The sequence below is a fragment of the Lagopus leucura genome, unplaced genomic scaffold (genome assembly GCF_019238085.1).
Source record: "Lagopus leucura isolate 7727_CA_CO unplaced genomic scaffold, USGS_WTPT01 Super-Scaffold_100001, whole genome shotgun sequence".
NCBI classification, from domain to species: Eukaryota; Metazoa; Chordata; class Aves; order Galliformes; family Phasianidae; genus Lagopus; species Lagopus leucura.
Window position 1 is genome coordinate 1,643,399 of NW_024962262.1, and position 142,387 is coordinate 1,785,785.

Here is a 142,387-nt window from a genome sequence, read left to right on the forward strand (position 1 = left end):
TTATGTACTATGGGTGGGTTTGGTTTTGCAGTGATGTACCTTTATTTTTACATTGCAGTTTGCTAGCTACCTCTGTGTAGAAACATCTCACTGAAAAGATGGTAGCTCCAAATCAAGGTGGAAAGTTAAAAGTAGGCCACTTTCTGAGTCTAGATGTTGAAGATGCCATCTGTATGCTGACAGAAATGCAGAACTAAAAGACAGCGGCTTGTGAAATTGCTGGAGCTATCTGGAAAGGGAAGGTATTTGGGAATCTCTCTTCAAAATCGGAGTATAATCTGATGTTTTCATGGAAACACAGAATAGCCCAGGTTGAAAGGGACCTTTAGGATCATGAATCTCCAACCCCCCTGCCACAGGCAGGGCCACCAATCTCCCCATTTAATACTAGATCATTTAAATGCATGGACCAGTTTTTCTTGAGTTTAATCATGTCCTGGTTAACAAAGAGGGCTTCTTGCATAAATTGCTGAATCAGCTTAGGATAACTCCTAGAAATTTCCATTCTTCACAAACAAATCATGCTGGAAAGCACATTCAGGTGCAACTGTAACATTCATGCTCACCTGGTTTTATTTTACTAAAAGCAGGTGAGAATGTAGTACCATAGGATTGTTTGATGTGGAACTTTGCTGCTCTTTTTAAGTATTTTTTTTTCCATTGAAGTACTCAAGGAATGGAACAATCCTATGAGGACAGGCTGAAAGAGATGTGGCTGTTCAGCCCGCAGAAGAGAAGGCTCCAGAGAGACCTGAGAGCAACCTTTCAGTATCTAAAGGGGGGTATAAGAAGGGAGACATTCTTTAGCAAGGTCTGTTGCTATAAGACAAGGGGAAATGGTTTCCAACTAAAAGAGAGGAGATTTAGATTGGATTCGATTGGAAAAAGCTTTTCACAGTAAGGGTTGTGAGGCACTGGCATAGGTTGCCCAGAGAGGTGGTGGATGCCCCATCCCTGGAGACACTCAAAGTCAGGCTCGATGGGGCTCTGAGCACCTCATGGAATTGTAGGTGTCCCTGTTCGTGGCAGGGGAGTTGGACTAGGTGGCCTCTAAAGGTTTCTTCCAACTCAAATGATTCTGTAGTGAAAAAAGAAACCTAAGAAGACATCATGTGATGTTTTCAATTCTGCTTTATTTTCTTTGTCAAAGCTCCAGTCTAAGAAACATTTGGTATACTTAAGGGCTTCAGAAGAAAACTTTTACCATGTGAACAGTGGAAAGACACAGATAATCAAGGTCTTGTTAGGTAACCTGCCTCTTGGTTTAGAGGCTTGTGGTAGCAACGGAAATTGGAGGATGGCTAGACTAGATGATCTTGCAGGTCATTGCCAACCTTGTGAATGCTATGATTCTGTGATTCTCTTTGAAATCTGGCTTGGCTTATGATTTGGCAAGAAAAGCTTCTAAAACTGAAAGGCGATATAAGTGGTGTTAGCTGTGTTTTCGTATTTGTGAATTAAATAGAAATGTGGAAGCATGCTAATTTTATGATAGCTAAAACAGGAATGGTAAAACACTGGAAGTTGTGCCAGAGGAGGTTCAGGTTGGATATTTCTTCTCAGAAAGCATGGTGAGGCAGTGGCACAGGCTGCCCAGGGAGCTGGTGCAGTCACTGTCCCTGGAGGTGTTCAAAAACCATGGAGATGTGGCACTGAGGGCCATGGTTAGTGAGCACAGTGGGAATGGGCTGGTGGATGGACTAAGTGATCTCAGTGGTCTATCCTAACCCTAATGACTCTGTGAATCCTGTTCTGAAAGAAATGAGAACGTGTATGGAAAATAGTAACCCCAAAGTATGACTTGACGGCTCGTAGCCTTGGCAACGCCTCGTTTTCACCGAAGAGCCTCAGCCTTTGCAGCCGACCCGCGGTGGGGAAAGGGGGAAGGAGGAGGCGAGGCCGGGCAGCACCTCACAGCGCCGCGGCGCACTCTTCCCGCGCGGCCCACAGCAACCGCCTTCCCGCCTCGCTGGGATTGGCTGCGCCGCGAGCAAGGACGGACGAGGCGTTCGGTGATTGGTGGCGCCGTCAGTGCTTTGGTGCGAGACCGGCGGTGTGAGGCGTGTGGGTAGGCGTCGCCGTGATGAGTGCTGTGGAGGTGCGGGTGGGCGGTCGGCAGCCCTGCGGTAGCGGTGGGGTTCAGCGCGCCGGCTGAGAGGAGAGACCGCCTCTCCCCGCTCCTCTTACATTCAGAAGGCTTTATTTTCAAGGGTAAAACAGGTGTTTTCTAGAACTGCGTCTCTTCCCTTTAAGCCTTGCCACGGGATGTAGCCAGCAGTGTTGGATGAGAAGTGTGTGCGTTGTGTGCGTTTGCCATTTTTTTTCTTTTTTCCTGTTGAAAGTGTGACGACATGCTGCGAGGAAAGCAGGAGAGCCCTATGGATGGCGGTAATGTGGAGGAACAGAAGAGGAGAAAGCTGAGTGCTGTCAGGTGTGTGCCTTGGAGGCTGGTGAGGTCAGTGTGACAGAAGTTCTGACAGTGTAATTATTGGGAAACAGTACTGGGGGAACGTGGATAATAATGTCTGTGCTGGGCTGTGAGAGTACTTTCCTTTGTAACATTAGCAGTCAGATATACTTGAGCACTAAGCATTTAGGAGACTTGGGGGAAAATGTTGTGAATGTCTTGGGATATTTTCAAGTACTGAGGTATTGGGATATGAGTATTTTACATTGATCTGAATGTATCCTGCAAATAGATAGCTCTGTTGGTAGGTTCAGTATATCATTAGTTAAAATTAGTTAAATTAGTTATACAAGATAAATGTGATTCGTACTGTTACACAGTCAGTTTCCTAGTGGTGGTTGCAGTGATCTTGTTCCTTAAAACCTCCAGTGCTGCCTTTGTGGGTGACAAACTGTTAGTTTGTGGTTTGTGGCTCACGTACTGAACCTTCCTTCCTCCTGTGTAATGCCATTTGGTAAAACTGGGCAAGCTGTGTTCTAAGGGCTGGAAATCACCAGTATTTGTGTTATGTTGGTGTCCCTAATGGCTTTAAACCTGTATTTCTGAAGGCAATGCCTTAAGATTCTAGAAGAGGACTGCACAGGGCCAAGTTGCAGGAGTGACTTGAGTTGCATCTCAAAAGGTATGAATATGAAAGGTAAATTTTTGGCTCACTTATTTCCAGCAGTTTTGCATGGTGCAGTGTTTATTATTCATTCACCAGCCCTATGGTCTCCCAGTGACAGTAGGTAGTCTGCAAAATGTGATTAAACTTACTTTGATGCCTTCTCTTAAGAGTAGTAAATTCTGTTGAGTATGTGCATGTGTAGATACTTCATAAAACATGATATTTTCTTAATATAGCAGCATATTTTGAATGTGTGTTTTCTTTTGCCTTTTTTATTTCCACTTTCATATTTTTGTATTAGTAGCAGTAATATTATGCAGTTAATCATACAGATAATACCCTAGTCATTAAATACGAGTAAGTTTTCTGTAGTTTCCATGTAATTTTTGTGCGTATTTATGTGTGGATTTACAGAATGTATGTCCAACCTTCAGGCTTGGCTGGGCCACATTGGGTGAAGAGGAATGGGCTTGGGCTGGATAAACGTGCTCTGAAAGTAATGTTTCCTATTTATTTCTATGGAAATTAGAACAGCTACGAAGAGCACAGTAACAATGCTTGACAGAGCAAATTCTCAGCTGCAGAGCTCTGTCTTTCAGTGCAGTCATGACAATGAGCTAGGCATTTTCCCTAGCCACGAACAAGAGCCTGTGTGCTTTGCTTGTAACAGTCTGCACCAGTGGAGGTGACCCATTGTAACCACTGCTGAAATGTGTCACCCACTGCCTCACCATGCTCACATGCACTGTTTGGTCTCCATTCAGCAAGCATCAGTGAATGTCAGTGGGTGCCATTTTTTTAGCATGGAGGAATTCACTGATATATCCTTGCTTCATACACACTTCCGTGTCAGACGCCATTTTGTCAGACCACCTCTCTGCTGCCATCTGTCACATGGCCACAGATGTAACAGTATTGATGAGAAGGATCAGCCTCTACTGCCGTAGCACCACCATGTGCCTCTGATGTTGTGGGCCAACAACATAAAGTAGGAGACGTTAGTTTTGAAGCAGTCCTCACAAAATATAAAATGTAGCTAATGTATATGGGTAACAAAACATATTTTAATCTTCGCTTTTCTTATTTAATTTAAAAAAAAAAAAATCAAAAGTGTAAAATAAGTGGGATATTTGACCTTGTTTTTTGAAGTTGATGAGTTAGGCTGGTTCAATGGAAGTAGCTGCAATTCTAATTCATAAGCTGCTCATTGGAGATTTTTGACTTTTTACTCATCTGTGTATTATTTCATCCGTGAAAATTATTCTTCACGTATGTGTGTACTGCCAAAAAGCCATGGCATGAATAAGACATGGTGGTGAAGCAAAGGATGCTCTCTTCTGTTAAGAGATATCTGAAGTCTGATGAAGAGACATGATTGGATTACTGAGTAGAATGTCTAATTGCAGCTCTAAATGTTCCAGAGGAAAATGTGCAGGTATTCATATCAATTGGAAACAGTGTCAGAAACATAATTTTTTTTTTTTGTGATCTTCAAACCTTTTTTCATGTTCCTTCATTAAAACAGGAAGCACGGCTGTGTATTCTTCTCTGTTCAGAGTGCTGTGTTTAGCCAGTGTCTCAAAATGCAAACAACTATTTGCCATCTCTCAAGCCAGCACTGCCCTCCCTGTGCAGTGGTTTCAGTCGGCACAGTGTTAATAGCACACTGACTGTTTGGTTGTTGCTGAACGATGGGTGTTTGCCCAGTGCTGCTGCATGGTGTAGAACAGCTGCCACTTCACAGGGGTTTGGGTGGCATCTTGAGCCATGCCAGGCTGCGTGTCGGATGTGCCAGACTTAAGATTTTCATAATATGCCATCACAAATGTGAGTGTTCAAATTCCTGTTGACTTAACTAAGTTTATGTGCAAAACTGTTGTAGTGATTATGTATTCCTGATTGTCTGAGTAGTTAAGATGCCCTCCAGTTTAAATCCTCACAGTCAAGTGCTGTCTATGCTTGCTTTTGCAGAGTTGTGTGATGTTGTGAACAATGAAGAGACTGATTTCTGGGGTTCCTCTTCTACAAAAGTAGGTTGATCTAAAGCTTTCTGTTCAGAAGTCATTGTGATGCTCTGAATAGTGGTATTGCAAGATCTTCTAGGTTGTTGTGGAATGTGGTTAAAGTAAGTTCAGCTCCTGACAGAGATAAATGTGTGCTGTCTGTGGCCTCCAGCTCTCCAACCGAGTCTTTGCTAGCACATCTGTAAATGCAGCATAGGTATACAATTAGCACCTGGCAAGGTTCAAAGCCTGGTTTTAGGAAAACCTGCTCTTTACAGTTGTTGTCAGTGTTAATTGTTGCCAGCTCCATTCCACTTCTTCATTTTGCTCATAAGTGCAAGAAAGGAACTGATGTGTGTGTGTTTAAAATAGATAATAGTTCTCCCTTTTCTGTCAATTACAAATAAAATGAGCTGTTGGAGTGGGTCTAGCGGAGGGCTCAGGGATGATCAGAGGGCTGGAGCACCTCCCATATGAGAACAGACTGAGAGAGCTGGGGCTGTTCAGCCTGGAGAAGGCTCCAAGGGAACTTTGTTGTGGCTTTCCAGTACCTGAAGGGGGCCTACAGGAAAGCTGGGGAGGGATTCTTCGTAAAAGCAGGTAGCAACAGGATGAGGGGAAACGGCTTTTAACTGGAAGGGGGTAGATTTAGATAAAGCAACAATTAGAAATTCATTCTTTTGAGGGTGGTGAGACACTGGAACAGGTTGCCTGGTGAGGTTGTGGATGCCCCCTCCCTGGAGACATTCAGGACCAGGCTAGATGGGGCTGTGAGCAACCTGGTCTACAAAGAGGTGACCCTGCCTATAGCAGGGGGTTGGAGCTAGATGATCATAAAGGTCACTTCCAACCATTCTATGATTGTGTGGAAAAAAATTATTTAAAAAAAAAAAAAAAAAAAACACACTTAAAACAGTAGTGTGTGCCTTACAAATATCTCTCTTCTAGCTTTTTTAAGAAAATGCTGTACTCGTAATGCAGAAAGGATTCTCAACATTCTGATAGCATTTTGGAAGAAACCCATGTTTTGGACAAAAACTCAGAATATTTCTTAGGTGTTTTTAATGTATCTGAAAGATAGGATGTGGCCATTCTGGTATTTCCATTGTGAAACTCAGGTTTGGCCAAATTGCAAAACACAAATACATTAAGCCTTTTTTATTCAATTTTATTGAAGTTATTTTAGTGACGTTATTGAAAAACAAGTTTACTAATGCAGTTTGTCAGGAGCATTTATTAGTTTTGCGTAGTAAGGAAAAGTACTTAGTAAACAGGAAAGGAGCATTTGACTTGTACTAGGAATGTTACTTATCACAAGGAGAATGATGGCTACAGAACTTCAGCTTGAGATCTGTTTTCTTGCACCACTGGTTGCTCCTGTGAGCAGTGATTGCTGTGAATCTTGGTCTCATAGAAATATGTACAGGGGGTGATTTACTGAAGGTAGAAGCAGGCTTGTGGCGTGTTCTATGTTTGGGGTTTTTTACTGGGATTTATATCTGTATTTGAACTTGTTCTGCTTTTTCCTTCTGACTGTAGACCAAAGCAGATGTTAAACTTGGACTGTATGATGGCACCTCAGAAAGGGTAGCGAGGTAAACCTTTTTTTCATGTGGTTAGATGCCACAAGGAGTGGGAGGGGGTGGTTAGGAATGACTTGAGTGTTCTCAGCAGCTTTTTGTTGACTGACTTTTTGGATCTATGATTTTAATTAAAAATTTAAGCATGTTTGTACTAATGTGTTCCCAGTATGGCTCTTCAGTGCTGCTAAAAAACAACTGAGGGCATCAGACAAGCACTGAGGGCCTCCTGCATTTCTCACCTTCAAATGCAAGTCATATTTCATTGAAAGGCAAAAAGAATAAGTCTGGTTTGGCTCAAAAATACTTAAATATGAAGGTTTTGTACGCTATTAAGGGTAACTCCATGGTAAGGGCTCTGAGGGAGAGTGGAGAAGTGCTGAAATCCCACAAGCACTGCGTCACTGAGGTGTGTCCTCCAGCCCCTCCTGTGCCTCTGCACCTTCTGCTGGGGTGACCAGTTCCAGCTGTGAAGGTCAGATGGCAGCAAGGTTCTCTTAAGGTCACACTTAAATTACATTAATGTCCATAGCTTACCTATATGTGAACTTCAAGAGAGTATTAAAGAGACGGTGTGTTTCCCGTAGTGCCATTGCCATGGAGGTTCGTGTTGATAGAAATAAAAATAGCCAGAGATGATCCTTAAAGTCCCTTTAAAAGTATCTAAGATATAAGTGCATGTAAGATTTACTGAACTTCAGAGTAAGGTGCACTTACTCTGCACTTACTTATGGCTGCCTTGGCAGTAAGGTTCTTCAAGTTCTTTTGCAGACCATTAGAAACAAGCTGAGTGCAAGAACAACTGGTCCTTCCTCTGCAGTTTGGTTGGCTTTTGTAGGTTGCTTTTGTGAGAGTCTTGGAGGAGAGCTGGGATATGTCACTATGATATCACTGAAGAGCCTTTCTACAATGTCTATAGACTGTTTTGAGATAATCTGTCATCTATTAGATTTTTAACCCCTTCATCGATATTTGAATCGATATTTGATGGGATATCTAAAAGAAAATGTTAGATGAGTTAATTAGTTAAATGTTAGATGATTCATTAGACAAATGAAAAATAAATGCTGGAATTTTAGTAGCCATACATGTTACTTTCATCTAGAGTGAAGAATCATTACTACCTTGGAAGCTTTTATTTTGCCTTGCCAAAATTGTTCTATAAAATAGTAGATGCTACAGATGAATTTTAAGATGATACTGGTAGGAAGGGAACTTCAAAATGAAGTATGTCTGGTGTATCACCATGTAAATTCAACTCTGTGTACGTGTGCTTTATTAAATGTTTGGAAAGACCCAACTGAGCATTAAAATTTTGGGGGGAAGTTTGTTATTTTATTGAGAATATGTAGGTTTTTCCTTGAAGTCTTGTTTTGCAGGCCCTTCAGGTCTGTCACTGGAGAGAAAAATGTGCAGCGCTTGGTTTCCTCAAGCAATGGGCAGAAGTCTGAACTACTTCTCGTTCCACCAGGAGACACGGTGTGTTGATGTTCCATTTCCTTATATTTGCACTTAATGTTTTTGTGTGCATGGTTAATACTGCATTACTTAAAATACAAAAGTTTGCAACTTCAGTAGTTCTGACTCGATGTGTATTTCAAGTGCAACTGTTAGTTAATGAGGTAACAGTGAATTCTGCGTGCACCTGACAAGATCGTAGCTGAAGAGGGTTAATGTGTTCAGCTGGCTGTGCTGTTATGTATTTTGAATTTAATTCGGAGAAAAAATTAAAAACCTACACACTCTTGAGGCTTTATATTATTTGGTTGGGGTCTTTTTCTTTGTTTTCAAACTCAAGGCTGCTGCAGGGCATGTGCAGCACATTCTTAAAGGAATCTAGTAGTTTCTCGTGGCAAAAAGACAGGCAAAACAGTGTTTGAATAAAACAGTGTTTTAAGAGAGATCTGTAAGTTCTCTAAGCAGCTGAATGAAATTTGTAAAGTTTCAGGCAGGGTGAAAAAAATTTGTATGTATTTTAAATTGACAATTAAATAGGAATTTGTGTATAGCTTCTGCCAGTCCTATTTTTTGCATGGAAATCATCCTGTAAGGTTACTTTGAAAGCATGTTAAGTTGAAAGTGTCTGTTTTGGTTCCTTATGTAGTTTTTGTAGCAGTGCACAGTAAAGTTTGAATTTTTTTCTGAACATCTCTGGAATGCGTCTGTTCCAAGTAAACTTAAACTTTGATATGTTAATGTTGACAAAATACTAAAGCCTTAGGTCATCTTTGGAATACCTTCAGTCACAGATCTTAAGTAATTCCATTGTATTTCAATGTCTTCAAAAGAAGAGTGGCGTTGGTTGGTATAGGGAGGTGTGACTTGGAGGGTTTTCTGAATATGAGATACAGTTTAGTAGCTTAGTGAGTAGTAATGGTGACAGGAGGAGGGTTGGACTGGATGATCTTGTGGGTACTTTGCCACCTTGTGATTCTATGATTCTGCCAGTTCTCTGCTCTTAAAAAGGACACATAATTGATTCGAGCTGTTGGGATATAGGTAGTTAAAAATATCTTCCAGAAATGAAGGTATAAACAAACGTCCTCCGTTAACTACATGTCAGTGTGAATGTTTGTCTCTCCCTCATCATGCTGCAAAGGTGGTGCTTCCTTCCTCCTATCCTGGCGTTTGGTTAGAAGCAGAACTGTTCCAGGTTTTCAAACTCAAGTTTTAACCTCTGTCTAGTTCGTGTTTGTTCTCCTTAATTGGTAAGGATGAAATTCTTCAGAGATTGAAGATATTTGCATATTAAGTTGGATTTTGGCAGAATAAGTTTGTTTTCTAATAGTGTCAGACTTACTGGTGCTTAACTCTTTTGGGACATCCTAAGCAGATGTTTTGTTCTAAGCAAAGTGCCAGAGCTCTAACAGACCCCCCCTTAACACAAGCTTTAGTATTGCTCGTGGCAGAAGAATGCACTTTTGTATGTGTGTATTTGCTTCTATTTCAATCAATAATTCAAATAATTGTTTTTCTTGCATCAGCATCGTACTGGGAACTTGTTAATTTTTTTTGCTGTTGTTGTTCTTGGTTTTACCCCCGTTCCCCCCCCCAAAAAAATCCATAAATACTGCACTTTGACAGGACTGCTGTATTTTTTTCTTTCTTCACTTTGGCATACTTTCTTTGCTTTGTGTTAGTAATTTTGCTTTGGTTTTCCTTCATGCGCTGTATTTGCTTCTTTATTTTTCTGTGTGCATGCATGCAGATAAACTCTATGTATTCAGCAGAATGTGATGTAGATGCAGCTCCTTTGGAAGATCGGTGGCAGCCAACTCAAGTGCTTGTCTGTCAAAGCTGCAAATAGGCTTAGCCCATGTTATCTTCTAGTCACGTAAGCAATTCATTCATCAGCCAATCTTTCCCTAGGAAAATGAAACTATAGAAGATATTGATGAAGCTTTGTGGGCAGGTGTTTGTAATCTCAGCTGCTTACAAGATGCACATGAGGTGGGTGAAAACAAACATTTTGGGATTTGCTTAATATAATATTAGCCAAGGTAAAAGCTTTATGTTTTGAGTACTTGCACACAAACACATTGTTCAGATATGCTCTTAGTGGCTTTGTTTCAGCATCTCCTGTACTTAGGTGTTAACACTACTACTGTGGGTGTACTGCATTAAGCTTGAGGCTGAATGGAGCACTTGACCCTGTGCATAAGTTGAAGTTATTGGGTCAGTCTGTACATCAAACAGAGCTGTATATAAGCTAATCTTTGAGTGTTACGCATTCTTTTCCATGGAAAAGCTTGCATTTCTGTGTCTGCTTTTAACTTATATTTTACGTGTACTGTAAGATAGACAGGCATAGAAATGTTCAGTGATCCAAAAGCTTAAAGCCAGACTCATTCAAGTAATCATGGCATTGAAGTGTCCTTAGGACCTGCCCAGGGCCACGTCCAGGCAGCTATGGAAGACCTCTGAGGAGGAGAATGCACAGCCCCTGGGCAGCCTGCGCCTGTGTTCTGTCACCCACACAGCACAGAAAGGCTTCTTGTGTTCAGAAGAAACCTCCTGTGTGCCAGTTCCTGTTTTTGTTTGAAATCAGAAGTTAGAGAAAACAAAAAGGGTTACTAGGCTCCTAACTATTGTTGTATATTATTTATGTAATCATCTTCTGATTTCTTCTTTTATAGAAACTGCTGTACACTTCAGTTTAACTCTGCTGCTTATCACTGTCATTCTGTTAATTGATTCTGTTCTGTTTTGTTCTGAATTTAAAATTGGAAAAAAATAACGTGAATAATGAACAAATAAATACATGTTTATTCCATGCTGAATGAAATAGGTGCTGAAACGCTTGGAATTGGAGGTGAAGCAAGAAGGAGGCAAAGTTTCAGAAACTCTGGATAGAAAACTTGATGAACTTACTACTTGTATCTTGTCAAGGTAGTGTTCCTTCTGAATAGGATGTGCAAGTTGTTCCAAGAGCTTTTCAATGTTCTTTGAAACAATTTCATAAATCTCGGCTTTAGTTTTTCTGCAGTATTTTTACTTGTTCATAATTGTATCCTAGTTCCTGGAGCTGGTTTGCATAGTTGGAAAACACCAGCACATGCAGCCTCTGTTTTTCAGAAAAAGAAAAAAAAAAATAAAAAAATCTCTGGTATTAATGATCATTTTAACAGCAGGGAAAGCTTAAAAAAAAATAAAAGAAACTGCTTTCTACAAATGTTGACAAGGACAAACCCAAGGATTCTTATTCCCTCATCTTTAGGAATATTTGTATTTCAGATTTATATATAGATACTTAAAGTGCTGTGTGCCTTTGTACAAAAGCTTAGTAAAACATCTAAAAGGCAGATCTTAAAACTCTGAGTTGTAAAATCCAGCAGTTTAGTTATCTACTGGATGTTATGGAATATTCTGTAGGCTTGAGTGGCATTGTGATTTTAAATACAGAAAGAAAAAAATGATTTATCCAAAGGAAACAGCTTTTCTTTATAAATTCTCTTGAAGTTCTTTGCTTTCTATGACTTCTGTATTGGGTTTCTACGCTGTTGTGTGAAGAAAACAGTGTTTGTGAGTTGCATCCAGGTAGTATAACCAGTAATTGTATTTCATAGTCAAGAGTTTGAATCTGATGTGATAAGTGCTTAATAAATTTCTGGAAGTAATGTTTTTAATACAGGAAAAGGAAACTGCATGCAGAATTAGTGAAGAGCATGGACAACTACAGTGCTGGTATTGCAACGGCTAAGCGATACATAGAAGAGAAGAAAAAATGCTTGATTGGTGCCATTAGGATCGCAAAGGAACTAAAAATTACACCTTCTGTAAGAACATATTGTGACCTGTCTCAGGTAGGGAAAATGTGGTAACAATACAAATCTGAACGTGAAAGTTTTCATCATCTGTTTTTTGTTTTGTTAACTTAATGAGGTTTTTGCAGTAATGTGTTCTGTACATCTCTGCATGCACCCTGCCAGTTCAAGGTCGATCTTGGCCATGAATTTGAATCTTGCTATTGACATGAAACAAAAAAGATGATCTGTGCTTTACAGTGCTTCCTTTAATGGCTGCTGGAGGAGAATGAGAGGAAACTAAGAGCTTTTCAGTGAAAGGGCAGCGTTGTCATGACTTCACACTCATCTTAATCCTTGTCCTATCTGGAGATCTCCAGCCTCCTCACTGAAATATGCCAAAATTCAGTATGCTCTGCAGATCCTCCTGATGCTAGGCCTTCACTTCCACAATTCCTCTACATTAGAACTGTTAGTTACGGAAATGCATGGTACCTGCAGTACTGTATCAGACCAAAGCTCCATACAGTGAGGTCACCTCTCTTTGCCAACAGAGAGGGAAAGATGTGTGGAGGGATTATCTGTGAATTTGGGTGTTGAAAGGTTGATTTCTGTAGTGCATGGGCCTTCATGTGTATATTATGTGTATGTTTGCATATGTAGTGACACTTTGTTCCATGTTTTAATTCTTAAAATGGAATGGATATTGAAGAACTTCCTCTGTTATTCTAAATTGATCACCTTATTATTGCATTTGGAGCTTTTTAATCCTTGTGTTAAGCAAAATCGTGGAGTCGTTATTTGTTATTCATTAGATATTTTTCCATGCAGTTTGATTTTTAGACTGTCATATTTTTTGCATCCAATGCCACTTCCCATGCGCAGAAGCTTGGTGTCCCACATCTGACCCAAGAAGGAAATCTTATCCCTTGCACCTTTTTTTGGCATTTGTTCTTAACTTTGTTCAACCTAAACTATGGGACCTGGCACCCACAGTTCTCCTCCCGTAGGCCCACCTTTTTGTTTAGTATTGCCTTCCAAGTTGCTGTCAGTGCAAAAGAATAATCCAACTCTTGCTTCCAGTTACATGCTGTGATTACAAAATCCCCGACTGAGTGTTAGTAATCCAGGAAGACCTACCTAAGAGCTGGCTACTGCCTTCTAATGAGTATGTTTCTGGGTGTTTTTTTTTTTTTTTTGTAGAATTATAGAATCATAGAATCACTAAGGTTGGAAAAGACCTAAAAGATCACCCAGTCCAACCATTCACCTATTCCCAATAGCTCCTACTAAACCATGTCCCTCAACACAACATCCAGTCTTTCCTTGAACACCCCCAGGGTCGGTGATTCCACCACCTCCCTGGGCAGTCCATTCCAGTGCCTGACCACCCTTTCTGAAAAGTAATACTTCCTCATGTTCAGCCTGAATCTCCCCTGCCGTAGCTTGAAGCCATTCCCCCTGGTCCTATCACTAATGACACGAGAGAAGAGGCCGACCCCCAGCTCACTACAACCTCCCTTCAGGAAGTTATAGAGAGCAATAAGGTCTCCCCTGAGCCTCCTCTTCTCCAGGCTGAACATTCCCAGCTCCTTCAGCCTCTCCTCATATGGCCTGTGTTCCAGACCCCTCACCAGCTTTGTTGCCCTTCTTTGAACACGTTCCAGGGCCTCAATATCTTTCTTGCAGTGAGGGGCCCAAAACTGGACACAGTACTCGAGGTGCGGCCTCACCAGTGCTGAATACAGGGGAACAATCACCTCTCTGCTCCTGCTTGCAACACTGTTTCTGATGCAAGCCAGGATGCCATTGGCCTTCTTGGCCAGCTGGGCACACTGTCGGCTCATGTTCAGCTGAGCATCAATCAATACCCCCAGGTCCATTTCCTCTACGCAGTCCTCCAGCCACACCGCCCCAAGCCTGTAGCGTCGCCTGGGGTTGTTGTGGCCGAAGTGCAGGACCCGGCATTTGGCCTTGTTGAAACTCATCCCATTGGCTCCAGCCCAGCTCTCCAGCCTGTCCAGATCCCTCTGTAGGGCCTCGCTACCCCCAGGCAGATCCACACTTCCAGCCAATTTGGTGTCATCTGCGAATTTACTGAGGGTAATTAAAGGCATTTCATTCTGACTTTATCAAACTGTAAATACAGGTTCTTGCATGATTTGCTTTTTTGTATAATACCAACCAAAACTGCACTTGCTAATTTCAGGTTATTCGTGATTTGACGTTTCCAATTGATACTGAGCTCTCAAAAGTGAAGAGTTTGAAGGAAAAAACAGTTCCAAGGTAAAGGACTGAAGTGGGTGGTATATTGAGAGCAAAATGGACACACTGTTCTTTCAATTGTAAAAGCTTTTCTGTTAATAGTAAAGCAGCAGAAACCAAGCTGATTCATTTGCACGGTTCTAAGAAATACTAGTTCAGACATACACAAATGCTGGAAAGGCACAGTTGCCTTCATCTGAGGCATCAGGAGAAAGCACGTGAAATGTACTGATGTGTAGAGAAATACGTATGTATTGAAAATACCCTTAACAGAAATCTGCCGCTTCTAAACTTCGTCCCCTTCCCTTGCAACTAGAAGTGTGAGGGGCAAATGTTGAATTATTATACTTGATATCCATCCTAAACTGCTGCAAAGATGAGTGCTTCTTGGTGTCTGAGAAGAAATCCGTGGTGATGCATGAAGTAGATGCAAAAACTGAGCAAGGAAATTGGAGTGCCCTGTGCATGAGAAATAAAAAGCAAGGGAGGGCAGGAGAATTGCTGTTATGCGTGTGAAAACAAATGAGCTCAAAGTTCACAGGAGTGAAAGAATGACCCTGGGGTAAAGTCTCTCCTTTTGCCTGTCCATGACAATTTTGTGCCAAAACGCATCACGTGTATTAAACTGCTAGTGATTCAGACATTTGTGGTGATGGCTGGGATGGTTTTTCTCTCGAGGTTGTTCCTGAGCACGGATGAGATTATTTCGTTCTTAAAAAATATGGGGAAGATTGAATGGGAAACCTCAGTATAGTAAGTATTTCTTAATGAAGAGCAATAGGTATAATAATTTAATAAGTACAGTCATTTAATCTTTCTGTGGTTATAGAGAGAGTAAATGGAAAAAAGCTAATGCTTTGTAAATATATAATGAACCAAACTGAAATCTGAGTTATTTATGTTTTAGTCAACGCTTCATTAGTCCACTTAGCATCTCAGTTTCGATGCTTCTGTTGTGTGGAAAAAAAGAAGTACAGCTATTATCTCCCTAAAGCAATTAAGCTTTCAGTATTTTTTTTTATGCTGTGTGCTTTTCAGATGTGGTGTTTACTGATAACAATAGAAATGTTTATCATTTCAGCATATTGAAATTGGCTCACATTACTGTAAATACATCTCTCAAATCAGTGGCAAATACTAAAATTTGTAATGTTTTTGCTTTGTAATCTAAAATTTGGGTTGTCACAGACACAAATAAGTGACCTAAGATGAATAAGAAGAAAAATGCTTGCAAGATTACAATTCCTTTTATGTTATTTGTCTCTTGGATTTATTTTTTCCTGCAGCCTTAGACAAAAACTTGAGAAAATGAAATGGACTTGTTGTGAGGGCTCCTCCAGTTAGCTCTGGTTATATTAAAAAGTGTTACTACATGCTGTAACTGCCAGTAGTAGGACATCTGGCAGGGCTTTTGACTTGAACGTGAACTGTCTGTCGTGCTGCCAGTGTTTTCCAAATACTTCACGTTGTGTGTACTCAGCTGGGCCCAAGAATATGTACCTAATAGGTGCCAATCTTATTTAGGTTTCAGAAACTGTGTTGCTGTTCTGCTGTCTTGATATTCAAGCACTATATAATACAGTTTATTTCAGCCAGCATTTAAGTGCTTTTAGAGTAGAGTTTTTAGGGGATGTTGTCTTAATAAAACCTGCACTTTGACTCCTGTATTTCTCTGCAAACAGACTGGATTAATTTATCTCATTTTCCCAAATGCAGTGAAGGTAATGGACAGCGTGCTCTTGCCTTTGATGACAGAGAAAAAATGCCACGCTCAGATAACCGGTTACCTGTAGAAAATATGGTTCCAGTACATAAAAGAGAAAGTAAAGAAAAGGCTCTGGCTAATAAACTTGGTATTTGTGAAGGAGTGAAAAAGGTTAAGGAATCACTTCCTGTGGTACCTCATCAGAATATTCATGCTGTATCCAAGTCTCCATCCAGTCCTGACGTAATAATAGAAGAAATATATGAAGATAATCTAGAAAGTAAGCTTTTTAATACCTGATGCTTTTAGTTTTCAGATGTCAAGCGTTTTTATTAATTGTGCTTGTTGCTAGCTCAGAGCAAAGTCTTTATGATACTTGTATTTCATTGTCTTTGAAATACTCAGTACCTTTTTTTGGTGTCCTTCTTTAGCTTAGCTAAGCGAAAACTCCCAGTTCTCCTGAGCAGGAGTCACGATTGACCTCCCCCTGAATGGTTTCTTGCCTTCCTCAGTCATTTAGGCCCTCTCAGACTTTCTGTCGCTGGTTCTTGGAGGGTGCATTTGTGGCAGTTCTCTGGGCTTCTGAATCTAAGGCATTGTCATAACTGGCAAGTACAGTTAAGTTCTTCAGTTTGTAAGGTTTTTTCTGGACTCTGTTATTTACAAAATGCCTGGGAAGTGACCCTGCCTCCGATGCGCACTTTTGAGACTGAATATGGAGTGCAGCACACAGTTTTGGACCCTGCAAGTCTCTGGCATACTTGAGTGAGTCCAGCAGAGCCTACCAAGCTGGAGTCCTGGAGGTGCACAGTAGTAGAGCAGAAGGTACTAAAAACAACTCGGAACATGAAAAATTCCACTTAGATAACAGGAATAAAAATACTACAGGGGTGAGCAATAACTAGCACGGCTGACGATAATGAGAAGAGCAGTTCTCATTTGGATTTAAAAATATATATCAGAAGTCACAAGGAAGATGAATATTCTCAGGCAGTATAAGCCACTGATATTACTGAGGTGGGTGGAGCAGTTTGATAATCAGGAGTGACTGTCATTTGAGATTAATGGAGTGGCTACAGAATTTGTGGAATGCCCAGGGAGTATTTTTGAATAGTTTGATGTTGAAGTGGGAAGGGACTGAAATTCTGTGAACTTTGAATGATACTGATCTGTTGCCTTCAGTAACAGCCATGTTAGTACTGATTTAGTGACAAGAGGCTGTTAAGAAAAAGTTAGGATTAGGGTTACAAATGATCTCAGGGAATGCTTATGGAAAAATAGATTATCATTTGATACTATTGAATCCAGTGTGTTTCAGTCAGGCAGAAGATGTTACCTGTACTCAAATTGGAAAATGGTTATTGTGACATCAAATCTTCAGGAGATTTGATTAGTGTTTGTAATGAATCATAGCCTGTGGCTGCCAGAGGCCTTTTTATGAACAGGAAAAGAGCAATAATGGTAGATGAGATTGCTTGCCATCTTGTAATAAGGGTATTGCATGACTCACTGACTTAAAGGAAAATTCTTAGAGCAGGAGAGGATTTATTTCTAGAAGCCAATCAAGCTAAACAGGTAAGTTTATATTTGGGGTTGGGTCTCGTCCTTTCCAAAAGCTTTTCTTTCCTCAAGCTTTTCTGAACAGTACTGATTGATAGTAGTCTTTTTCATTGCCCTTTGGCACTCAGTTGTAAATTGAGGCATTTGTGCTTTACAGATGTTGATACCTGTCAAAGGTCTTGCATGTGTGCTCCATCAGTGAATAATTTAGCCTTTCTACAGGGCCTAAATGTGTGTATTCTTAATCTCTGTTCAGAGCTAAAAGAATGTGATAGAGAAGTCTGATGATGATGATACACCCTTAGGTTTCTGTTCAGAGATCTTGTTTCCCCCTAAGTTCATAAGGGAGTATTAGTTTCTTCAGCTTCCAGTATGTCTGTTTCCTGAGAGCAGAGGGATTACTGCCTATGTTGGCAGCTTCTGTGCTCTCTCTGAAACAGTAGAATTCAGAGAATACACTTTTTTCCATTCGCCTTGCATTGAACTACAGGTAAATGGAGGTTACCAGAAACTAGCTATTCCTGTCACTGAGCACTGAAGATTTTAGCTGCCTGTTGTCACTCACATGATATCCTTGCAAGGGTTCATGATGTGGTAGATGAAAACTTCTGCATCAGCCGCTGAGTGCTGTACTGCAGATAAATGCAGTCGTTCATGCTTCAGAGTGCCTTCCAAAAGTGTGCACTCCAGGGGCACTTCTTCTGTCACGTTGCCCACAGAAATGACAAGCTTCTCCCAGAGCTGAATCTTAAGGTCACTTCTGCAGGCAATTTAGGTATGACAGGAAATCCTTCTTGCAGCCTTCAAGGAAATCTCCAGTGATGTATGGAAGTCTGGAATACAGAGTGTATGTACTTAAAGGCAAAGTAAATAGCCAAAAGCTGTAAAACATTAAGAAACTGTTGAAAAGCCAACAGCAGAGACTGATGAGAGAACAGAAGATGTTAGGTGACATTCGTGGCCTTAACATCTGCTTGTAGTCATGGATACAAGTGTCCTTGGAGCTCCATGCACATCTGTACAAACACTGTATGCCTTTCTTGAAACTCAAAATGGACTAACTGTAGTTAGTTGAAAGAATGCCTGCTTTGGGATAGATCAATGAGGCTTTTTTTTTTTTTTTTTTGAGACTTTTGTAGAGTAAGTGTGTATCATTAGCATGCTGCAAAGGCAGAAAACGCAATTTCTGATGGAACAAGCAGATGCAGTGTAGTAGCATGGATACAACTGTTAGGAAATTTTGATGGTTTTGTAGCTTATTACTGTCATATACATCACTTCTCTTTATTTTGTTGGCTGATTTACTCTGTGTGTATAAAAACTAACATTAAACTTTTTTTTTCCTAAAACAATGAAACAGAATTTCCCACAGGAAATCATCATGACAAACAGAGGAAGAAACTTCTCAAGAAGCAAGCATACTCTGAGCACAGAGCTGGTCAGTTGGTTTTGTTTTGGCTTTTTTTCCTGTCAGGTGAACAGATAGATGCTTTTAAAAAAAAAAAAAAAAAGCACCCTCTAAGCAGCGAGGCAGAGCTGTGGAATTGCTTACAGAATTAGACATACACATCAGCATTCTAGTTGAGATCGGGAATGTACTAAGAAACAGATTCTGATTTTGGCCTGTTGACATGTATTTGCTCACATGTAAGATCAGTGGGTCACGTGAATTACTTCCAGTTAAACCAGTTTGGGCATTGCTTATCTTGCTGATGTCATTCTTTTACTCTGCAAAGGTGCTCTTTGATTGTCTCACTTCCAAACTATATTATCTTTCAAGATCATAGAATGGCCTGGATTGAGAAGGATCATAATAACCATCTAGTTTCAACCCCCTGCTATGTGCAGGGTCACCAACCACCACGCCAGGCTGCCCAGAGCCACATCCAGCCTGGCCTTGACTGGCTCCAGGGATGGGGCATCCACAACCTCCTTGGGCAACCTGTTCCAGTGTGACACCACCCTCTGAGTGGAAAAACTTCCTCCTAGTATCTGACCTAAACCTTGTACTTAATTGGAAGATGTAATACACCAGCTCCCAAGCAACTCTTGGAAGCTCAGCACTGGCAGTGTTCTCAGCGCATGGTAGACACTCAGTGTATCAGTGCATCTTGTGGGCAGTCAGTAATTTATTGAGTTCTGAACTGTTGCTTTTTTCCATGTATGTTTAGTATTCTGAATTACGAGTGAACGTGCACCAGACTGATTATTTGATTACTTGATTCACAAATTCTGTAGGCATCATTGAGTATAAGAAATAATGATAAAGGTTGAGTAGAGATCCCAGTGTTGAGGAAGAAGGAAACTGACACAAAAAGTTGATAGAGGAGGAAGCAGATCTTGGTCACAGTATTAGCAAAGAAGAGATACTAAGAAACTGCACCATTGTTTCTGCATTTTAACCTCACAATCATGTAAAAGCCCTCCTAACCTATCCATTTAATCTCAAGTAACTTGTAAATCCACTGACTGCTCTATAAGAAGACTGGACAGAATGGTTAGGAGATGGTGTCTTCCAGCATGGGTGATATGGAAGAGTTAGTGTACCTGTAGGTTAAATGTTCTGACTCATTTGGACTTCAACTTACATACTGTTCTTCACTATTGGAGATGTCCAAGAATAATCCTGGGTCTGTTCTGGATGCTGCATTTCCTAAGTTTCAAAAGTACAGTTCAGTGTACTTTCTCTGGTTTTGAATGTTGAATTCTTTATATCGCTTTTGGCTGTGGTTGGTCGTGGCTCACTGGGTTCTTCAGATTTGCCAGTTACCTGCACCCGAGCCAATTGCACAGGTGACACTGGATGCAGTAGAGATGGCAGCTGCTTGTAGTACTGACGCTCTCCAGTCTTTGCAAGTACTGTGTTGTAAAATACCCTTGCAGGAACTGAGATGCTGGGCTTCTAAACCAGTCATTCCTATCCACTCCCTTTGGTGCCTAGCTTTAAAAGGATAACTCAGTATTTTGGATCTCAAATCGAAAGGAGTTAACTGCAACACATAGGATCAGGATGCTGAGTCAGAAGTAGTGTTGTACAGAAGAGAATCTTTAAAATAGTTGTAGGACAACCATGACTGCCAGAGTTCAAGGAGCTTTTTGACAGTGCTTTCAGACACGCAGTTTCATCAATGCAAAGCCAGAAGTTTGACTCAATGATCCTTGTAGGTCATTTCCAACTCAGGATGTTCTTTGGGATATTCTTTGATCTTCATACAGTGGCACAACAGCTGTATGAAAGTCCTTACGATTCCTGCTCTTACAGATAGGTGTATTAGGCTCTCTAATCTACTTTCTAGAAGCCTCTTAGACTTCTGTTAAATAAAGGGGATAAAAGATCTGAATTACCTACTTAAGATCAAGAGGCCATTTTGTAAGAAGTGAGACAGCATTTAGCTTTGTGGAGTGGTTTAAGGGAGATAAATCTGAGTGATCAAAAGAGCAGATTTAGTCAGGCTGGAAGTACATAACTCATTTGAAACCAGTAGGAGCAAACTGTTTTGGGTTGAAAAGTGTGGTTATAAGATGTCATGATTGCAATGTAAGCCTAGTCACGTGTGTAGTAAATATCTATTAGAGCCACTTGAACGGTGTTTTATGGGCTCTTTGTCCTGCTCAGGTTCAACAGAACTGGTGTTTGTAAGTCACGTTGTAAATCCATGCCACTTCTATATTCAGCGATACTCACAGAGGAGAGAAGGTGCTTTTTTGGAGATGAAACTGAATAATTTCTGTTGTAATAAAAGTTCGTATTTCTTGGCTTCGGATGTTTTGGAACCAGGTAAATTAAATGTTTCAAACATTTTTGTAAAGCCTGAATTAGCTTAAAATACTACCTTGCATAATGTCATCTGTAGTGAAATATTTGTTCCTTATTTCTTCCTGTTTTTTATTAATTTGCCTAGGAAACCAGTGTAGGATGTTCAAAAATCTGCAATTAAGAGGGGAATGGAAGGCAGCGTTATTCTTTACTGTTCTGTAAGGTGGATTTAAATCATACAAAAGAAAATTATGGAACAAAAAAATGCATCTTCAGTTCTTCAATAATTTCAGTGCTTAAAGTAACTAAAATTGTGACAGACAGGTTTCCACTGCTGAAACTTTCCAGCGTTGGGTGATACTTTTTAACTATTAAGGTCTTTTTCAGTATGCAGATTTTAATGACTAGACCAGATTAGTTCTTTGAATACTTCAGTAAGTCTGCTTTGTCTTAATGCAAGCTGTTTTCCTTTCTGGGGGATAGATGGTTTTGTTTACAGTTCACTAACAGAAGAGAAACTATTGTGGAAGTAAAAATGAAGAACAGTAGAATAATACATTGCTAAATCATTACAGCTGTTCTCTGCCTCACATGTTGGTATTTCTAGAAGGTGTTCAGAGAAGTGACAAGTACGTTATAATCCTGAGTTGGGAGTTTCACTGAAAATTACCTTGGAAAGTATGAATAATTTTATTGGAGAGATTTTCTTCGTGAATTTTGGAGATAGCACACTCAAACTCTTGGTTTTATGCAGAAATAGGAACTTGTAGGAAGATGTAAATTTTGGAACCTTTTGATGTTATGAGGAAGTGGTTTGGACTTTCTTAAAACAGTTGGGTTTTACATAAGTTTTGACTGTATTATTTGCAAATGAACTAGACTTTAATTGGTTCTGGCATTTCGGTAGAAGATACGGAACGCTTGCCAGAAATGATTTCTGAATACAAGCCAGCCACCTGTAAGCTGTGCAGACACCATGTAAATGAGTGTGGGGAGAACTTCTGACAGATACCAAGGCAAGGTTATTAACATCTTTATGTCTTCATTTTAACAGCACCTCTTGTATTGAAGGTAGAAAGCAGTGGAACATTTTGAAGATGTGTAGTAATACTTAAAGAGCAATATAGCTGTAAATCCTTAATTTACATTTTTTATTATTTGTTTCCATAAAGGCGTCAGAGCTTTTATAAAGAGGAAGGAAACCGGAATGTGGTGCCGTGGAACTGTCACTAAACTAATTCCCATAAAAGCTAAAAACAAGCAGAAGACGGGTGGTCCAATGAGATGCAGAGTTTGTGATATCGCAGCGATTGAAATATTTCTGATCGATTTTGGGAGTTCTGAAGTATTTAATTTCTCAAGGTAAAGTGGGGGTTGTTCATCTGCAGTGAGTGTCCTTTGGCTGTTGGTACTCAAGAGGATCTCTGTGAAGAAACAGATCTTCAGCCAGCCAGTACTCTTGGCACAGGCTGCTGATGGGATACGCACGTGACACTGGTGTTCTGTACGTAGCTGTTGCCCACAGAAGAAAAATGGGAGGTTGTGTAAGTAGACAAGTGTACGAATGTTCATATATCAACATGTGTAACTTGGACATCTGTTGCGGGGATGGAAGTCCTTAATGCTTAAAAGTGGAGAAATGCATTTATTCAAGTGTTAGATGTTACAGAAGTCTCAGTATTATGGTGTTATGCCAATTACTACAATAATGACCTTTTTCTCAAGTTTATAATTTTGTTTGGGTTGTTTTTTTGAAGGGGGGGAGGTGTTTTTTGAGGGTTTTCTTGGCATTTCTTTCAAGTTGGAACTATTTTTATTTCTACTGGCTTTAGATATGCTCCTGCTGATCTCGCTGCTCTACAAACTATGCAAACAGATGACATTTGCTTGCTTATGAGGAAGCCTGATCAATGTATTGAGGCTGAACTTGCAGCCATTCCTCCCTTAGCAGTACTGTGTTCATTGAAAGATATTGTTCCTAAAAATGCAGTAAGTAAAAGCTGTTTCTACTACTGGATAATGATTTTTTTTTTTTTTTTTTTTTAAGATTCATATTAAAGAATTTCAGTGAAAGGTATATAATTATCTTATTCCAGTGTAAACTCCTAAGAAAGAAAACTCCTAACAGTGTGTGTGTTTTTATATGTATGCATTTATATGTATATATGTATTTGAAGATTGGTTACACTGGTTTATTTGGAAGCAAACATACAGCAGTCTGCCTTTGAAAGCCTCTGGATTTGTGGATATATGTCAGACTTCAGTCTCTTTTCTTTGGCTCTAGGCTTATCAAATTGAAAGACAAATTATAGAACTTATTTCATGGCTGGCTGACAGCTGTGTGAGTGATAACTTGGAAAAATCATCCAAACAGGGAGACGTGACTCAGGATTTTTAAGATAATTTGTTCAGAGGTTTTCCTTTTGTTACTTCGAATTTTGTGCCACAATTTACGTGTGATGCAGTTGTGCGTTTGTGACGGTATAACCCCAGGGTTGTTTATCATTTCTTCAAGGTTTTTTGCTTGGTTGTCTGTTTTTCTTTTTTAACCTCATATTTTCTGAAATGCTTTCAAGTAGGACAGATCAGGAACAGTTTTCACAGGTCTGGATAAGAGGTTGTGCATGTGCTTGGATCCTAAGATCCAAAAAAGAGAGATGTGAAGTGTCAAATGAGAAATGCTTTACTTTGATCCAAGGGAAGTAAACTTAGAGGGGCTGCTCCAAGGTAGATAAAATATCAAAAAGGGTGTTGTGGAGAGAAGGAATGTTCAGACTGACCAAATTGGGTTGTGCATTGGTATGAAGATAGAAAAAGAAAAGAACGAACTTTCAGACAAACCAGGAGACTAGGAATGCAAATCATGAGATGAAACAGCATACGACTGTTCAAGTTTATCTATCAAAAAAAATCAGGGGGAATGAAATCTTGAGGTTTGAATTTAAAAGAAGCATTGCAGAAATTGCATCCCCGAGATTTGACTCAGTTTTACAGTTAAAAATATTTTCGAAGTCCTCATAAAATACTGTCTTGTGCTATCAGATCAGTGCTTATATGAAATACTGAACACTCTTCTGTTCGTGTGCTTCTGTGCTTACTTCCTTGCTTATTTTTTTTATGCTTTGTTTGACAGTCTTAGACCTCTTCAGTAACTCTTTGTTCTTTTTAACATAGAGTGAAGGCTGGGGAGAAGAAGCAAAGAAAATATTTCTAGGAATGGTAAATAATAAAGCTGTTTTAATGACGGTATTTAGAGAAGAGGATGGCGTTCTCTTTGTGGACTTAAGAAAACCTCCATGTAATAAAATATGCAGTGACATGCCCACGTCTCTCAAGGATACGTTAGTTTTTTTAGATGTGGCAAGGTATGTGGTCTCTTTGGGTGTTTGCTCTTCTGTCATAGATGAAAATGGCATACTTGCAAAGTTTACAAAGAAAGTTGTTTTGGAGGGTTAAGAGAGCAGGAGTTGGTTTGGTGTTTGGGTACAGCAGTCTGCAAATCTTCAGGAAATTCCACTGCAGACAGAGAAGTGTGTATATTTGAATGTAACTAGCTGTGGTGATAGTAGCGGGAGATGATTTTTAGGGCTTCTGCACTAAGTGTGGGAAAGAAGATTTTTTTAAATGGTTTTGTCAGTGTGGAATTCAGTGGATGGTGGTGTTTTTTAGCACGGTTTAAATGTACAGTGCTGCTTCCCAAATAACAATATTCTTAGGAATCAGCTGCCATACATCATCATTGCTATGTTGCGTTTGTGGCAGGAAAAGCATTAGGCTTGGTAGCACAGACTGAAGAGAGTTCAAGCTATTCATGTGACTGTGGAACAAGGTTTTTTTTGAGATCATATTTGTTTCTTTGCAGTGAAATCAACACGAGTCTAAAAGTCTTCCTTCTCAGTTAGTTTTCGCATAACTTATTTAAAATCATCTTCTTCACCTTAGGTTTAAATCACATCTTCCCAACCACTTAGAGAATAATACGGTGTTGCAGTGTAGTGCACCTAAGATGCCACAAGAAAGAGAAGTGTTCTCTGTCACAGTTTGTCATATTAATAGTCCAAGTGATTTTTATCTGCAATTGGTAAGCTTAGAAATGAGGTCTGTACAGATATTTTTATATTGAGCTAATTATGAGCTTCAAATGAGATACGATATCTAGTTAATTTCTGTTATCAGTTTAGAATTCCTGGAATTAACAGATTAATTCCTAGAATCCTAGATTAGAACCAGCAATTTCTAGAATTCCACAAAGGTCGTCTTTTCTCTCTCTCTCTTCTCTTGTATTAATTTGTGTGTGGGTACGTAGTGTTTCTTTCCTTGGAGTGGTGGTTGAACAGGGCAGTAGTGAATAATTCTTAGGCTCTTTAGTTCATTTTTCACGTCCATAACTACCTTCCCAGATGATGTGACTGAGTGCATTACCAGAAAAAAAAGTATCCCTTAAAAGAGCAAAAATAGAATTATAAGAATCAAGAAATGTTTGACATATCACAGAATGTTTAATTGTTCTTATTTTAGGCAGGTAGTCAGGTGGATTTAGCATTTCCAGTGAAAACTGAAGAAATACAAGAACATTGGAATAGCAAAGACAAGACAATTTCTTGCCCAGTTGAAGGCCAAGCTTGCGTTGCAAGACACAAAAGTGGCAACTGGTGCAGAGCACAGATCATAGGTGAAGTATTGATTCTTTCCCTGTAATGCTGAGTTTCAGAATCAGATGTGATACTAGAGCAGAATTGCCCTCTAGATATGAGAAGGAACAGATACTGTTTTCCACTGGATAGTCTTGTGCTTGTAGCTGTGTCCGTCAATTCAGGAGCACTGATGTGTGTTTGTTTTTTTTTTCACTTAATGAAATGTTTTATATAGTCTAATTTAAATAAATAAAAGTACGTTTCATTGTTAGAATCTTGCTGAAATTGTGTCATATAATTAAACACTGTTTCACTGAGCATTACAGTTTCATCTTCAGGTTTGTCTGTTATATCCAATCTGGAATTGCAGTTGGTGTGGGTTGATAATTTCCCACAGTTAGTCTCCAAGACATGAGAGGCGAGAGGAGAATAGTGCATTTAGTTGTGGTGATCTCAAATTTAACTTGCCTGTATGCAAACTTGCATATGTATCTACTTGTAGTTAATGTGGCAGCATCTTTGGAAATGATGTGTTGGGTTCAGAATGCTAAATCTTATTGTTTCAGAAATTGGAAAGAGCTGGCTATTAAAAATAATACAGTTGTTACATTAGCTTTTGGAGTACTTGAAAATACTGTGTTTTCATTGGGGTGGAAATTACTTTAGGATTCTAATGCTTAAGCTAAGACTTCATAGTCCTTGGTGTTAATAATTTGATTTTGTCTGTGGTTTTTTTTTTTTTTTCTTGAAGGGTTGCCACATCCTGAAGCAGTTGTGGTAAAGTACATTGACTTTGGCAGCATTGCTAATGTACCTCTTAAAGACATACGTGACACAGCAGATGAGTTTCTGAGCTTTCCAGGAAAGGTAAGCTAGTGATTGCCCAAATTAAATACTGAAAATAAATAGAATCCCAAGGGATAGAAAGGGAATTACAGAACTGTTACAGTCGTGCAGTAAATAAAATGTGAAGCAAGTTCCTTGATGGATGGGTTTGTGATACAACATTTTAAATGTTTTTTGGGCATAGATTTATAACTTTTTATTTTGGTAATTAAAAAAAAAACAAGATGATTGGGGTTTCAACTAAAATGTAGTATTACCTTGAGGTAGATGGCGTTTGTATGTATTTATTCAAATAACTTTTCTTACACCATAAAAAGGATAACTTTTACATTCTCCCATCTCCAAATAGTAAGCTAATCTAATTGCATTTTTGTTTGCTTCAAGGCATTTGACTTCCTTCCTAACTTCTGCATCTTGCAGGAGTTTCTCCTTCTTTAACAAGAGAAAATCATAGTGGAAAAAGAAATGAGAAAGTGTTCATTAAAAAATGCACATAAGCAGAGAATAGTTATTTTTCTTCCACTGCTCTGGTTGCTCGTACGTCTGATGCTGAACTTTAAAACTTTGCATGTTGGTAGTCTTTCATTACCTGTCATAGGCAACAGAACTAGTGATTGCTGCTATGATGGTTAGCCAGCTTCTATTAGTGAAAATAGGTTTGGTTGTTCACATGTGGAACAGAATGTTTCTGGGAAAAGTTTCAGCAAAAATAATCCAGCTCTGAATCCTGCTCTTAGCAAGGAAAGGGAAACAGTGAAAACTGCCAAATGTTCTTTGTTGCAATGTCTTAATACTGCAGGTCTGAGTGATTAATGAATAAAGGTGCTGGGATTTTGATAGGCTTTATCTCATCATCCCAGTTAGTTTCTTATTTCTAAGGTTAATAATATCTGTAAGGTAAGAAATACAAATCTTTAGAAAAATCTGTGAGGTGTTTTTCAACTATTGAATACCTACTACTGGGTCATGTCACTTTGATCATGAGGGAGAGTGGGCCATGAAGATACTGATACAGAATGGAACATGAGCACTAAGGAAAGTAATTATTCTCAGCATTCTTCATACCGTCCATAGGTTACAGTCTGGCAAGATCCATAAGTCAGAAGTTTGCATAAGAAATAATAACTTGCTCCCACTATTACTTCCAGCACAGATAGTAAAAAGATCTGCAGGCCTGCTTATGTGTTGCTATGATTTCAAATCTTTCCAATTTAAAAGAAAGGATTTGAAATTCTTTGAACATGAATGAACACAACATCGCAAAATCAGACGTTCAGAAGGCAGGAGTGCCAGCAGCGAGGCCGCTTGTGCAGGTCTGGTGTTGGTTGTTACAGGAGAGATTTGAATTGTGCTGTTACAGGAAAAGTTGGACTTCTTTCAACCCATTAATACAGTTTGCAGGCATTTTAATGAACTTTTCTGCTGCAGAAATGTTGCTGACCCTGAACTGAGCAGTGCTTAATGTGGTGTTGAGTTTGGCATGCCCAGCCCTTTTCTTTTAATGTTATTTAAAATCTCCAGTTTTATTCCTGGCTGCCTGTATCCTAAGTATACCTTCACATGATATTCTTATTTCCATTACGTTTTTTTTTTTTTCCTTCTTTCCTCTGCCTGCATTACTGTTCTTTCTTTTAGTGTGATAAACAAGAAGGAAGGAACAATGCCATCCACAGTTAACTTGAAATTGAACCTTAGTGTGGCCACTGATGTTTGAAATAAGGATGCTAAGGAATAATTATTTTGATCCAAGTACTTCATCAGTTTCCCTGTTTGTGTGTCGTTTTGTTTGCTGGTTTGGTTTTGTATTTTGTTTTTGTCTTCCTAACAGCTTTCCAAAATCTGGCAGTTCTAACAGTTTCTGTGGTACTGTGATGTCTGTGTATGCAGTCCTTCAGACTTCCACAGCGGTACAGCCATTAAGCTTAAATGCATTAAGTGCGTGTCACTGCATTCGCTGTGTTAGTCTTTTTCGTTGTCTGCAGTCCATTTTAGGTCTGACTGTAAAGACCATAAATAGGGGGCAAGGAGGGTTAATCTCATTTCAAGCAAGATTCACATCCAGCTGTCGGGGTGTAGGATCACATGGGTCTTAGATACAAATAGTGTGGAGCCAGAAGCCTGGGTCGTGTTGTCTTTGCTGTCTTGGATGGCTGTGATTTTACTGCAATAGGATGAAATTGATTTATGTGCTAGCAGAGAATTAATGAAAGTTATTCTTCAGGTCAAGTGCAGGCTGGCTTACATTGAACCTTGTGAAGCAGCAGGTGAGTGGAGCAAAGCAACCACAGGAAGGTTCAAAGAAATGACTGAAGATAAATCTGTTTTGTGCTCAGTTGTTGGTAAGTTACCAAGAGTGTATCAATTTCTGCTCCAATATTGTTAAATTTTCTCACCTATAGAAATATGGTTTCATAGCTAAAAAACAGCATTTGTTTGAAATGCTTATACTCGGAAGTGGGACAGGTAGCAGAGTGTGAGAGATTTCAGGCAGGAACTAATTGAAGCAGAGCTAACAGACGTACCTGTTATGAAAGTTCTCTTTGCTTTTATTTAGGGCCACACCAGTATTAGGGGATTTCAGTAATCTGGTTTATTAAGATCAGCTTGTTTCCAAACCTCCTAGCTGTTCTTGGCAGTTTCTGACTTAATTGGCGGCTGTGGGTCTGATCACTGCTGCTCTAAAACATCCTCCCTGTATGCCTCAGGAATGGATTGCTGTGTGTGTGTGTGTGTGTGTATGTATATAGTGCTATATAATTTATGGATATGCCATAATATATTTTTTTCCTGTATGCCATTTATCGTTAATAGGTAATTATTTTTCAACATCCATACAAGGTGGTTTGGAGTCCATATAGTAAATGAAATTTACATGCAGCAGGTGGTTTCCAGTAATTATTGGTGTCTTTTCAAGTTGATCTTACAGTTATGTGCAGAGCTATGGCTCTTTATGTTGTTGATTTTCACAATCATCAGTCAGGTTAATTCCAGAAAATTACCTTTCTTCATATTATCTGGCATGTCTCTGAACCAATAGTCTTTAATGGATCTTTGGTGCTAATATTGTTATTTGTTAATTATGTTATTAATTCACAGAGATGTTAGATAATATTTTGTCTGTTGAACTTTTTGACTCCCGTGCTGCTTGTGGAAGAGGCTCAAGTATTAACTGCCAGCTAGTCAGAGAAGACCTTGCATCCTACATACCTGGGTAAATACACTGCATAGTTTAAAAGTTTTTGGAAATACTGGATTTCTATAATGTTTGGCTTCAGTGATTGGAATTTACCACATTTGTGAAACATTCGTCACAGTAATCAACTGAAATAAGTTGTGGTTCTGCTGCTGTATAACTGAATTCTCAAACCAAATCTGCTTAATAGATACTTTGCTAAAGTGTGATGGAATCAGAAGTAGCAGATAAAGTGTTTGCATTGTGCTTCTGATGTGCTTGTGATGTGCCAAATCTTTCCTGACTGGTTACTATGGTTCACTTTCCCTTACTGAGAAAAGAAATACCACCTTTGTTTGAGCTGCGCCTCAAGTACCTCATCTCTTTGGAATCTCTGTTATTAGACAAGAAACTCTCATATGCCAGCTATGGACAGAGAAGAATTGGGAAGTCTCGTGGGAGGGATGAGGCTGATAAAGAGATTCCACTGCCACATACAGTTTGTGTTTGGAAAAGACAATCCATGAGTTATAACTATGAAAATCAATTACTCTTCAGTTGATTTTTTTTTTTATTTTATTTTTTACTACTGACCTGATGAGAATAAAAAGATTCTTAAATGTGGAATTTAATTTCAAAAAAGAAAATTTGAGTTTTGTTGTTTTTGTTTTCTTTTTTTGTTTCAGGAAATGGCAAGTAAGTGGATTTTCACCTTAGTTCAGAAATAAATTAAATGCTGGGAATCCTTGTTTTGAGTTGGTGACAATTTTTAATAAGTCTTGGTCAAGTTAGGTGATTTTATTGGAACCTTAACAGCAGGATTATTGTCACCACTGTATTTTCTTGTATTGCTGTTCAGCTATAATTAAAAGCCTTACTAGCCTTAATTAAATACAGGTTTCTGTGTGACTTCACTAATTTTGTTTTTGTTTTCACTCTCTTCTCCATATTTGTACTGTGCGTAAAATAGAAGCAGGAATAAAGAGACCTCGTGGAGTCAGAATGAAAGACAGGAAAAGTGTTTGTATTTGTACTGTTGCTAGCAAACAGACTCAGCTTGGGGAATTTGACTTGATTTCTTGCTGATTAGAATAAATATCTTGTTACAGATTTAGGTGTTGGCAGATGTAATGCCTGTCCTCCCCTGTTCAGCCTCACTCCCAGTGTCACTTCATTTCAAACACCTGCCCCCAGTCTTTAAGTACTGGAACAGTAAGGAATGCTCTCTGCTAAAGCAGTTTGCTACCCAGGAAGGACAGGATAGGTGCTGGATCTCTGAAAAAGTTTCTTCTTGGAAGCCCAGAAGTGCAGTTGAAGCTTATACTTGCTCTTTCCTTGGGGCTTTGTTACTTAGAAGAAGACAGTTCTGCATTTAGAGATGATTTTCCAACTCTTTACTTGTCTTTCGTTGATGCTGTTCCAGTCATTTACTAGGCCAGGCTGTTGTTCACATAAATGGGCAAATACTGACCAACTTCTGATGGCTTTATTCTGTTCACACCATTACAACAAGTTTCTATCAAGGTATTCTTGATAGAATATAGAAAGATATCTGTGCTGTTGGCTGTTGAGCAATATTTGACTGAAAAATGTTTGATATGTGGATCCTGATTAATTTACACTCCATTTAGGTACATTAAAGGTACTCCTGCAAGTTCCAAGGAAACGTGGGACAGTTCTCTGGAAGAAATTCCTGAAAAACTGAGAGCTTTAAATCCCGTAAACATGAAAGCCCTGGAGAGTCAGGATTTCAGATCATATTCTGAGAAAGAGTTTCAGGTGATAATTAGTCACGTTGTGTCTCCTAGTAAAATTTTTATCCGGTGGCTGTCATCAGAAAGCAAACTGAAAAGGTACTAAAATTCAAATTTTCTAGAGTTAAAGCATTTGTGTTACTTATTTTTGAAGTGTAATTAGAGTAAACTCTGCCATTGAATTAGTCATGGCATTAAATGAATGCCACACCCTTTAATGTTGTCAAGAGAAAGGATTCTTTTTTTTCAAATAATGGGATAAGAATGTCCATGATCTCTCTGAATAGTTCAGCTGTTGAAGGGCTTTATTTGGACAGTGTCTGTTTCACAGCTTCATTTCATTTATTTCTAACGTGCCATAAAGAAAAGCTACAACCTTAGCTTCTGTTAAACAGCTAATAAAATTTTACAGTATGCTAGTTAACCAGTCATTGGCTGAATAACACCCATCGCTCGTTTGAGAAAATGCTAACACTAGAAAAATGTATTTTTGAATATTAGTTTACAGGAGAAGATGGATGCCTTCTACACAGAATCCCAGCCGCAGTCTGTGAAGTGGGAAAATAATATGCACTGTGCTGTTTATGTGCGTGATTTGAAACAGTGGTGTAGAGGACAGATAAGCAGAATTGTCTCTGAAACAACTGCTGAGGTAATCTCTCATTCTTACTTTCCTAAAATCTGTAAGCATTCATCGATTAAAGTCTGCATCCTCTGCATTAATACTTTGTCATGCAGCCTTCTGATTTTTGTCAAGCTGCAAATAAAATTACTGCTCCATCGGAGCTCAAATGCTCTTTGCAGGCAACGTGATAAATGAAACAGGTTGAGGTTGACTTTGTGTGTGTTTACACTTTGCTTTGCAACACGGCATAGATTCTCAAGCTATAGCCTAGCAGATTACCTTAGATTCCAATGGGAATGTGAACCTGGTCTTTGTAAGTCAAACCTAATGATCCTTGCTTAAAAAAATGGGGGCCAATTGAACTGAGTGCTGCAACATAGGAAGAAATGTAATCGTGTTCCTTGAACTCTTAAGCTGGTGGTGATGTCCTGTTCCATGCGAGTCTAACATCTGCCTTCTCACATAATTCTGTTTCAAACATGTTTGGTTGCATTTCTTTGTCAAGAACAAGGAGTGCTGGAGGAGGCTGGTCAGTAATAGGTAACAACTTGCATCAAAAGTAAGAGTAGTCTTACAGTCGTGCAGGGTATCCAGGTCTAGTTTACAGCTGGTTCTTTCAAGCTTCACCACGTTATGTACACGGGACTTGCTAGAAGGAACAAAAGCATGACTTCATCTGCTTGTTTTGCAGTAGATAATCTGCTTTCTGAGGCTAAGAACCCTCAAAAAACAATTTTAAAATACCAGTTGGAAATGCTGGAAATGCACTATTCTGTCACTTTTATAGCACAAATTCGGTGGCTAACAATTCTTGCTGTTACATGAAATGACAAAGGGGCAATCATCCTTTATGTGAGTTCACTGCTAGAGCATGCAGAGCTTTACCTAGGGATGAGGAATGACGTGGCTTAGAGTTTATAGCTTGAGATTAGTGGCAAACCAGTATGGACAATTTGGTGCTTGTCTGCTACAGATCAACTAGGAGGAAGCAGAAGAGACCAACGTGCAAGTGGGAAAAGCCACATGCTCTAAGGCTGTGATCCTTAGGGGCTTTTATATGTTAGAAGGGCAACACAGCAAAGTACAAGCAATCGAGGAATTTATTCTGCAGTGTGTTGTTAATTTTACGACATAGATGACTGATCAAGGAGCTGACATGGGAAGGTTCTTTTGAAATTGATGCTTTTGATGTGAGAGCTGGTCTGGGACATGCGGGTGGCAGGCAGCCTTGGCTGCAGCGATCAGAAGGCAATGGAATTTGGGATCCTGAGAGGAAGAATCAAGGCAAAGAGCAGAATCACAGCCTGGGACTTCAGGAGAGTCAACTTTGGATTCCTTTGGGAATCTACTTGAATGGTACCAGTAGGGAACAGCTGCAGTGAACGGGGGTTCAAGAGCTGTTTATTTTCAAAGATATCTCCAAGCTCAAGACAGGTTCATCAGCGTGACCTTACGGAAGAGAGGAGAGCAGGGAAGTTGTTTTGACTTTAGCAAGGTTATTTCAGCATTTCTGGATTTACACACTTAAATTTACCAGCATGACTGAGACAGCAGAAAAGAAATGAAGCAGGTGACAATCTTTGTGAAGTTGTTTAACCCTTTATGAGGACATCAGTGTGATTTGTCATCTCAGCACTGTGACAGACATCTGCACAAATGCCAGCACTGTTGTTCTTGTGTTGTCTGTTAGGAATCTTGGTAATATTCGTCTCAGTCTTGCTTACCTGTTCAGGAATGCTTTAGCTTACCAGGTGTTACAGGTAACACCAGGAGTGTGTGTGTGTGTGTGTGTGTTTGTTTGTTTGTTTCATTGTATTTCTTGTTGGTAACAGGTACTACTGTATGATTCTGGAGCAGAAAAAACAGTGGACATCAGTTGTCTGAGAGAACTTCAGGAAGACATGAAGAGAACTGAAACATTAGCAATAGAGTGTGCCTTAGCAGATATAAGGTAGCCTTCCTTACCTTTATGCTGAAGTAACAACATCAGAAACCTGATAATGATATAACTTAATTTTTTCCTGGATTAGTACTGATGATCTGTGATTTGAATATGATGGTTTTGGTTGGGGAGAGAGAGAAGAGAGGGATTGGATAAAGAAGAGACAAGATGGGAGCCTCCTGTCATTTTTTTTGTTGTAAAGGGTTTGTTGTTTTGTTGTTTTTTTTTTTTAAGGGTTATGGTAGATAACAGTGACACAAAATATGATACACAAAGAAAGAATGTTTTATAGGGTGAATTATAAAATGCTGGGGAGATGCTACAGGTTTCCTTCTTTCTCTGAAGACTTGTTTTTCTTGACATGGAATTTGAGATGAATTAGATCTCATTGAAAGTATATAGGAGGTCTTTCTTCTATAGACTACAGACAAGGAAGAGGACTGGGGTATATTCCCCCCTCCATTCTTTTTTTTTTTTTTTTTAATACACTGTAAAGAAGTATTTTTAATACTTATTCCATGAATGGATATAAAAGGCTATTTGCAGGTGAAGTATGCATTTTCCTTGATTGTTTAAGACAGGTGTCACACTTTCAGAGTGCATGGTTCTCAGTTTAACGTATGGGATGTCTAGATTTGAATCCTTTCTGTCTTATGGATTGAGAGGCAAAGTAACTTCTTTTTTTTTTTTTTTTTAAAGGTTGACTGTAATAGAGTTTGAGATTTGTTGGTTTGTTTTTCCCCTGGCAGTACAGGCAGTCTAAAAAGAACATCAAAATGCCAGCAGAGGGTGGATTTTGTGGATAAAGTTTGGGTGCGCTGCCTTCTCTTTCAGTAAAGGAGATTACTGTTTCCTTAGACCAACAGGTGGAAGCATGCAGTGGACAGCAACAGTGTGTGAATGTATCTCCTACTGCCTAACTGGGGCAGAAGCAAAAGTAGTGATACAGGTTTGTAATCCAGATCTGCACTGCAAGTAGTCATTTAGCTTCTCACTTCTTTTTTGAGTATTTTCACTCGTCTAGGAGTCGTGAGAGGAACATGCTTAGGTTGTTGCTTGCTCTAAGGCTTTTTATTGTCCGTTTGTTTTACTTTTGTTTTTCACTGGAGCATTCGTGTACCCAGAATAGAGGGGGAAAAAACATTTTAGGTGTACTTAGCTACTGAAGAATAGTATTTACATCTTCATGATCTCTGGGCTCCAGCAAATCCAGCAAACAGCTGAGCTTTAAAGCGCAGTTTTACTCTGTTACTTCTTTCAATGCCATGTTTGGAACAGTGTGTAAAATGATGAGGACAGTGATATGGGTTAAGTAAATTTTGCATGTTCTGACTGGCGCGCAGACGCTCAGTCTCATTGGCAGTCTGCCCTGATGAAGTGAAAGAAGTGCCAGAAGTTGAGCAGAAATGCACGTAATCATGTTTTACAGCTCTCATAACTTCTTGCAGGAAACCATTGAGGGGAGCACATTGCCTGTGAAAATCCTTTGGAAGGATGAGGCAGGACAACTGATTGATTTTTCAGAACACCTTATTGAAAAGGGTTTGGCTTTTAGAAACACAAGGTTTGGATACTTTCTTTTCTATATCCTTTCAGACTCGTAAATCTACGTTGCGGTGAAATAATTCAACTTTCTGTTTTACTTATTATCTTCTGCACTGTATGTAGCAACGAAACACCATCTTAAGTAACTTACATAACTTAAGAATTTTATGTTCCACGTTTCTGTTTAAGTTGGTAGATGTGAGATTTGGTGGTATGTGAACAAGGATTTGCTGACTTTGTGGGTGTGTTTTTCTTTTTTGCTTTCCATTGTTCATCAGTTAATATATTGATATGATTTGGTTGTGCTAGAACTGATAAAGCTGCTGTGGCTTATGCAGTCCCTGTGAAACATCCTAAAGTACATTTAGAGCAAGTGAACTCACAGCCGAGCACTTGTAACTCAGAACCTGCATGTACAAGAAGCAGCTCTGATGAACAGGAAGACAATAATGTTTCAAAGAACGAACAGAAGTCCAGACTGCCTTTGGAAATGAATAAAACATACAAACCCCCCATTATACCTGAAGAAAGAAACTTTCAGGCTGTAGTAAGTTGCGTTGGAAATGATGGAACTCTTTATATAATACCAAAATCATCTGGTAAGTTTACGTGGAAGGAAACCCATGTATGTCTATGAATCCGATCATGTTTGTGTATCAGAAAATGCCAGATGTGTTCTATTGTATGTGTTCTGTATGGAAACGTAGTTCAGAAAGTTTCCTCTTAGGGAATGCTGTGCTTTAGATACGGTAAGATTTTAGTCTTGAGAGTGAGGGCTGTGCCGACCATGGCAGCTTTGCTGCTTTCAGACTAAAAAGCCCAAATCCCCACCAGGTGGCGCGGCGCCCTTAAACAGACCCAGATCAGCTGTCCTGTCCTTCATCGCCCCGAAGGTCGGGAGCCCTACCATGGGAACAGGCAGGCTGCCTGTCTTCTCTATGCCGTGTTGGCTAAAGCAGCACGGGTTTTATTTTAATTTTTTTTTTAATGTGTGGTGCTCTTATATTGCTGGACTTCTTTTTCTTCAATTTGAGTCCAGTATACAGGGTTTTGGTTTTTTTAATAATTTTGGTATGTTAGATTCTGTATCTTATTTTCTGCTGGAACCCATTGAAAGGTGCAGTTTAATCTGGCAGGTGCAGCATTAGTCTTCAGTACCGTGATAATCTGCTGTGTTGAGGAAAAATAATTTTGCCAAGGGAAAATTCCTTTTGTCACTCTACAAATATATTTAACTGTATGAAAAGCAAATACAATAACCCTCCTGGTCCAGCACTGTGTTCTTAACAGTTGTTCCTGTAGAGCATGTCCAGTGCTGAACAAGATCTTTTGGGCGGCTGTTCTGTGGTGGCTTTTGTGTCTGAGAATCTGCTGGTGTTTTCATGCAGAGATTCTCATATTCCTCTTGTCAAGGTGTCAACTGCAAAGTTTATAGACCCATCTTTTCATAGAATCATAGAATCACCAAGGTTGGAAAAGACCTAAAAGGTCACCCAGTCCAACCGTTCACCTATTCCCAATAGCTCCTATTAAACCATGTCCCTCAACACAACATCCAGTCTTTCCTTGAACACCCCCAGGCTCGGTGACTCCACCACCTCCCTGGGCAGTCCATTCCAGTGCCTGACCACCCTTTCTGAAAAGTAATACTTCCTCATGTCCAGCCTGAATCTCCTCTGCCATAGCTTGAAACCATTCCCCCTGGTCCTATCACTAATGGCACGAGAGAAGAGGCCGACCCCCAGCTCACTACAACCTCCCTTCAGGAAGTTATAGAGAGCAATGAGGATTTTCAGGGATTAGAACCCTCAATTACTAATGGGCTTAATATGAGAACAGTGATTTCCTTCTTGTTGAAGTGGTAGCTGATTTGCTTATGATACAAATTGAACATACCTACTGTAACAGTCTTGGAAAACATCATTTTGGAATGGCAGGTGTACTTAATGCTTATACGTGTCTTTGAATGTGCTGTCTCTTTTAGGTCTGTCTTAGCGATCAGAATAATTTGTACAGACTTTGAATTTCATACTGTGCTGCTTTTTTCTTCTATTTTCCAGAAAGTGAACTAAAGAAATTGATGGTTGAAATACAAAGTAACTTTAAGTGCCTTGGTCTTTTGGACCCCTATTCTTGGAAAAAGGAAGAAGCTTGTGTTGTAAGAGGGTCAGATAGCCTTTGGTATCGAGGTAAAGTTGTAGAGCACGGTGGTGGTACTCTGCAGGTAAGTTTGTATGTCTCGTGTGTGTGTAAACACGTGTTTATTTTATGTGCTCTCAAGTAATGTATTTCAGTGCTTCAAATTTCTAACTCTTTCTGTTCAGCTGACTTCACTGTCCAGATGCTCATTCTCTTTAAAGCTGATCAGTGTTCTGATTTTGTTTTGATCTTGAAGATGAATTCTGTCTGCTTATTTCAGTTTTCAAGTTTTTCCCGTAGTTTTCCTATTAATGATAAATGCTCTTAAGTAAAAGCTGTCTTCAGTCCCTTGATTAGCTGCAAGTAATCTCATTTGATTTCCTGTGTTTGTGTTCTTAACATTTTTGTTATGAACATAAGCAGAATGCATTGAAAATGCTTCTTTAGTTTCCATCTGACCAGCCAGCAGTGGTTGTCTGTTTGAAATCTTTCTATTGCTGTGGTATAGAGCTCCTTTTTCTACTTAACTGCTACTATTAAGTAGTCTCTTCAGTCTGCATGTGCTTTTTTATTACAGCAAGTCGACACTTCCCTAGTTCATAATGTATTTTTAGTTAAACTGTTGCAGATTATCACACAAGAGGCAGATTTTGTGTAAGACTAGATTCTGATCTACCGTAGTGGTTCTTTAATCTTTTCCCTCCTTTCTACTTCATCACATTACACGCAAATCAGCAAATGGTTGTTTTTCTTCCAGAAGAGTGGATGCTGTAAATGAACTCATTCTTTTATTAAACTTGTCCTTAAAAACAGGAATGATTTTAGAAAAACTTTTTCATACAGGTACAGTATGTAGACAGTGGTTGCATAGAGAGGGTCCCTCAGTGCCACCTGCATCCAACTACATTGTATACCTCTATTCCTCCATTTTGCATACCATGTCAACTCTACAAGACAACCCCAGTGAGTAATGCTAAATTTTGAGGCTTCTTAGTAGGCAGTTATTCAAACTGATAGTACTGTTTTGTCATAGAAAGGTTGAGTAGTTTGCTTGTATTTTTGCTTGCCTCTGAGAATTCAAAGCAGCTGAAAAGATTATTTCATCGGGGCAGTTCTCAATCAGAATGTGCTCGATTGCTTTCAGAAGTGACCATGCTTCAAAAGCAGCCGTCATTGGAACAAAGTCATTGTGAGACTGCAGTGGCTGGTGGTTTGCTGCTCCAAAGTGGCAGTTTGTTCTACAGTAGCAGCAAGAAGAAGCAAGTCCTGGCTTTCATACTGCAGACCAGAAACTTGTAGATTTCCAGTTCTCGGGAAAGTGATTCTGTCGATTTGAGCATAGCTGCGTGGGAAACAATTTGTTTTGCTAAGCTAATAGAAATAGTTTTAAGGCTTTTTTGTTAGACTCAGGAAATAGTTCACATGATAAACATGTGAAGATGTTTGCATATATTACCCATTTTTTAAGAGGTGCATTTAAGTGTAGACTACTGAAATACGTAGCTGACTTCTGAGAAAACTTAAATTGCTACAAGACTTAAGCAGTTCAGTTGATAGATTAGTAAAGGTAAGCTTATAGGTGTGTGGATCAGGAAGCAAATAGATACTGCTTAATATTTGAAGTATTCTGTCTTCTGCTCTCTGCTATATTCAAGTGTACTCCTATGTCTTTGGATTATGTTTCACAGAACTTACACATGTACATGGTAACTCACATGGTACCATCTCTTTTTGAGCCACTTCAAGATTTGAAAATTGCTGCATCAGCACAGCATTGTCACCCTGTAAGCTTTAGTGCACCAAATAGCAGAAAATGTTACGTTGTTCTAGACAAACCAGGCTAACAGAGTGTGCTTTCAAAGAAGCTGCTCAATGATAGGCACGTCTTTTTGTGGTAGTATTTTAAGAATAATACAAGCATGCATGTTTGTCAGCACGTGAAAGTTCAAAAGTTTCTTCCCTCTTATCAAATAGATTGGAAGTTCTTGGCAGCAGGATGCAGTGGATCTCCTTCAAAAGCTACTTAGAAATGAGGAGGTTGAAATACGTGTTCAGGTAGCATAATTTCATCATTGTGTGGAACAAGGCTTATCTTTTTTGTTTGTACTTCTAAACCTGCATTATGAACACTAGCTGAAAGAAGGTAGCAAGAAGTGTGTTTCTTAAACATTTTTTTCATCCTCAGTCTTTCTTATGTGTGAGAAGGAAGGAGAATCCAAAACTAAAATTTGCTTTCTAATGGTTTTCAGGCCTTAAAATATATCCTTGTGATGTAAATGATTTTTTTGTTGATGTTTGTCTTCCATTGTCATTCTGATGTGGTAAATTCTTCTAAATACAGTGTTTCAGTGATGAAATTTCGACATAGCTAAGCATGGGCATGTCTACATTAGAGTATTAGCATTACAAATAAACAAATAGTTATTTTGTCCAAAAAACCTGAAATTTCACATAACTTCTAGTTGTGAAAGGTAGTTATTATTGAATGAGAAACATGAGATAATGTTTCAGTGTTACACTGAATAGTCACTGCTCCACTCCACAGGGAGACTGTCATGCTCCAGTTTGTTGTAGTTGCTCTTAACCATCCTCATTGTGTTTGTACCTTTGAATATATGTGCATGGTGTCGTTAGATTAGAATTTCCTAGCCACTGTTTCTAAAACCTGACTGCTGTTGTAATCTTACTCTGCCTCTTCTAATTAGAAGCTCCCTGATAGTCCCTGGGGAAAATTGTCCATCTGCATGTATTTCAGTGGAATGTCAGTTTCTTCCTTCATGGCAGACAAGAAGTACTGTGTTGTTGATGATTGTCAGGAAATAGCAAAGCAGGTGAGGTTTTTTGTCTCTTGCAGCTGTTGGAAGGAATTTCTGGTTACTTACTGTGAATGCTGATGTTTTATTTTCTTACACTTCCATATAGTTTTGCAGCAAGACCAACTATAGCAGCTCCTGAGCATAACAAATGTAGGTGTGATACACTGCTAAAATTGCATGGAACAGTGAGTGGCCAAAAGTTTGTTCTTGAACCTAGTGCTGAAAATGGATTTTTAGTCTGCATTTCATTTTCCTCTAAAACTTAATTTTAAAAGGATAGGAATAGTATGAAACTCCTGTCACTTTGAAGGGATTAGTTAATCCTAGAAAAGCATCTAAACACAAATTCATGGCAAGATTGTTCGTTGTCTCATGTAACATATTTGAATTGGCTGCTCCAGGTGAGATACATGTCGTAAAGTTCACCTGTATAACTGACTTCACCTAGACAGGGACTCTCTTCAGGTGGGAGGAGAGTGATGTGGAAAGCATTTTCTCTTCCCCCACTCCTAACTCCATATAATTCCTGCTATTCACTTCCTTCCATCTCACTGTGTCCCAAGACAATCATACTGGCTCTGGAGGAGGAAGGGAAAACTGATAGGAAATTGAATGCTCTCATTTCTTTCTGGGAGCAAAAGTTGGGTATGTCACCAGCAAGGTAAATCAAGTGACAAGTGAGGGCTCTCCACATAAACCTAACAATCTTTAGAATTAATTAGATTGTCCATTTCAAGTCTTCAAGGTCTTAATTCAAGTGATAACTACGTCCATGTATTTATTTTCCAAGAAGTTTATTAATATCTACAATGAATTTTATGAAGTGCTTGAGGAAGTAGAATGTAAAGAGTAGTTGAAGGATAACTATTTTTCTTTCCAAAGTGAGTCTCTACTTCAGAAAATAATTCTGCAATATAATGCATTAGCAGAGACTGACAGCACTATACAAGTCTTGGAATGTATGATGCAGTTCAGAGAATGTCTGCATGTATTAGGACTGAAAAACCACAGAAAACAGTGAAACGTAGTCTCAGTGTTTTCGTGATGTCAGCACATGACACACAGCTGTCATTGAGCTAAATAGGAATCTTGAAATTGTATCATGAAAATGAAATGTGCAAAACAAAATTTCAGAAGGAAGCTGTGAGCAAAGAGCAGAATTCAGAAAGCCTGGAGTACTTTCTTCAAGCAGATCCTTTTCCGGAATAAGTTGTTCTGAACAATTTATAGGAAAATGTACCATCTCCTGAGCAAGAGGAGCAAGGCATCTGCAGCTCAGGCTGCTTCCAGAAGCTGTTTGGAATAACAGGTAGATGAAACTTGCAGCTCTGGGTTTATCTGTAGAGACTGAACAGCCATCATCACAAGCCTGGTGATAGACTGACTAAAGGATATCATTAGTATATGAAGCATATCCATTATAGATTTTACTGTTCTATAGGGCTTTGTAATCTCATTTCATTGCTTCTAATCTGTAAGCATACTGACAGGCACTGTGCTGTATTTCTTTGTTCTAGTTCTGTTAGTAATGGTAATAAGCTGGTTAAGTAGAGTCCACTACACTCATGTCCTGGTACAGTGTGTTCTTGTCTTTAAGATAGTTTTCTCTAGAGCTGCAGAAGTTGATTTTAGGAGCTGCTAAGACTACAAACTTGTCCTTGCTTGTAAGGAGCAGGGAGTGCACCCCAAGTGTCCTGGGGAAGCTTAGAGCAGTGATTCTTACTGTAGGTCTTACGTACATAAGTGGTTCATGAGTGTATATGATTACATGCATGTGTGTGTAGTGTGTGTGTATATATATACACCTACATGTATATGTATGTATATCCTGTTGGGGGGCTGCAGGTTTTGTTTGGATGTCACTGTGGAGCCATGCTGCTAGGTGCTGCCTTGTGCTCATGTATTCAGACATGGGGAGTGGTGATCTTGCTTCATTCAACAGACAGGTTTTTAATGTGTTCTGAGCTCCGACCAGGCTTCTAGAAATGCTGTCTTTTTCCTTAATAGTATTTAACTATATATAAACTCTTTTGAAACAAAGTCAGCTCAAAATTCCTTAAACCGACCATTTCTGTATTTATTGATGTATTTCTTTTGTATTTGTATGTTCCAATACATATTAGAACCATAGAATCACAAGGTTGGAAAGGACCTGCAAGACCATCAAGTCCAACTGTCCTCCCGCTACCCCTGCTACCGCAAGCACTAAACCATATCTTGTAGCTCCTCATCCAGGCGCCTCTTGAACACTGCCAGGGACGGTGACTCCACCACCTCCCTGGGCAGCCATTCCAGTGCCTGACCACTCTCGGAGAGAAAAAGTTCTTATGTCTAACCTAAACCTCCTCTGGTACAACTTGTGGCCATTTCCTTGGGTCCTATTGCCCCTTTGCTGTGAGGCTCTTAAAATCTGCATATTTAAGCTCTTAATCTGAGCAAAGGTTTGCTCATTCTGTTCCATCTTAAGCTGCTCCTGGGATTGACAGGTTGTTTTTAGTTGTTGGTTTGGGGGTTGTTTTTTTGTTGTTGGTTTAGGAGGCAAAACTGGGGAAAGTCTGTCTGTTTTAGGTCAGGAGATGAGCTCCAAACTGCAGCTGATGTGGTAGTTAAATTCAGTCTACTGACAGTAGGAAAAGACCTTTAAAAACAAAAAAGTGAATCCAGGTCTTCAGACACCACAGAAGAGGTTGGCAGGGACCTCTGGGTCCCTCTGGCCAAACCTCTGCTCCAGCAGGGAACAGGCTGAAATGTAAGCTGAATCTTCAGAGCTAGGTGTAATCAGGTTGCCTGTCACAGTGTTCTTGATCTTTGTGTATGTTTATCAACAGCACTTGCATCAACAGCACACTGTTTACGTTGTTATAATGATGTTATTACAACAATATTTGAACGAGAAATCATACAGATGCCAGTTTGCATTTTTGTTACGAAATACAATGCTTGACTGAAGTTTGTCTTGGTGTAGGTGCTGGTTGAAGGACACACTCCTGTTTTGCCTTCATACAAGTTGCCGCCGCTACCTGTTCAAGGAGATATCTTTCCTGTCAGGGTAACCCATTTTGTGACCCCTAAGGAGGTACGATTTGTGAACATCTCACATGCATTGCACACAGGAAACACTGCTGTCTCATCTGCTGGTGAAGAAGATATCAAAAGCTTTGAATTTCAGAAAATACCAAAAGCAGTGTTGCAGAATGCCACTTATTTTACTGATTCAGGTGGTCAAGTAGTTCAGCTATCTGAATGATCGCTTACTAGGAATACTCTTAGGGGCTGGGGCTGACAGAGAAATAAATATTGCCCGTTGACCTGGGGGGGAGAAAAAAAAAATGGAATTTTAGGAAATAGAAGACTGTAGTGTGGTACGTATTAGCCCTGAGTAGTAAGAAACTAGGTCATTGGGTTTCAGTTTTACAGAACACGAAGGATTTTTGTCTTTATTCTCCAAAAATGAAATTGCTGGGATTTTGTACGCTGTGAGCCTTTTCTTTGTTTTATGATTGGTCATTGGTTTTCATGTGATCCATACATAGCTGCCCTCTCTAGTCTGCCAGGGCAAAAGGCTGAATATTGATTGATTAAATAAAAGATGCCTGTGTGGGCTTCAAATGTTGGATGAAATACAAAACTGGGAAGCAGTGAGAAGCTGATTGTTCTACAAAATCTAATGTTTTTTGAGCGTGTTGATCAGTGTACAAGCACTTGTATGCATCATTTTGGTAAACCAAAAGAACAAGTTTGGCATTCTTAAAGTGATTGTTTTAAATTCAGCATTATGTTTTGTTGTAAATTCACCACATCCAATTTACATAAACATAAAGCATCTTCACCAGAAATATGTATTCTACATAGTCCATTGTTAGGACTAAATGCAGGATGAAAGTATCTGGAAGTTTGGTTGTCTGGTCTGCTTCCTCTCTTATGGGAGCAACATTATAATGAGTTTTTTTTTGTTCATTTTGTGCACATTATTTGAACTCTTGCTTCTGATCACAGCATATAATCATAAACACTATGCTCTGCTCTGGACTCATTTATTTAAGCACCATTACAGGATGGGGTTGTGGTTTGACTGTATGTTTGGTACAAATTAGAAAATTGATTTTGTTCCTGGCTCAGAAATACTAGTAACTTATTAATTATTAGGACGATCTGTAGAATACGATGTTCAGAGATGGCTCAGGTGGATTTCTTCAGTTGTTTTTTCTTCTCTGGACCCACAGCATTATGCTGATGATAGCAAATATAACACTGTTTCAAAAGTTCTTCGTTCAGTAGTTTTAAAATCAATCTTTGGTTTGCCATTACGAAGTGAGATTGTTTATCAAGTAGCGGGAGGGAGGAATCCTAGTGAGGTACAGCTAGGAAAGCTTATATAGATATGCTTTCTAGTACATGTGTTCCTTTCACTCTCTTTCGTATTGAAATGTGGCTTTGATCAACGGTTACTTCTAATTTGGGGGGGAAAAATTACATGAATACAAAATTATTTGAAAGAAGAAAGAGAAGAGAGTTGTGTGCAGAAACCTTTCCAAGATGGGAATAAATACACTTCCAGTAATCCTCGATCACTGAAATTTGAAGGTTAAAAGAAGCCTGCAAAGTTCATAAGAAGGCCTCTTCTTGAATAGGTATATATCTGCCTTAATCCTTCTGAGAACCTTACCAAGCAGTCTGCCACAGAGGGAGATGTCAGCTGTTTCTCAGAGTTGAAGACCCTTGATGAAGCCCTGAAATGGTGCAATAAATACGTGGATACTCTTCCCCTTCTCACAGACTTCAGAACAGGTATGTCAGTGTGTTCATTTTTCCCTTCTTGTTCCATGTGGATGTTCAAAAACCTGAAATTATTTTTCAGTAATAGAAATAATTCTATTTCAGTGTAGCTTTAAATAAAAGTCTATCAGAGTGCATAATTGTATGATGATTATGTGATACACTAAATGGAGACTTCTTTGTCATATTTTTCCACTAGAAAATGATGGAAAGAACTCAAATTTCTGCTGAAGCTGATGAGAACGGAGTTTAGATTGCATGTGACAGTAATAAAGCTCTTCCCTGAAGCTGTAACCGTGGGAGTCTTTCTGTCAAATACTCGAAAGAAATAAGATACCTAAAGATTACATAGCCAAGAGTTGAAGTGATGTTGGCCATAGAGAGTGTCACTTCCCTTTATCTGAATTTCTCAGTTTAGGTAAAAAACAGACTTTGTGAAGAAACCAGTCAGTGCTGGCACTGGATTTCTCCAACTAGTAAAATTCTTCTTGGGCCTTGATGCAGTATCTGCCTTGTACATTTTAGACTCTGTCTTCTGTGTTAAAGAACATGAATTGAAGTTGTAAAGTTCCAGTGCTGAGCACTCTGAGTCTTTTTTCTGGTAAAGAAACCGGACTATAATTGCATACCAGTGATAGTGAATTCGAGTTCAGAGGGAGTTGGAAGACATGTAGAAAAATAGCGTGAGTTAGAAATGGAAGAAAACCTGAACTTTTTGTGTTGTTTTTACAGAAATGCCTTGCCTCGTAGAATATGAAGATAGTTTATGGTATAGAGCGAAGCTCCAGTCTGTTGAAGAAACTGACACCGTTAAGATCCTGGTTCAGTTTGTTGACTATGGCAATTTTTTAGTTGTCCCAACAAGCAAGTAAATATATAAGAAAAAACAAATGCATGTATAACATGGGTGTGCGTGTGTGTGTGTGTGTGTGTGTGTGTACATGTGTATGTACTTACTATAAGCATTTATTTATACCAGCACTCTTAACATACAGATACGTAAGTGATAGCTTATCACTAGATGCCTGTTCTGACTGGTGCTGAGCCAGTCCAGGAAGAGCCTTTCAAGCACCAGCCCATGCACTGGTGTCAGCTGGATATTGCAAACACTCAAGACTTTTAGGGTCGAATTTTCTCTCTTCAAGTATTTTCTCTTCGTATAAATACTGCTCAGTCATACTGACATGCTCTTGAGCTCATGCAGTAACTATAATTCCTTGCTTAAGGTAACACAAGAAAAATGGGGATTTGAACAGCTGCCCTGCTTCTCGAACTAGTTAAGATCTTGGGGAGAGACTTCTTGATCAGTTTCTACTCTTTCTGACATAAAAGGACTGTGATGAATGGAGAGATGATATTATAAATCTGAAGTGCTCTGTCAGGTATTCTGATTCGGGTACTTCAGAGTGAAGCATCACAGAAGTCCACATGCACCAGCTTTGGAGATCTGCATTAGGTGCCTCAGCCTCCCCTCAGGTGCAGTAATGAAACCAGTGTGCTCAGCAGGTTGAGGGCTCTGTGTGGAACTGGCCCTGCTTCTTGATTCAGCCATGCTGAAGTCCTTTGAGAGCCTAGCCCTCCAGATGGATGAGTTTGGTGTGACACCATCAGTTTATTGTAGAGCAGTGACCCTGATCCCAGCCTCCTCACCTTAAATCTTCTGCACTACTGAGCTGTCTTTCTGTCCTTAATAATGGTTTTGATTGACAGGTACATTATTGCAGGAAAACATTTTTCTTTCTTTGTTGCAGGTTGCGTCAGATACCTCTTCATTTGCTGAAGTATCCTGTTCAGGCAGTACACGCCATGTTGGCTGGCTTTAAGCCTTCATTATGTGATACAAGTGTAGAAAGAATTCCTTACTGCCCAGAATGGAGTGTGAAAGCATTGTGGACTATGATGGACTCTGCAGAAGGAAAACAGCTCTCTGCTTCCATTCTTGTGAGAAGCATTGTTATTTCTCTGCACACTCGTTCAGCCTGAAATTCTTTCTAGCAATCTCAGTATAATTTTGGTTCGTTCTGCTGCGGACCCTCATTGTTTAAAATTGTGAACCATTTACTATGAAGGAATTGCTGTTGAGGAGAGAAAATCATGTGGCTCTTTCCTTTTTCTTAGAATCAAGGTGCTTCTGAGCATCCCTTTTCTTTAAAAAGCAGTTTCCTTTCCTTAACAACAGAAATACTCCATGCATGCATGGAACTGCGAATAGAGCCAGTGAAGTCATTGTTAGTATTGATTAGCTTGGAGATGTGAAGGGCTTATTATCACAGTACTGAATAATGTCACCTTCTGATTTTCAGTCACTTTCACCAGAGATCACGATTTTCCTGTATGGCGAAGAACAAAAACTGGTTCATATGAAACTGATAGAAATGGGACTTGCAGATTTGGACGAATGAAATGTAAGTACAGTGAATAAGAACTACAGATTTGTACCATCATGAAGGGCATTATTTCAAAAACTTTAAGCCAAGATCTAAATTGCCATCTAATGTGAGTTGACCACAAGCAAATTACACGTATTTAAAAAAAAAAAAAAAAAAAACTAATCTGTCCCCACTTCTCTAATGAAAAGCTGTTTAAAAGTGGGAATTACTTAAATGTTATTGAAGCCCACATAATAGCTGTAAGAAACAACAGTTAGTTGAAGTGTTAATATAACAGGAAGAACTCCTCCTGCTACTCAATGAAGAAGGTAACTTGCAGGTGAGCAGCAGTATCCTCTTCCCAAGTAATTTTAATTATTCTTCATTTTCAGCATTTGCTCTCAATGTCTGTGCCAGTGGTTCAGACTGTGTTCTCATCTGTGATTGTTTATGAATGTCCATCCAGTCAAACATGAAGCACAGCAAAGAGAAGCTTTACAGTATGCGTTGCCTACAGAGATGCTGAAGGACTGCTTTGTTCTGTTTTTTGGAGGGGTGGTTGATTTTTATTTTTAACCAACTCAGTATTACTTTTCCCTCCCATTTATTGAGCACTCTTTTTATCTATGTTTGTTTTCTCTGGTTCTGAATCTTGAAATAAGTGAAATTATTCTAAACCACTTTTGACCTTAAAGCCTTTAGTATTGTTCTATCAACTGTTCTTGTGAGAGCAGATGGAATGAGTGTGGAGTAGTGAAGAAATAAATACAAAAGTAATGTTGGGCACCACTGTTCATTATAATAGGTGAAGGGATGATGATACTGTGGTATAACTAGTTTATATTTCAGGCATATTTGGTGACAGTGCTGCAGTACTGGAACTAGGAATGAACAGGTGGGAGAGGGCGATGTTACTGCTGTTGTTGTGAAACACGTTTGCATTGTTATGTTTTGGTTTCAGTACAAGATGGATGGGTTTTGTTTGTTGTTGCACTTCCTCCTCCCCTGTCTGCAGCATTCAGTTGAAAGTGTTAGAATAAAGAGGAGCTTGCTCAGCATAAATGATGGTTTCTTCTCTTTATATAAAAGCACTTAGGAGTGTATGCTATATTAGTAAGACCTAAATACCCTTAATGTTCAGGGCTCAGCTCATAGAGCAATTTGTTTAAATTACTAAGGAAAGACAAAAATCAGATCTTGAAATCTTAGACATGGAGAAGGTGAGAGCTGCCTTCTAACAAAACAAAGTTATTTTACTTTCTCAGAGATCTCTCTGAAATGCATTCCTTCACCAGTACCAAGTGTACAGATCCACATATCCACCTCCCTAGCTTCCATCTAACACAAGACAAGGCTTGAATCTCACTAAAATCAGCTGAGTCCTTTACATTTTCTAAAAATTGGTTTCAGTCCGAGTCTCTTGCTTCAGATTTGCTAATTTGATCCTCCTTCAGTTCTTGAGCAAGGTGGCTGTCTGCTGTTTGTTTTCTTACTGTAATCATAGTACTTAAAGATGCCCACTCTTCTTCACTGTAACTGTCACATAATCCTGCATTCAGTACAGGCTTCCTCAGTGCATGCACCACACTGTGCATTCATTGACTGCTGCTAATCCTGTCCTGTGGTGTTATTTTAACCTTTATCTGGAGTGTTTATGCAGATCATTCATACATCTAAGTAACGGTTAAGAAAACCTTGAAAGTACAGCCCCTGTTTGTGTGGTAGCAAAAATAACTGTTACTGCAACTGGAAGATCACTGGAAGATGCCCTCTGTAGAGGTGTTTGCTGTCACAGGGTGTCCTTAACTCCCCCTTTTTTTTGTTTCATGAGCAGGAACTCTGTATGCACAAGCTGCTTTTATTTCTTGGCTTTCTGCAAGTTTAACAAGATGAACCAAAATGGAGAAAGACAACATTGTCTGTTTTTAGGCTGTTGCTTTTGTCACTGATTCACATGTTGCCTTGCATGGCAAAACAGCTTTTCCAGATGTCCACATAGAACACACATGCACAAAACTTATCTGTAGAGCTCGAAGCCAGCACCTTGCTCACTGTTGCACAGTACATTTACATCATGTTTCTACTAGCAGGGGAAAGGTCATTTCATGGTCTTTGTCTGTATTCTGGTATTGAAGTGCCCTTTGTGCTTTTGAAAATACCATACAAAGCTGTTGTCACCTTCAGAATGTAATGTCCTTAGTTCAAGTCAGCCGTTTATAATTAAATGACATGGGAACATAAGAGTTCAGGAAGAACTGCCATCTGAGACTGCCAGAAAAGAGGTGTAGATGTGAGGCAGATGTGACCTGCCTGTGCAGGCAACCATGCAGCTCCTAGTTGAGTAAGCATAGGTCCTAGTCCAGTTTGACTTACCTCTTCAGTAAACCAGTGCACACACTGTAACTGGAGCTTGCTTTCCCTAAGGAAAAGGGGGAATGGGACAAACACAGTACAAGGGGAAGCAGGCATCTATCTTATGTTCTATTGTACAAAAGAAAGTGAGTTAAATGTCAGTATCTAGTGCAGTAGAGGATTGCAGCAGACACTACAGCAGTAGCAATATTTTGCTTAGAAGTACTGAGAAGGTTTTAAGTACAAGTCAGCTTACAAATGATTACGTATTTCCTTTGGTGATGCACTGAAAAGCAGTAGTGCCATTCACATAAAATCAAAGGATCTTGAGCTGGAAGAGGCTACAAGAGTCACTGAGTCCAACTCCTGATCCGCATGGGACCTTGCAAAACCAAGCCCTGTGATTGAAGTGTTGTCCAAACACTCCTTAAATGTGGGCAGCTTAAGGCTGTGAGTGCTGCTCTGGAAAACCTGTTTCAGCGGCTAACTGCCCTCTGGCGCAGCCCCTTTCCCTCACCCCCAGCTGCCCTCCCCTGACGCAGCTCCATGCCGTTCCCTGTCGCTGTCACACAGAGCAGAGCTCAGCGCTGCCCCTCTGTTCCCTGTGAGGAGCTGCAGCTGCCATCAGGCCTCCCCTCAGCCTGCTCTGCTCTGAGCATACAGGGGGCTTCAGCCCCTCTTCACACAGCTGGCCCTCCAGCCCTTCACCAAGCTTGTAGCCCTCTTTTGGATGCTAACAGCTTTACATCCTTATATTGTGGTATCCAAAAGGTGAAGCTGCATGGAGCAGAGTGGAACAACCTTCACCTGGATGAGGGTGCTGGGCCTGGTGCACCTCAGGACACAGATGGCCTTAAACTCTTGACAGTGAATAAAATCAGCATTCTGCTATATTAGGCCACACAGGGTTTCCACCAGCACAACCTTTTATCTTAAACTGAAAAATCTTCTCTTGTATCTTTAAAATAAGGTCTGCTGCAGCTGTTTGACACATTTTCACTGGTAGCCAAGGATCTGAACAATACTCATTAAACACAAGACAGTAGTGAATTGATAAAATCCTTCTGAAAAGTAGAAACAGGCAAAGAGAAAGCTGTTGTAGTAGCACCAATGAAAAATAAGTTTATTTCAAAGAAAACTATAAGTATATACACAGCATACAATTAAAGGCATTTGTCATCTTATTTACAAGAATGTACATTATTTCTGTTGCACTAACAGAGTCAGTGCTAATTACAACTTTGTGTCCATGAGAATATTACCATCCTTATCCTTTACTCTTATTCTCCCAGAGACATACTTTGTTTCCTGGTGTCCATTTGAGTACACAGTCTTAACAGTCCCATCTGGATACTCCCGTCTCTTAAACTGCGATGTGTGTAGTTCTCTCTGACCATTATTGAACTCTATAGTCTTGCTTCCATCTCTGCAGTAAAGACACATATGTAAGATGTATTTTGTAAAAACCATTATAAGGACTGTAAACAGGCTTAAGCTTATTCACAGAACAAACAGTACAGACATACGCCTAAAGGAACAAATGCAAAAAAAAAACCTAATATGTTTTGGTAAATACCGTGCCATTTTGTTGAGACTCAAAAGCACATTTCTGCAAAACTCACGCAACTTCTTCATTCTTGAAAGTCTCCACCACACATTCTCTGGTCTAATCCTATTGCTACAACAGTTCAGAAGCTTAATATTTTGAGTACCATCAGTTTGGATCTGAGCCCTGCATGAGGTAAAGCTGGGTACTCACATGTTCTCTAGTATTACATACAAGTCAGAAAAGTCATTTAGGCTAGTGTGTTAGGCTGCATTGTTGTTGTCTGCATTTTCTTTATCTCCTTCACACTACAGAAAATAAATGTCAAACAGCAAGCACATCTTCACAGTACAGTCTATTCAAATGTAAGTTTTAAAGAACGTATCTCTATATACTGCCTCTGTCAGTGAGCTCTTACCTACTGCATCCCCGTCAACAGGTACCTAAAAACACAAAGCTTACCGCTGAATGCGAACAATTGTGCCATCTGGAAAGATGCTTTCTTCTTGTCCATCCGTAAATAAACTTTTGATAGTTTGATCAGGGAACGTAATTTCTTTCTTGCCATCAGGATAATGTTTCTCTAGAATGTATTTTGTGACAAGTTACTATTATATAAACACAGATGCGTTTGTGTGCATCACACACACACACACACACACACACACACACACACCCCAGTAGTGTTGGGGGTTGGTTGGGCTGGATGATTTCTTTACCTATTTGTCCATTTGAAAATTGCAAAATCTCTAAGCCGTCAGGGTATGTAGTATGTGTAGTCTTCGCATCAGCATAATAGTAAATCTGAAGAAAACAGTTGAAATTAACTTATCTAGCCAGAAATTGTGTGTGTACACACATGTAAGTATTTATAGAGAAATGCAGAAGATGTAGGATACATACCACCGTTTGATCAGGCATAATCTGCTTTACATCTCCATTAAAGAAGGTTATTGTTACAGTTTTCCCATCAGAACCCACTTTTTTCCACGTCCCATTTGGAAGAAAGACGAGGTGACAGCCGTTTTTCAAAACCTTTTCGACCTAACGAATAGGTTACAGAGGTCAGTATTAAGACATCACATTCAAGTATCCATTGATCTTTCACTTCTCGTGGAATTTCAGATTCCACACTTTCAGTTTACCCTTCCGTCAGGATAAGCAATTTCTCTCTGTATCTCTTCACTGTCTGTATGCACAGGTCCAGATGGTACTGACAAGGACATGAGAGCTTCAGCAGGAGAAGTGTCCTGAAACGATAGCAATAATACAAGCTTAAAAATCAAGCTCTGTTTTCATACATCTTTCATTTCATAGGCTTTCAGGTATTTTAAGAAACGAGTATGACAGTAGGAAGACAAATATAGGAAGTCATAAAACCAGCGTGGGTTTTATGCAACTCCCAGTATAACTACAGTGATGCATTCAGGCCTGCAGTAATCAGAGTGTGATCAGCTTTTGTCCAGACTAAAATGAAATTCACTGCTATGGCTTGGTGCCAACTGGCTGAAGTTATCCATATCACAGTGTGAAACAACTGATAAAGTTTTAGAACACCAAATGCTACCTACAGTATTCCAGAATTAATTCAGCTACATGAAGGATTCTTGCATGGCATACAAATAGCCAGCCTCTTAAAATGGAAAACTTCACAAAATTTTAGAGGGTAAGAGATTATTATTTTATTTCCTTACCTCAGCTACAGCCACAGGTAGAGCGTTCTGCACTGACTATCACATAGCCATTTTCATGACGATAACAGCATTGCAATTCAAGAATATAAAAAGGTGGAGTCAACAGCTTTCCAAGCCACCTTCCAAATATTAAGTACTGAAAGCTACTCCCTTAAAAACCAAATGAGGATACAGGACTTACTACCATAGCAGTTTTAGAAGAATCTTCTAGTGCCGTCACTGTCTCTGACTTGCTGTTGTCCTTAGCAGGTGCTGATGCAGGTCCTCTAGAAAGCTTTCCTACTCAGATAAATGTAGTGAAGTTAATTTGGCCAGTAAAGTACAGATTAAATGTTAAAATCATATAATGAGGTCAATCTGTACAGGACACCCATATTTTTTAAGTGAAGCAGACACTGAAAATAGTATGTCTATGAAAAAAAAAAAAAAAAAATCAACATATGTCAGCTGTCTGAGGTAAGTCATCTGCCACCAACGCAACCAGAAGCACTTTCACTCTGAGAATGGGCTCCTAACAGCTTGCTCCAAAATCTTGCCCTGGGACATGTCTGTCTGCGCACTCAAGTTCATTACAGCTATTTCCTATTTTCAGATGGTCCTTTAAACACATGCAAAAAATCCATATTTATTTTCTCTGTTGAAGAATTAACCAACTAGACAAATGTGTACCTTTTGCCTCTGAATAACCTCTGCCATTTATCTTGCCACACTTCTGAGCTGGAGGAAGCAGAGATCCAGTTTCACTTTTCAGGCCTCTATTTTGCGGACACTGGAAGTAAGGAAGTTACACTTGTGGTTTATATGTGACATCTATTCCCAACTCCTCATGCAGTTGCAATAAAATTTGTACACCATTTGAGAAGAAATTCACTGCAAGCTTTCTTCACAAGCTGTACGTTTTTGAGATTTAGTCATCAGAAGAGCTTGTGTGATGCAGCCCAAAAGCTGTATTTTGGAATTGTCTGCTGCCTCATGACCAAAAACTATAGAATGTTTATTTAGTGCAAGCAATCCAAAATAAATTACATTTCAAGATTAAATGTAACTACTCGAAGCACTGGTGAACTGCCTGGTTTGCCTGGCTGATCCTTGAGGTGCAGAGGTTCTCAGATCTCGCCTATGTATTTTTTCTGCTTACAATTGCATTGTTTGAATTTCTAAGAAGTTGAATTCCTCAACAAAGGACACTGCCCACGGTGATGCAGCCTTGGAGATGTTCAGAAGCTGCTTGGACATGATCCTGGGCACCCTGCTCTGAGGGTCCCTACTTGAGCAGGGGCTGGGCTGCGTGCACCCGGAGAGCCCCTTTCACCTTAACCCATTCTGTGAACATTTGTATTTGGAGAGAAGGTGCCACTAAAAACAGTTCTGTCTGGCACCATCTGCAGAACCCCGAGATCAGTGAATTAAAAGTCTGGCTGTGCCTATTAGATTCTAATTTCGCGATCCAAAACACAATGGTCACACAGACCTAAACGCTGAGATGAATAACTTACTACAGATTCTGTTCTTTTTAAAGTCATCCCAGAATTTTCCACTTTCTTCTTGCTTCCAACAGCTTCTACTTTTTTCCAGGCTTCTAACCGAAACCTCTCCATAATTTTGACTTCTTCTTTCAGCTCCATGTTCTCATTTACTAAAGCATCTATTTGATCCTTCAAGCGTCGATGGGTGGTTGACCATTTTGCTTCTTTCCGTTTGAAATCTTCCTGTAACTCTGCAATCTGCTGTTTTAAAGCCTTAGAAGAATGTTTATAAAATGTTTCATTTTTTTTTAATATTAAAAGATTTCAAATTTTCTAGGAAAATAATATAAGAAAAGATTAAGAGAAGGGAGGTTTTCTTCTGTGAAAAGAGTAGCATTAACTTTGGACTACCAACTTGAATATCTCAACTTCAGTCACAGGAGCCCCTGTGATCATCACACTTTCAGCCTCCTTTACACTTCACAGTCAGGCCAACACAAACACACTTGAGGCAGAAATGCGCTATCTTTAAGGCCACCCTCAAAAGGACCCTTAACAAATCTTGGCACGAGAAAACAGCGAGAACAAAGTCACATAAAACACTCATGAATCCATGTAACTCATTTTTCAAACGTTATTTCAGTCTGTTGAGGTAGCATCAAGAAGTGATACCCGCAAGTGAAGCTTGATACAACTTGGCTGTGTACCTGATGAATCTTGACAGTGAAGGAACAAACACATCTTGTTTCTTTATCACTGGCATTTAAAGACTTATGAGTAAATAATCAGAAAACATGACTTTGAAAATTATAGATGATAACTATGTTTACTGTGGAACACTTACAAATAAAATTTAAGCACAGTTCTAGTTTGTATTTTCATTCACTACGCAAATCAAAACTTGCAATGTTATATGAGCTATAGTAATTTTATATCAAAGTTGAAGATCACTCTACCATAGTCTTATGCAGTTTTTATGCATGGAAATGTGACAAAAATATTTGTAAGGTTGGCTTTGTTGTTTTGTTTTTTTTTTCCTTGAAAGTACCAGATAATGTTGTGAAGACTGCAATTGTTTTCCCAATTAAGCCAATTGCAACCCTTCCCGTGATTGGCCTAAGTTATAATTAGTTTCAAGTTAGTTCTCAATTGCCTTTAAATGAATTTCAGTTTTCCTGTGTAAATAATAATAGTAACTGTTATTTTCATACCTGAATTTCATCACGTTCTTTTTTGTCTGGAATTGCTCTAGCTTCTATGGTATACTTTTCAAAAACTTTACGTTCCTTTTGCAGTTTTTTCATTTCTTTTTTTCTATATTCCTCTATTTCAGCAAGTTCTTGGGATTTCTGCTGTTGAAAGTCTGCAATTTCTTTCCTGCAGTTATAAAACAAAGCATTGTTTTAAAACTATAAAAACTATTTAAAACTATTGTTTTAAAGCTATAAAACTATACAAACCTGGAGTGAGAAAACAGACTCTAAATTCTGTAGTCAAACCCAGCATCTGTTACCCTTGGAAGACTGGCTTATAAGCAGTATTTCATAGAATCGTTTAGGCTGGGAGACCTCAAAGATCGAGTCCAACAATTGTCATACAGCTAGTGTTTGATGTCCAGCTATTTCTGGATCTGTATCTTTAATGACAAAAGTTATCCAGAACCTAGCAAAGCTTCCTGTGGAGGACTTGGGGGTCCTGGTGGACAAGGAGCTGGACATGAGCCAGCAGTGTGCGCTTGCAGCTCGGAAGGCCGACTGTGTTCTGGCTGCATTAAAAAAGGGGTGGCCAGCAGGAGAGGGAGGTGATTGTCCCCCTCTACTCAGCTTTGTGAGGCCCCATCTGCAGCACTGCGTCCAGGACTGGGGCCCTCAGTACAGGAAGGACGTGGAGCTCTTGGAGTGTGTCCAGAGGAGGGCACTGAGATGATCAGAGGGCTGGAGCACCTCTCCTGTGAGGAAAGGTTGAGGGAACTGGGCTTGTTTAGCTTGGAGAAGAGAAGGCTCTGAGGAGACCTCATTGTGGCCTTCCAGTACTTGAAGGGAGCTTATAAACAGGAGGGGGAACGGCTGTTTACGAGGGTGGACAGTGATAGGACAAGGGGGAATGGTCTTAAGCTGAGACGGGGAGGTTTAGGTTAGATATTAGGAGGAAGTTTTTCATACAGAGGGTGGTGACACACTGGAACAGGTTGTTCCAGAGAGGTTGTGGATGCCCCATCCCTGAAGGCATTCAAAGCAAGGCTGGATGTGGCTCTGGGCAGCTTGGTCTAGTAGCCCATGGCAGGAGGGTTGAAACTAAGTGATCTTTGAGGCCCTTTTCAATCCAGGCCATTTTATGATTCAGTAAAGCTTTGTGTGCAATTGCAGCCCAGAAGGCCAACAGTATCCTGGGCTTCATCAAAACAGAGTGGCAGCAGGGAGAGGGAAGGGATTGTCCCCCACTGCTCTGCCCTTGTGAGGCTCCATCTTGTTCATCCAGGCCTGGGGCCCCAGCACAAGAACGTTGTGGAGCTGTTGGAGCAGGTCCAGAGGAAGGCCACAAAGATGATGAGAGGGATGGAGCAATCTCCTGTGAAGAAATGTTGAGGGAGTTGGGCTTGTTGAGCTTGGAGAAGGCTTCAGGTAGGCCTCATTACAACCTTCCAGTACTTAAGGGGAGCCTATAAGCAGGAAGGAGACCAACTGTACACAGTCTACTAGTGACAGAACAAGGGTGAATGACTTTAAACTAAGAGGGGGGGAAATCTAGGCTAAGTGTTAGGAAGAAATTATTTTCTCAGAGGGTGGTGAGGACTGGCACAGCTGCCCAGAGAAGCTGTGGATGCCCTATCCCTGGTGGCATTCAAGGCCAGATTGGAACTGGATGATCTGTGAGGTCCCTTCAAACCTAAGCCATTCTATGGTTCTAGATTCTACGAAAGCTTGCCAATATTCCTTAGAGCAGTGGAACACCATTCCACCAAAAGCTGCTTGTAAAAGAACCGGTGACTAATAGCAGGTCACAAATCAAACATTAGCCAGCAACATGATGCTGTATACAAACAAAACAAAATTAACTTTGGCAGAAACAGGTATGCCACTTTCAAATCTCCGCAGAATTATTCTGCTGTATTTACTGCTTATAATTTCCCTAGCTGAAGTAAATACTAATGCTCCATTTGTACATCCAATCCAAATGGACAGCATCAATCACATTCAGGTGAAATCCGTTTTATGAGACCAGTTTAGGACTGTGTTATTGCTCAGAATAAAAGTATACACGAGAAAATTCTCACTGGCATAGCCTTTAAGGATATCATATTGAAGCAGCAGGAGTGCTCAACATTCTTCCTAGATTTGCAATCTGTTTTTACGACACCATTTCATACATACATACAGAAACAGCCAGTTTCTTGATCTATGTCTCCACTGTTACTAAAATACATCAATTACTTAACAGTACCTAAGTAAAACTGCACAATGTGATAGCCAGGAGCACACCATTTTAGTGAACGCACCAAACTGTGGGTTTTCAATTCAGGATTACCTGATGCTTGCCAAGGCATGCTCTCTTTCTTCACGAAGTTTAGTTAGAATTGTGTTTTCAGCTCTGAATCGCTCAATTTCCATTTCCAATTCAATGAGTTTCTCTCTCAGTGTCTGGGATGGAACAGTGGCTCCTGCCATACAACAACCAGATCCATTAGACTGAAAAATTACTAACACACTAATTTTAAAAAATATATATACTATTTTATAGATAGCAGTAGCATTGCAAGAAAAAACTCTAGTACTGAAGTGACATTTTGAAGTACCCTGCACTATATACTCAAGTTCCTCATCAAGTTCATCTATAATATTTGTAGAACTAAACATATAACAGAAATCAGAATGTGAAGGACCTGTAGAAAAATGAAGATATGATAAGAGCAAAGCATCAAAGAGGAAAGTTACAAATGTAAGTTTTTCCAGCTGTAAGTTTACTCACAGCACAGCCTGCTTGAAGTCATTACTGACCTGAAATGGATTGTAGAGGCCCAGAGTATTTGTGGGCCTCTCTGCCATTCCAGTTTCCTGTTCAGTCACTGCTTAACACTCCTAAGGCTTTCATAGTCTGCTTCTGAGCATGCAAAAAGAGCCTAAGTACTGATGCTGTAGTGTAGTTAGTTGCCTCCATCACTCGTAAATGCTGCTAGCCATTACTCCCAGCAAAAAGACCCAGCAGATTTCCTTCAAAAGCCAATAAAACAGTTCTCCATAAAACACTAAACCTACCACTTCTGCTTCATATGATCTTCAAAAAAAACCAGAAAAAATCCTAAACATTTATTGGTGCAGAGTTTGAAACTGACACCTCACTGTCTTACAGAGAAGACATGCAAGGCTGCACCATCATGTCTGTTCTAGCACAAACACAACAGCTTTTACAGGAGATTGTAGAGATTGTAAGCCTTCTGCATACCATAGCCGTATAGCTGAAATGGCTGAAATCAACTTGGGACGAGCAGAAAAATTAACTTGTTTTCTATATTCCAGGTGAATTCTCTACATACTGTACTGCAGAGAGAAAACAGACATTGCTGACGCATCCAGTTTTACTACAGGAACAATGTAACCTAGGAGTGCATGGCACTACCCAAATGCGGTGTAGATGCACTCACTGGAAAGGGAGGCACTGCTTCATTTTCAGCACGCTTTTGCCTCTTTGCTTGAGTTTGAAACAGTGGTCAAGCACCTTCGGATTAAGTTAGTTGGATGAGGCGATGAGACAAAAAACTAGCCTTCAGGGTGAAATAAATGAAGGGTTTCACTGAACTTATCATTCTGCAGGCTGTGCAATGACTGCATCTGGCACCAGACACAACCAGAAGAGATGAAGGGTGCCTACAGTAGAAGTCTGTACCTTTTGGTGTAGCGTCAAGTTGCAGCTTAAGCCTTAGAAGGAAAGACTTGTAAAACATGTATTCTTCAACATTTCCTACCAGTTGCTGTTCTCTCACCTCCTGACTCCTGTTCCACATTTGATTTGATTTCATGCTCTGGATGACAACCTGTCTTCTGTTTTGGTCTCAGTGAGGGAAACAGTTTCACCATCAGGTCTGATGGAGGTCCATTTGAATCGCTGTCCACTGCAGGCTGTTTAGACAGTTCTTCCCCCCTCTTTGAGGCAACTTTTCTCTTTAATGCTCTATCAGGGAAAGGTGTATCATTCTTACTGAAAAAGTCAGTCTGTGAGGGCGTTGTAGTGTATATTTCAGGTAAACCATCATGAACATAATTTTCATCAAGATCACTCCATGTTCTCTCATCATCAAACTCAAACTTATTCCTATTTACACAAGACATGCTTCTTTGGTGGTCTGAAGCTTTTCCAACCTTTTGGTTTGACTGTGCATCTTTGTCTGACAAGTCAAGGTTGGCACTTCCATTTTTGCTTTCTTTGCTGATATCTGTAGCAGAACTTCCATAATCTAACAATTCTGGATCACTTTCTCTATGGCTCATAAAGGATGTCTTAACATCTTCATTTTCATATTTTAAAGTGGTCTCAAATTCTTGCTCAGAATCTGTAGCACTATTACCGTTTTCTTCATCTTTGTCTTCATTCACAATCCACTGAGTACTTTTTAAAGCAGGAGCTGCTGTCATGAAAGAAGCTGAAAACGTTACGCTATCTGCTTTATTCAGTGGATCCTTTAGTCTAGAAGCTGTTTCTGAATTTGACATCGCACGATTAACTGCTTTATCATTTTTATTTCCCACAGCCACACATTCTGCCTTTTTCTTATTAATGAGTTTAACTGCAAATTCCTTTACTTGCTGCTGTTTTGCCTTGATAGGGGTAGAGGACATTCTGCGTCCTTGTGAAGTTTGCTGATCTCGATCTAAGATCCTTTGCACAAATGAAGAATTACTTGAGAAAGATATTTCATCTGCAGCCTGTTCTAGAAACAAAAATTCATCTAATTCCAGGTTTTCTTTTTCCTTTTCTTTTTCCCAGTTTTCCAACTTATTCTGAAATGAAACTTCAAAAGACAGTTCTGAATCCTTTACAGAGTCAGTCACAGAACAGTTAGAATTAGAAAAGGCATCAGCCATCTCACAAGATAATGGAGGCTTTTCTGTGTAAGGTAGTTTGTTTCTGATTTTGCTGCCAGTGCTAGACTTAGTAAATTCCACTACATTCTCTTTATTTTCTATTTTATTGTTGACTTCTGGCGAAAAAGAAACCTTAGTCTGTCCATTAAGATTTTTTCCTGGTTGCATTCTTGTTTCTAGTGGCAAGGAATTTTTTCCATTGTGATTTCTGAGTACCAGGGTCTTCTGAAGAGGACGTTTGGCTTTGTCAGGCTGGTTATTGTTTTTACATGGTGTAAGAGAGCTCTCAGAAACCAGTTCTTTGCCAGAAGGCAGACTTTTCTTTTGCATTTGTGATCTGTCCACTCTCACATTTCTGTCATCTGAAGCCCTCTGTGGAGGCTTCAGCATGTTTTCCTGAAACTTTGCTATCTTAGATCTGGCATTAATAAACCTTGTTAAGCCTTCTCCTCTTTTTAGGAAGGGTCGTTTGATCACAGGTTTTTGAATGGCTGATCCATATGTCTCCTGAAAGGGGATAAGGAAAATTAACACACACACACAACATTAAATCCCTCGTGCAGTTTTAAGTTGCTGGGTTTTTGAATTCGCTTGTGTTTTTTTGCTTGTTTTCCAAATAAACCCCACATATTAGTAGGAATTTATAAAGTGCATTTACTTCTACTGGATTTCTGAAAGCATCTTAAACAAAATAGTTAGGACTTATTGTTTTATTTCGAAGATGAATTATTAAGATGTGAATATTGCAGCGTTAGCTTTTGATGCCAGAACCTGCTGTCTAAGTTCTTAAAGCACCCATCACACCATGGTACGATATTTAAAAAACAAGTTAGAAAGAATAGAAAACCTGTAACTTCTGTTTTTGCTTCAGACGCTGCTCTTCTATCTGCATCTGTTCTTCCACAAATTCCTCAAAGGTCTGTTTCTTCTCCTGAATTGCTGCTTTAATAGGTCTGTAGTAATTAAAATATATAAATATAAATATATATATATATTTTTTTTATATATTTTTTTTATATTTATATATATATTTTAACATTTCCGTGTAATTTAATTGCATTTAACATCACTGCTAATCAAAGACCTGGGATACAATTACCTAAACGATGACAATTACAAAGAACTTCAGTCACTTAGTGGCAAAGCTAATCTGAAAAATGCATTGTAGTAATAGTTGATTATCTTTTGATAAAATTATTCATACACAGCTAAAAAAAACTGCCATTGTGACCAGCCATTCTTCTGCCCGAGCCATCAGTCTCACACTCAGATTGTAGTCATACTGATAATTTCTATAGTATGTCCTTCACATTGATTCATAGAAATCCTACAGAGATCAGCCTGCATTCTGGGTCTGGCTAGGATGGAGTAAACGTTCTTTACAGCAGTCCATATGGTGCTGCTTTGGATTTGTGACCAAAACAGTGATGGTAACATCCAACGTTTTTGCGCTGTTGTTGAACACTTCTTGCAGAGGATCCAAGTTTTCTCTGGTTTCTCATGCTGCTTAATCTGTTCACCCTATCAAATAGGCTGGGGATGGGCAAGAGAGAGAGGTCAGAGCCAGAAGAGTTGATCCAAAGTGACCAAGAGTTCCATGCCACACAACATCATGTTCAGCAATGAGAACTGCAGACTTGGTTTTCTAAAACTACACAGGACCAACTGTACATCAGTTTGCTGGTGGGAGATGGCCACCTTCTTAATGTTGGGGTCTCTTCCCCTCTTTTCTTCACTTGTTGTGAAGATAAAGTGTCTTTATCTCAACCCACAAATGTCATTTTACTTCTTCTAATTCACCTCCATTGAATTCTGAGGCAGGGTGACCAAGTGACTGCCCGGGGTCAACCCAGTACTGCCTGGAACAAGTATTTCATGTTATGACAGGCAAGGCAGAGCTCCAAAACAGTGCCAACCACTACTTTTATTCCATCAACAACAGCAACAACAAAAAGCTTCTAACATCCATGAGAAGGCTTCTCCCACAAGCACTGTTATTTCTTAGCCACACATAGACGCTTAAACAAACATAACTCCTGGTAACAAACTAAAAAGTTGTGGCCTTACACTCTTCCTCAACATCACTACTTTTGCTGTGTAACAGTGGAGAGGAGATTGTAATGAATCAGACTGAGTGCAGTAATTGTGACTGCTGATATACTAAGCCTAAACCAGAATGTGCTTCTACACTATCATCACCCCATGCTGCACACACCTCTTCAGCCAGCACAGCACATCTGTCACAATCTCAAGCCAGAGCCTCTCCTACTATTGCTCTCCATTGTACTAGTGAAACGTAATCCCTGCTTAAGAAAGCTATACAAACTGAGAATATCTGAATTGGGATTCAGAATTCATTCAAACTTGCAGTATAAATTACTTACACTTTTTACCAAATCACGTTCTGAATTACCTTTCCTCTGCATTAGTCACCCACAACTGTTTTCCTCTGTTCTCAGGGAGTTCCGCACTAAAAGGATCCACGGGTGGATCTTCAGTCTCCATCAATTTTTCCATCTTTTGTTCTGGACACCTCATGCTTTTTCCTATGAAATCAACAGAATACAAATTTGTTTTTTTTCCTCCCAAAAGCATGCAAACAAACAGTCAGCTCAGCTTACATTTAAGTGGCATTCAGACCAGATTAAAACAGCTTCATGGTCACATAGTCTGAATTCCCACACAAAAGAAGTCCTATGATTTTCCCAAATTAACTCTTCTTTGAATTTGAGCACTCCTTTGAAAGCAATATCCAACCACGTATAAGTTTTCTCCCCCAGACACACACCTTGGCACTCCATTCTGATTCATCATCTTTGCTAACTTATGGCTTAAAGGTAAAATAACAGAAGCTTGGATGTCTGCTATACTTAAAAATTAAGATCAATTCATCCTTTCACATCGCCTTAGACCAAGATTAAAAGCTTGTCATCATACTTCATGCTTGTAACTCACTCTCATTTCTTTTCTCTGAAACCTCTACAGATTTACAAACTCCTTATTAAATTTAAAACCAAAAATGCTATTCCAGTCATAACAGCATAAATGGTAATGTGGTGCCAGTGGTACAGCTAAGAAACAGGAAAAGGTGAAGAATTCTGGTGCGTTTCTTCTGGTGTATAAACAATTCTTCATCAGCCTTCCAACTCTAAGGACATTATGACTATGCCATAGCATCTCTTTGCCAATCCATCTTGATTCCTAATTCCAATTCAGTTATTTAGCCTCACAACACAGTTGGTCTGGAGACATTCTATATCCCCGTATGGACTATTTTCTAACTGCTACTTGAAAATACGGTTTCAGTGCATTCTAACTTACCAAATAATGCAGCCATCCAGGATCTGTCATTATTTTACCATTTTCCCAGTCTTTATCATACATAAGTTTTAGCAGTAGCCATTTTTTTCCCTACTAGAACAGACAAACATATCATGCTGATGGAAGAACTTGGTTTTTCCTCCTGCTGCTTTTAACAACACTCACAGGAACACTGAGGCTTCTGAGCTGACCATATTGAGCAAAGGAAACCAAAATTTGTATACAAGCATCACTACAAGCAGTGAGTTATGCTCAGTAACTGGGGGGGGGGGGGGGAGGAATGGGAAGGGAACACACACTCCCAATTATTTTTCTCCAAATGCCTAACCAATATAGTTGTCGTCTCCACTGCCTTTCAAGCAGTTCTGCATTTTCAGGGGCCTTGCTTTTTACAGGCAGACAGTACTGAACCACCGTTGTCCAAAGATGAGATGCATTCTGCATTGTTTAACTTTTGTTATAATTTCACTGTTCTGTGTATGTGGAGACCAATTACTCAGAGCATGAGCTTTGTTGTCCTTGTGATTCTGTTACTCAGATGACTGATTTGTAAAAAACAAACAAACAAACAAACAAAAAAACTTGTCAAGCCCAATGAATGCCCAGGTCTTAGCTTAGCTTTTTACTTTCAGCCATTAGAGTACAGCCTTCAAACAAACCAGTGTTTCACAGGAACAAAAATAAACATACACAGGAAGGCAAGAGCCAGCCTCCATCCTCATGTTCCCAACTCAGAAAAAATCATTAGGCAATTTAGTTTTTGTTCAAAGCCTAACTTCAGTTTCTCAGATAGGCTACGTAAAAGAAATATAATCATTTAAATCAGGTGGGTCTGATACTACCTGCAAGAGAAGATGCCCCTCTCTCAACTCTGGGGGCTTCTTCCAGTCCAGGACTGTCCTCTCCCTGTGCACAAGCTAAATTGGACTGGAACACTGATCCAGGTTACAGATGTTTGTTTCTCAGTACAGATGAGTTCCCCAGTCTCATTAAGTTCATCACATGGGAAAACATGTACTGTGAGCACAAACAAGGAGGCACCACCTCATTTGGATACAGTGATGGCTTAAAGCAATCAGAAGTATTGAAAGAAATGCAACTGCCTATTTTGTCTTTTATATTTACGATATTTTCTTCAAAACAAGGGCTCCCATCATTAATTACAATGAAAGTTGGCAAAAGGATAGCATTCCTTCAGCAGTACCACGCAGCAGTCATTAAAATGATGCATTTATCTTTGATTAATCAAGTAGTCTTAAGATGAACACTGAATATACTTTCTAACTTAAACAAGAACAATAGATCACATTCTTCAGTTTAATAAAGTACATATTTTTTCCACTCAGAGGGTGGTGATGCACTGGAACAGGTTGCCCAAGGAGGCTGTGGATGCTCCATCCCTGGAGGCATTCAAGGCCGGGCTGGATGTGGCTCTGGGCAGCCTGGTCTGATGGTTGGCAGCCCTGCACAGAGCAGGGGGTTGAAACCCGATGATCATTGTGATCCTTTTCAACCCAGGCCATTCTATGATTCTGTGATCCTATGCTTTATTTCTCAACTTACCAAGAACTGCTGTCTGACCAGATACCATGCTAAGTAACTTCTGCTGTTCTTCCATTAGCCTTTGAAGTTGCTCCATCTGTTGTTTCTTTAGCTGTTCCTGTTTCTGTTGTTGCAATTCCTTCAGCTTTTTAAGAAATTAAAAAAAAAAAAAAAAAAAAAAAAGTACTGTGGGGTAAGTATACTTAGAATGCACCAAAACATAAGCATCATCAAGACAACAAGTTTTAAAGACATCCCATTATCTAACTGTAACATGACACGTTGCATACAAAGTGCTTTGATGAATGAAATTCATGCTGTTTCTAGTGCACTCCAAGCCACTAGTTTTTAAACGACCAATCCACAAATAGTAGATAACAGAACTCTCATTTCTGCAATTTGGGAAATGTTCACCTTTTGAGGTAAGAAGATTCTAAGAGCAAATATGCTGGCGCTAAACATAATTTCATTTTGAACTGAAATCTGTGCCTATGAAAACCAACTAGGCTCTCAATAACAGCATGTTATGAGGAGGACACTAATCTTTACACAACTGACACGTAACTGACTCAGGGCTTGCTCTTTAAGCTTATGTTCTACAGATACTTTCAGGTATGAAAAATTATAGAATACTAGAATCTACTTAGAGTTGGAAAGGCCCTTTAAAGTTTCTTTTATCTGTCCAGCTCCCCTGCAACAAACAGAGACATGCACAGCTCAATCAGATTGCCCAGGGCCTGATCCAGCCTTACCCTGAAAGTCTCCAGGGATGGGGCATCAACAACATCTCTGGGCAACCTGTGCCAGTGCCTCACCACCCCCACTGTTAAAGCCTCTTTCCTTAAATCCAACCTAAATCTCCTCTCTTTAAGCTTGAAGCCATTTCTCCTTGTTCTAATTTCACATACCCCGCTAAAGAATCTGTCCCCTTCTTTCCTGTAGCTCGTCTTTAGATACTGAAAGGCTGCTCTCAGGTCACCTCACAGCCTTCTCTTCTCCAGGCTGAACAGCCCCAGCTCTCTCAGCCTGTTCTCATAGGAGAGGTGTTCCATTCCATGGATGCACAGGAACAAAATATACCTTAATTTATGAATATCAAGAAATTCTAGAATTTTTAAAATTTATTACCTGTTCAAGCTTTTGTAAGAGAGGATCATTGCAATCAGATTTATTCTGAGCATCCTTTTCACTGTGGCCGAAGTCTGCTTTAGAGCTTCCTACGTTATATGCTGTTGCTGGAAAAGACATTTCAGTGCTATTTTGCTGAAGTGCACAGGAGCTGCCAGACTCAAGCAATTGCTCTTCACTCAAGGAGTCCTCATTTACAGAACAGCTGTCTAAGAGATTCTGCACTTCACCGGGGAAAGCCGTGATGCTTTCAGGTCCAGGTAACAGACTTTCTGTGGTGATTTTTAATCCAGTAAAATGAGGATCTAATAAGACACCAGCACGGGAATTACTGGACATCCAGTGTGCAATGAAGTTTTGTTCACTACTCAGCTCTTCAACAGTTGGCATCCTGTAAATTACATTCCAACGCAATTGCTGATGCAGCATTAACATAACATAGTGTAGCGCCAGGGGAGTAAAAGGTGCAGTCACAAGTATCAGGCGTGGATGCTCACTCGTTTTTAGCTCCGAGAAATTAAGCAGATAAAAGAAAAAAATCTACAGGAAGAGACTCCCAGCATCGGGAAGTCACTCTTAAAACCAGCCGATCGTGTTTATAAGAAGCAGTCCAGCCACAAATCCTCGTACTAATGCAACGCCGCAGAGATGCCCACGTGAACACGATCGCTTTACTGTGCATATTTCAACTCGCACTTAACCTTCCCGCGGTAACTCCACGAACAGCTGCGCGTTCGCTTCTCACTCCTCTTCCCACCACCATCACCGCCCGGCGGCACTTCGGGATCCCCACAGGAACCCTTCCGGAACTCCTACAGAACTCCGTACGAGCAGATTTCGAAACGCTCAAAGCTTCCCCAGAGCGTAATATTCCAAATGGCTGAAGCCGAGGACCGCCGCCGTAGCAGCGCCACCACTCAGCCCGCGACCTCCCGCCGCTCGCAGTTACAAACGCGCCGCCATAGCACAGCCTCCCGCCGCCACAGGCTGGACGCCGCGCGGCGCGGGGCACGCCGGGATTTGTAGTCCCCAGCCGCCGCCCGCCTCCTGCAGCCCCGTAGCGATCTCTCTGCGCTCGACTACAGCTCCCAAAATGCTCAGCGGCGAGAATGCCGTTAATAGGTTGACACTGCAAACCCTCCAGCCCTGCCTAGGCTTCTGAGGGGCGGGGGCAGGCGCGCGAAGGCGGTGATGCCTGCCCCGCCCCGTTGCTGGGGGAGGGGCCGCTCCCCGCCTTCCCGCCCTGTGGGGGCGGCAGTGAGGAGGTGACCGCGGAACGAACCCTCAATCTCCGCTCGCCGTGCCTTTGCTGGGCGGGCGGGGCTGTGCGCTTTCAGCGTGCTTTGCTTGTAGCTGCCTCTGCCCTTTTAATCTTTAAATAGCTGCAGTAAGGGTGGAGTGGAAGGATAAGTGGCAGAAAGCCTACAGAGTCATTGAACCACCTGGGCTTCTTTCCATCCTTCCCAATGGAAAGGGGCCCATAAGGATCACTGAGTCCAACCCCTGGCTCCACAGAGGACCACCCAAAAGCCAGTCCCAATGTCTGGAAGCACTGTCCGAACGCTCCCTTGAGCTCTGGCAGCTCAGAGCTGTGTCCACTGGCCTGGGCAGGCTGTTCCTGTGCAGATCCAGGAGTTAGGCTCAGTGATCCTTACGGACCCCTCTCAATTCAGGATATTCCATTAATCTATGTTGAAAAACCTTTTCCAGACTCCCAACCTGACCCGCCCCTCACCCCACACAGCTCTGTGCCATTCCCTCACGTTCTGTCACCATCACCAGAGAGTTTTTGACGTTTTGCTCTTTAGGAATTCTCTTACTGAGCAAAACAGTTTCCTCAGAGCTCCAGCAAACAGTGGAGAATCTCACTCCAAAACCTGGTGACACATTGCCAGCTGGAGCCGGGTTTTGCTCCTCTTTGCACGTTGGTACAGGACCGAGCTCCCGGCTGCGTAAAACCAGGGCAGCTCTTTCAGCTGCCAACTGCTAAATCTCACATCAGCTGTGGCTCTTTCCAAACTTCCCATCACTTTTCCTGCACTTAAGCCAGTTATGAATATATCACCTGCACAGCTTTCGTGAAGCTGAGTTCTGCATTAAGAGTGGGAAGCTACAGTGCTGGAAATATATATTAAAAACAAAAACAAAAACAAAACAAACAAACAAACAAAAAAAACCCCAAAAAAACGCAAGGATTTCTACCCCTTCCTTTTCAAGCACAACGTCACCTTTAATGCATTAACATCCTCATGAAAATTCAGTATCCCTGCACACTGAAGGCCCACATTGAGTTCCAGGTTATTCTTCGTCTATTTTTGAATGAGGACAAAATTCTCTTTGGTGCTCTCCTCTGTCAAAAGCGTAATCTATCTCTAATGATGATCCCAAACTTGCAAACCAATCATAATTACAAGCTCATGTACCTGTGTGAAATTCTTATGAGGTCATTAGGGAATTGTGGATCTCCACTGAGATAAACTAAAACTGCAAGAATTAAACCAGTGACAGTTGTCAGCAGCTCTCCATTGCACAACTTCTTACTTAGTGCTGCATCAGTGCCTTATTCCAGTTATAAAACTGTTCACCATTCTTCACTCTCACATTAAATATTGTCGTTTTCTATTCTTATTTTGAATTCTGGAAACTCTGCAGTTCAAGAAGAGTAAAGACAAACACTGCTAAAGTTCCTTGATAAGTTTGATCCTCAGGGGAAATTGGCTAAAGAAGAGAGGCTAATATTGGGTGGCAGCATTCATCAGCAATGAGAGGGAATAAAGCCTACTTCACTCAGCAGAAAGAAAAGCTGCTGGGTACAGACTAAAGAGGTTTCAGCTTTACTTCCTGCTGTCTGGAGCGTCTTTCAAAGTTCACTTGCACTTTAACAGTGAGTTTCCTCCTCCCTCAAGCCCCGGAAGTGTTAGTGTTCCTTATTCCGCAGAAGGCTGCACGTCACTTGGTCATTCAGTTTGTTTATTTGTCAGGGTCACAACTGTTGCTGCTGTCCCCTCGGACGATGTTCAGGTGGGTGTGAGCTGCCTTAGCCCATCCTCCCTCCCACCACCGAGGCTCTTCACTTGCACCTCACTCTACTGGGGAAGCAGAAGGTCCTTCAGGCAGGGAACTGCCTGAGCAGGTGAGTGTAAGCCATCTTTCACCTAAAACATACAGAGAGAAGTGGGATCAGGAGTCATTGGACAGCTGTCACACTGGGAGCAGAAACAAGCTTTGTTTGCTAGGTGGGGGGAACTTCACTTTGCAGGCAAACTTTGAGGAAGTGAATCTGCCCTTCCCTCAAGCTTTCCTTTCCTCTTACTGGCTCATTTAAAGTTTACTTACAGATCAGTTCTCTCAGTATTTGTTCCTAGTCCTTAGCAGTATAACTTTCATAAGGAAATGTCATATAAAATATTTTTGTGGAGTTTTGCACCACAAACAATTCAGTTGCTTCTTGAGTTTCCAGGACTGTGTTGGCAGGGCTTGTGACAGCTTGTATGTATTTCAATAACCTCCTAATAATCTTTTGGGTTAGGCTGTGCAAATGGAATCCATTATTTCCTGAGGAGGTGACTTCTGCTGAAATTTCAGCAGTGTCCAGAGTCTGCTGTAGAGAATTTGCAGCAAAGTCAGTGCACGCAGAGATCGGTGCAAAAGGAGGCAGTGCCCTCTACGCTTTTAATATCGGAAGCTTTTGGCAGTGGCACATTTTCTTTTGTATGTGACTCAAATTAATCTACTTGAGCCAAGTTATAAGTCTGCATCTTAAAAGATTGTTAGCATCTCAGATAATGTAGTATCTTGTGAAAACCTCCTCCTTATGGAAAAAAAGAGTTACAGGGTTTATTCTGTGCATGAGCCGAGAGTACTTTATGACACATGTACTGCTAATGTCAGACAGTAAAACACAAGAGGCACAAAATACAAGTATATAACAATTTAATGTGCTCTTTGATCCTCGAGCTGCTATATGCCTCACCTCAACCAGCACATTGCTGGCTCTCTCAGCTGCATAGGGCAGTAGTTGATTTGGCCTTTCCTATAGTTCAGATTACACAGGCATATATAAAAATGCATCTGATAGCGATGATTTTCTAGGTTTTCTTGGAACCCCAAATTCAAATGAATTATGTTGTTCTCTCTCCGTAAGTAACATCTTAGGTGGGTAATAGGAAATAAAGATTTCTTAGCCGAAAGAAAAAAACAAACCCTTCTCTGTTTTAACAGGAGAGCAATGACAATCTTTGCAAACTGTGTGTTCTTTGTTAAAGTGAAGTACTTGCCCATTCAGAAGAGGAACAGTCTGAAAGCATGCATAACAGAAAATGGTGGAGTAATTAATTTTGTGCTTAATAACAAAGTAAGTTCCAGATTTATTTCCTGTGTAACCAGGAAATAGAGCGTATAATTGAGACTATTATCCAAATGCACCTCGAACGCTGGCAGCCACAGAGCATCACCCATCTCTCTAGGAAGCTTGTTCCAGTGTCTGTCCACCCTCACAGTGCAGAAATGTCTCATAATGCCCAGTCTGACCCTCCCTTGGTACAGCTTTGTGCTGCTTCCAGGAGCAGAGCCCAGCACCTATCTCCCTCTGCATCCCCTCCTCAGGGAGCTACAGAGACAAATGAGGTCACATCTTGGCCTCCTCCATGTTGGACAGCCCAGGTGTCCTCAGTTTCTCCTACCAGGACATGACTCTACTGTTGAAATTATGTGGATAGTTTTAACTTTCAGCATATGTATGATTCCAGTAAAGTGCTGTAAGGACCCTTACAAAGCTACCAAAGCATGTTATGATTCTAAAGGATCCTAACCAGCTTTTTTACCATTCTCCCAAAGAGCTTTTGGTTTGTAACTAGTCAGCTGCTATAGAGCTTGCCCCGTTATTGGACCTCCAGTGTGCTCTAAAAGCTCTGCAGAACATTGGACACCTGGTCACCCTCAGTCTCTGTAGTTACTGCACAGTGATGGAAGTTACATACGAGAGGTGCTCTGGAAGTAATGTCTCCTGTATTATGCTGGCCCACAACATCAGAGACTGATGCTGGTAGTACGGCAGTAGAGGCTGAACCTTCCCACCAATATTCCATTGCATTTGTTGCCATGTGACAGATGGCAGCAGGGGGCAGTCTGTCAGAATGGCATCTGACATGGAAGTGCAAAGGTGGGCCATTCAATTAATTGATGCTTGCTGAATGTTTCTGGAGAGCAAACAGTTGATGTGAGTACAGTGAGGTGGTGGGTGGTGCATTTCAGCAGTGGTGACAGCAGCAGTGGGCTGCCTCTGCTGGTGCAGATTTTTACAAGAGCAGCATGTAAGCTCTTGTCCTCACTGACAAAAATGCGTGTCTCATGATGGTGACTATGTTGAAAAATAATGTTTTGTAGCTGAGAATTTGCTCTATCAAATAGTATTATTGTGCTTTTGGTATCTGCTGTAGTTTCCATGAAAATAAATAGGAGGCAATACTTTCAAGGCAACTTACATGTATTTTAGCTCACCTGAGCTGTCATCTGAAAGAATCCTCTCTGCTGACTGTGGAGGAAATGCAGAGGTATTGTGTCTCTAAATTAGATGTTTCAATTAAAATCCTGTGCAAGAATGTTGTGTTTTTAAATGTTTCCTTTAGACTGTAGGATTTTACCAGCATGAATTGCAAATAAACAATATTTGGATTAACACTAGTTTTGTGTGCATAACGATTCTAATTGTAACTTGTCTTTCAGTGTACACATGTTCTTGTGGATAATGCCAGTGTCCTCAGTCATCATGATCTAAAAATTACTCAGAAATATCAGCTGCCTGTTTTATATGCAGATTTTGTCTGGAAATCAGTTGAAAATGGGAAGCTTTTAATAACTGATGCATTTGAGGTTAATACATCACAAGGCAACATTTCTAACCAATGGCCAGGTGGACATGGTAGGTGTGTTTGCATGGTTTATCTATTTACCTGTTAGTTTGGGAAATAATGTTTTAGAAAGTCAGTATTTTAAATAAACTTTTAGGAAATCAGCAGCCATAAACACTGGAAATAAAGGTGACATAAATACGATTTTTTCTGAAAACAAAGGTGGAAATGTGTTGGAGGAATTAATCCTAGAAACCATTCCTGAATGCTTGAAGGACAAGAAAGCCATCAGGGGTTATTCGCATGGATTCATCACGGGGAAGTCGTGCCTAACCCGTTTGATAAGCTTCTGAAATGAAACGATTGGTCTCATAAATGAAAGATGCGCAGTTGGTGTTGTCTGCTTGGACTTCAGTAAGGCCTTTGACACTTCTTCCTATAATGTTCTCATAGAGTAGCTGTTGAATTATGGTCTGGATAGTGAGGTGAATCAAAAACTGAATGACCAGGCCTGGAGGACCTGTTGTGCAAAGTCTTGTTGGAGGCCAGTAAGGAGCAGAGTGCCTCAGGGGTCAATATGTTGGCCAGTCCTCTTCAGCACCTTCATTAATGATCTGGATGATGGGGCAGAATGTATCCTCAGCAAGTTTGCTGGTTACACAAAACTGAGGGGAGCAGCTGATAGACCAGAGTCGTGCTGTCATCAGAGAGCCCTGATCAGATTGGAGAAACAGGCTGACAGGAAGCTGAGGTTCAATAAGTCTGCACCTGAGGGGGAAGAACCCTGTGCACCAGTACATGCTGGGGGTCGTCCAGCTGGAAAACAGCTTTACAGAACAGAACCCAGGGTCCTGGTACACAACAAGTTGAATGTGAGCCATCAGTATGCCCTTGCTGCCAAGAAGGCTAACAGCATTCTTGGCTGCATTAGGCAAAGTATCACCAGCAGATCAAGGCAGGTGATCATAGGTTATGTTAAATTAGTGAAGCCATATCATATGAAGTAAATAAAGGTTTTGATTGCAGGTTTGGAAGACTTGTCACCTTCTGAAAATAAAATTGCCACAAATCAAAATGAAAGCAATGATACCAATCTTACTGTTATAGGAGAAAGTGACAAGAGAATTGAATTCAAAGTGGGAACTCTCAGGTAAAATAATACAAAATTAAAGATGTATATTGATACAGCTATGTAGATAATTATATAAAAGAAAAAAATACACTTTCCGTTCTGTTTCAGCATCAGAGATGATTCATTACCTTAAAAACAGTGCAGGGGAGGAAAAAGCTTTTTTCATTTTCTATACCTATGTAGAAATAAAAGAACAGAGCCAGCTCCAACACTCCTGTTTTTAAATCTATTTATAAAATGCAGCTTTCACTTTCAGAGGCTGCTGTTCAATGTTAAAGAAGGTATTTAGCTACTCTCCAGGAATGTACTAGAATTTGTGTTTGATCTAAATGTTCTGATGCTGAATGATATGATTACATCACGTATCCTAATGTGAAAGTTAAGAATGAGGGAGGGCTTAGCACTGGACACCACAGATAGCTGATGCTGACCAAGCTGTTAAAAAAATTAACGTGCAATCAATCAGTGGAAATCCATTTACTTTGTTGCTTCCAAAGTGTTTCTAAAGAATGAGGTCTGAAATCGAGTTTATTATCTTCAGGTTCACACCAGACACTTGTGCCTCCTTGTGTGGGTCAGCAGCTTGGCAGTATGGGATTTTATTTCTCAAGACTTTGTTGTTATTTTGTGGCTTAAAAATAATTCCATGTTCTTACATTAATTCTTACCGTAGGATGTGATGTTGCAGCCTGTAGTATCACAGTATTTACTGGGTACGTGTGGTTTTAATTGTTCTGATTCTATTCCAGATTTTACAGTGAAAATGCTCCTTTTTTTCCTCAAGATTTTGAAGTTGCAAAATACAACGTCCTTGAAAAAGTAAGCTTGTCTCTTACTGTGAGACAGTGTAGGAGGATCAGTGGATGAGTAAAAGTTTTATGATTTCACACACATCAGCAAGAACTCTTTAATGTTACCGTGTCCTGCAATGCAAGGAGCTGTATTGAAAAGAACTTCAGTGCTTTCTGTCTTTCAGTGCGGCCTAATTCTACCAACATGAAACTTCTCTGTTATCACTGTAGTGTTCTCACCTAGTTATTGCAGTAGAATAATACATACATGCTTCTGGCTAGATACATTTTCTCATGGCTGTTATGTTTTAAATCTAATTGAAGCATTAATCTTTTTTTATTAAAAATCTTTTGAAACACAACAATGATGGGATTGTACATCAATCAATACAGTGAAGCCCTGAGAGGAATTTCTGCTTATTACTATGATATAAAAACTAATAATAATAATTCTGTTTGTTTTCTTAGCCACTGTATGGTTCCAAGTGGGTTGAAAAAATTAAGTAGGATGGGGAAAGTATGTGTTGCAATATCATGTGAATATCATGTGAATGAAACATGCCTATGTATTACATTGGGAGCTGGGGTCTCTCTCTCTTTCCATTCAGATTAACTCCAAGGGAAGCAAGGATTTTGTAGTTATTGAATTACATTGTTCTCAAGAACAGTTTGAGTTTCTGTTTCGATTATATGCACACTTCAGTGCTTCAAATGGAACCAAGGTATGAGCCACTTATTGACATTTCCTGCTTGTTTCTTTGTATGCCTTGAGCACTCCTGTCCTGGAGAGCGCTAGGTGTTCTTCATTTTTACTTGCAGGCTGATTCTCACATTTACATAGTAGGAGGTCATTCTCTTAGCTTTAAAGTAAGAGGTCTGGTTCGTACTTGGCCCCTTTTACACTGCTTGCCTGCAAATCTCTCAGAACTGTTTGGTACTTGACAGCAACACAGCATAGTCCTGGATGCACCTGCCTCATATACTCATATACAAGTGCCTGGTAATGACTAAACTAGAATGGCATGTTGAACTGCTAAAATGCTGCAAAGAATGATAGACTGGACATTCTCTTGAGAGTCAAAGGAGGATGCATTTGAAATAGCTCAAATGATAGAACAAGTTTTCCAGTACACGCTTAGATGAAACTCTCTTGTCACTGTGGGGTTTGCATGTGGAGCTCCCTGTTTGTTCCATGAGCCCTCATGGTCGTAGTGCCTTGCTGGCAGCATGTTAAATCTCATCCCAAAAGCTGTGTGGATTTGTCAATTCTTACTGTAGCGTCTGGTGAATTGTTCCAGCAACTCTGTTTATCTCTTTCTCCATCTAACTTTATTCTTTCCATTTTCAGAAAAATAAACAATGCATAATAAATAAGACTGCTGAAGAAATAAGAGAAAACTATGATATTCTTGTTGCAAACCTGAAGAGCCAGGATTTCCTGCTCAGAGAAACTTTTCCACCAGAAGCAGAATGTTTGGCTTCTACAAAGTTACAAAAGGCTTGTACAGTTTGTGTGTTTACACTTTTCCATCCTTCGTTATTTGTTTCAGTTTCCAGTTTTCTGAATGTGGTAAACATTGTTTGTACAGTCACACAGTCATATGTTAAAGGAAATTGTTCATATGCAAACGTTCTGATTTTTTTTTATTTTTTTTTTAGGAATATTGACTGAATGTTGTAAGTCATTAAACACGCTAAAAGCAAATGCAACCATATTCATCATACTTCTAATTCTCAGTAGGTCCATTACCTACTGGAAAAAAAAAAGGATGTACTAATATAGCAACCAGAATTATTGTGTCCTGTATGACTTTGTCATAATTGTTTTGCAAACTATACAGATATCATAGGCTTGGTGTAGATGTCATTAAAATCTGTAACAGAAGTCCCCTCAGTGGCAATAGCTGCAGAAGTCTGCTCTCTAAAGTCACTTTCATTCAGTGTTTACTGCTGTTTAGAATGGTTGCAGTCTGACCAAATTTTTTTTTCCATTTACTTTCTCACTATACTTCATCTGCTCCTCTCTCCTGTCATGGCTAACTTATGTTTTAGAACACAGCTGGAGAATAGATCAGTCCCACATCCGTGTCACCTACTGACTGCAGGGCCATATGGTTTATAAACAAGCAAAGTATTATATAAGCAAGTAAAGTATTGTATCCGAATGTATGAGAATTGTTTGACAACATCAACTTTAATAGCAGTTACTGGAGTTAAAGAATGACAATGACAAAATGTTCAAGTAGGGACCTGGGTGTCCTGGTGGACGACAGGTTGGCCATGAGCCAGCAGTGTGCCCCTGTGGCCAAAAAGGCCAATGGCATCCTGGGGTGCATTAAAAAGAGCGTGGCCAGCAGGTCGAGGGAGGTGATCCTCCCCCTCTACTCTGCCCTGGTGAGGCCTCATCTGGAGTACTGCGTCCAGTTCTGGGCTCCCCAGTACAAAAAAGACAGGGATCTCTTGGAAAGAGTCCAGCAGAAGGCTACAAAGATGGTGAAGGGCCCAGAGCATCTCCCGTATGAAGAAAGGCTGAGTGAACTGGGTCTGTTCAGCCTTGAGAAAAGACTGAGAGAGGACCTGATCCAGGTCTATAAATATCTAAGGTGTGGGGAGCAGAATGGCGAGGCCGGACTCTTTTCAGTGGTGAGTGGAGACAGGACAAGGGGAAATGGCTGGAAACTGCAGCATAGGAAGTTCCGCACAAACATGTGCAAGAACTTCTTTACAGTGAGGTGAGGAGCACTGGAACAGGCTGCCCAGGGAGGTGGTGGAGTCTCCTTCTCTGGAGATGTTCAAGACCTGCCTGGATGCCTACCTGTGCGACCTGCTGTAGGGAACCTGCTTTGGCAGGGGGGTTGGACTCGATGATCTCTGGAGGTCCCTTCAACCCCTACAATTCTGTGATTCTGTGATTCTGTAAATATTTTAACAGTGCTCCCTAGATCACAAAATCTGTTTTCTTTCTGGATGTATGAATTGCAATTATATTCATGGCCCTTCTATTCTCCTTTTAGTTTACTGCTCCAATTTTTTTCTACAGTTACATTATCTCCAGTGTTCATATCTGTTCTTTTATCAGCTGTGTAAACAGGCCCCTAGGGCTGATAGTACTATGTAATGATAAAGATATCAAGCAAATCAACTTCTGAATTCTGTAGCATGTTATATCTGAAATTTCAGAAAGACAAATCTTGGCCACTTGCCTGCCATGGTCTTCACTTGGAAGGTCTCCACTTGAAGGGAAGACAAACTTTCCCTTCAAGTTGATGGGACTGAAGCAATTAAATTAAGCGTTAATGTGTATTGCAAACCGTATAGTTTATATGAACAAGAAAGTTCTCACATTGCATCTTTGCCGTACACTGATTTGTGTTTGTTTTACTACAGTTACTTTTAGAAGAATCCATCAATTCAAGTGCTGTATGTCAAGAAGTTAGTGACTTTGTGGAGTTGATCTGGGCAGAAGCTCTTGGCCACCTGGACAATCTACTGCTTGAATCAGTAAACAACATCAGCCTAAATGATGTAAGTTAATTCTTTTTACTCCATGAGAACACGTATGTGAATGCTACTATAAGTAATTTTTCCCCAGCAAACAGGAATGTTGTGTTTCACATTGGAATTGGTCATTACACTGAGTATTCCTATATGACAACATATTCATGCTTCAGAAATTTTAACCTCAAATGTTGCTTTAGAATTATGACACTAAAAACATCCTGTACTCCCTAGAGCAGATGGCTGTCTTTTCCATCTTATAGAAATTTAAAATACAATGTTTATTGTAGGATCCCTTCTGCGTAATAAATCAAGTTCCCTAAGAAGATAGTTACAGAAAATAGTGCATAATAGCAGTTTGTTGTCTTCTGCCAATATATTTCAACCATATTTCAGTCAGCCACTCTCTAGTATTAGAAAAATCATTTTAATTATAGTGCATTTGTGTATTACCAGACAACACATAATTAGCATTTAATTAACTGTTGTTAAGTTCTTCATATGGTATAACTGTTAATGAGAGTAATTGCTTATCCATCCCCCTTTAACTCTGTGGTTTATTTAATCCTATTTTTCCACTTACTTCGGTGGTTTTGCTTTCCTTCCTAGACATTTAAGAGTCTAATGTTTATTCATTTAACTTAACTTATAATATAATATAATCTAAGTTATAGCTGCATAAGACTGCAACTTTGTTAATTTCTGTTACTACTGAAGGAAAAAATAACCTGGAAATTAGGTTGATTTTAAACTGGAAAAATTTTGCCAGTGGAAGTTGCCTAAACATAGAATGATTTTGCCCTCATACTAAGACAGAAGGCTCTTGATTCTCTTCGATTGTCTTACATAGGAAAATAATCCTTTCACTTTTTGATGTGGAAATATACATTTATGTAGGTTCTGATGGGTAAGTAGTACCCATCAGAAGTAGTACATTAGTACTGTTTTATACATTTGCTCAGAGACAGTAGCAAGTGCATTTTATAAAACAGTAAAAATAGAAAGGAAATTCTGCTTGTGGTAGATGCTTTTTATGAGGTGCATTTGGTTTGGTTATCAAGATCCCACCTATTTCAAATAGGTGAAATTTGATAAATATTTGATAATTTCATTAAAAATGCCCAATCACTGATAGCTTTTGAAAAAGCTGAATCACAGAACTGCAGCCCAATGGATCAGTCTGTAAGAATGTACTCAAACTGTTTTCACTACCTTTTCCCACTTATAATGAGTTGGCAAGAGACAGAGCATTTGTGTAGAAAGAAAAAAATCTCTGGGTTATTGAAACAAGGAAGTGGATTGCTGTTCAGTTAGATTAACTGTCCAATTTCCTCTAAAGGCTTTTGTGAGACCGAGTCCAGCCTTAGGTCAGTATTGAACTGCAGTAAGACTACTATGCCTCCTCTAGTGACAGCATCTTACAAGCTGTTGCCAGTGGTTATAATAACATGAAATAACAGAGTACTCTGTGAAAAATTTCCAATTGGGAATGAATATACAGAGACACAAGCAAGTCTATATCCTACCTGTCTATACAAACTGTCTAAAATGATTCATAAGATTATTTTTGATCACTAGGTTGCGTTTTATAAATGGTACTTTGCTCAGCTTTATGTATTTAGAATAAACCAGTGCACTTAGAAATTTATCAAGAAATTTATTATCATGTTATTTCTGCAGTTATTTCAATGATACATTAAAGCTAACGATGTGAATTGAAATAATGTCAAGGGTCATTGTCTTTCAACATGATTCAAACTCTGCTTTACTTCTGAGGAATTATGATACTGGCTCTTAGCTCTTCTGGGGTACTTTGTCCAGTATGAGGGCTGAATAATATCCAACATTTTAAAACTGGTTTCACACTGAGATGTAAGTAAATTTTTGTGCACTTTGTTTCACTAACAAAGAGTTAAAGTTTTGTTTCAGCATGGAATTAATTCACTCACATTCAGTATTTATTGCTTTGTGCTCTTTCATTAATTTTGTAATGTTTTTCAGTTCAGTAATCTCTTCTTTTAAAGGTGAGCAAAGCAGAAGGTATTTTGCTTCAGGTAAAGAATGCACTCAATGAAGGAGCTGATGAGGCAGCACTGCAAGAGATGATGATGGAATTCTATCAACTTATACGTCACAAAACTGAAATAGACTATGAAGTTTCCAAAAGGCTGTTATCTAGAAAACAGGACCTGTGCCAGGTAACTTTTCCAGACTGCTAGTAAGCCCCAGTCTGCCCTGTTACACCAGTATTGAACACAATCAGTTGATAAATTAACAGGATATTTTGCACTGCACAACAAGTCAGACTGTGGGTTTAAAAAATAATTTACTGAAATCATAGAATCATTAAGGTTGGAAAAGATCCACTAAGATCATCCGGTGCAACCATCAACCCATCCCTACCATGCCACTAACTGTGTCCCTCAGTGCCACATCCACTCTTACCTTGAAAACCTCAAGGGCAGTAAGCCCAGCACTTCCCTGGGCTGCTTGTTCCAGTACTTCACTTTTTCTTCGGAGAAGAAATTTTCCCTAATATCCAGCCTGAACCTCCCCTGGTGCAGTTTGAGGCCACTCCACCTTGTGCCATTGCTAGTCACCTGGGAGAAGAGGCCAACACCTATCTCACCCTAAGCTCCTTTCAGGCAATTGTAGAGAACAGATAGGTCTCCTCTGAGTCTCCTCCAGACTAAACAATCCCAGTTCCTTCAGCTGTTCCCTGTAAGATCTGTGCTCCTTTACCAGCTTCATTTGGGCCTTCTCTGGGCGTAGTCCAAGACATCAGTGTCTTCTGCATAGTGAGGGGCCCAAAATTGAACACAGTACTCGAGGTGCAACCTCGCCAGTGCTGAGTACAGGGGTACAATCAACTCCCATGGGGAATCTTACAAATAGAGTAACATTCACAGGGGGAACTGAACTGAATACATTGAAGAGGAAGGCCAGTTGCCATCTAGATGGTGATAGATTCCACTGCATTCGTTATGAATGACATCTGAAGCTGGATTAAATGAGACTCACAGAACTGGTGTTTATCATCCTGCTGATGCTGGCAACCATCCAGCACACACAATCAGTTTCTATTGGCTGTTATAAACTATATACAAATTGAACTTCCTGTGTTCCACTTAGTGCCCATTGTCTGCTGTCTTGTTGCTGGGCACCATGAAAAAAGCATGGTCCCATTTTCTTGACACCCACACACAAGATATTCATAGGTACTGATAAGATCCCCCTTCAGTCTTCAGAATGAACAGCCCCAGATCTCTCAGCCTTTCTTCCTAAGGGAGAAGCTCCAAGCCCCTAATCATCTTTGTAGCCTTCCACTGGACTCCCTCTGGTAGTTATATGTCTGTGCAGAAACAGTTTCTAGAGATAATTTGAAGTTAATTATCTCTGTACAGTTTGGTCTGTTCCTACATTTACAACACAAACAACCTAGGGGAGTTCCCTGGACTGCAAGCAGCATCTGTCAGTAGGCCTAAGCACAGCTGCTCTGCCTAGGGGCATCTCTAGGGATCTCTCCCACAGCTCCACTGCTCCTGTGTTAATTTGTCACTTCATTTGTAAGCTGCTCAGTCATTCAGTCAATTGGGTGTTCAGCTACTCTGCTGCAAATCAGTCCATTTGCAGAAAGTAGCTGGGAAATTCTCAGCCTGACTGGGGGACTGACAATGAGGTGTGCTGAGTGTGCACATAAATGCAGCCCTTGCACCCGGTGGCTATGAGGGCAGAGAGCCAGGGCTGGAGTGAAAGAGAGCAAGGCTAGGGCAGTCACTTCAGTGGCAGGGGCACAGTCCCACAGCACCCAATTAGGATGAGCAGAGTAGATTACAGTGACTGCTGGTGACATTAGACAGGGTCAGACGAGCCTCACTGTGGGCTTGTCTGTCTTGTCTGCAGTCAGACAAGGAACTCAAGTCCACAGGAACTGGGTCTGAACATATCTGCAGTATAGCTCAGCAAAGAGACCAAGGGCAAAAGCCTCAGCTTAAAGATATCTCTCGAATGGAGAAGGAGCAGGCTTCTACTGAGTCTTCCCACTGCTCTCTTCCAGGCCTTGCAGCTGCACCATCAAAACTGGCCCTGAGCCCCAGCAGCCAGAGCCTTGGGAGGGGAGGGGGACACTCAGGGCTGTGACACTGATCTCACAGTTGTAACTATAGAGCAAACTGGAATGTTCTTCCTTGTGATTCAGTTATGATGTAAATTCCATAGATTATGGCAGCCATAGCTCTTGGTTTTGGCAAAAGACACTCACAAGCTAATCTTCTTTAAGTTACAAGAAATTAAGGGGAAAAGAGGAAGAGAGGCTCTTTGTTGTTCTAAAAGAATAAATATTAATAGTGCTTTTAACCTCAGAAACCTTTTGATAATGAAAACCTTTTGATACTTCTGATATAAAAAAAACTACTATGTCTCCTAAAGCTTTGCCATGACTCAGTGAAGTATAGCCTTCTTTGCTTTGTTTATTTGTTCAATGCCCTTCTTTCTCCTGATGTGAGAAAATTATATGAATGCCATACTCTACTGCCCTAACTGGATGGTGGCATCAGGGACAATATGACAAGTTTGCAATCTAAATAAAAATTGCCTCAGAATATAAAGCAAAATGATATCCAAGCACAAATACTGTGTGGCAGAGCTGTCATGAACAGCCTCCATCCAGACTTTGGAGTTGTACAGAAGTCATTTATCACTGTTATTCATACACCTTTTTAGTTCTGATTTGTTTTCATGGGATTTAGTTCCACTTTTTTGTCTAGTAAGTGGAAATGTTCTTTTGCATGCTCTTTTCATTGTTACTACACTGTCACTGCATATAATTTTATTCTGTTTTGTGTGTTTTCTTAATTAAAATGTATCAAATATTCATAAATTTCTGTCTTCATTTCCTAGCTCATGCGAGACATGCTGAATATACGGGAAACAAGTATGTCGTGCCCAAACCCATCATCTCTGGCCAAATACCAGGCCCTGAGGTGCAAGATTGATGCCATTGATCCAATGAGTGACGAATTTCTCAGCGTTGAACGACAAGTGTTAAAAAACAATTACAAGTGAGTGTTTAACAGTTATATGATTCCAGTAGCATGCAAGTTGTCATGCACAAAATACTTCTAGGTAGCACTGAATTATCAGGTTCTGCTACTTGGTAGTACTGATTAGCTAACAGGATTGCAGAACAAGTGGATTTACCTACACTAGAGTCAAGTGGAAGTTGAAAAAACTGAAAATGCTCATATTCAGTTTTTCATGTCTATTTATAGGAGAATAAGATATTTGTCTTTTAGTTTTGCTCACTTTCCCTCTCAATATTTATTTCCAAGTGTTTTACAAAATATTTGGAAAGTAATGAATAGGGCTTCAGGTACACATTTTCTAAATCAAAGATCTTCTCAAATTTTTTGCAGTGGCTGTTCAGTGAGAATTTTACAAGTATACAGGATTGGCAGAGTAAGTGAAACAGCAGAATTTGTGGGCAGTCTTGGAAATGTTCAGTCTTTATTCCATGCATCATCTGTAAGGAATTTCATGGGAATTCTTTCCAGGTAAAAATATACATTCCCTTTTTTTTTTTTTTTTTTTTTTTGTATGTGTGTGTGTGTGTGTATGTGTGACATTGAATATGTTTTAATTGTATATTTTCATCTTTAAAAATGCTTTTTTTGAAGCTCTTTTGCATTATGTTTAAATTAATTTTTACTGTCAACATTTATATGAATACTTAAACACTTCTGCAGGAAAGAAAATCAACCTTTTGTAATTACCTTACAGCTGGATTAGCATTGAGATGCAGCTGTTTGAGTAAGACGAAGAGGAGTGAAGTTTAAATCCAGATGAAAGATGACAAAATTGAGAGAGTAGGAGAATAATGGCCATGTGGATAATTTATTTTCTTTTAGGAAATAAGTCCATTGATGGTGTCCTCCTACTTCTATACATTATTTTTTAGAGCACAAGAGAAGGGCCACAGAAATGACCCAGAGGATGGAACAGCTCCCCTACAAGGACAGGCTGATAGAGCTGGGGCTGTTCAGAGTGCGGAAGTGAAGGCTGCAGGGAGATCTGAGAGCAGCATTTCAGTATCTGAAGGGGGGGCTATAAGAAGGAAGGGGACAGACTCTTCCTTTAGTAGGGTCTGTTGTGGTAGGATAAGGGGAAATGGTTTCAAAGTGGAAGAGGGAAGGTTTACAATGGACATAAGGAAAAAGGATTTTGACAGAAGTTTGATGAGGCACTGGAGATGTGGTGGAGATATTCCAGGTCAGGCTGGATGGGGCTCTGAACAGCTTACTGAGCTGTAGGTGTCCCTTCACTGCAGCTGGAGTTGGACTAGATGACCTTTAAGTGTCCCTTCCAACTCAGATGATTTGATTCCATGATTTGCCTGTGACCACTTTAAATGACAAATTTTTAGATTATGATAATTTTCTGTTATAACAACATCTGGTTTAATTACTGAATTCTGTGAATTCACTCAGGCCTGGTTATAATATCATATCTAAAATCTAATACAAGTTGCCTAACATTTTTAAATCCTCATCATCTTGAAGCCACTGAAAATTTAAGAATGTTGGAAAAAATGTGTGACACAGTGCTATCAAAGTTGAAATAATCTCAAAAGTCATATTAACATTGTTTTCCTTATATTGCAAATTTTTTAAGTGACAAAACAGTTCAACTTAGATAAATGTTTTGTCTTCTTGCATACTTTGTATTAAAAGGCTTTGTGTGAGGATCAATCAGCAGCAAATCAAATGTCTCTTGAGCAGTCTAAGAATGATATCACTACACTAACAGATTTGCAAATCAAATACTGGAGAAGTTTCTGAGCATCCATCCCCTACTACCTTAAAATCTTCTTTTGGTTTGATATAGAAATTTCATGCAGGTTGTTTGAAATTTAATACAGCACAGCTGCTAGGAATGTAGAACTTGTATTCAGGAAACATACAGGTGTGGGACAAAGGACATGGTTTAGTTGGGAAATATTGGTGGTAGGTGAATGGTTGGGCTAGATAATCTTGGAGGTCTTTTTCTGCCTTGGTGATTCCATGATTCTATGATGCTATGAACTACTCATCTAATAACACATCTAAAAAATTATTTGGAATATTTGGCAGTGACTCCAGGAAATGTATTGTTTTCTGCTAAATGAAAAAAGCAGTCTTTACTTGCTTATATAATCAGTGTCTTGGTGATTCACATGGCTTTGGGATTTATTTTTTGTTATATACTTTATTTTCCTGTTGTTTCTGTAAGGTGTATTTTGATTTAGTCCTCTGTGGTTCATAACTGCACAGTATGTACCTGCCCACATACTTTATGCATAAGTATCTTGAACTTCATTCATCGTGTGAATGATTTTTTTCTCTCCAGAGGACTCCTAATGCCAAAAGTGGTTGTTGAAGATCATGGTGTGGAAAGAACTGACACTGGGAATCTGGGAAGCGGCATTTACTTCAGTGATTCTGTCAGGTCTGAATAATGACAGTATCTTTTTACTTTATCCTTTGTGTATTCTTTTTACTTTGCAAATGAAGTAGATGTAATGTTTAATAATCTCACAGGTATTTAATTATAAGTAATTTAATTTTTCCTCCTCATCTGTTCAGAAGTACTTGTGTAAGCAGAAATTCTGACGGTGTTTACATCAGTATCAATTGTAATAACAGATGCATGATCTTTCCTTACGTACAGTGCCAGCATTAAGTATTCTTCACCCAGTGAAATGGATGGAACCCGACTCCTGGCGGTTTGTGATGTGGCACTTGGATCCTGCTTAGATTTGTACAAACGAGATTTTTCATTAACTGCTGCCCCATCAGGTTACAGCAGTGTGCACGGAGTCCGCACAACAGCAGGCATCTCTTCAGACTTTGAGGTACTGATCCTACAGTAGTTGAGAAGACACCAACTTTGGGATTTTTTTATACCATTGATAGATAATAGAAGTAGTATAACCTGTATGTCTCAGTTCAGACACTAAATCACTAGACAATAAAACATAAAATCATTTTTGTCAGGTTTACAGGTAAGGCTGTAAGTTATTAGTCATGAAGAGATTGGAAGTTCTTGCTGGAAAGTAATATTTAATATGTTAGTATTCTTTATTTATTGTTACTTAATTATCCTGTAAGTATCCAATCTGTGATATTGAAATTATTACTTATAAAAATGATGTCATTTAGGTTTACCTCATAATAGATAGACATTTTTTAAAATGTTATCTAGAGCTTTGTTCTTACTGTAAAATAGCTTTCTTTGTTTCTACCAGGATGATGAATTTGTTGTGTACAAAACTACACAGGTTAAAATTAGATACGTTGTTAAGTTTTGCCTCGCTGAAGATCAGATAAAACAATTCCAGCCTGAAATTGGGGTGCAAACCGAGCAAGATAACACTGAGTTGGAGTCACAGTGTCATTCACAGAATGAGAGTAAGAAATGTTTTCTGTTTGCATATTGACTTGCTACCTGTGTTCCCTATAAATATGTCACAACTTTTAGAATTCTTGCATCCAGCCAACTTATTAAAAGATAACTTGCAGTTTATTTGTGGGTGTTACTAAATTAGTCATTACAAGGTAGCATCTGTACAGCATCTATTTAGCAGATTTCCTTATAGGTCGATTTCCCAGCAGTTGTTGCAGCTCCTCCTGTCACTGCATGTTTCAAGAGAAGCACAGGAAGCACTTCTGCATGAATCATCAAATGGTCTTTTAATAATTCAAATGCAATGTTTTAAACAAAAACCTTGTAAGACCTTAAAGACCTATTGTGAGCTCTTGATCCCTTAGACAGCCTACAGCTCAACAATGCAGTGCAAGCATTCATGACAGAAAAGGAGTGTTATTTTCAATTTACATGTTCTGAATTGCATAAATGAACACAGGCCATTAATATAGGATTACTATCAAACTCGCTTCCCAAGTGTACATTTAAAAAAAAAAAAATTATAACATTTCACACACTCTTTTCTTCAGGCTATGAATTACCCAGTGCAAATATTTCAAATACAGTGAAAATTGGTCTTCAAGACAGACTGGGAAATCCTGTTCCTCTGGAAAGTGTTCATATCAAGGCAAGGATAATAGACTTTGTAGCACAGGTAAAGTATGCTATGTATTGTCTTCTTCCATGTCAGACCTGAAAATTTATTTCAGTTCTTAAAAAGTGTTTTAACCATTTAAAAAAAAAAAAAAAAAAAAGAGGCAATTCAGTCTTTAAATAAAGGGAAGTCCTGAAGCTGAGTGGAAACTATTTTTATCACAGAATCACAGAATTGTAGGGGTTGGAAGGGACCTCCAGAGATCATCGAGTCCAACCCCCCTGCCAAAGCAGGTTCCCTACAGCAGGTCGCACAGGTAGGCATCCAGGCAGGTCTTGAACATCTCCAGAGAAGGAGACTCCACCACCTCCCTGGGCAGCCTGTTCCAGTGCTCCGTCACCTCACTGTAAAGAAGTTCTTGCGCATGTTTGTGCGGAACTTCCTATGCTGCAGTTTCCAGCCGTTTCCCCTTGTCCTGTCTCCACTCACCACTGAAATTCTCAGAGATGTATTGTCATACAGGTGCCAAAAGCTCCTTGCTCAGTGAAAGTCTTGGCTTTTCTTTTTTTTTGTAAGTTTTCTGTCTCCTGCAACTGCAAATAAACTTTCCACTGCAGCATATGTATTCTGTTCCCTTTTAAAGACTTTGATGAGTTTGCCACCTGACACTGGTGAGAAATACCTAGCATGGAAATATATTTATGTGTTTTGGTTTTACCTGTGGTTGGAAAACCTAAAATAGCTGTTGCAAGTAAAATAGCAATTAATACAAAACAACTTGCTTTCTAGTTTTAAAGTTAGCTAATAAACGTTAACCTGGCAGGCTAAAAGTAAGAGCCTGTGGTGTTGTTGTGGATTGGTTTTATTTGTGTTTCTTTTTTTTTTTTTCCCACTATGTATGCCCTAAGGACACATTCCATCAAGTCACCTGCCTTTTTCTATCCTGAGGCATAAGTCCACAATCTACCCCTGTAACTGAGTTCTGCCTGGCTAAATCTTCATCATGCTAAAGCTATAGTTCCACCGACCTTTGCCATTTCTGTCTTTCTGCACAGGAATCTGTGTTCAGGGGTTTCCAGAGCTAAAGTAGATTTATAAGAGCAAATCGTGTTTTCATTTTTCCTGAAGCCTTAAAAAGGAAAGCAGAGGAAAAAAAAAGGAGAGAGAAGAGTTTAAAGAATTGTTGTTGCATGAGTTATTGCTTAAATTATTCTGACACTCACAACTGTGGTCTGATTCTGTTTTTCTCAAGGGGCATTATATTTATTTTTTTGTCTTGCTTCCTATGGAATTAATTACTTTACAGTATCATCTGTTCTATTGCCCAGTCCACCAGAGCAAAAAGCAACCTATAAAGCTGAGGTACAAAGCATAAACCAGAAATGATGATATAATAAAGGGCAATAAGAATGGCAGCAAGTGGGAATGAGGAATTCCTGGGGTTTTGTTAGGACACAAAAGAAGTAAAGAGAAGAGCAGATATGAAAAGAAAGTCAGATGCAATCTGCTACCTCAGAGACAGAAATTCTGTCACTGGAGGACAGATGCTACACATGCAGAATTAACACAGGCTTTCACAAACATCCCCTTTGGTATCTTAAAAATAGATCTTTGCAGTTTGGTTTCTTCTTCCTTCTTGTTTAGATGTTACTAGCTTTGAAACTATTACAGGCATGTGGCAGTAGTGACTACTTATTGACAGGCAATACCTTGGCAGTTCCAGCTCTGCTAGTACATCAGATAACTTTTATAAGGTCATGGTTTACTCTTCTTCTAGAGGAGATTTAATTAAAGATTTAGAGAGTAGAAATCCTGCAGTTCCTTGCATGTTCAGGAGATACCTATTTGTCAAGCACCGGTGAATGTTACACCTTAGTTTCTAATGTATAAATAGATCTTTAGATTGTGGTACACATGTTGGTATCTTGCAGTGCAATTATTCTGTTAAACTGATGTCTAACTGATGATACTGATGTTTTAGAATTGCAGAATTGTGAAAAAAAATATATTCATTTCAGGTAGTGATGTTTCAGACCTACACCAATCAAAACAGTAGTCCAATTGAAGCTAAGTATGTTTTTCCTTTGGATGATAAAGCTGCTGTTTGTGGATTTGAAGCTTTTGTCAATGGAACACACATCATTGGGCAGGTAAAATGTTACTGTACATTAAGCTTGATGCAGCTCCTTCAGTTTCAGGATTTGAAAGCACTTGTTTAGCAGTGAAGATGTGCGATACCAACGTTTTGTTTTCTCTCAAGTTCTTTGTTGTTAGCCCTTGACTGGATTGCAAGGTAGTCATGTCATGTAAGAGAATATTGGCTAAGTGTTCCACATACAGGGATGAAAGCACTCATTTTGGAACATATTTCATAGGTTAAAGAAAAGCAACAAGCGCATAGAGAATATCGCAAAGCTATCAGTGAAGGTGATGGAGCTTATCTACTGGACCAGGATGCACCGGTATGTTGGAAATCATGGTTTCTGACCCATTTGAAGATTTTGCATTTCTCACGTTAGAGATAAATCTTTTCTGATTGTGAGTCATGTTTTTGTTGGGAAGCTGCAATTTCTTTGGACTATACATCTGGTCCTTGTAAAACACTATTGCTCTTTCTGTAAACATGCACCACACCTTGTATAAAAGAGATATTTCTCTCCTTGGAGCTTACCTTTGTAACTTTGTAAATCATAACTTTTTTTATTTTAATAACAGACTTTTAAATTCAGTTATTTTTGATTAGTTTTGCCCCGAAATCTCAAAGAGCTATTGAAAGCTTAACATTTCTTGTCTTACTATCATTTTTCATTACACTTCTGCAAAACCAAGTGGTATTTTCTTTGTTAGCCTTTGGTTTAAGTGTGCTTAACCATCAATTAAATTATTGTTTTGGACAGCCTGGGCTTTAATAATTTCATTAAAGATAGTCTTTCTTTTTTTTTTTTAGGATATTTTTGTAATAACTGTTGGAAATATATGTCCAAACTCTACAGTACTGATCAAAGTCACCTATATCACTGAACTGACTTGCCAGAATGGTTGTATCACCTTTCATATGCCTGCCTCTGTGTCCCCATGGCAACAGGACAAAGCACTGAATGAAAACACACAGGTTTGTTGGAATACAATCTTGAAATAGCATCTTCTTTTGAAGCAAAAAAAAAATTGTGCTTAGGGGATTGCAGTCACACAAGAGTAAGTTCATGATGGCCTTTTAGTTTCTTCTCTTTTTATTAAAAGATAATCGTTTGTGTCACTCTTGTTATGACAAAGCATTGTGAACACAAACTTATGAGTGGTGTGATTGGTGGAAAGCCTGTAGGATGTCTAAGGATTTATTTACTCAGGCAGAACTTCAGAAGTTGACTTGAGTTGGAACATGGTTAAACTAAATTTTGTATTTTGAGTTATCTGCTGTATCTGTGCTTCTGTTCCTCCTTTAAAGCGCTTTAGGAAATTAGGCATTGTGAATCTCCATCATTAAACAGCAGCTAAGCATCTGCTGAACACTCTCTTTTATCCATCTTATTTCTCTGATAAGGTTTCCCATCTGTTTCTTTCATGTCCCTGATGGCTCATGAATTGTACAGGTGGGAGGGGAGGTCATCTCTGTTTAAATGCTGGCAAGGAGCCACAGGTGGTCCTTGTGGTCCTAGTCCTCATGAGATCATGTAGCTGTGTCATATGTCTGACTAGTCATGCTTTCTGCTTCAGAGCTGTATTACTGGGAGTTCTGAAGTTCACTGTGCCTTTGGGAGACAAGCACATGCAAATTCAGCTGAATTTTAGCTGCACTGATACTTGGATGACAAGGCTGTATGAATGAATGACGTAAAAAAGGTTGCAGGCAATCCCATTTTAGTGATAGAAGGAGCTCCAGCTGAAGTATCAGAAGTATCGGGAATTACATGCCAATATTTCGTAACTGGTGCAATATAAGATTTTTTTTTTTTTTTTGTAGGATACAATAAAAAAGATTTGTGTTAAACAAGTAGAAACACTGAAAAAGTAAGTTGCTTTCATTAATGTTATTTTACTTATTATACCTTTAAATCATTCACTTAAAATGTGTGTGTTTAACCTTGTTCTATTTATTCTGAAATTTGCATTGAGAGACTAGTTTAATTTCATCTTTCTTTCTTATCTGTTGTTATCCTTAGATTGGTAATATCACAAATACTTCCCTTTGTTTCAGAAACATTTCCGTTACGAAGGATTATACATAAATTCCCAAGTCACAAAGCTTAATGAGCCTACATGATCTTCATATTTTCAGTATCACTGCACTTAACATTTTAGCCTTTGCACTTGCATTTTAAATTAAAAATACAATTATCTGAAACTATAATGCTGTTGTCAAAGTAAGACTTCTTGTAAACAAAATATTCCCAGAAATGTTTCTGCATAAGGCCATCCTCCATCAGAATCACAAGGAATGCAGGTAGCAGTAAATATGTTAAAACTTATGTTTTTCAGGGAATTGAATTGTCCTTACTAGAAGCACATGAAAAGAGTTTTTCATGAGCATGTTCTTGTTTCTTCTCTGCTCTATCTGCAAAGCTGGCACAAAGCCACATCCATTGCAATTTTCTCAACTTGTATTTAATCCTGAAATAATGCTCCCTATTATTACCTTGCTTTTATTCAGTACAATTACTGTTGGTTAGTAGAAATACTGTACTGACTTGCTAAAGATCTGGTGCCATTTCTGGCATAAATGCATCAAGAACAAATTTACAAGTTCTTACAAAACACATCCTGTTGTAGAAAAGGTATTTAAAATAATGATTTAATTTAATTTTGTTGTGAAAGGATAATTCAGCTAGAAAATATAATAAGTGGGGAAACACTTAAGAACAGTTATTGTGTGAGGACTGAGCTCAGGTATCACTACTTCACTCTTTCCAGAATCAGGTCCTAGAATCAGCAATACAAAGACATTCAAGTTAGCTGCAAACATTTATATAATGCTTAGTGATATATATTTTCTGGCTTCAGTCTGGTTCTGCAGCTGCTCTGGGACTGTGCATACCCACTGTACATTTTATCCACAAGCATCTTAAGGATAATGGAGGTGTGACTATAGGTAGAAAATAATTGCTCGTACACATTGCAAAGGATGCACAAATCCATCGTACAGTCAATAACACCAAGGTTAGGACTCCAAATAGCCAAGAGTATTTTTTAAAGGGGACTCATTCGACAAAAGTGTTGTAAGGCTGGCTAATGCAAAACTACATACTGAGGAAATAGTTGTAGCCCTACAGACCTACAGCTTGGGAGATTATATCCTGGAATATAGTGACTATCTGTAACCCAGCATTGTGGTAAGTAAACAACCTGGAATGCACAACCATTGTGATAATATGGCAAAAGTAGCTAATGGAATCCCAAAACGTGCTAACAAAGAAGTAATGAAGAGAGAAAATAAACTTATGAGGCCAGACTGGCTGAAATTAAAAAAAACAATGAAGAAAAAAACCCATCACCTCCAACGAAAACAGCCTGTAGGCCACACACATTGAGCTCCAGCTACAATCTGGGAAGTGTTTCCATGAAACATTATATGCTATCTTGTGTTTTGTATGCATCCTACTTCTTGTTTTCTGTGATACCACCTATCAAGTTGCTTTTGATGTCATTACAGAAATAAACGAAGAAGACTGAAAGTTCAAGCTGAATTAAAAATAAGTATAGTTTTAGCAGTGAAGATTGTTGAAACAGTTACACAGGGAAATATGATGAACTTGCCTTCTCTGAAAGCTAGTTTAATAGCCTTTTAAGAAGTTTTGCTTTAGATAAATAAAAACATTGGGTAAAATGAAGAGATGGTTGCATTACATAATATATTATACAGACAGTCATGTCAAATGACGTCTTCTCCATTCTGACCTTTTAACCTGTGAATGCCCATTGGGAATCAGCGTGGTAACTCTTTCGGACAGAAATTTGTCGAAGTAGTTCAGAATTCTTCATCCCATCCAGACAGTTAAATAGGACAGGAAACATAGCTCATTCTCGTAGTGACATCCTGGCATGCAGATTAATCATTATTTCGGTGGAGAGGAACCTCGTGAGCTTCAACAAGGGCAAGTGTAGAGTCCTCTCCATCTGGGAAGGAATAACCACACACATTAATACAGGAGTGCATTAAAAAGAGCGTGACCAGCAGGTCTAGGGAGGGGATCCTTCCCCTCTACTCTGCCCTGATGAGGCCACAACTGGAGTCCTCTGTCCAGTTCCGGGTTCCCAAGTTCAAGAAAGACAGAGAACCACAGGAGAGTCCAGCAGAGGGCTGCAAAGATGATTAGGGGCCTGGAGCACCTCCCTTAGAGGGAGCTGAGAGACTGTTCAGCCTACAGAAAAGACTGAGAGGGCATCTTGTCAACACTCATAAATATCTAATGAGTGGGAGCTCGGTGGATGAGGCCAAGCTCTTTCAGTGGTGCCTGGTGACAGGACAAGAGGCAACAGGTACACAGTGGAACACAGCAAGTTCCATACTAACACAAGAAGGAACTGCTTTACTGTCAGAGTGACAGAACACTGGAACAGGCTGCTCAGAGAGATTGTGGAGTTTCCATCTCTGGAGATACTCAAAACCAACCTGGATGCTTTCCTGCTATAGGGAAGCCTAATTTAGGAGAGGGTTGGATTGAAGGATCTCCAGAGGTTCCTTCCAGCCCTGCATTTTGTGATTCTGTAATTCAAATGACCACCATTTACTTCTACTCTCCTTATTTAGCAGATTCTCCTTGGATATGTCTATTGAGATGCCATATAGCATTGAAAGCCTACACAGTTGGACACATAAACTTAAGATAAAGGTAAATTAATTTCTCTATAGCTGTTCCTCTGCCTTAGAAGTTCTGCCATGCATTTTAAAAGGAACTTTAATCCTAGGAAATATGTGTGCAAGATTTGTGTGACTTTGTGCAGTATTCATCCCTCAACCTGATAGGTTCTGTTTTTCTCAGATGAATAATTCTGTTGTTTTGAATCCTTTTTGTTTTGTTTGTCTTCAAGTGAATGATGTTTGAAAGAATATAGTATGTAAATAGCAACTATACCTTTAAAGATTAATATAATCTTTCTGGAAAAGATCTCTGTTACTACCCCTATTAAATGTTTTGTTTTCATTCCCTATCCTCACGAATCACAATTTTATTTTGTACAAGTAAAACATATTCACTGTACAGTTATAAACTGAGATTATGCCTGTTTTTTCCTCTCTTCCAGAAAACAGAATGCAAGGCTGTAATTAAGACCGTAGACAACAGTTCTTTGGACAGCAGTGGCTTTGGTCTAGATATATGGATTTCTCATGCCTATGCACCCCGAATGTGGGTAGAGAAGCATCCCAACAAAAATAGTGAGGTATGGCACACCTGTCATAGTTTATGAGGTAATATGTTAAAACACAATAAACAGATGGACACCATAGGCAGTGTTCAATAGAATCTTGGTGATTTTCTTTTATCCTTTGCCTTGGAATGGAGTGAAGGTTGAGGTGCATTTTCAACAGTGTCCATTCACATTTCAGTTGAAACACGTTTTTCTAACAAACTGTTGTGCTGCTGCTTGTACTTCTCAGAAATGTGACCGTACTGCTTAAGTGGATGATGGCAGTTATGACAACAGAAGACAATACCTGTAAATTGTTTTTAAATTGGAGTAAAGAACTGAATGCTGTTTGCCAACGAGTGAATTGGATTGTAAAATTAAACAAAAAATATTCTGTTTTCAATTTTTCATGTGGAACTTGAGGTATAGCTAAAGCACAGGAAAATTGCACTTTTCAAGAATTTAAAGTAAATGAAATATATTTGGTAAAATTTTCAAATATTACTTTATTCTGCTCTCATTCGTAATGAGGAAAATGAAGATGCGTGGGTACATTTCCAGTGAAAAAGTATTTGTTCACTGCACTGATTTTGTTTCTCTCTTTGTAGGCTTGCATGCTTGTATTCCAACCAGAGTTCGAAGCAGCATTTGATGAAGAGCAGCTGTCCAGTGAAATTATTATTTTACTAGATTGCTCAAATTCTATGGCAGGTTCAGCTCTATTGCAAGCAAAGCAGATTGCTTTACATGCCTTAAAACTGCTTAGTTCCAGACAAAATGTAAATGTAATCAAATTTGGCACAAGTGAGTTTCTTTGTTTCTTTCCTAACTGTAAGCCACCTTTTACTTGCCACGACTCAATTTTATGTGCATCATTATTATCAAACCAACTTAATACACTGCAACTTGGAACATGTAGTAGTGTGATGCATTTCTATCCTGATATTCTAGTCGTGAAACTTAAACTTGTGTTTCCAAGCGTTGATAAATATTAATATTTCAGTGCTCTTAACATCTACCTTTGTTTACAGATTTCTCAGAATTTTCTTCATTTTCAAAGAATACCTTCAAGGATTTGGCATCACTAACTGAGTTTATTACAGTAAGTAAATCAATTTGGTTGTATACTAAAGAACACTTCTTGGAAAGGAATGGTTATCATTACAAAAGTTACCCAACTTTTTCTTTTCTTTAGGCTAGCTTCTAAGGATTTTTTTAAATAATGTTATAATTTTTATAATTATTTACCCTAGTAACAAGCACAACCACATCTAAATATTAATTCCACTACGGTTTAAAGTAATTGCTTAAGTTGTTATTTTGAAAGTAAGTAGGTATCTGTATTAGGAAAGAATTACAATGTTTCCCGCTAAAATAATCCTTTGGAGCTCATGCTTCTTGTTGCCTGCCCACAGCAGAAGAGGGGAAATTATTTACTTCATATAATCACAGAATGGCTGAGGCTGGAAGAAAGTCATCTGCTCCAACCTCTGCTTGAGCTGGGAAACCTAAATCAGGTTGCTCAGCACCATGTCTAGGTGGCTTTTGAAAATCTCCAAGGAGGGAGAGTTTACAGTTTCTTAGTCTGTTCCAGTACTTTGTTACCTGCACAGTAAAGAAGTGCTTCCTGATGTTAAGCTTTATCATTTGTAAAAGAAGGCAGCATTTAGATGGGCCAGAGGACTTTTATTGAGAAAAAAAAGTGCTTTTGTCATCAGAAGATCAGATGTAAACTATTTAGGATGAACAGGTTTGGTTTGTTCTATGTTCTAGTATGCTCTTCATCTGTAAATAAAGCTTCTTGATGCTAGCATAATACTTGAGATGCTAACATAATGCATGATAAGGTGCAAATGATTGATGCAAAGTAACACAGAGGGGAAAAAGGTGCTAACTGTACCTGTATGATGTTGGGCTTCCTGCAGTAGAGAGATGCTGGAGCCACATTAAATAGCCCTTTTTAAACCAGGGCCCACCATTCAGCAGCAGGCAAACAGGCAAACACTTAGGTAGATGTATAAATCTGTGTTGCTCTGGTGTCTTGAATGCTGTAGATACTTCTGGTCACTCCATCTCAAAACAAAGGGCTGGAGATAGAGAAAGCAAAGATAGCCAGGTATATGGAAGACATGCTGTATGAGGAAAAGACTTTTCCTGATTTTTTTTAGTTTCAGTTGCATCCTTACACAGTCATCTCTTCCAGGATAAACAGAGAGGAAGAGGAGAATAGGAATGGTGATTTGCTGTTCCTCACCTCTGATGGTCATAGCACACCCAGCAAATGATCCATCAGCAGATTTTAAAGAAAAACTAAAGCGTTCTTGTCACACTTGAGGGCAAATTATCCTTCAGTTCAGAAGTGGGATAGGCAGATTAAAAGATAGAGCTGTAAACAGCTTGTGGATGCAGTAATGTGGATAAAAACTCCAGAGATTCCCAAAGCACGGATTACTGAAATTTCTGAGAATTTTGGGAAGATTTATAATTGCTGTTATGCATTTTGCCTATGAAAAATGTTTATTGCTTAAACCAGAGAAGATACCGAATGCCATCAACCTCAAGCTCCACCTCTAATAATTACGAAGAGCAGAAACAAAATAAAAGTTAATAATTAATAGTTTATAGTTAAATAAATATATAGTAAGTAACAAATCAATTATGTACTAGGTGTTATTTTAGAAAAGATAAATCAAGTTCAAACTAACATTTTAATACTTTACTTTTCAGTCTGCTACAGCAACAATGGGAAACACTGATTTATGGAAGAGCTTGCGTTACTTAAGTTTGCTATTTCCTTCTCAAGGACATCGTAACATTCTTCTTATATCTGATGGACACATTCAGAATGAGAGTGTGACCTTCCAGCTTGTGAAAGATAACGTCCACCATACGAGGTTATTCACATGTGGTGTTGGGTAAGCACCGCGTTGGATTTTCTTTTAAAGCACTGGTATTTTATTTGAAGTGAGAGATTAGTAAGCTGGGAAGTGCCAGATGCTTGGGTGCTATCTTAAAGATCTATATATATTTAGATTAAATGCAGAAATGTTTGCATATCTTTAATAACCAAAAAGAAAAATACGTAGAGTAAAATACCTACAGTAAAGTTAATTCTATGTTCAGATAGCCTTACCTATTCATATCTTTCCTCATTATAACAACTTTCCTTTTTAAAGGTAAAATCAGAAAGTATGAGAGTTAATACTTTAAAACATTGCATTTCATGTTTTGGTTTAGTATGATTTCGGTAGTGGAATTTCAGTGTAACATTAATAGTTGTACAATTTCATTATTTCATTTTCATTTCTTTTGTAAAGACAGTGTAAGCATTAGGTTCCCAAACCTGTGGTACATTTCACTGCTGGAATGCAAGCTACTTCAAAATGATGTGAAAATGAACCTCCTCCACTCCAAACCAGTTTCTGTCGTTCAGGGCAAATCAGGGAGTGACTGTGTCAACTTTTTTTGCTAAACATCCAAATTCACACTTCCTCCTCCCAAATGGAGACAGGAGAAAGGAGACATGATTTCTCTATTACATGTGTGCTCCCAATCCGGAGGAGGGGAGCAAGAGCAACTGCTATCACTGTAACTTAGCTCAGATCTTCTACAATGATGGCAATATTAGAGAGAATGTAGCTTGGGAACATTTGTTATGAGCTATCTGTGTTAGAGACCTCAGGAACAAGTAAAACCTCATTGAAATTCATTGTAATGTACTTCAATTGTTCAGTTTTGTTGTTTTTTTTTTTTTTAAAGGCAAGGTATGTACTCACCTGAAATGACTTTGGAAAAAAGGACTTACAGCTAGGTATTTCACATTGCCAGGCATAAGTGGGAAGAAGTCAGATAGTATTAGCTTCTTACTATTCCTTGGGAGGGAATGCATCAAAATAGAGACCAATGGACACCAATGGTAGGGTCCTGTTCTTCTAGAACATCTTTTACCTTCTGCACGGCTCTGCCAACATTCCCCAGTTCTCACAGCCATGAGCCCTCTAACAGCACTGCACAAGCACCCCTCAGCCCATGGGCCAAGCATCCCAGTACAGTTCCAGTGTATTCACATGTTTTAACTATAACAGAATTTGCATCAACTCACAATAAAGAGCAGATGGTGCGTGCCTCCTTACATGCTAACATCCTTTTTAAAGTACTTACAGTCATATTGTGTTCATTTTCAGCATATTTACCTTCATATTCTTGTAATGACAGAATTAGGCCTGGGGATGGATTGTCTCAGTGCTGATAGGCTAAGGAGACATGGCTTTTAATAGCTCCTCAAGACCTGTAACACAAATATGATGGTGCTAATGTGCAGCAGTCTGCTTTCAGGAGGTGGGATCTGTGTTTAATGTTAAATTCATTGTTAATGTTAATTCAATGTTAATTCATTGTTAAACAATGAATTGGGAAAGAGTTGTGAAAGAGAAGTTGGCTCTATGGTTGGTACTTCTGTGTCAACAGAGTTGTTTAGAAGGCTGTATTAGTACAGAATAGTCATCATTATCACAGTTCTGTCTGTGACAATTCAAGTGAATGAAAAAAACCATAGAATCATAAAATAATTTGTGGTGGAAAGGATCTCAAAGACTATGCAGTTCCAACCCCCTGCCATGGGCAGAGACAGCTTCCACTAGATGTTATGTGTTCCTGTTATGAAACATAGCCTTACTATTTGTACAATTTTTTCTCAAGGAGATTTGGTGACAGTTCAGTAGGTTTCTCTAAAACAATGCTATAATGCTGTCAGGACTGAATCTACCTGTCTGACAAAGAATCAACACGTAATATTCTGTTTCTCACTCACAATAACTTTCATCTGCTTAATTGTTCTCCTGTAATACTCCCTAAAGCTCTCTTTGTCTATAGCTTCATAGCAGCCAGAGCTGGGGAGCAGAGCTGATAAGTATTATCGTATCGATTATGTTTTCCAGAAAGTAAGATTCCCTAATTGATTCTGGATTTAGCTGTAAGATGATTGTCCCCATACTAAACAGTTCTGCTGAGACTGAGGTTAATTAGATGAATCAATTAGTTAACGTCATTTTTATGATCCTTATTAGTGTTGGACATTAGTTAATTTCTCTTCACATCCTTGCATTAGGATATGGAGACACTCATATGCCTTGTAATTTCCTCAAATATTATTGGGAAATCTGTAATTCAGCAGCACCTTCATTGGCTCAGTCACTGTCAGTTGGTCCATATCCTGAAAAAAGTATGGAATTAAAAGTATTTAAATTCAAAAAACGTGCAGTAAAAATTAAAACCAAGACATCTTAAATGGTATGAGAAGTAGAAAAGAGATCGTATGACTTAATGATTTGATTCAGTAATTACATTACATAAGATTTGTTTTTCTCTTTAGTTCCACAGCAAATCGACACATGCTGAGATCTTTGTCCCAGTATGGTGCTGGAGTGTTTGAATACTTTGACTCGAAATCAAAGTATAACTGGGAGGCAAAGGTACACTTACAAATGCTGAATGTATTCCATATGTGATCATTGTCTGATATCTCAATATCTGATACTGAACATTTTCAGTATCTCAAAATGGGAGTTACTAATTCTTCATTTCATGGTTAATGGGGCTTATTACAATAAGAGGGGCAGTTGATAGAAATGGAGGGAGAAATGCTTGTCTGTCAAGTCTTCTCTTATTTTAAATAGAAATGCATAGATATTTAGAAAGGGAAGTATTTGGTTTGAGTGTTCCAAAGGTTTCAGGAGCATGCCTTGTTTTCAGCAGGAACATGTGCTACAGCGGAATATTGATAAGTTCTTTGATAAGGGAAGGAATTTGTCACTGTACTTGCCCCACTTTCCTATTCCTACTGGTCACTGAATGTTAAAAACAATGTTAAAAAAAACAAGAAAGCCATGAGTTCATTTTTCTAGCGCCTTTGAAAGAGGTCTGTGCTTTTTGTAAGTGCAATAACCCCAACTTGGAAAAAAGATGATGAAATTTCAAACTTTGTAAGTAACTCTCCCTGCATGGAAAAATATAGTTTCACTTCTGTCATAGCTCACAGTCCATCTACAGCATCGTCCTTGCTGTAATGTGGAGGGTTGTAGCAACTGCATGCCAAAACTTTTGACTGTTGGTACATCTGGAAGATACAGGCAATCTAGGACTCCATGTGCAGTGCTTCTCAGTTTCCCAGTATAGTTCTGTGCCTACAGCTCTGTCCCGTGCCTTGAATCTGGTCCCTCCTGAAACAGTGACAGTATAGAAGGGACTGCAGCATGGCTAGTATCTGGCATGTTTTTGGCAGGGGAAAGGACTGAAAATGTAAGTTTATTCTTTTGCTCGTCTGGCTGCCATTTGAATGATACATGCAGAATTATCCAAAGCAGACCATGGAGATGTGCAGAACACAGAGATGTGCAGAACTGTTCACACATTTCAGAGTTCCCACACAGGAGGTGCTGGGTGTAGCAGACCACATTCTCTAAATTTTTTGCCAACCTGAAGAAAGTTCAGTCTCATATCTCACTTAAAAGCCAGTGCAATAATGGCTTAGTGATTATCCTCACTACCTCAAAGCATTAGACTCTTTTACCAATATGTGGTGACAATTTTACAAGTACATGCCCTTAGTTGTACCAAAAATAAAAATTGAAAGAAAAAGAAAAGGAAAAAGGAAATATGTTATTTTTGTATCAAGAGATTATATTTTCTCTTAAAAGCCTAGAAGCAAACAGAGCTAATTTGTTTTCAATCTTTACACAGATACAGAGCCAAGTATCTAGAATATTTTCTCCAGGATGCAGTTCTGTTTCTATTAAATGGCAACAGTTTGATATAAATGCACCGAAGCCAATGCAGGCTCCTGCTCAAATACAGTCTTTGTTTACCAATGAGAGGCTTCTCGTCTATGGATTTGTCCCTCACTGTACTCAGGTAAAGACTGGGATACATACTGCTGGATGGAAATCCACAGCTGAAGAGATTGCAAGATGTACTGTGTTATATTATGTCATGCTTTATCCAGCACGCTTTTAGCTTCTTTACTGCTAAATATAATTCAATATTTAAATTATTAGTCTTCCTAGTGAAGTGCAGAGAGGAAAAGGATACCTTATTTAATGTTCAAGTCACTGGACTTTGATAAATACAGGATTCCTTTCTTTGCAACTGTCCCCTTGTTGTAAGGGGAAATGTTTTTAAGTATAGCCATGCAGAGAGACAGACTTGAGTTACATTCAGGAATCAGGATAGCATTCATGCGTTCTGGTAGCACAACATAACAAGAGAAGGAAACTTGTTTGTTTTTTTTCATTATAGGCCACCTTAAGGGCGATAATAAATGACCAAGAACTACAAACTGTGGTGTCAACTACTGAATTACAGAAGACAACAGGAACGGTGAGTTTGTGCAACACTGTCTGTGCACACAACAGTGAGCGAAGCTGCTTTAAGCAACAACGTGCTGCACTGTGCTTCTTTGAGTGAGCTGAAACTTCTGGTTTCAGTAACTTTTTTATTTTTGCTTCTGATGTTTTAGCACAGACCAGCAGTCTTCAGGCTTTTAAAGGGAAACTGTTTTACATACAAATGTCAGGTTTCTAACTCAAAACTTCAACTTTTCAAAACAGGAGATGCTACTTCTTATTCTGATAATTTATTTGGGCTCCAGTTTTATCCTTGCATTGGCAGCTCTTCAGGTGAATTCTGCATGCTGCCTCATTCTCTCTCAAGTTGTAAATTGTTTCCATGTGGACAATCTGCTTACTAGTTTTTAATCTTTTAAAATGTCAAAACATTAAAGTGTTACTAACCTTTCAGTTGCTTCAGTAACAGTGAAATAAATAACTGGAGAGAATTTATATAGAGAAAAGCACAGCACCAATCTTGAAAAGGCAAACAAGCTAAAAAGAACCATTTATTAATCTAATGGGTGCCTACGCTTTAAAAACCAACTGAATAGTCAGCCTTCAGTATTGATTCTGATAAGGCTGTCATCCTTTCCCCACTGAAGAGCTGATTTGTTTTCAAATTGAAAAGATTTTGCTCCCTATTTAGTGTAGTCCACTTTGAAAACTAATACTGTGGGTTGCAGTATTAGAACAGCTCGTTTCCCAGGATATGTTCTAATACAGACAAGTGGGACTGGCAAGTAGAAGCAATGTGTTTGCTTAACACAAAGGATTTTTGTTTTTTAAAAAAATTCTGTAGTACAAATTCCAGATGTAGTTTAAAAAATGCAGCTTTGAAAGGTGTCAGGTGATAAGACAAAATGTTGAAAAACAGGACCAAATTAGAAACCATTATTTCTAATAATTCTTGATGTTTTAGATGAACCCTGAGCATTCCTACCTGTTTCTTTTGCCAGTTCACCTAAGATCAGAAGTAACTACTTGCTTATGAGGTTATCTTAAGAAGTGGCTCCCTTCAGCATCTACTGTTTTCTTCCAAAATGAGCCACTAGGAATGTTGAGCAATTAAACCTGGAATACAAAGTACTTTGCCATGTCACCTCCATGGTGCTCTTTCTCTTTGTTACCTTTAATATACCAAGCCAAAAAAAAAACCACCATTTTTCTTTCCTATGAAAGAGTGGTTCCATTTTAAAAAGGACTATCTGATTAATAGAGTTCAGTACTTCCCTTTTCTGCATACAAACCCTCAGGTCAAAACTGACTTGATTGTGGTAGACCTAATGATTCTTTGAAAGTTAAACTCAATGTACTTTTCCCCGAAATTCTGTAGTTTTATGCACAGGACTCATTTACCCCCAGCTATCTAGATATTCCTGCTTAAGTCTGAGGTGATTGCCCAGGTTCCATTTGCAGTTACTGGAGAGAGATTTTTTTTCTTCCAGAAAGGGAATTCTCCCTACTTGTTTTAGGTGGATGTTTCAAAATTAGATTAATTACCTGAATTTTCTGCATTCATTTATTTGCTTTTTCTCATCCTTGACTGGCGAGAATGTATGCAACAAGTGAAGACCTGATTATCTTTTAGCTTGATAACATTAAGTAAAATAAAAATACACCTTAGGTGCAAGTTATGGTTGCTTGTTAAATGCAGAATTACCTTGCCCCTAGAAAACTGGATTCTGTGTACATATGGAAGCTATTTGCCTGATGGGGGATTTTGTAAATAAAAGGAAGAATTTTAAATATATATATATTTATTAGTAGTATTATCACCTTTGTTTTCTTTTCTAGGTGCTACACAAACTCACAGCAAGAGCTTTCATTAGGGACTATGAAGATGGTATTCTTCATGAGAATGAAACAGAGCATGAGGTTTGATAATCTAAAAGCAGAAAATTTAAAATGTGTATTTAAATGTCAAATAGCAAACGTTTCAATCGAATAGAGATTTTTTTGCCATGTGACTTTTTTTGTTGCAGTTCCAGTGTCACTTTATGGTTAAGGTTACCATGTAGTAATACATTTTCCCACTAAATGAGATTTTGAAGAATTTTGAGACCGTCTTGTGTTCTTCCCCATTATAAGAATATCTTCTCTGAGCATAATGTGTGTACATTTTTCCTAACCTATACTTGTCATGGCACGCTGTTGGTGGTTCTTCTTTCCCTGTGGCATATAACATTTTTGTTTCCTGTAGTTCATACTAGTACAGGAAAAGTCCTTATCTTTTGTATAGGATGGGGTGGAATACAATGGCACTCCTCTCTGTCCAGTTCTGGGCTCCCCAGTTCAAGAAAGACAGAGAACTACTGGAGAGAGTTCAGTGGAGGGCCACAGAGATGTTGAGGGCCCTGAAGTATCTCCCTTAGGAGGAAAGGCTGAGAGACTGGGACTGTTCAGCCTGGAGAAGATAAAACTGAGAGGGGATCTTATCAGCACCTATAAACATTTAATGGGTAGGAGCCAAGTGGATGGGGCCAGGCTCTTTTCAGTGGTGCCCAGCAACACGATAAAAGGCAGTGGGCAAAAACTGGAACACAGGAAATTCCATCTGGACATGAGAAAAAACATCTTTACTTTGAGGGTGACAGAGCACTCAAATAGGCTGCCTAGAATGGTTGTCTCACTAAAGAAAATGCATGCCCCTGTCCAAAGGTAAGAGTAGAGAAAGTTAGAAGGCATAGGCAGTTAGGCAGACCAGTATATTCGCAAGCTCTTCCTTTTACATATCCCAATTTTGAGTACATTGGTGTGTTTCTATATTCAGTTCTTACATCTGTTGATTTTATCTGATTATGTTTTTTCTACCTCCTGCATTTAATCGTGAACAATCTAGATGAAGAAGCAAATCTTGAAGAACATGATTATACGTCTCAGTTTGGAGAACTCGATTATAACCCAGTTTACAAGCTTCATTGCGGTTGAGAAGAGGGTACGTTTTCTATTAAATGTCTTGCTCCCTCTATCTTATCTGTCAGAAGATTCTAAATTATTTAACCTTACACATATCAAAACCAATCTTCATTTAGCTGAACAATGTTTATTAGTTTAGAAATAGAGACAAAGCTATGATTTTTGAAAATATTTTTATTTCTTCTGCAATACAGTGAGCTATTTTTGTTATCTTTCTCATATATTGCGCGTCTTCAGTTTACAACAAAACCTTGTCAGTCAGCATATTCCTGTTGGGAATTGCCACAAGGGTTTGCAGTTTGTGCTAGAACTGTGGAAGCCAAATTGTTCAAAGAGCAAGACCATATGAAGTGCACTTATTAATCCTTCTTCATGCATAACCACAGAGCAGTTTCATAAGGAAGTCACAATACCAAACTGTAGCAAACTGGCCACCTTGGTTATGAATTACTGAAGAAATAGGTTTTGTATGGCAAAAGTCATTTGAGGAGAGTCTGTGTTGGGTGGTAATCACAGAAGGAAACCACAACTTGATTGTATTAAGAATTATCATTAGTATCAGTATTCCTATAGTATTAGAAATTCCTTTACTGGGAATACATTGTTCCTCAGTATAGTCAAAAGTCAGAAGTTAGATTTACTGCTTATTGGTATACACTGAGTATTTTTAACGTTCTACTGTATCTGCTTGTTCTGTTTTCAGTATGTTTTGAATGCACAAATAAAAAACTCACTCTCTGTTATGGCAGATTTTTTTGGTCTAACAGCCACCAAAACTAAGAATTAAACAAAGACTGAAGAGAATTCTCAAGTTTATAACTGTGATGAATTTTATTTTAGGATACTAGTGAAATTTGTTCTGCTAATGTTCCAAACATCCTGGAAATTATAGCTCAAGAAGATGTTGATTTTTTACCTTACATGAACTGGGAACAAAAGCCAGTGGGATCCGGCGTCTTATTTTCAGAACCTTACGGGATGCCTCCATGTGATGTATGTTCTTGTCACTAACATTTCTGGTGTATTATCCAGTTGTGGTGCTGTATTGTATGTGATAAGATACAGTTGTTGTTTATGACATTTCTTCAATTTCTGAATTATCTAGAAAGAAATTAGTTCCACACTGGATGCTTCTTTCTTTTTTTCCTCCTGCTAGCAGGTTGTTGGATAGAGGTGCGTGGGGAGGGTGGGTCCATCTAGGAAGATCAAGGTTTTGACGAGATGAGAAAATCCTGAACTAGTGAAATAGGCTGTTTGTTAGTTATGGTAGCTCTTGCCTTTGGAAACTAGCCAGCAGGTGTCATTCTATTAGTTCTTAAAGTCTTACCAGGTAAAGGTTTCCTCCACATTTCGTAGGGGAATCACTTAAATCATTATTTGTCTATTAAATTATCTTGTACGTGACCATGATGTGCATTTAAAACAACTGAGAAACATCGCCTTAACCTGTAGTCTGTAATGTAAGTATTGAGATTGTGGATTATTTAGAATTGTGTCTGTTGTTTGTACTGTAACTAAGCTCAAAAGAAGGCAACTTATCAATGGGTATAAAAACATGAAGCAAAGGTGCAAAGAAGAGGGAGCCGGGCTCTTTTGAGTGATGCCTAGTGCCAGGACTAGAAGCAATAGCAGTGCATCATGTGAGCTTCCCAGCTTGAGACAGCACAAGCAGGATTCACGTTTCAGTTTGTATAAATCCATCTTCTGTGTATGTAAAATAATAAGGAATGGTAGAACTTCCTTGGATCCAAACTATCATTATAGTCATTGTTTTTATCTTAATAACGCACAACACTTTGTATTTTGTCAGGCAAACTTCACCTTAGTAAGGTAGAATAAGGTAGGAATTTTAGTTTGATATACTACTTTCATCTTGGATGTAAGAATGAGGATATAATGATATGCACAACATAAGAAGAAATACTGCATTGATTAAGAAGAGGAAAATATCTTACTAATTCTGTTATTATGTTATTTCCCTGTAATTTTACTAACCAGGCAGCTCTGCAAGATTCTGAAGCTTGGTCAGATTATTTCACAACTGAGAGGTGTGAAACTGAAGGCTTTCAATTTCAACTTGAAGAACTTTCTGTTAATCAAGAAAGCACCTCACAAGAAGTCACACCACAGGACTATGGATTTCATGATGGTGACATCACAATGATGAAATGTTCAAGAACAATGTCATCTTTACCATGTAAATCTTCTGTGACTGCTTTATTTTCTGGCTCTGGACTAGACACAGGAGGAGAAGCTTATATAACTCAAAAAAATTTACTTCCAACACCTGCAGTTCCAGATTCAGGTGCCCATCTGAGATTTTGTGAACTTCCCATGTATTGTTCTCCTCAAAGTCTTTTTGGAGGAATGAAATATGATAATTCTTCTGTTGATCACATTCCGAATCTAACTGTGTTAAGTTCACATACAAGCACACACTCTTCTCATAAGACTAACACTGAGAGACAAGTTACTCCCAATTCTCCTGCTCCCCAACATTGTGAAAAAAAAAAATTAAAGCCAAAGTATAGGAAGAAAATGGTAATAGGTCTGCACGATGCTACAGCTTCGGAACAGAAATTTCCTGAGAGTGCTGAACTTCTGGTAAGTCTTCTGTCAGGAGTCTTCTATACACAGGATGCTATGAGCATCATGTTGAAATCCAAGCTGCATTCACCTAATGAAAACTGCCATAAAAATACCTTTGTTTCAAGGTTCATGGCTGTGCAGCAGAACAAGAACATGGTAAGGGTGGTAATGAAACTTCTTTCAAGAGACCTGAACCGCGTTATTTTTGTTTTTTTTCTGTTACTGCTGTTTAAAGGGAAATACGTTATAGTCTGAATTCTGTCACTTGTTCCTCACTGCTCTAATAGGTAACTTTTAAATGGAGAAAAAATGCCTCATTAACTGTGGAATTGCAAATACTTTCCTAAGTGGAAAAGAATGAACTTAAAATCTTCAAATTTCAACTTAAAAAAAAAAGAAGTTTGTTTTATAAAGAAGTTTCTTTGAAAACTTTTTAATGCAATTACTTTTTACCATGATGTAGTAGGTGCATGGGTAATGGTGGTAGAGTAAGATTCTGATTCTGAGTGAAAATTATCTTCTTCAGGTACAACCAAGGTGTTTTATAACAACAGAGAAAGAAAGAAGCCAACAGAAACTTGAGTTTACTCCTGTAATCTGGGAAGAAATTTTTGATCTCCAAAATCAGGTACAGTACCAACAGTCTTTTTGTGCATTACTTAAAGTAAAATACTTGTAGAAGAAAAAAGTATTTTTACTTTATACCTGTCCTGAGATAAGCATTTTGTAAATGTATCTGCTTTTTTTCCCTTACAAATTGGTCTTAAGAAGTACATAATGACCTCAAGGTCACGTTATGTTATATTGCTGTCACAGGCAACTCATTAATGGGTGCCTAAGAAACTGTAAAATTAGAGCCAAAAGTAGCTATATACCTCTGATTTAGAGCCCCCATCAGTTTGCAGATTGGGGACTTCCTAAAATGTGTATGAAAACATGTAGGGGAAGACAGGCAGAAGTAGTAGATGCAAATAATGCTCATTAAGCAAAAACTTAAAACAAATTGAGGTTTGGAGAATTGGAGTGAGTGCAGTGGGAACTTCTGCAGGATAGTTAAACCAGCTGAATGGCTGGTGGATTTAAAGCAAGCAGAATTGAACCAATGCTGTCCAAGAATCCTGCAAGTAGGAGTCAAAGCAGGTAACGTTTTGCCTCGTTGAATATTCCCCCTGCAGTGGGACAAGTCCCTGTTCCACCTTAACCATCACCAGTTTGGTGAGCTGACTAAACCAGAGGGTGATGTGATGATCAAGGTCTCCAGATGTATTATATGATCCAAGTGAAGAAACCACTGTGGTGTTCCCTCAGTGGAAACTCCTGTCATGTGTCCACACGGACCGGCCATTCAGATTGGTGATTTGTTCTACCCCCCTTTGCTCTGACCCAGTATGTCAATTTGTATGCAAAAGTAGGGAAGTATAACTAACTGAAGCAGCAAGAAGAGGTACACATTTTCCTATATTTTTGATGGGTTACTTTTATCAAATTATTTCTGCACGTTGAACGATTACCAAATGCCACACGTGGGGATACAAGGGGGAACAGACTTGTGATTGACTTAACTCACAAAGTGAGCTTCAAGATTTCTTTTGTTTTTAAGCAAAATTGCAAGTGCTGAATTTTAGAAAGAAAAACAGTTCCTCACAGGTTTTTGCACTGAATAAGTTTAGTATCTAACAGAATCTCGCTTTTTACATAAATTGGTTGTTTAATATTTAAAGATTCATTTAAAATCATGCATCGTTTTCTAAATTATCTTAAATGAATCTATAAATTGTTATCAATTCCTCTACAGTCATAGTAATCTGTGACATCATACTGCAAGGGCAGACAAAAGTTTTGAAAGTGACATTGAAGAATAAGTGGTTGAATATCCTCTCGAAAGCCTGTCTTCCATCTCATCTGAGAGTAGCAAACTGACAGCTAGTTTTAATCAGTTCTTTAATTTTTGGCAGGAAAAGGCAGATGAAATAGGATTGGTTTTGTTAATACTATATTTAACATAAACAGTAATCTGACTTTACAGAGACTTTGCAATCCCTCTAGAGGAGAGAGATCCATTATTGCTTCTTTAGGGTAAGACAAATGCTTATTTTTGAGCACACTGAAAATAATTTTCTGAAGGAATTTGTTTGAAATAAATCTGATGCGGCCGTGTTGTCATTGTGCATGGTTTGTATGCGAGTTCAGAATTAGCTCTGTTTGATTTTTTTCATAGCTTAACTACAGTTTTTCAGGTCAAGTAGAAACATGGGGTGTTACATCAAAGATTTTTGAAGTTCAATATTTGAGTCACCTAATTGATCACAGTGAGCTGACTGAGAGGTGGTTTGTGTTTGTGAAAGCTTTAAAAAACATTTTTAAATACTTGTCCTTTGTTTTAGGTTGTTCCTTACAAATATATTTTAGTCTTCTCAGTCTTTGCTTATCCATATCTTTGTTTATTCCACAGGATGGCTCTTGGAATCTCAGTCCACAGTTGGGAAAAATCTTGAAATTTGATGTTGATTATTTAGTTAATCATTTCCTTATTAGAAAAGGCATTCAGTCACTCGGTAAATACTTTTTCAGTTATTAAAACAGCAGTGCATTGTATTACATTTCCTATCCTTCTGTATGATTACTTTGTGTGCCTGGTGGAACTTTCCATAAGATATGCTCAGCATTTACGTGGATCTCCTAGCTGTGTTTTCAGAAGCATCTGATTTTAATTACACATATTCATCTCAACTTCTCTTGCAATATAATGTCGTGCTTGCTAAGTACATCTCCTAGAGAAGTACATGGAGGATGTGAAATAGCTGGAATATCAATACAGATTCTTTTCTTTCAGGTATTATTTCTGCTGTATTAATACCTACTTTAAAAAAAAAAAACAAAGTTGAAAGGAAAGTCAGAAATTCTCCTAGGAGAGAGACTGAGACCGCTTCTGTTTTTCACATTTCAAATAAGATGAATAATATATAATTTTTTTCCCTACATGCTGTTTGCAGCTCATTTGGTAGGCATTCTGCCTATACACACTCTGTCTGCTGCTTGGTCCTGTCAGTTGGTGCTCTTTGCTGGCAGCGGACCAGAAAACTTGGGGACGAAAAGGCAACTCATTCTCTGTAAATTATTAGAGAAATTAAATAGTATATGAGTATTTTATCAGCACACAGTGCTTCGTCAGAGCACAAAAATCTCACATTTACCATTCCTGCATGCATTCAAATCAAAGTCGATTAGAAGCCAAGCAAACACAAACTGCAGACATCCTAAAAAAAGCATTACCAGGCTTAGAGTCTGAAAGTCAGCACTACATTTTCTGGATCACTAATGTGAATATTCTTGATAGTTCTGACTGTATCATGAAACAACTGGGTAGCATCAGAACTTAAAAACTTTTAAAGCTATGCGGGGACACACTTTGCAGGAAGTCTCTTTTCTGCTGGCAAGAAATCATTCAAATGATTTCCCATTTCTTCTTTCTTAGGCACAAATGGAAAAGCAAAGCTACTGAAATTGATTGCTACTCTTCTTGTGCTACAGTTCATACGCTGTGCAAAGGAACTGCAAGGGATAGTCTTCAAATCACTGATGAAACTGGATAATTTAACAGCTTCAAGGTGTGCTTTTACAAAATCTTGTAATTTAATATTGCAATATAACCCTTCTTAACAACAATTAATCTCATTATAGAGAGTAAATGACCATGCTATAGAATGTAGCTGCAGAAAAGGGAATGGGAAATGTTGATACTGGTGGCACACAGCTTCTTTTAGGAGGGTGAGTTGGAAGAAAGAATATTTTGCAAAATATAATACAAAAATTGAGAAGTATTTAAAGTAGGAAAAGGTTTGTACCTCTTATCAGAATCACTGAACAATTCATGACCTCTTCAGGTCATCTGTTCCTTAAAGCAGAGCTAACTCAGATAAATCGCTCAAAATCCTGCCCAGCTGATTTTTAAGGATGGAGATTCCACCATTTCAACTTTTTCCAGACATCAATCATTTCAAACTTTCCCTTCGTGACACTTTTGGCTCTTGGCCTTCATCCCTTTTTAACATTTTCTTTATGCATTGTTGATTTTCCCAGGTGTACACCACAAAATACAATACTTCTGAAGTCGTTAGGGCAGATGATTGGTCACAGCACAGCTTCCACACTTTCCACTTCCCCTGGGGAATACTGATGTTAGCTCATTCTAACAACTCCCACTTACTTCTGTATGTCCCAGTTCTCCATTAGCTTTTGAACATAGGGTTGCTGCATCTGGAAATTTCCTTTCATTCTCAGTGAAGCAAATAATTGTCAGGTGGGAAGTTTTTTTGTTACAGAGGAAAGGCAAAGGTCTTAAAAGAAAAGGCCTGAAGGAATAGGCCTTCAGTGAGTCTGCATTGCCCCAGACACCAGCTGATTGTGGCGCCAAAAAGAGAAGCTAATACCCTTAATGCTTTACCAGGGAAATTAACAAGAGGACAAGAACCCAGGAAAGCCCTGCAGAGTCTTCCTCCCTCTCCTGAAACTCCCTGACAGAGGGAAAAATGATTGTAAAATTTGGGCTGAACACAAAATCACATTGACTGCAGGATGAAAGCAAGTGGGGCAGACCACAAAAGTGAAAGAATTCTAACATGCAGTTGTACAAAGGAGTCAAGTTTGCCATTATGAAATACGTAGAACTTCATGTGGGAACTGGAATGGTGTAAATGAATGCAAATTATGATTATGTACAGGCATATTTCCCATATGGAAGACTCTGAAAAGATGGGGCAGAGAAAATGATGTCGTTTTCTCTGACAAATGGTATTTTATGTAGGCTGTGTTTGCTGTACTTTCTCTTTCAAATGATAGAATTTATTCTAATAAATCTCCATTTCTACACACAGCGGTGTTCACTGGGCGTTTGAGTCCATCAAGAAAGCAACAGAGTGGGTAAAAAGAGTTGAGGGACAATTTGCATCTATTTGCTATCGACTTGAACTTGGGAAAGACTGGGATTCTGCCACCAAGAAGATACTGGGGATCGAGTGCAACTGACAGCAGCTCTCCTACTTAAATCATTCCATGATTGTGATTGTTTAAGACAACAGCAACGTTAGCTTTTCTTGCTGCTTTACATATTTTGAGTAATTTTCACCTTGAGTTATTCTTGAGTGATTTTCATAGCCACAAATACTGTTACAGTATCTCTGTACAGACAAGTACTGTTACAGTATCTCTGTTTTATTTCTTCCAAAGTCCTACCTTCTCTGCAACGCAGCGTGTTTTGATGGCTACCGCTGTGCTTAGCAAAGCCCTAATAAACACCTTCACGATGCAAACTACCGGTGCCCTCAGTTGGATGCCTTTGTACTTCTGCAGCGCGCCCCGGAGGAGCAGAACGCTGCTTTTCTCCGGCCGTTTCCCAGTCGCTCAACGTCCCTTTGCGGCCACCTTGTCCGCAGGTTTTCTGACGGCAGTTCTCACTTCTGTTCCAACCGTGCCAACAGCGCCAGTTTTCACGCGGGCTGGACAGCACGAGTGACGGTGTTCCTTGATAGCTGCTCCCAGGACAGCTCTGCTAGCACTCTGGCACCGGCAGAAGCGCTTAGCGCAGCAACAAAAGGTTCACCGCTTTTTCCCACACGAAGACCCCATCCACCCGTCGAAGCCCGCCGCCCAAAGGCGCAGCCGCCCGCAGCGCGCCGAGGACGGGTAGCCCCGCCCCTCCCGTGACGTCACGGCAGCCGGGCGCCCATTGGCTGCCGTGGGTGTCGCAGCCGCTTTTCCCCATCGCCGTTTGAAACTCGGCCCAAAATGGCTGCGGCGAGGAGCGGGGCTGAGGCGGCGGCGGCCAGGCTGGAGGGGGCGGGGGAAGAGGAGGAGACGGAGACGGCGGCGGCGGCCGGGGAAAACGAGGTGGTGGATGGCGGCGGCGCTGCGGGCGGGGCGGCGGCCGCCGGCGGTGAGAGCGAGGAGGAAGAGGAGGAGGACGACGACGAGGACGACGAAAACGAGGACGAGGACGTGTTCGAAGTGGAGAAGATCCTCGACATGAAGACCGAGGGGGTGAGCGCGCGGCGCCGTCTCCCGTCGCCGCTCGCCGCCCTCCGGGGGCCGCGGCGGCAGCGGGAACGGCTGCTGGGCCCTCCGGCGGCGGGAGGGCGGCACCGGGCCGCGGAAAGCGGCGGCCCCGGCGCGGGTTCGGGTTCCGTCCTCGGCTACGCCCCCGTGCCGCGTGCGGGATCGCCGGGCGCCGCCGTGCAGAGCTCGGGCGTTACTCGGCCCTGCTGGCTCCGCGGCGCGTCTTCCCGCCTCGGCCGAAAGAGCGGTCGAACCCCGCGTCTCTTCGCAAACTTCTTTTTGTCGGCGGCGCGAAGCTGTGCGCTGCGCTGTGCCCGAGCTGCGGCGGTGCCGGGCTGGGCAGCGCGGCTGTGGGAGGGCCGCTCCGAGCAGGCGGACCCTCTCCGACTGAAATAAGGCTGCGGTGGTCTCCAGGCTGTTAGGCAGAACTCTCTTGCCTTCTCTCGTTCCGCTGAGAGCAGCCTGCATGTTTTCATACGAGTCCTTCACCGAATCACTGAGGTTGGCAAAGATCTCTAAGATCACCCTGTCCAACCGTCAGCCCGTGCCCGCCGACCGCATCCCTCAGTGCTGCATCCACACGTTTCTGGAGCACCTCCAGGGATGGTGACTGCACAGCACCTCCCTGGGCCGCCTGTGCCACTGCCTCACTGCTCCTCCTGAGAAGTTCCTAACATACAACCCGAACCTCCCCTGGTGCAGCTTAATGCCATTCCCTCTGATGCTGTCACTGTTATCCAGTGGCCGATTGGCTGAGATTCCCCCCATCTCACCACAGCCTCCTTTCAGGCAGTTGCAGAGAGCAGTAAGGTCTCCCCTGAGCCTCTTCCAGGCTGAACAATCCCAGTTCCCTCAGCTGCTCCCCATAAGCCTTGTGCTCCAGACCCCTCACAGCTCTGTTGCCCTTCTCTGGACGTGCTCCAGGGCCTCAGTGTCTTTCAGAAATTCTCTAAATTTCACAAGCAAAAAATAACAAACACAGCTTTTTTTAAAACAATTTTTGTATTTTCTACTTGTTTATTTTAAGTAGCTCATATTTTGGTGCTAGGCTTCAGTCAGAATCACACGGGTGTGGAAGTCCGCCTGCTTCCCGTGGAGCATCAGAGATGTAAGGCACTGATGTTGAGGAGTCTTCAAATGAAGAATTGCTTTATGTATTTATGATGCTGGAGTGGTTTAGTTGTATCTTGGCTGAAATGTCTGTGGCTTGAGAGTATTATGCTGTGGAGGTATGAGGTGTTAGCCACAGCAGTTAATCTGTCCTGAAAGCACAAGCACTTTTCTTACAGTTGGGATCTGAAAATCAGTCTCCTTGGGGAGGAGGATCATGCTCTGCACACGGTTCTGAAGAGCATTAGAATATCTCAGGGAGCTGATCCTGCCCCTCTGCTCTGTGCTGATGAGGCCTCACCTGCAGTACTGCGTCCAGAAGTGGAGTCCTCAGTACAGGAGAGACATGGACCTGTTGGGGCACATCCAGAGGAGGGCCAAAAAATGATCCAAGGGATGGAACACCTCCCCTATGAGGATGGGCTGAGAGAGCTGGGGCTGTTCAGCCTGGAGAAGTCTCCAGGGTGACCTGAGAGGAGCCTTTCAGTATCTAAAGGGAAGATACAATAAAAAACAGGACAGACTTTAGCAGGGTCTGTAGTGATAGGACATGGGGAAATGGTTTCAAACTAAAAGAGAGGAGATGTAGATTAGATAAAAGGAAGTTTTCTACAATAAGGGTGGTGAGGCGCTGGCACAGGTTGCCCGGAGAGGTGGTGGATCCATGGAGATGTTCAGGGTTGGGCTGGACAGGGCTCTGAGCAGCCTGATGGAGCTGTAGGTGTCCCTGTTTGTTGCAGGGGGGTTGGTTTAGATGGCCTTTAGAGGGTCCCCTCCAACTCAAACAATTCTGTGATTCTGTGTATATACTGAGTAACATCTCCTAGATCAATCTGTGCTGTGTACAGGCCAGCGGCAGCTGCTCTGTGCACATGAGGTTGGAGCACGTGGCTACACAGGACATTTATTTGCCCAACGTGTGTTGGTCCTGGGGGCTGTGGTTGCTCCAGACCCTTTCTGTGGCTCTCAAATGGGGCTCTCGCTGTGCTCCTGTGCTACAGACATGCAGGGCATGGCAGGTAATCATTCAAGCCTGAAAGGAATGGAAAAAGCTGTATGCTGCATTTGATGGGGTGTAGTATGTGCAGTCAGCTTTAGGCTGATGCTTTTCAGGTGCTTTTCAAAGCTGGAACAGATGCACAGAGCTGTCAAGACAGGCTCTGGGCTCCCATGCTACATCTGCAGCTGTGGGAACTGAAGGGCGCTGCATAGAGAAGCTCCTGTCAGTTCCCCTGCTGATACTCTGTGCCTGGCAGTGATGGGCGGGTGGGAGAGACAGCGCTCTGGGGATGAGTCTGTGCTGGGGAGCTGCCTGCTGGCAGGTGAACATGGGCTTGTCCTGATCCAGGAAAATAGCAACAGAAATTCCGAGTGTTTCAAAAGCTGCTGTACTGCATTAAAATCCCACTGAAGGGACAAGCTGCAAGGTGCAGGGTGACATTCCCCCTGGATTTGGGGAACGTTGACTCTGTTCTTCAGTGAGCCAAAGGCACTGTTCTTACGCTTCTCCAGAGGCATTCTGGTTAACACTTAGGATAATTTCTTTTTAGAAAATAAGTTCTGGGATGGTTTTGCTACCTTGTGTTTACTATTACATGTTTAATGGAAAACAGATTTATCTTCTGAACTTTGCTGCTGGTTGCTGTCATACCTCTGTTGAACGAGGCTGCATGGTCAGTGCAGGAAGGTGACCACACTGACTCCATAAGGTGCATCTCTGCCATTCAGTGAAGGCTGCTGCAGAAGGCACAGAGCGCTGATGCCTGGCTGTGATAGGCTGTGCGCCCAGCAGGCCTAAAGCCTGGCATCTCAGCAGAGGAAGGAGTTCACCCTGAGGAATGGGAGATTTGGGCCGTTCGGTTTATTTAGGAGAAAATCAAGAGATAGTTTAGTGAAAAGCTTTCCTCATTACCCCCATCTTTTTTTTTTTTCTCCTTTTTTTTCCTTTTTTCTCCCCTTAATGCTAACAGACTTCTATTCTGGTGAAATTACTTAGGATGAAACCACGATGACAGTTCAGATACTGTTGAAAGAATTGATCTAGGGCTGCAATTACAGTCTTTTACCAATAAGTTTGTAACTCAGAGATGCAAGTACTCAAGTTTTGTCTAAATCTACATTTGACTTGATCTCATTGAAGGGCTCTCATTTCTCACTGTTGGTACTGCAGTTTATCAAAAGTGGCATTGATTGTGAATCAAACAGATTATAAATTCCAATTTAGAGCTGAGTGCTGCTGTATTACAAATGTTAAGGTTTGAAATCCTCCTCTTCACCAAAGAGAAGGCACAGGAATTGAGTGGACGGAGTAATGCTGTGCTGTAACGTGTTCAGTGTTTGGTTCTTTTCTTACAGGGTGTAATTCTGTACAAAGTCCGGTGGAAGGGCTATACCTCTGATGACGATACCTGGGAACCAGAGGTTCATCTGGAAGACTGCAAAGAGGTGCTGCTTGAATTCAGAAGAAAGCTGGTGGACACCAAGCCAAAGCCTTTGAAAAAGGACTTTCAGGTGTGTTTCTCCTGCTGTCGTCCTCGGTAGAAGACAAACTGCCTGCCTGGGCTCTTCTAATGGCCGGCATGGGAGAGCAGGATGTTTGGGATATGGAAGTGATGACTTGGATGATCTTTGATCTGAGAGCTTTTTCTTCCAGCAGACCTCAGCTATTATTGCTGTTGTGTGGTTAAGGAGCTTTTTCAAATTGACAATTCAAAATTGTTGAGTCTGAATCCATTTAATATGGCAAATTTAATATGGCTTCATTAGAAACTGAGATGATGATGTATGGTTATTTTAGTTATTTTTTGACAACAAAAGCAAACTCCTTTTCCTGCTCACAGGCTTATTAGCACTGAAGCTGGGTCTGCTGTTTTCATCTTCCTTCTTGAAGCAGATTAACTTTATGGTTAAAAAGCAGTAATTCATCAGATAAGAAAAATAGAGACAACTCTATTGAAGGAAGGCAATTTTCCCTTGTTTGTTTCTGTTTAACTGCTCAGTCATTTTCGAAATCCTATGTGAGAACCATTTTTGAAAGCTGGTACCTTGTTTGTGAGAAATCTATACGTAAATTTTGCAAAATCAAGGCAACTGGTTTTGGTGTAAAAGAGTTGAAATTTAGTTTGGTTCTGGAATTGAGCTGCTGGGCATCCAGTTGGTTTGCTTTGCTTCTTTGGATGTTGATTCTCTTTCAGGTAGCCAGTAATGTGATGTAATGTAAGAAAATGAGTTAGAATTGTGCTTACAAACTTTGTGTTTTGGCTGCAAGGGATGTTTAGAAACAGTTCTCTTTTCCCACACACAAGCACTGCCATTTTTGTACAGCTTGCATTCAGGCATTCAGGCAATACAGTTTAATGGGGAAGTAAATATTTTCTTTTTTTTCCCCCCCCCTACATTTTAGAAATTTTCTCTAGATGATGATGTGTTTGAAGCAGAATCTGATAATGATGGGCAAAGCGAAACAAAAGAGGATGTTTCACCAAAGAAGAAAAAGAAAAAGTCAAGAGAAGGAGAAGATAGAAGTGTGGATGACCTGAAGAAGAAAAAGTCAAAGTCTGCAAAAGTCAAAGAGAAACCCAGGGTAGAATGTGAACTTTCCTCAGATACTTTGGGGTTGGATTCAAAACCCAAAAAAAGGACTTCAGAAACAAAGGAAGATTCAAAGGATCCAAAGAAGCAAAGGAAAGAAGATACTAAAGAAGTAAAGAAAAAGAAGGGGGAAGTTAAAGATGTAAAAATAAAAACTAAAGAAGATTGTAAAGAAAGTAAAAAATCACGGAAGGAGAAGCAAGGAGATGCTCAGTTTGACACAGAGCCGAGTACTTCAGACGATGCACTTTTTCAGGAGGTTGATAATGAAAATCCACCCTTATGCTCTGAAAATAAAGAGGAGGAACAACAAGTAAAGTGTGAAAAAGAGAGGTCGGAAGAAGAAATTGCTGAAAAAGACTGCATTGCTGACAGACAGCTTGATGGATCAGCAAGTAATGAAGATGATAGTGTGGAGGTTAAGGCTAAAAGAAAGAAGAAGAAAAATCAGAAAATGGAAGATTACAAAGAGGAGGGTAGAAAAGTGGAAATCAAAGATACGGGTTTGGAGAAGAAAAGCGTGCTCAAAAAGCAGAAAAGTCAAGAAAAAGTGAAAGTGGTGGCTGCAGAGTTGGAGAAAGTGTCAGCTGCGCCCATGTTGGCACAGAAGGCTGTAAAGGTGAGCGCTGAGGAGACAGGGCGCAAATCCATGGAGGCAGGAGAGGAGGTGAGCAGTATGAGGGCATTGGGGAGCGCTGGGAGGGGGTTCAGATCAAACACAGCTCAGGCAGAGGTGCCTGAAAAGGCTGCTGTTTATGATGGCAAATGGAGATATATGAGTCTGAAGGTTAATGGATGGATAAAGCAAATGAAAGGTGCACTGCAGGGTCTACAGGCAGGATGGAAGAACTGGATTTTGAACACTAGAAGAGGGGAGTGCTTTGGGACAGAGGAGTGTCTTTTAGGTATGAAAATGTGAATCTCTCCTTTGCTATGTGTATGTACTTAAAATGAAAACTTCTGTTCCACAGATGCATGTTGTCCTTTTTAGCCTCCTGTTTCTCCCACCTTTGACAGCTGCCTCAGTTTGGCTTTTGTCTGCTTGCATAGTAAGGCATTCAGTCATCTAGAAGCTATCCAACTGCTCAGTGGAGTATACTTCTGCTCTTGATTTCTCTCAGAAGCCAGCCTCTTGGTTAGACTGGGTGTGTTAGTGGCTTCAGAAGAACTGGAATGCTGAAATTGCTCCTAAGCCCAAATTGGTGGCCCTGCCTGCGGCAGGGAGCTGGAGCTTGATGATCCTCGAGGTCCTTCCAACCCAAGCCTTTCTGTGATCTCCCAGATAATTGCCCAGCTTGCCTTGTCTTGTTGGAATTCCTGTGCTGCTTTCAGGAGATTCTGAGTTGCCCAACTTGGTGACACATTAATTACAAATGCTGTGTCCCTTCTAGCAGATGAGCTGATCAAATACTCATATACTATTTAATTTCTGCTATTTAATGCAGTAATATTTTAAGGAAAACAAGAAGATAAAATATTTTTTTTAAAATGTAATTGTGTATGTGAAGAATAAAGGAGTATCTCTAGAATGTTTATGAGGAAAATCTGCTTTTGGAGAATATATTTTTCAGCTTCTTTAGGCTATTCTGATACAGTTTGTAGTTTGTAAAGAAGAATCATTGGCTGCCCGGAGAAACTCCTTCCTGATTTGTAACTGGGCTGCAGCCACGGTACCCTGGTGCTTATTGGATTATGTCCCACTGCTTCTGAGGCCATAATTCTGTGGTGACAAGTGTCTTCTTTTGTAGGTTCAGCTGCAGTCCTCTGAGACTGTTGTCTGTATGGGGTAGGCACCTTAACATAAGCACGTTGATTTGTTTTGGACAGAGAATAGCAATACTGCATGGAGTAACCTCAGAGCTGAGCTACACAAAGTACTCTTTGTGGGAGCTTAGTGGTGAAAGCTCTTCTAAACAAGGTTAAGCAATAGCTGTGGGGCATAGCTGGTTTCACACAGCTATTTAGCTCATTTTCTTTGCAGTTGTAACTAACTGAAATGGCATGGCTCTTCATTACTCCAAGTATTTTCTCATAGTTTGAGGCCATAGCATTCATAAGAGAGCAGCATCAGATAATCACATACATCCTCGGAATTCTGTTCATTACCAACAGTGTACAAACCCCGTCACCACAAATATGAAGAAATCAGCAGCAGGGGGAAGGTTGATTTTCTTACTGCTCTTCAGCCAGCACCCTCACGAGGTGTAGCTTGGAAGGCATTCTGCTTTTTGCCGTCCATCTCCTGCATGCTGAAGTGGTGGTGCCTGCATCTGCCCACAGCACCTGTGGGACTCTGCGTGTGTGGGCTCAGGGCACAGCTTTGGGGTTTGCTGTGTGTCATGAAGTTTTGGGCCCAGCATATTGTTCTCTTGAAAGTAAAGCACGGCCTTTGTTTCAGCTGCCTGACTCTTCTCTGATTACAGAACACTGTCATGTCAATCTGTGGTACAGTATTCTCTGTTTGGAGTCATTTTGTATGATGAACCCTTTCTTCCCTGTGATTTACCTTCTAAAAATAAACGTGTAGGTACACTGTGCATCTCATCAACATCAGGAAATCTGGAACAGAACTCACGTTTTTTAACAGCCCTTGTGCTTAGCAGTGTCTGGTAATCTTGTCACTTGTTTGCTCCTACTATGGGCACCTGCCTGGAATGATGTCTGTCACCCAAAGGCAGAGTTTTGAGGGGAGAGAAGGAAGGCTTCATGATGTACTGAATTCATTTAGTTTTTTACCTTTCTAAGAAATGGTGGCATCAGTGATTCTGTGATCACTTAAGGACTTGAGTGTTTATTTGTGCCTCTTTGAGTTGTAGTCTCCTTATTTGGTACCTTGGGATTTCAGCTGTCGTATCTCAGTTTTAGTAGAGAGAACACTTCTAAGGGAGGGTTCTGGTTTCTGCTTGCTTTGGATGTGAATGACACACCAGCTAACATTTCAGACTCGGAATATTAAATACAGTGGTTTCCTGGTGTGTTTTGTCTTTGCTATGTGTCATTTTTAGGAAATGGTAACACAGCAATTGTACATGTATGCTGGTTTTGATATGTGTGAGTGCCTCACGTGGCTGGCATGCTACGGAACTCAAACTGAAGTTCCCTGATTTGGAAGATCTTTTCCTCGTAGTGAAGAAGGCTTCCCAGAGCAGCTCCTGTCTCACCCATTTAATTCTTTTCTTAGGATTGTGTCTGTGAGTCTGTTGTCTGTAAGATTTCAGTAGTGTTATTTTCCACTTTCTCCATACCGCTCACATTTGATCCTTTTTCTTAATAACAGGAGAAAGAAATAAAGAAAACTGAAATGAAAGAAAAAGCAGTAAAAAAAGAGTCTGAAAAAGAAGAAAAGAGCAGAAAAGAACAGAAGGTCCTAAAAAGTAAGTGTTAATTGCTGAAAAGAGAAAAGGAGCACCTTTCAAGGCATTCTCCTCTTATTCCTATAAGGGCAGATACAGAGCAGCATTTCTAATACATGCTAGAAAAGCAGTGTCTTTTAAGAAATGAAAGCCAGCTTTTTTATGGCTTTGTGAGAAGGCTGCCTGAGGCATGAAAGTTTGTAATGCCTGTAATGTTTTTATAGACAAGTCAAGATTTTGCCCTTTTTCATTTAGTATTGTTAACTACGTCACTTTATCACACCAGTGACAACGGTCTTTTGGGGGTGAATTCATCCAACTATTGTCTATTTCCAGAAGCATTTTGATATCATTATAAATACACACTTTGTATTTCTGGAGTTAGCTGGTAGAGGTTCACTTCAGGCAAACTTTATGCCTCTTGCTTTAGCCACTGTAGTGGGTTACTGTACAAGCCTTAAAAAAACACAACAAGCTGACTTGAAACATGAAAGGTCTGGGTTGGGCTTCTGTTCTTAGTTGTGTGATGGGGTATTAATGTTAGCACTCTTGATCTCAGGAAAATTCTGAGTGAATTTTCTCCTTTTGGCATTCTGAATGGGCATAGGAAGAGCTGTGGTGCTTCAAAAGCTATTGGCAGAGAAACAGCTTTCACTTAAAGGACGGTAGATGCTAACAGCTCAAGAAAAGTAGCCAGCAGATGATTAATTCCTGCTCTGTATAGAGCACGTGTTCTTTGGTTGTCACCAGTACTGGAACATTTTTTCAAAGAGGTAATGCATAATTCTAAATTAAATTTCTTAAGAAGGTAATACTAAGTAGAAAGCAGTCAGAGCCCAGACTTACCAAGGTCACTGAAGGTGAACTAGCTGTCCCCAATTTTGGCTTTTTTGTTAAGCTTGCTCCTGTGCTTCAGCAGTGATTAACTTAGGAAGAGAGAATAGATCTTTACTAAATGGACTCTGGTCACTTATTTAAACTTTGTTATGTAAAAGCCTTTAGTGGCTCAAGAAGTCATTCTTGGTAACTGTCTTAATGTTCTAGGCTATAAGGACATCAAAAGTGCACTTGACATGTGTAATGTAGCTTCAGAAGAAAAAAAGGAATGCTCTGAGAATAACTGCAAAAGAGAAGAACCCTCACTAGAATGTAAATTCATAGAAGAATTAAAATTAAAAGACAGCAAAGTGCACAAGGAGAGGAGGATAAAAGATGAAGCAGAAACATGGAATTACGTTGCTGCAGGAGGTGGTCGAGAAGCAGTGGATGTGTGTCAGATGGAGAACTCTGGTGAGCTGCAGAACCAAACCTAGGAGAAAGATGAGCGCTTGCATTTAATACTAACTCCGTTCCTGCTTGCATCTTTTAATGCTCCAGTTCTTACTTACCAGGAGGCTGAATCAGTATTTTCTTTTGAAACTCTTGCTAATTTTTGAGCCTATCAGCGTGTTCCTGGTATATTTCTGCTGTTACAGTTATGCAGTGTTTGCCATCTCTGATCGCTTTAGCCTAATGTGGAACAAACAAGTGGCTTCTTTCAAGTAAAAGCCTTTTTTGTGCTTGCAACACAGCTTTCATTGTTTGGAATCATTTCATGTTGGGTTCCAAAGTCTGTTTGAATGAAAAATAGTATGTTGTGCTGCTGACTGCTGAAGTAATGGCAAGCAGTGAATGATTTCATAATTTGTAAGTTGTTACTTATTTTATTGTTTTCTTTTATAAATATGATAGATGGCAAGCAGCAAGTTTTGAGTTTGGGTATGGATATGCAGTTAGAATGGCTAACACTAGAAGACTTTCAGAAGCATCTCGATGGAGAAGATGAGAATCACATCTCAGCAGAACCAGTATCCAGTAGTAAGTAGTTGTTGGGAGGACTGGACTTTCCAGCATCTCAAAGTGAGATGTGCTTCACCTGCATTAAATTTATTTTCTAGCACTCCTGAGGGATGCTGTCAAAAGTGGAGATTATATGACAGTAAAGATGGCACTTTCTTCAAGCGAGGAATATAATCTGGATCAAGAGGTAACTTTTCCATAATAGAGTTACTGAGTGGGGGAGTGTACAAATTTGGACTGTTTGAGAAGTTCTCTCTTGCTGACCAGTAGCAGATTTAATGCAGAAAGCACAGTGGGTGAAAGAGGAACACAAAAGAAAAGGCATCAGTATTTGTTCCCTATTTCCTTGAAAGAAGTGAATTTTCATAGAAGCACCTTGCACCAAATTTGCCCATTTTTGAGAATTGAAGATTTTAAGGACTGTTCATCATGCTAGAACTTCTGTTGCATGGTAGAACAGAAGATGCTGAGTGAAGTGTTGAGGCAAGCATGTGCTTTTTGAATTGTAGTGTGTGGTGGAAATGTAAAAGCGAGTGAGGGGAGAGTGGCTGCTCCCAGAAATCTCTTCATATTTTCACTCAGGTTTAATCCAAAAGCAGTGCTGTGCAGCTGGCTCGGGCCCTTGCGCTTTTTCTCCAGCATTTGCCAGTTTCTTTCTCCACTGTCTCGCTCTTTTCCCTGCTGCTGCATACCTTGCTGCCTCTTATTCTGGCTCATTCTGATTTCCTTTGTATTTCTGGAGCTCAGTGTGATGTTTGTGAGTGAGAGGAGTCTGTGGTGATGACAGTTTGTCAGTGTCTGGCAGCTGTGCGTGTGTGAAGAGGGGAGGAGAATCTTGTGAAACCTGTTGCTGTGTTTGCATTCTTTGCAGCTGTGATCTGTCTTCAGATATTTGATTTTTATGGTGATGATTGATGTTGTTGCAGGATTCCAGTGGAATGACTCTAGTAATGCTTGCTGCTGCTGGTGGGCATGACGATCTCCTCCGGGTCCTAATCAGGAAGGGAGCTAAAGTTAATGGCAGGCAGAAAAATGGAACAACTGCATTGATACACGCAGCTGAAAAGGTTGGGTCGGTCACTGTCGTATTTGTAGTTCTTGACTCTTTTGTTTAAATTAAAAGTGGTATCCTGTTTTTTCCACCTCCCGTGGGCGATCCTTAAATAATTAGCAGGATACAGCAGGATGTTGACCATCTCTGCATAGTATTGGTGGCTGTGGTTACTGTAGGCTAAATCTGTAGGTGATAGTAAAGCCTGTCTATATAGGGAATGTCACAGGGCAGCTTGGAAGGAAAGGTGATGCAAGGGCTATCTCTAAATTTCTCTTTCATGGGGCTGAAGTTCTTGCAGTAGAATTGCTTGTTTTCTTTGGATAGGCAGGATCCAGACTTCTGAAACTTGGAGACCAACTCTCTGATTAAGCAGAGTTTGCTAATTGAGAGCAAGGGAATAGAGGTAGGGACACTCTCTGCTTAGTCTAAGGCCTGCTTGACTTGACTGCTACGTTAAAGGATGTTTGGTGGTTTCAAGTCAGTTCACTTACTTTCCCAGGTAGAGGAGCTTTGTGGCCAAAAGGGAACTTGATTCCTGTTTGGCGATTAATGCAGACATACTGTTTGGGTTTGGGTCTTTTCCCCTGGGGTGTTTGTTATTACAAGGTTAAGTAAAAAGTAAGAATTGTAAATGCATGTGGCTTTTGCCCCAGTCTGAATTCATCTTTATGAGCAATGAAAGAGAACAGCATCAATTCTGACATGCATTGTGCTTGTATTTTAAAATGAAAACTAAATATGTTACACCTACTTATCTTGTGGTTTTGTTTGTTGTTTTTTTTTTTCTTAAAGAATTTTCTAACAACAGTAGCTATTCTTCTGGAGGCTGGAGCATTTGTGAACATGCAGCAGAGCAGCGGTGAAACTGCGTTAATGAAGGTAAACAGTTATTTATCCTCATGTGATTTAGTTTGCCAGTGATGTTGATTATTAATAGTGTATAGAAGACAGAAGTTTATTTTCAGAATTGATTTAGCTGGGAGGTGTACTACATTTGAAATACAAGTACTGCTCTCACTTACATGAGGCAATGTTCTAGTAGTTTGTTTTTTTCTAACTTACTGTTGTATCTCAACAGTGCAATGCAGGGTTAAGTGTGGTTTGGTTTCTTCTGCTGCTTGGGTCAAAGAAATGTGGAGATAGTCCTGAAAGTGAAATAATGTCTGTCAGCAGGAAAATAAAAACTGCAGAGACAAAACCCACTGGAATATACTGTGATTGGCCTCTGTCTTCGCAGGAGAATGGTGTTCTGTCATTGTCAGTTGGTTGGTTGTCATGGTTGCTTTTTATTTTATTGTAATGGGAAAATTCTAAGACCCTTAAAGCAGTCTGTGCCCTTCTTAATAGGTTTTTGGTTTATATCCATTAATTCCGCCAAAGTTTGGTGTTCCTGGTGAACTTGCTGTGTTTTTTGAAGGCTGTTTAAGGCAGTTTGTGTACAGCAGAGATTACAAGAACTCTTCTGTTCCAGACGTTGTGGTGTTATTTCTCTGTTAACCTGCCCAAGGCTGAGGGAATTCACGTCTTCTGTCAGAAAACAGTGACGCACTTGTGGTTTCCTCTGTCACTGACGTCCAAAATCTCTCCATTATTTGACCACCTCCATGAACCTCAGTTTTGACCTTCATAGTTTTTCAAGGGTATTTTCTTAGTGTTTGATGCCCTCTCATTGGAGCCCATGGAGCCTTACTGCACTTATTTCTTTTGCCATGCAGATATGAAGAGTAGCATCTTCGTTTCCAGTAATTTTCTAGAACAGGTTTAGCTGTGTCTCAATAAACATACCATTGCATTTATCAGGACACTCTTACTTAACTGTAGGAGTTGGTTCTTACCTCTAAAAAGAGGGGGAAAAGTCTCAACAGTTCCTCTTTTTTTCTTCTTGTTTTATCTGTTAAGGGCGAATGTTGGTTTTGGTTTTGTTTGCTGATGGAAGATTATGGATTGAAAAAGTACAGATGAAAGTTCAGGTCTCAAACAAATGGCAGTTGATGACTTCAGAAAGGCTTAATAAGGATATTCTGTATTGAGGTACTTGGAAAGCAGTAAAGAGCATGCTTGCATTCTTCAAAACAAAGCTTTCTGTAGATTTTCCAGTGCCTTTTTCAAGTCTTCACCTGAACACCTGGGCATTCTTGCTGTAGGTAATGCTGACAGCTTTGGGCATGCGTGCAGTTGATACAGTGACTGTCTAACAAAGTGACAATGTGAGGCAAATTCCATTCCTTTTCTGAAGTAACATTTATACTGAAATTCCTAGAAACAGACACTTGGAAGTGTTCCTTCAGTCATTCTGAATGCTTCTACAGAAATCCATTTATTCAGACCAGTTTATAGGTAGTGTAACCTTGCAGATTAGATCTTTCCAAAGAACTCAGTTTTCTTTTAAACTAAGTCCATTTGGTCACCCCAGTGTTGCTTCTGTGGGACCAGGTGCATTGTGATTTGTTACCATTCACCTGGTGATTGCTTACACTTGTTTTCTGAGTTGTAACTGAACTTTGGATTGAAGTGTGTTTCTGCAGTTCTGCTTTCTTCAGTGTCGTGCTCCTCTTTAATGGGATTTGTGGTGTTGTCCATTCTCCCTTGTTGCTTGGCACAGGCATGTAAAAGAGGAAATTCGGACATTGTGCGACTTATGATTGAAAGCGGAGCGGACTGTAACATCTTGTCAAAGCATCAGAACAGTGCACTGCATTTTGCTAAGCAGTCTAACAATGTCCTGGTGTACGAACAGCTCAAGAGTCATTTGGAAACGTGAGTAAACTCTACTTGGAAGTTTGGCGTGGGGAAGTGTGAATTAACTGTGCGTGTAATCATCTTGGGTTAAGCTGGGGAAGGGGGAGAGGTTTGGGGGAGAAAGTATGGAAAGTATGGAGTATGCCAGTTCTTCCCTACCTTCTAAGAAGGAAATCCCGGTATGTTGTATGGGAGCTGTTGAGTCATGGCCTGAACCACTGATTGATGACCGGAGGAAAGGAGCGGGTCAGCCATGGGAGCACAGGTGAAGGAAGCGGTGGAGCCTGGCTGCACCTCTCCTATACTCCGTTTAAGGGCTGACTGCCACTGGGGAAGGGTCTCTTTCTGCAGATCCCTCCTCTGTGGGGTCTTTCCTACAAACCTAGATCTGTGGATACGGGTGAGCGCTCCTTCCCTGTTTCTTTTCCCATTTTCACCACGATAATCTTTGTAGCTGTAACACCAACTGTAACACGTGTTCAGTTGGGTTTTTGAAGGCAACAGGAAGTATGCAGATAAAGTTTGGCATGTGCTGTTCAGTGAACTTAATCTTTCTTTCATTCACTGTTTGATGCTTTCTCCAGTTCATCTGCTATTTAAAATTTGCCACCAAATGTGTTTTGTAAGATCTTGAACGTATAACTTTACCAGTGAAATGTCGGCTGCTTGTACAGGCAGCCCCCCTACCCTGCCAAATAGCCTCCACATCCCAAACTATCTGAATGATGGAACTGTTGCTTTTTTTAGGGTTGTGGTTAGTGAGCATGGTGGTGATAGGCTGACAGTTGCACTAGATGATCTTAGCAGTCCTTTCCAACCTTATTGATCTGTGGTTTTAACAAAGCTTAATTTGGGAATTGCATTACACTAATAGCACAACCAGTAAAAAGAGTGATTTGTTCTACCCTGTACTTGCAGTCACTTTACTGGGGGGAAGCAGTCACCCGTTCCCATTCAGCCAGCGGTGCCTACTGGTGTTCCAGCAACACCTTTCTACATAAGGAAGTATGTGGTTACTGAGACTTCTGGTGTCTGCTGTAGTGTCCTTGTCCACAAAAGTAAAACGCTGAGGTCTGACAGATGGAATTTCACAAACAGGTCTCTGAGAAAATGTTTTATTAACAAAATGTCTGGACCTGGGGCTCATCTGTGCATAAATGTAGGTGATAAAGTCCTGACAACTGGGAATGCAGAAAGGAGATCCAGAATCGTTCTTTGTGTAATCTCTCTTCAAGACTGTCTGCTGAAGTAATGGTTCTGTGTGAAGTACAGGCCTCGCTTGTTTCCTCATGTAGACTCTCAAGAGTAGCAGAAGATACCATCAGGGACTATTTTGAAGCTCGCCTTGTTTTGCTGGAGCCAGTCTTCCCAATTGCTTGTCACCGTCTCTGTGAAGGGCCGGACTTCTCCACAGACTTCAACTATAAACCCCCACAGAACGTGCCAGAAGGTAGGGATCTTGGGTTGGTTCTGCTTGTCTGTACTTTAAAAAAAAAAAAAAAAAAGCAAAATAGAAAATAGTGCATTGAGAATCTGCCCTTTAATTATCTGCTGTATGAAATGCACGACACGTTGTAATACAGTACGTGATATTAACGGTGCTCCCTATATTCAGGCTGTGGAATGCAGGAGTAATATTTTCATGCAATGTGGGTGAAATACTGCTTAAACTGGGATTTTGAGGTGTTTGTCCAGTTTTTATTTGGTTTATTCAGTTTATTCAGAGATGTAAACATCTTCTCATTTTTTTGATACACTTTACTGAATTAGGAAGCATTATATAAATTTACATACTAAAATGGGGTACTTGTATCTATTGAATACTGTTGCTTCCTAAATTTCAGCACAGTTCATAAACACCCATACTTAACTGAGCTTAGCACTCCCTACCAAGAGAAAAGATAAGCCAAAGTACACAATGTTCCCAAACTACAGATGCATCTGTTTTGCTTTCCTCTCTGATCCCTACATAAGGTTTATTTTGCTGCCAAAACCCCTCAGCCTTGTGAGCAGCTCAGTTGTGTTCTCTGCTTGGGCTCACTGGCTTGGGAGATTGGATTTCTTTCTACATATTGCTTTGATGCTCCTTTGGAGCTTAATATTTACGCAGACACTAAAGGTACCTCGCTGCTTGCATTCAGAAGTTTGGTGTTTGCAATTGTTCTAAATCATGGATCCCGTTTCAGCTTTGTGTGACTGAACTGCCTTCCCTTCTAGGATCTGGAATTCTTCTCTTTATTTTCCATGCAAATTTCTTCGGTAAAGAAGTCGTTGCTCGGCTCTGTGGACCATGCAGTGTACAAGCTGTGGTTTTAAATGACAAATTCCAGCTCCCTGTATTTTTGGTAAGTATTTTTCATATGACTAATTGGCTGTAAAACTGTCCGCAGAACAGCCTGGCAGATATTAGAGCTAGATGTTAGAGTTGGATTTTGAGTACTACAGTGGTGTCTTTTAATTTTGAAATGAAACTTAATATATATTTTACATGGAGAGGAGTGCACAGCCTGTAGGCAGTAGATTCCATAGAGTTAAATAAAAGGCAGGGCTGCAGCTGTGGGCCCACTGCTCTGTGTGTCTATGCTGGAGCCCAGGTTGGGCCAGGGGGAGGCAGAGGGCCTTGCTATCCTGTGACTGCGTGATGCCAGAGCTGAGGCTTTGGGCAGAGAGGTGAGAATTCAGCACCTGAAGGAGTATCCTTTCCCCAGCTCACCTTGCTTCTCTGCCTTTTAACACAAATTCTTTAGTGTAATCATTTCAATGACCTTTCTCATTTATGAGTCATGTAAATTTATTGTTTTTTTCTATTAAATGTATCACTGTCCACACACTGAAGTCCTCTTGTTTTCTCTGTGATTCAGATTGCACTAAAAGTTCTCTGCAATGTACACAACTTTTAAATATATATATATGTATTTAAATTTATATAAAATATACATATATATATTTATTTAAATTTGCCTAAAAGCAACTGTAGTTTGTCATATTCTTTGACCCACACGGCACTTTGGACCATATCCTGCCATTAACTTTATCAATTCTCTTTTAGGACAGTCACTTTATTTATTCCTTCAGCCCAACTGCAGGCCTTAACAAGCTTTTTATCCGGCTAGCAGAAGCTCCTACAGCCAAGGTACAAAATGCTTTCACTTGTGTACGCTGATCTGATGCCCCATCCCTGGAGGCATTCAAGGCCAGGCTGGATGTGGCTCTGGGCAGCCTGGTCTGGTGGTTGGTGACCCTGCACGTAGCAGGGGGTTGAAACTTGATGATCATTGAGGTCCTTTTCACGCAGACCATTCTATGATTCTGTGATCTGCTGTGCTATACCTCCTGTAATCTGTGTGCTTGCAGTTAAACATGCTGTGTGGTTTGTTGGATGCTCCCATCTTCATGTCAAACCTGTGTTTGCTTTTACAGGTGAAGCTGCTAATAGGAGCATACAGAGTACAGCTGCAGTGACCTCACAGCTGCGAGCCTGTTGAGCGGCCTGACACCTCTGGGATATACTTCTGAGTCCTCTGTTCAGAGACTGACAAAGCAGTTTGGAACTTTTTGGCACCACACTCTTAGTCCCAAGTTCCCATCTTCATGTTGTTTGTTGGCAGTCATACAGGAAAGTACGTGTTGGAGAGCAGCTGAATACACTGTGCTGGTTGGGACAGGGTTGTCAGCTCTTTTTTGATTTGTACAGACATAGATGTAAGTATTTGTGCCAATACATACAATGCTGTCTTTCTTTAACTTGTTGAGTCCAGACTGCATATTTCAGCTTTTCCACAATGTGGAATGGTGCACACAAGAACTATTTAAGGTAACTAAATGAAATGTCTTGTTTTTTTTTAAATAGAAGGATCTTTTTCATTTGTAAACTACAATTTTCTACTTACTCAAATAACTGAAATGTTTCAGTGTAAAATGCAGGACTGTTGTATTCTCAGAGCAGTGGGCAGGAATTACACCTGAAAGCCACTGCATCACTTAAGCATGAACTGCTGGGGATCACATTCTGGTTTGAAACTCTTCCTGCAGTTGCTTCCTGGTGGGAGAGCAGGAGCAATTGCCTGTGTGAAAGCCCTGCGTGATTCCCTTTGAACAGACAGTTAGGTCTGCAGGAGTGAACAGGGACGTCCAGATAGGCTCAATGAGTAGAGCACTGTGGTTGGATTCCTAGTTACATCAGTGCTTTAAAACTAATCTTGTGTTAGAGAAGCAACTGATAGTTATACAGGCATCTTAACTTTGGAGTTGTTAGTCAAGTGGCATGTGAGAAAACAAATAGCTGGAACTAGCAAACCAGAAGATGTGTTAACTGCTACCTTAACTGTGGGCAATGCTTTCCTAGGTGGCTAAAAGGTACAGAGGAGTTCAGATGTTCTCATCCTGACTGCTGAGAACAGGTTCTGCCCTCATTCAGAACTCAGATCCTGTGTGCAAAGAGCTGCTATCTGTCTTTTTATTTCTCTAAGTAAGTGACCATTTTATCAGATGACAGCAGTTCTGCAATGGTTCTGTGCTGTAACATAGAAATGTAATACTTCTGCCTGAAGTATTTTTCTTTGTAAATTAAACAACATCTTGAAAAGTGAAGGAAAGAAAGATTGTGCCTTTGCTGTTCTGGTTGCCACAAGTAGTTTACATGACACTATGTGCCTATATTGCTTAAGAAACTATTGGGGATAAATAATGTATTTGCACCATTTTGATGGTGAGCACTCAGTTGTACCCTTTTAAGAACTGTGACTTTATATTAAAACTTTCAGCTTACCACTTTTAAGTTCTGGTTCTTGAAAGTTTAAAACTTTGATACTAAGAGATGCCACATCTTAGTAACGAAGCACACTATCATCTATCTCAGTTCTGTGGAACGTTACATTTTCTGTGTAAAACTACACCAGCACCATGATATGCTCATTTCTGGTGTCATTCAAGGTAGTCAATCAAGCAGATTGATGGATGTGTTAACAAGTCTGAATTTAGAATAGATTTTTGTCTCTCTGAAACCTGCGATACCTCCCTCTCCTATGCATAAACACTGCAGTGCACAGAAAGCACTGGCTGAGAATCAGGACCGTCCCTACCAGCAGCTGCTGGTTTTCTTCTGAATTTCAAAGTGTAGGTATTAGGAAATGGTCACTGAAGATGAATGTGGATAGGAGATGTTCTTCAGCATTTCCTTAGGGTGGAGTGACAGCTTTCCTGTGGTTACTGTTTCCTTGGCTGTCCCTGCATTGTGTGCTTAGGAGTGCATGTGTACAGTGTGCCTCTGGGAGGGGGCTGAGCTCTGAAGGACTGTGCAGGTGGGCCCAAAAAGGTTCTGAAGAGGTGTCTGGGTAATTATCTCAAAGCAGTGCAGAACTGCTGTACAGTCTAACCAAAATGTTGTTCCAAGGGTTGACATAGCAAGTAAGTTGTCAGAGGTGGTACTGAGGGTGGTGGGTGGTGTTGGTTTGTTAGGGCTGTTGTTGGGTTTAATACTTCTTCCTGTCTTGACAAGCTCAAGGTGCAGAAGGGAGGCTTACAGAAAAGAGGAAGAAAACCTGCATTCATAACACTGTTACTGAGGGATGGATTTTGCAGCCATCTTCCTCTTCTGACGGTGATTCAAGTTTTAGGTTCCTACTGAAGAGATATGAAAAATGTTCAGTGCTGGCTTCTGTATGATTTTACTACATCCTTTTTATCCAGTTGCTAAGGGAGAAGTTTTGGTGGACAAAGGGTAAAGAGACAGCTACAATAAAAATCACCTTAGGCACTGGGCAGAAGTACTTTTGACATACTTGTTTGTTTTTTTCTTCTCTTGCTATTTACTAGCAAAGCAGAGCAGCAGGGATTACTCTCTGCAGTACCAATACAGGGCTCTGAAGGTACGAACTCATTTGCTCTCACTGCTGCACTCTGGCTTCTCACAGGTGCTGGAGCTTAGTGGGTAACATGGTGTCTTTCTGCAGGGTCTTTGGTGGTCTCCATCCTTACCCTGTGGCCATCATGACCCTCAGTTTGTTTCCATGATGTTGCTGCACTACTGCAGTAAGTTATTCTATGCCCACAAGACTTTGCTTTGTCTCTTAAGAGGTTCCCATCAGCTGCTCAGTTCACATTCACTGTCTTTGAGTTCAGGAAACAAAATCAATACACAAGTAACAGGAAGTTGATTTGAAAGAGTTTCATTAGAAACTCTGAAAAAAGGAGAGCTACAGCACTGCTGTATTACAATGCGGTGTTGGAACCTCATGGCATCAAAAAAACCACGTTTTTCATTTTGTTTTATTCATTGTTTTTCCTTCTAATAAACTGTTAGTACAGTTTTTTTTAATCATCCAACTCAACTGCATAGATGGTGAAACCTTAGAACTACTTCAGATCTTCCTGGTAACAGTTGCTCACTCCAGGCTGTTGCTGCAGGCTCAGAGTGTTCCAGGTAACTAATGCTTCAGTGCTGTGTGAATGCTGCAACTTCCAACACAAATTCACTGTTTTTCCTTCATATATGGCAAAGTATGGTTATTTCTGTTTTGGCACATTTTAGTCTTTAATAATGTTATCATCCTCCTTGGAGTTAAGCAGAATCAGTGTTTTTAAATTCAAATGCAGTCATGTAAATGATACTTTAATATATGACTTACTGTGGTTCCTGTTCCAGAACGTACAGCTGTGAAGCCTTTATGAGCACCCTTTTGCAATACTTGTACTGGAGGGCCAGAAACAAAGTGTTCCCAGTACACTCAGTAAAAAGAAAGGCAAGACCTCAGGTACACATCTGAGTTGTCAGCCATCATCTCTGCTATAGAAAGCGTTAAAAGCTGAATGCTAGAGACTGAACATCCCAGTACCAGCAGTTTGGACTTTCCTGTGCAAGGAGGTGCAAGGAGCTGCCAGCAGCTGTTTTTCTGATGTATCTTCTGCCCAGTCCTGTGCTGGTAAACTTCCCATTGCTGCCTGCTGGTTTTGCAGGGCTACTGGTCCTGTCTGCAAGCACAAAGAATGCAGCCCAAAGGAGAAAGCTAAATAGCAGAGATAGCTAAAGTGATCAAAGAGCCACTGCTCTAATTGCTATTTTATTGGATAGCAGCATTGTTCTTGTGCCCAAAAGCACACAGAGCAAGGACTAGGGGGAAGAACACAAAAGAGACAGATGGTCCAGCATAAGGGGAAGAGATGTCATCACAGCTCACAAGCATCGCTGTTGTTTGTTCCAATTATTCTGAAAATCACTTTTTTCTCACCTCAGGTGATCTCTTAAGTTGTAACTTGAAGAGATGAACTTGTACGGATTCAATGCAGCCTTCTTCAAGGATAAGGCTGTACGGCCACCACAAGATTTCCTTCAACCCTAATGCAATAAAGAACACTGTTAGTAAATAAGTAGCTCAGCCTGAGGCATTAGATACTGAAATTATAGAAAAAAAATCCTGAAAAAGCACTTTTGCAAACAAAGTACAGCAACCAGCAGGACTCAAATAGCAAGCTACAGAGCAACACATTGGCAAATACAGCTGGATAAAGGACTTGGAAATGCTCATCCCAGCTAGCACTGCTGAGGTTATGTGGATTACAAGGCACACTGACAGCATTCTGACCTCCCTGGGAATTAAATCGGAGCCAGGCACCCCTCCTGGTATGGCAGAACCGAATGAAATCTTTCACTGACCAGGTGTAAGTTGTATTATTTTAAGTGTTTAAGATCTGGTCGACTCATGGTCTTAGCAACTGCTTTAAGTTTGTTGTTGCACACAATGCCTCAAATATCATGTGATCACTCACATTTTATCTAATCTTGTCTGAGTTCTTAATGCCATTTAATTGTACCACTATGCTTTGCCAGCTAGGTTCACACTGCGATCTGAATGGTACCCACACAAATGAACAGTGAGAGAAAGAGAAGGAAAGGGCTTCATCGCTGCCCTGAGACAAGGAGTCACTATTCAGCCAAAGAAACATCTGTCTCCAGGGAGCCCTGGCCTTCCTCTCTTCCCCTAGCAGGAAGGAAGCGTAAGCTGAGCACAGAAAGATGCTGAAGTGCCCAGGAAACGTGCCCGGCACTGAGGCTCTCAAACAACCTTTTTGCTCAAGGGTAGTCCCATGTGTGAGGGAAAGGAAGGTGACTGAGTTCCCAACAGCTACTTCATCATGACAAGAAGGCAGCTGGACAGAGAAAAAAATGATGGCTTAGACCTCGCAGAAATATATCAAGTGGTTTTCTTCACCTTTTCCTGTTTTCGCTTTTTCTGAAAACTCTCTTCTTTTTTACTTTTTAGATTTTCTAATTAAATGCTTTTCACTTTTTTCCTTAGCCTGGTGTACATGAGACTGTGATTTTGCAGCACCTAGAAAGTAACAGGGAACCTCTTAGCAAAGGGCACAGCAACACCACAGAACAAGGGAGAGGGCTGGTGCCACTGCCAGGCTGCAGCCAGAGAGGCTCCTGAGGCAAACCACTCCTGGTCTCAGTAGTGGGGCTACAGGGAACTGGGAAAAGCCTTGAGAAAGAGATGAAATGCCACTCAGAACAGACAAGAAGATGACTGGGAATAGTTGGCATGCATTTACAGAGGGGTGATGTGTCAGGCCTTAACCAGCTCGTTGGGACAGCCCTCTGTGATGAGTGACCAGCTCAGTGGATACAGGGCAAGCAGTGGATATTGCCTACTGTGACTTGAGGAAGGTTTGATGCTATCTGCTGTAACACCCTCACTGACAAGCTGAAGCACAGGCTGGGTAAGCAGCGACACGGGCTGGGCAGTGGCCGAGCAGGCCCAGAAGGTTGTGATCAGTGGCATAAAGACTACTTGGATCCCAGCAATGAGCAGCGTATGCCACCAGGTCAGCATTGGGGCCAGTCATTCTCAAAATCTTTATTAATGACCTAGATGAGGGGACAGGAATCAGGTACACCAGAGGGTCATCCCAAGATGACCTTGACAGCCTGGGAAAATGGCTGACATGAACCTCATGACATTCAACAGGGAACTGCCAAGTACAGTACAGCAGAACTACATCAAACTGCAGGTGTGAACACAAAGCCAGCTCCCAATTTCAATAATCACTAAATCCCAATATTTTACAATACATACCTTGTACTAAAGCTTGGTTTAGAATTCCCTTTTGTATTCATAAGGCAGCAGAAGGATTCTACAGAAGGCTGTCTTCATCAGCATTTTAAAACGTTAACAGTAACCTAAAAAAATAAAGAGACAGCAGTGACACAAACTAGAAAAAACAGTTTTCTCTTTTCACACACCCACGTGTATAAAATGAGGATATAAACATCAGTAATACTTCACACCACCAGAAAAAGCCATTTATTCTGTACTCGTTCTTACCCTTAGTTGCTCCTTGACACTTCTTCGGCTTTAAGATTTTAAATGGAATTTTACTGCCTCGCAGTTAAAAAACAGTTGGTTCAAGAATGTAAGTTCCTAATTATCATACTTCAGCTTTGAGTAAATGCAGCTCTGCTCCACAGTCCTGTCACCTCTTTGTATGGTTTTAAAAGACACATCCTCAAACAAAGCACGTTCTTCTGCTATGCCTGCCAAATCCAGGCTTCATCTTTATCATATTATTGCTGCTAAGATAACTAGGATCCACACACACAGCCCGCTGCTATTAATGATAACTGACATCTCTACTTTCAGCCTGGTTGTGGTGAGGGTATATAAGCAGAAAGGCAGCCTCCTCCATGTTCCTCAGACAGCCGTGGTACTGATACGTAACAGGAACAGAGCTATACGTGAAAATTCAACTGGAGTAAAACGTCCTGCTTTAACAACTCGGAGTAGAGCTGTGCACAAGTCTGATGAAAATGTATTTCTACACTGATTTTGGAAATAGATGCAAAAGTTTAAGACTTGTTATTTCAAAGCTTCTAGTATAGATCTGCTTGTGTTTCTGCTAAGTGCGCAGACATGAGAAGGAGCAAACCAGAATGTACCTTTATTCCAATTAATTGATAATTACAACCTATTGCAAATAAATCAGAATTGTGTAGGTAAGAACCCAAAATGTTAATGAGGATATTCACCTTGAACTCTGCGTTGCTTCTTCTGCAGTCCACATGAAAAAGCTCTTAGTGTTTAAAATACAGTACTTCCCTGTGCCACACATTCAGGTTTCAAAACAAGTTTCAAAACAACCCTCCAGATGCCACAGATTTAAGATCCAGCTGCTGTGCTGGATGAGTTATACAGTGAATTGCTCAGGCTGGGGAAACAGACCTGGAAGCGTGCTGCAGGGCTAAGGAGCACGACAGAGCCTTCATACAGAGGAGGACTAATGGGAAAGATCCTGATTACAGCAGCACAACAGGATGAAGAGCTCTGTATCTCTCAGATAAAGGCTCCTTAGAGCAGTTTACCACCATCTTGAGGTCTTGCTTGACAACCAGAAAACCTGGCACACATGTAAAATACATGTTAGACAAAGGACTCTGGAGAGCCACACACAAGGTGTACCTATTAGGCTGGCTTCACTTACAGGATAGTTTCCAAGAGCAACTCAGAACTGACTTAGGTGCAAACTGCAACACAACCATGAACATTATAGTGAAGGTAACATTACCTTATCAGATACAGCTCAAGAATGGCAGATGCTGGAATCTCAGATTAAGCACAGCTGACAAAATGTAATCCTTCAGTCCTATTTAAAGTGCTGACAACTCCATCAATTCTCTCATTTCATCTACCCACCTCCCCCATATACACAGTGCAGTTTCCTACATGCCCAACTTTAAAAGCTGTTACCTGTTCCATAACAGACAGATGAGTATCTTCTTAACAAAGCAGGTGGTGCACAGCCTGTACTACTAACCCTTGCTAACTAAAGCTGCCATTCTGCAAGTTCTCATACTAAAATCCTTAACTGGTCAAATATAAGTAATTGTCACAGCTATGGCTGTCAGGCTAGAACAGCCATCTAGAGAAATAACGGTAACAAACAGCATCCAGTGCCTTCAAATGGTGAAGCTAATTCAGCTACTCAAAAATAAATAAGTACATCTTAAATGGGAACTGTAACTGCAGACTGCCATTCTTTCAGATTATATTTTAATATTACGAAAAAAAGCACTAACAATTAGGCTTTCTTTTCTTTTTTTCCCCCTATATACAAACAAAAATCCTAAAACTCCAAAGGCCTTGCAGTCTCCAGATTCTGCAGCTGCCAGGGCACACGTTTTCCTTTTGACCACTCAAGATTTACTGAAATCTGTGAAGACAGATTCCTGGCAGCCACAACGTAGATGTCAGTGACGAAGTTGCAGCCAAACTCCTAAGTAAATGCTGTGTTTTTGAAGACCAACCCTACAGTCAGCAAGCAAGACCATCGGGTAGTGCTCCCAATTAACTCCTTTATCACAAGGCGTACTTTCAAGGAGATTACACAGTACTTGGAGGTTTTTCTGTCTGTGGTTGTTTTTTGTTTTAATGCAAGTCACCTGGCTCCGCACTACTGCTTCAGAAGTGTATCCTTTCTAGAAACAAAGACCACTCCAAGCTCTCTACACTGCCCAATGAACTTCTACAGTCACTACTCTTAGTCCTGAGCACATCCTGGCAGCTAATGCTGATGTGTCAGACGTGTCAGAGCTAACAGAGACACAGCAAATGGTTATTTTCAAGTTAACAGACTCAAATCATCTTCCACTGTATGACGCAGCATTTCTTTAAGTTCAGTAAGTGGGGATGGTGCCAAGCAAAATGAATGTAACATGGTTAAGTGCACAATGCAACAAGCATAAACTAAATCAATACTATGCATATACTGTCACTGCCATGGAAAACCAGCTCCTCGGTACAATCTAATATGAGCTATACATACTCAGTTTAACAACACACTCTCCACTACTGTTTTCTTAATACAAATTTGCTCTGGAGACAAGCTCCACACTGCCAGGCAGAAACAGCCATGACAATCTACAACGCTGAAGGAACTTTCACATTTTTCTTATGTACTAAAACTGTTACAGTCCTTCCAAGGCATATATTAGCTGTACAGCCTCGCTAGCTTCCTTAGCAGAATGAGTTCTTTTGTGTGTGTGTTGTTTTTGATTGTTTGCTTTAAATTAACAGGATCTTTTGTGGCTATTATAACAAAAAGCTCCCCCCCTACGTTTCTCCATTTGTTTTATGTCTACTTTAAAGAATTACCTAGCAAAACAGAGCAGCAGCATAGGTAAACTCTGACTTGCACATGACATTCTGCCCCAGCAGGAAGAGGCATCCTTCTGAGAGCAGCACAGCCACCATCCATCACAGCACAGAACGAACAACTCCCACTCTGAGCTCTTCTCAGGATAACATGCAATCCCTGGTGGTCATTTATGTGGGGCTACCAAAGGGAATCTAAGACAGGTGATCCACAGAGCTGCGTTCAGGTTTTCCTACCAAAAGGTAGCAGGTAACAACATTTAGTTTAACAACATAGTGCTAGACATTTTCAAACGCTCAAGGAATCATCTTCTCTTCATTCCCTCAGTTTTTAATCAAGTCTGACCAAGCCTTGCTCACCTTACTCATAAACAGCCACTGCTGTGCACAAAAGCATGCATTTACTACAACAACACACTGGAGAGCAAACCAGTTGTTAACTGGGCTTCATTGCCTGGCTGCCAGCAATCACAGGAGATGAACCCAATATTATCTTTTCTACTCTCATGTTCCCAAAATGCTGCTTCAGAACACATCCTTGCATACAACTAGAAACAAGTAACTGAGTACTACCAAACTAAGGCTCAGGAGGAAGACTTAGTTCCTAGAAAGAAAATGCTACTTGAACCAAGCCATCAAGCCATTCATTTGCCTTGACTATTAAAAGCACTTTATATCTACTTCACTATTTCTTATTTATGAACTACAGTGTATGTGCAGTTATATCTTACACAGAGAAAAGAAAGTTCTTTGGAATAAGATTCCCAAAAAGAAAAGGTGGTGGCAGTTACTAGCATAGTTACCACTGCTATTTAGGTAACAGAAAATATAGCAGTATCAGTGACAGCATTATAATCAAGGGATATTTATTTTCCTGTTTGGCCTATGTAACAAAACTTCACTCACATGTAAATTAGAGGTATTTCTTCTGTATTTGGAGAGTTACAAATGTCTGAAAGTATTTAAAAAGGACAAAGATTTCATATGCACTGCTCAAACAAAGCCCAAATTTGAAAACAAAAGTGCACTGTAATCTTCTTAAGAAAAGAGTCATTTCATCCCTAAATGCAAGACTAAGCAATTAACAAGAAAGGCAAATCCCGTTTTTGGTAAAATTTAAAGATTTACAGTTGCAAAGAACTCCATGTTTGATCACCAGAAGGGAACTAAGTCCTTCAGTTCTTAACATCACAAACTTTTACTGCACAAAGTAATTCTACTTCATTCTGTTTCTATGAAATCTAGTGAACTGTAGTCATACATTCATTAAAATAATCCTATATGAAACAGCAACTCCATCCCACACTTTGGCTTGCTGGCCCATCCCCTGCGTGGCTCACTAACACCTCTGGTACCTGAAGTACCAGAATATCTGGTTCCCGTTTTTCACAGTTACCCATTCTATGCACACCATCATTAATTCAGCAACAATGTCTTCAGATGTCCAGATTTCTACTACCAATGCCAGTGCTCACGTGGAGGTGTTTGGAGCAGAGTCCAAGCAATAGCACAATTCTCTTCATTCAGAACTCCCATGACTTCTAAAACAAATGCAAAGTTCCTGAGCACTTTACCATACTTTACCTTATCACAAGCAGCTAAGAAGTACAAAGCTGCTGGAAGGAACAAGGGAAAAACCTTTAACTCTTACCATATCTTTCACCTAGTAAGAGATATAGACAAGAAACCCGACTGATCAAAAATAGTTCTGTCAGCACTGAAGATACTGTTAAAATTTCATGAACTTGTGTTAAGTTCTAGAAACTCTGAGCAACTTCAGCCAATCACGATAATGTACAGAGCTTAGAACAAATTATGTCTGCTGTAAAGTAATACAGTTAGATCAGCATGTAGCATGTATTTGAGTACAATCAGCATCACCCTACTGCTCCAACAAAGGTCAACACTGCACTATGCACTGCCCAAACAGGATTGCAATAACACTGAGATGAAACAGCCACTTAAAAATCTAGAGAAGAAAATATGCATAGTTTTATCAAAGCTCACTAAGCCTGGTTTACAAACCATGTAAAAATGTTTGAAGTAACAAAGGATGCATACAGTCAAAGCCTACAAGCTTGTTCTCAGATTTTACATTTTAACACAACTGAACAACAGCATAAGCTTTGCATTTTTACACGTAGCTGGGACGTGATCATCTGATAGTTTCAGGATATTTTAGATCTTCAGAAAACTAGGGGGAGGGAATCTCTTTTAAAGGGAAGCTTCCAGGATTTTGCATAATCCAACTCCAATATTAAAACAAACAGACAGCACTACTAAGGAATTATGAAACTGATATACAGAGCACTTCTGAAATGTTAGCAATGCTGCATAATATACCTTTACACAATGTCCCCCCTTCCCTCAAGAATCCTTACCTGACATTTTTGCAGCAGGTGCCAAGTTAGGCTCGAGTCCTAACTTCCTCTTCCAAAACAACGAGAGAAGAATTAGTGATCTCTGTGGGGTTACAACTTCTGAAGCCATAAGACTGCGTTGGGGGCAAGGCTGCAGTTGTACAGTCTTTCTAGAGCTGCAATTCAAGTTTCTCAAAGAACTTTCATCTTTGAAGCATTCCACTTGAGAACGTAATACAGCAATACTAAGTGATTTATGCTTTTGTATTAAAAGTAAATAAGTACTTAACATTAAAAGCCTATTACATTGATTCATACAAACCAAGAACAGCAAAGCTTTATTTACATCAAAGACTTAAGGCTGGCAGGGACCCTCCGGGTCCCTCTGGCCCAAGCCCTGCTCCAGCAGGGACACCCAGAGCAGGGTGCCCAGGGCCATGTCCAGGTGACTTGGGAAGATCCCCGAGGAGGAGACCCCATAGCCTCTGGGCAGCCTGTGCCAGTGCTCCTGGTGTTCAGAGGGAACCTCCTGTGCTCCAGTTTGTGCCCAATGCTGCTGATCTATTAAAAAACCTTGTGCAATTAAGAAATTTCCTCCCTGTGTTTTTAAATTTGCCAGGTGACCATTTTTATTTCCATTTGCTTCATCGTGAC

At 40.0% G+C, this 142,387-nt stretch overlaps 5 protein-coding genes across 11 annotated transcripts in view; 3 read left to right on the forward strand and 2 right to left on the reverse strand.

The window, feature by feature from the left end:
• The first annotated feature begins 2,107 nt into the window (after positions 1-2,107).
• On the forward strand, positions 2,108-48,856 carry RNF17 (ring finger protein 17). The gene is made up of 38 exons (XM_042868407.1): positions 2,108-2,211; positions 2,343-2,431; positions 3,016-3,089; positions 5,046-5,104; positions 6,617-6,672; positions 8,037-8,136; positions 10,027-10,107; positions 10,946-11,046; positions 11,789-11,960; positions 14,110-14,186; positions 14,844-14,918; positions 15,882-16,150; positions 18,791-18,868; positions 21,047-21,208; positions 22,360-22,549; positions 23,020-23,176; positions 24,362-24,552; positions 25,130-25,268; positions 25,706-25,859; positions 26,573-26,688; positions 28,889-29,006; positions 29,764-29,878; positions 31,471-31,692; positions 32,095-32,245; positions 34,051-34,169; positions 35,019-35,109; positions 35,609-35,724; positions 36,015-36,304; positions 37,766-37,929; positions 38,688-38,807; positions 39,819-39,899; positions 40,550-40,675; positions 43,626-43,736; positions 45,292-45,448; positions 46,169-46,304; positions 47,188-47,377; positions 47,740-47,841; positions 48,198-48,856. Exons 2-37 carry the CDS (start codon positions 2,352-2,354, stop codon positions 47,836-47,838), a joined length of 4,737 nt encoding a protein of 1,578 aa, XP_042724341.1. The 5' UTR covers positions 2,108-2,211; positions 2,343-2,351; the 3' UTR covers positions 47,839-47,841; positions 48,198-48,856.
• Positions 48,857-51,268: 2,412 nt separating this feature from the next.
• Positions 51,269-67,818, reverse strand: CENPJ (centromere protein J). The gene is made up of 15 exons (XM_042868471.1): positions 66,932-67,818; positions 65,825-65,948; positions 63,354-63,486; positions 61,788-61,893; positions 59,842-61,447; positions 58,389-58,521; positions 56,075-56,240; positions 54,894-55,136; positions 54,067-54,166; positions 53,579-53,676; positions 52,849-52,953; positions 52,607-52,747; positions 52,423-52,507; positions 52,166-52,286; positions 51,269-51,583 (listed from the first exon to the last, which is right to left on the reverse strand). The coding sequence occupies exons 1-15, from the start codon at positions 67,364-67,366 to the stop codon at positions 51,391-51,393; spliced, it is 3,789 nt and encodes a 1,262-aa protein (XP_042724405.1). The 5' UTR covers positions 67,367-67,818; the 3' UTR covers positions 51,269-51,390.
• A 2,058-nt stretch (positions 67,819-69,876) lies between these two features.
• Positions 69,877-112,799, forward strand: PARP4 (poly(ADP-ribose) polymerase family member 4). 4 transcript variants are annotated; one of them, XM_042867420.1, is made up of 36 exons: positions 69,877-70,064; positions 71,153-71,285; positions 72,656-72,851; positions 73,807-73,930; positions 74,662-74,731; positions 75,312-75,425; positions 76,052-76,201; positions 78,091-78,102; positions 78,199-78,228; positions 80,226-80,399; positions 83,101-83,261; positions 83,616-83,753; positions 85,585-85,683; positions 85,906-86,089; positions 86,483-86,645; positions 87,192-87,316; positions 89,275-89,406; positions 89,632-89,718; positions 90,204-90,368; positions 91,218-91,264; positions 94,002-94,083; positions 94,496-94,633; positions 95,209-95,404; positions 95,632-95,702; positions 97,328-97,515; positions 99,972-100,071; positions 101,339-101,509; positions 101,894-101,974; positions 103,780-103,860; positions 104,825-104,920; positions 105,742-105,894; positions 106,900-107,505; positions 108,017-108,118; positions 109,943-110,045; positions 110,966-111,098; positions 112,365-112,799. In XM_042867420.1, exons 2-36 carry the CDS (start codon positions 71,160-71,162, stop codon positions 112,513-112,515), a joined length of 4,749 nt encoding a protein of 1,582 aa, XP_042723354.1. In that variant the 5' UTR covers positions 69,877-70,064; positions 71,153-71,159; the 3' UTR covers positions 112,516-112,799. The 4 variants fall into 4 exon arrangements, with proteins under 4 accessions (XP_042723354.1, XP_042723352.1, XP_042723353.1 ...); XM_042867418.1 differs by having other exon boundaries at positions 78,091-78,228; XM_042867419.1 differs by having other exon boundaries at positions 78,091-78,228; positions 94,005-94,083.
• Positions 112,800-113,274: 475 nt separating this feature from the next.
• On the forward strand, positions 113,275-132,004 carry MPHOSPH8 (M-phase phosphoprotein 8). The gene is made up of 14 exons (XM_042868545.1): positions 113,275-113,526; positions 117,007-117,162; positions 118,055-118,909; positions 121,520-121,616; positions 122,640-122,885; positions 123,327-123,452; positions 123,533-123,621; positions 124,361-124,501; positions 125,281-125,367; positions 127,091-127,245; positions 128,523-128,677; positions 129,445-129,572; positions 130,277-130,360; positions 130,648-132,004. The coding sequence occupies exons 1-14, from the start codon at positions 113,275-113,277 to the stop codon at positions 130,687-130,689; spliced, it is 2,613 nt and encodes an 870-aa protein (XP_042724479.1). The 3' UTR covers positions 130,690-132,004.
• The window catches only part of PSPC1 (paraspeckle component 1), a 64,469-nt gene continuing 50,410 nt past the window's right edge, over positions 128,329-142,387 (reverse strand). The window contains exons 7-9 of one of the 4 annotated variants that reach the window (XR_006178315.1): positions 136,302-136,405; positions 134,454-134,560; positions 128,329-128,705 (exon numbers count right to left, since the gene is read on the reverse strand). The gene's annotated coding sequence lies outside the window, so the exon portion shown is untranslated. The other 3 variants (XR_006178314.1, XR_006178316.1, XR_006178317.1) reach the window with 3 other exon arrangements.

Bases quoted from the DNA above. Each gene is read 5' to 3' on its own strand.
- RNF17 (XM_042868407.1), top strand. From the start codon at position 2,352: ATGCTGCGAGGAAAGCAGGAGAGCCCTATGGATGGCGGTAATGTGGAG. The intron at 5,105-6,616 runs GTAGGTTGATCT...TTCTGACTGTAG, and splicing joins GGGGTTCCTCTTCTACAAAA to ACCAAAGCAGATGTTAAACT. The intron at 43,737-45,291 runs GTACGATTTGTG...CTTCTTGAATAG, and splicing joins ATTTTGTGACCCCTAAGGAG to GTATATATCTGCCTTAATCC.
- PARP4 (XM_042867418.1), top strand. From the start codon at position 71,160: ATGACAATCTTTGCAAACTGTGTGTTCTTTGTTAAAGTGAAGTACTTG. The intron at 103,861-104,824 runs GTTTGATAATCT...TGAACAATCTAG, and splicing joins AGAATGAAACAGAGCATGAG to ATGAAGAAGCAAATCTTGAA. The intron at 108,119-109,942 runs GTACAGTACCAA...TTTATTCCACAG, and splicing joins TTTTTGATCTCCAAAATCAG to GATGGCTCTTGGAATCTCAG.
- CENPJ (XM_042868471.1), bottom strand. From the start codon at position 67,366: ATGTTAATGCTGCATCAGCAATTGCGTTGGAATGTAATTTACAGGATG. The intron at 56,241-58,388 runs GTAATCCTGAAT...TTATAACTGCAG, and splicing joins CATGCCTTGGCAAGCATCAG to GAAAGAAATTGCAGACTTTC. The intron at 54,167-54,893 runs GTAAGTTATTCA...CCTTACTTCCAG, and splicing joins TAAAAAGAACAGAATCTGTA to TGTCCGCAAAATAGAGGCCT.
- MPHOSPH8 (XM_042868545.1), top strand. From the start codon at position 113,275: ATGGCTGCGGCGAGGAGCGGGGCTGAGGCGGCGGCGGCCAGGCTGGAG. The intron at 113,527-117,006 runs GTGAGCGCGCGG...CTTTTCTTACAG, and splicing joins TCGACATGAAGACCGAGGGG to GGTGTAATTCTGTACAAAGT. The intron at 128,678-129,444 runs GTAGGGATCTTG...CTTCCCTTCTAG, and splicing joins CCCACAGAACGTGCCAGAAG to GATCTGGAATTCTTCTCTTT.